Raw genomic sequence first — 144,179 nt, forward strand, 5'->3', positions numbered from 1 at the left:
ATTGAGCAAGAACTTTGTGGCTGAAAACGAAAACAAATTCTCTCACAGATTAAAAGATCGGCGGATTGATTGGCTATAAACTGTATGAGGATATGATGAATGTGGACAACATACTGAAAATTGAAATGTATGATAGTAGAAATATGAACAACAGACTGAAAATTAAAATGTATGATAGTAGAAATATGAACAACAGACTGAACATTAAAATGTATGATAGTAGAAATATGAACAACAGACTGAAAATTAAAATGTATGATAGTAGAAATATGAACAACAGACTGAACATTAAAATGTATGATAGTAGAAATATGAACAACAGACTGAAAATTAGAATGTATGATAGTAGAGATATGGACAACAGACTGAAAATTAAAATGTATGATAGTAGAAATATGAACAACAGACTGAAACTTAAAATGTATGATAGTAGAAATATGGACAACAAACTGAAACTTAAAATGTATGATAGTAGAAATATGTCCAACAGACCGAAATTTTAAACGTATGATAGAGAGCGTTCATGAGATGGGTAATTATAAGTAGGTAATTATACAGGCTTATCTTTTTTTTTTTTTTAGTAATATTTCCTAAGATTTTAACGACACACAAGCTTGGGTTGAATTACCATTTACATCGTTAGGACCCGTCCGTGAGGGGAAACTCTCACTGAAGCTGGTTTGGCCAACAGTTGGCAGTGTTTGGCGATGTTTGCACTTCGTTCTGATTGGTCGGTAAGCTCCAATTAGCAGGTTAATCACCCCCCGTAGCTCATTACACCAAGTAGACCCCACCCCACCCCACCCCGCCCCACCCCGCCCCACCCTACCCCACTCACCCTATGATATATATTGTGGCAAGTGGCCGAGGTGATTACACAGGGCGTTAATGATAGCAGTGCTATGAGGGGTCGCTCATGTCACGGTCATGAGGTGATGAGTGAGGAATATCGGGTGTGACGAGTATGAGGTGATGAGGGAATATCGGGAGTGACGAGTATGAGGTGATGAGTGAGGGAATATCGGGTGTGACGAGTATGAGGTGATGAGTGAGGGAATATCGGGTGTGACGAGTATGAGGTGATGAGTGAGGAATATCGGGTGTGATGAGTCTGGGATGAGTGTGAGGATGTGTTGGCTGCTTGGAAGAGTACTTTCATGAGGGTGGGGAGGGAGGGAAGGGGGGGGCCCACATCCGATTGCTATTGCTTTTTCATGTTCATGAGACTGTGGAGGGGAAGGAGGGAGGGAGGGGAGGAGGGGACCATCATGTGTGTGGTGGTTGACTGGTGCGTTTGGGGGGGCGAGGGGGGGAGGGGGGTCATGTTGGCATTCCCGCTGACCCTACGGGAGAATGAGGGAACGACCCTTTGGGTGTGATGGCCCCTGACGCCACCCCCTCCCCCCCCCCCCCCACATGGCCTTTGACCTGACCCATGTTAAGGGTCAGCTTGAAAGGCAGGGTAAAAGACTCTCTCTCTCTCTCTCTCTCTCTCTCTCTCTCTCTTCATACTATTCGCCATTTCCCGCGTTGGCGAGGTAGCGTTAAGAACAGAGGACTGAGCCTTTGAGGGAATATCCTCACTTAGCCTCCTTCTCTGTTCCTTTTCTTGGAAAATTAAAAACGAGGGGGGAGGATTTCCAGTATTAAGTCAGTATAAAGGCAGACAGTGTGAATTGTGTGCATGGGTATATATGTATATGTCTGTGTGTGTATATATATGTGTACATTGAGATGTATAGGTATGTATATTTGCGTGTCTGGACGTGTGTGTATATACATGTGTATGGGGGTGGGTTGGGCCATTTCTTTCGTCTGTTTCCTTGCGCTATCTCGCAAACGCGGGAGACAGCAACAAAGCAAAAAAAAAAAAAAAAAAAAAAAAAAAAATATATATATATATATATATATATATATATATATATATATATATATATATATATATATATATATATATATATATATATAAGTTTCTGAGGTATATGCAAATAATGTACCTATAATTCATTAGAATCACTTTTAACTGACAATAATTACGGGATAATTAATTACAAAGAAGTGACGATTAAGCCCACTATTACCATACCTTCTAAACGACCCCATTAGCGTCAGAGCTCGTTAACGGCACCAACAGGCCCATAATTGACGACAGGGTTATTAACATGGAAATTGAAAAAAACGCATTACTGCATTTTAAAGGCAATATATGTGGTGGTCACTGTTGGCTGGAGGTTTGCTGACTGGAAGGGGCAGGTGTGATGGTAAACACTGTGTGAAGGGGGAAGTGGTGATGGATGGGGGCAGGTTGTGTAAAGGGTGAGGTTGTGTATGGGGTGAGGTAGTGTATGGGGTGAGGTAGTATATGGGGTGAGGTTGTGTAAAGAGGGAGGTAGTGTATGGGGTGAGGTAGTATATGGGGTGAGGTTGTGTAAGGAGGGAGGTAGTGTATGGGGTGAGGTAGTATATGGGGCGAGGTAGTGTATGGGGTGAGGTTGTGTATGGGGTGAGGTTGTGTAAAGGGTGAGGTTGTGTAAAGAGGGAGGTAGTGTATGGGGTGAGGTAGTATATGGGGTGAGGTTGTGTAAGGAGGGAGGTAGAGTATGGGGTGAGGTAGTATATGGGGCGAGGTAGTGTATGGGGTGAGGTTGTGTAAGGGGTGAGGTTGTGTAAGATGGGAGGTAGTGTATGGGGTGGGGTTGTGTAAGGGGTGAGGTTGTGTATGGGGTGAGGTTGTGTATGGAGTGAAGTTGTGTAAAGGGGAAAGGTTGTGTGTGGGGTGAGGTTGAAGCTGCCTTTGGTGGTAGTAAGACAATGAGGGTAAGATCTCTCTCTCTCTCTCTCTCTCTCTCTCTCTCTCTCTCTCTCTCTCTCTCTCTCTCTCTCTCTCTCTCTCTCTTTCTATTTGTGTGTGTGTGTGTGTGTGTGTGTGTGTGTGTGTGTGTCAGCAAACCATATGTATTAGGATATGTAGAACTTCGACCCGACCACATGCCATATGATAATCACAATTCAAGTGTTTCGAACATTTGAATGTACATGGTTCATGGCCCTCACGGCACCTTGACATGTGCGGTGGTTCGAGCCCCCCCCCCCCCCCCCGAGCGGACAGAGGGTGGTGGGCGGCCCACCTGGTGGTGGCGTCCTCAGGTACTGGCCGATGGACGTGGCAACCTGACTCTTCCCCCTGGCGCTGCAGCAGTGGCGAGCCTGGAGCCATCCGACCCTTGAGCAGGTGTTGAGTTTGCCCCTTACGCTGGGTGAGGGGCATTTTGGGGATGGAGGGGGGAAAGGGAGAAGGAAGAGGAGGGAGGGGAGAGTTAAGGGGGTTAAAGGGGTGAAGGGGTGAGGGAGGGGAAGGAGACTACCCCTTCAGGCAACCGCCTTGAACCAGCCATAACCCAAGGGCCTGGCCGGGTCAGGTGATCACAGGAGCGTCATGAGGCTTGGCTGATGAGGCCGGGCTGACTTCGGCGGGGCTGTGGTTGGGGTGGGGATGAGGGGCGTTCCAGGGAGGGGGTAATACACCCCCTCGTGGGTGGGGTTATCTATAGACGGGTGGGGTAACAGCCCTCCCTCCTCCCCCTTTCTCCTCACCTGGGGGAATGACCGCAGCCTCGGAAGGGGGAGAAGGGAGTGTGAGCAGCAACATATTTTGACGCCATCGCATCGCTGACCACACTCCTTTGGTGCTCAGACGAGGCTAGGGCTGGGGCGCCCGCGCGCGTGATCACCATCCCGTTAACAAGTAACGAGAAGAGAGCGACCAGTCTTATTCGTCCTCAGTGTTTATCCCTCCACGGTAGAGGGTTGGTCTTGCCATTGACAGTGGCTGTTTGTGTTACCTCCTCCTCCTCCTCCTCCTCCTCCTCCTCCTCTTCTTCTTCCTCCCTTCTTGGTGGAGGTCATGCAGCGCCGGACAGGTCCACCTCCCACGCGAGGGAGGCAAGGTGAGGGGGGGCAGGATGACTGCGAGGTTGTAGTGGATGTTTCGTCCAGGTGGTTCTCGTGGGGGGATGTGCTGGGCTGGGAGGCTGGGTGGTGGTGGAGACACACTGGGTAGTACAAGGGGGATGGTACAGGGAGACGATACAGTGGGGGAAGGTACAGGAAGACTGTACAGAAGGAGGATACAAGGGGATGGTGCAGAGGGAGGGTACATGGAGGGGTGTAGACGGAGGGTACAGGGAGGGGTGTAGAGGGAGAGGGTGCAGGGGTAGGGAACAGGGAGATGATACACGAGAAAATACAGGGAGACGGTACAGATGGGAAGTTACAGGGAGACGGTATACAGAAAGAGTAAAGGGGGATGGTACAGGGAGAGGGTTACAGAGGGAGAGTACAGAATCAGGTTACAGAAGGAAGGCGTAGAGGAAGGATGCACAAACAGGTACAGAGAAAGGGTGGAGGTGTAACACACAGATGGTACAGAGGAAGGGTTACAGTAGAAGGGAGTAGAAAGGGAGCATTGACGGCCGGTACAAAAGTCAGGTACAGCACAAAGGTACAGGACTGTAATATAGAGTGTTACATGACCAATTTACTACCTGTCTTGATCAATGAATAATGGATAATTCGAACTGTATTCTACAAGGTACCTTGTGTATGACTGTATACCACAATGTATACATATATATACCCTGTTTGGCTATATACTACAAGGTATACATGTTTATACCCTGTATTCACATGTCTCCATACCTCTGGGACACTAGATGTATGTATATGAATATTCACACGCCTCTGTGTGTGTGTGTGTGTGTGTGTGTGTGTGTGTGTGTGTGTGTGTGTGGTTGACATCTTCCTCATGGCGGTGCATCATGGTGGCGGCTCTCCCCCCCTCTCCCCCCCTGGGTGCCCCCCCTACCCACTCAGGAAGGCCGCTCATCCATTTCAATTACTCTACAAAGCGATTTATTTCTCTTGTCAAACGCGTCTGGCCAAGTCTGGCGCCCCCTGTGTGTGTGTGTGTGTGTGTGTGTGTGTGTGTATTTCCCCTCCGCTCGCTTTTCGTTGGGGTGTGTGTCCCCCCCTTCGTGTATAGTTATATCTTAAGGGAAACTTAAGGAGGGTGGATGAATGAGTGTGGTGGTGGTAGGTGTGTGGGGGCCATGACGAGTGTGTATATATATATCGATAGATAGATAGATACGTAGATAGATAGATAGATTAATGAATGGCTTCATCGTCCGCCCCAGCCACCCACCCACCCACCCACCATCTCTCTCTCTCTCTCTCTCTCTCTCTCTCTCTCTCTCTCTCTCTCTCTCTCTCTCTCTCTCTCTCTCTCTCTCTCTCTCTCTCACAACTACCACCACCACCAACTACCACTATCTACCCCCCCCTCCCCCCTCCCAGGCTGTGGTGCCCGCTAAATGTTTACCAGTTAAGTTGGGGGCGCGGCACATCCTTCTATAAATCTGTGTGAGGGAGGGCGTGGGGCATCAGGCCGAGAGGGCGTGGGGGGGGGCAATCGGGTTGGTATGAAGGCCGGGAGGGCGTGGGGGCGTTAGGGTGGCATGCAGGCTAGGAAGGCGTGGGACAACAGGCAGGGAGTGCTTGGGACAGCAGGCAAGAAAGGGCGTGGGGCAGTAGGGTGGTAGGTCGGTAGGGCGGGAGCGGGACAGCAAGCTTTGAGGGCGTGGGACAGCAGGATGGTGATAGGGTGCGGGGCAGCAGCAGGGTGGTGGTAGGGCGCGGGGCAGCAGCAGGGTGGTGGTAGGGCGCGGGGCAGCAGCAGGAGGAGGAGGAGGAGGAGGCCGGGAGGGTGGCGGTGCTGGGAACCACCACACACCAGGATGTGGACCAATCCCCTCCATCACTATGTAACTCACACTACAGGGTGAGTGAGCAGGACGTGTCCACACTGCACACACACACACACACACACACCTACCTACCTACCTACCTACCTACCTCTCCTCCTCCTCCTCCTCCTCCTCCTCCTCCTCCTCCTGCCGCCGCTACTGCTACTGCTGCTGCTGGGGTTAGCAGAGGAGCACCGACTCCCCCCTCCTCCGCAGGAGCCCTTGGCTGGTGTGGATGATGAGGTTTTGTGGAGCGAGGAATGATAAGGGCAAGTTCGGTTGATGTATGTGGAGGTTGAGGTTGATATGGTGGTTGAATTTAGAGGGGTAGACAGGCAGGCTAGAGGTTGATGAGAAGGTTGGAGTGAGGTTAACGTGGTTGCTGAGAAGGAGGTTGGAGTGAGGTTAACGTATTTGATGAGAAGGTTGGAGTGAGGTTAACGTGTTAGCGAGATAAGACAAGTTAAGGGCAACACATAACTGTGATAAGAGAGAATAAAAGGCATTTAGGAATAAGGAATTTGGTCTGGTTCAAAGGACTGAGGCAGGTGAGCTTGTATGGGATGGATAGAGGATAGATAAACCTCGCACGTCTAGGATGGGGATCGAATGGAAAGAGGATCTCATGATGGCTAGGGATAGCCTCCGTCCGGACTCAAATGGTCATCAGGGTCTGCGAGTCCTCCTTCGCGAACTTGAGGTGAAGAATGTAGCGTGCGTGTCGGGCTGGTAACTCAGGCAGTTTCCTTTGCTCAAAGACCAGGCCATCCGTCATATAGCCAATGGTCGCACTGTCGTGATCAAGGGTCGCGCCGTCGTGCTCAAGGGTCGTACCTTCGTGCTCAATGGTCGTACCGTCGTGCTCAAGGGTCGTACCGTCGTGCTCGTAAGGTTGTACCGTCGTGCTCAGAAGGTCGTACCGTTGTGCTCAATGGTCGTACCGTCGTGCTCGAGAGGTCGTACCTTCGTGCTCGGAAGGTCGTACCGTCGTGCTCGTGAGGCCTGACAGCTTTATATAGTCCGTAAGACATCTCGGAGTTACGATCAAAATGGGAAAAAGTCTTCATGGAACAAGACTCTCTCTCTCTCTCTCTCTCTCTCTCTCTCTCTCTCTCTCTCTCTCTCTCTCTCTCTCTCTCTCTCTCTCTCCTCCTCCAAGATCGAGGGCAAGTAATGCCCTCACTTGTCTTATTCAGGTCCAACGAGGAACACCGCCCTTCAAGTGGGGGTCTAGATTTAAGTCAGAATACAGTCTGATTTACGGTAAACCATCCCCCATTTACGGTAAACCATCCCCCATTTACGGTAAACCATCCCACATTTACGATAAACCAACAGACGACTCGCTCTTGTGAGGTCATGACGACCCCCAGAAAGCGTGAAAAGAAGACCACGATGAGCAAACATGACCAGCTTGAGCATGATATAAAGGCTTGTGTGCATGATGCGAGGGCTTGTGTGCATGATGCGAGGGCTTGTGTGCATGATGCGAGGGCTTGTTTGCATGATGCGAGGGCTTGTGTGCATGATGCGAGGGCTTGTGTGCATGATGCGAGGGCTTGTTTGCATGATGCGATGGCTTGTGTGCATGATGCGAAGGCTTGTGTGCATGATGCGATGGCTTGTGTGCATGATGCGAGGGCTTGTGTGCATGATGCGATGGCTTGTGTGCATGATGCGAGGGCTTGTGTGCATGATGCGAGGGCTTGTGTGCATGATGCGAGGGCTTGTGTGCATGATGCGAAAGGCTTGTGTGCATGATGCGAAAGGCTTGTGTGCATGATACGAAGATTTGTGCATGACACAAACTTGTGCATGATACAAAAAAAAAAAAAGGTAAATTATGACTTGTTTTAACTTAGAAGAACTTAGCAATCTGCCAGAGAATATGAGTCATCTAAAACAGTGTGATCCTATCGACGTTCAAATCGAACAGAGACACAGAGAAACCTGGTCACGTCAATACAGAAGACAGGGTTTAGGGAGGAAATCTACAACCCGCAGGTGAGATTTAGGTAAGAAGGATACGTCCGTCCCCCCCTCAAAAAAAAAGAAAATTAAAAATGCAACAGAAAACGAGGTTGGCAGCCCGGAGGTGGCGGGTGGCGGCGGGCGGGGCAACAATCGCTGCGCCACCCTGTACGGCAACAGCGATGCGGGTACCCATGAAAGACGTTGACTACCCCGAGCGATTGCTGCTTTGATTCGCTCTATGACCCTGCGAAATGCACTTGTGTGGAATGTTGCGGCAGCTGAATGTGTTGGAGGTCCAATCAGTTACCAGACGCCCCTTGGGGAGGGAAGGGAAGTTTCCTCGGATTGAAACATTTGGTGGCGGCAGACCAGCTGGGCTAGCTGGCTGGCTGCCCCCTGTTTACGGGCGAGGCGCATCTGGGAATTCATTTGTTTGATGGAGGGTTTATATAGGAGGCTTCGAGTCTCCCTCTCTCTCTCTCCCTCCTTCCCTCCCTCCCTCTCCCTCGATCGTCGCGACAGCTACATTTGTGGTTTCCAGGGGATATATTTCGCATAGGCTTGGCCTATGTGTGTGTGTGTGTGTGTGTTGTGAGGAGCTTGGTAAATAAGACGGAATAAGCGAGGAGGTACGATAAGCTTAAGCGTCGCTTGGGTCATATTGATGACAGGGGAGGAGTAGTATGCCTGTGGGGGTCGGGGGGTTAACAATGTACTTCCTCTGCCTAACATCTATCATTTAAGGCGCGAAGGAATAAGTGTTTGGTCCATAAACTGTTAACAACATTGGTGGAGGATGTGTCATGGGCGAACACAGGATGAGAGAGAGAGAGAGAGAGAGAGAGAGAGAGAGAGAGAGAGAGAGAGAGAGAGAGAGAGGCTTTGTTTTGTACGTGAGTGCGTTCGTGTGTATGGCAGAAACATTTGTATAGATGTGATAACATTCACACTATATGTCAGGAAAAGCTGGGTTGAAGTCTAATATATATATATATATATATATATATATATATATATATATATATATATATATATATATATATATATATATATATATATATATACGATCCAATCATGCATGTGTCTCACGATTGCAAGCGTTTATGATGGTCTGATGTGAGTTTGTCTCACAAATGATCAATTTATAGAAGAAAAAAAATATGAGAAGAATCGTACGATAGTTTTGGCCAGCGTCTGTACACATCGCTGGCGCGTTACGTCCCGTTCTACAGAATGTACTTAATATATGTACATACCCCAACTACGACCGTGATGTACACTTGTACAAACTGGTGGACTGAACCTTCTACAGACGTGGACGGTTTGTGAACCCGGGGCTGCCAACAACTGATGTTATTAGGGTTTTTTTTTTTTTATATAATCCTGTCAATTAGGACGACCAAGTAGACTGATTTTGCATGGCGTGAATATCTATATATTATGGAGTTTACATGAGGAATTGCAATTTTAGATCATTCTATTCGGAAATGGTTTATCTAAACCATGTATGATTTAGGTTATTTCCGACCGTCAGTTATTTAGATTACACAGATAATGTCAATTTCCTGATGGCTTACAGTTTCCGTTTTTCGTTCACCGTTTTCTAACAGGAAGCTGATTCCATTTTCGCTGACCGTTTTCTGATGATTTACAGTTCCCGTTTTTTGCTTTCAGTGTCATGTGTGGCAATGAGAAGTGTGTGTTCGTAAGTGCGTTGCGTCTTGTATATGTGTTCGAAAGATTACATACGTATGTGTGTAAGACTTTATTTGTGTATATGTGATTACATATGCGTTTGAATATATGTGATTTGGTTTTGTGTTGAGAGTGTGTGTGTTGTGTTGCCCCGACCTTAAACCTGAGGTGTATATATGTGCCATGTTATTACTCTTCTGTGTGTGTGTGTGTGTGTGTGTGTGTGTGTGTGTGTGCACAATCCTAGTCAAAAACCAAATAAGTATTTACTGACATTCCTCAAGGGGAGGATGAACACCTGGGTTGGGTGTGGATCGACTGCCGCGCCCAGGATGCGATGACTCATGGTCAGTAACGCTAACCGCTACACCACAGAGGCCCGCGACTGTGTGTGTTACAATACAGGAGGGAAAATCCTTAAGCTCGTAGGACCTTACCTCATAGATTTCTCAACTGTACAACTATATATATATATATATATATATATATATATATATATATATATATATATATATATATATATATATGTATATATATATCACACTCGTCGTGGGTCCGACGGGCACACAGACCCGCACCAGCTACCCCTCCCATCCCTGCCCAGGGGCCAAGTGCATCAATCAACTGACCAGATGCATCAATTCCCACCTGCAGTTTGATCGCTCCCAGGGTCGACCCTCCGCCACACACACACACACACACACACACACACACACACACACACACACACAACACTTTTATTAATAAATGGATGATACAACCCCAGGACACCCCCCTTTCACAAAAAGGAGGGTGTCCTATGGGAATAACCCTAGGGTCCTTCATCCCATTCAGGGGTTCCTGTAGCTCCAAGGATGCTCTGCACTCAGTAGCAGGGTCAGGGCGTACTCTTTAGAAGAGAGAAGTCTGTAATCTCATCTGACAATGTTACAGCCTCGCTTAAACATGGCTCTTTACTCGAGGTGTAACCTATCGCAGGTCGAGCGCTTAGGTTTGAATCCTGGTTGCGGCAGTCGGTCCACAGTCAACCCAGCTGTTCATCCACCCCTAGTGGTTGGTCGATGAAATAGGTATCTGTCTCAGGCTAGGATATATATATATATATATATATATATATATATATATATATATATATATATATATATATATATATACTCATTTATTTATTGGAAAGGATCATGTTTCATTTTCCCAGTGGACTCATAGGAATTAATAGGTAAATAAATAAATAAATGAATATATATATATATATATATATATATATATATATATATATATATATATATATATATATATATATATATATATATAAGAAAGAAATCAACTTGCGGGTAAGATACAACACTGAACATCAAAATCGGAGTCACCCTAAAGAAAACGGCGATACTATCGACTCTCGAGAACAACAAGACGTCACCTCGCTACTTATAGCCAATGATAACAAAAGCACATCGATCGTGACCGGCCGGAACGCCTGTATCGGCCGGATCAGATCCTCCCGCCACCAGCATAATACATCAGGCGGCCGGAAGGTTGAATCCCACCTCCCTGACGTGGACAAGGGATTTCAGGTGAGCAATCGCACGGTGGTCCGTCCCAGCGTGTGTGTTGCCTGTCTCTCCCGCCCGGCAGTGGCCCTGTTATTTCGGTCTGATAAGCGTCGCGCTCCTGAGCACGGCGGCGCCGGCACGGACGCTTTGCGCACGGCGGTGACACGGACGGTTTGCGCACGGCGGTGACACGGACGGTTTGCGCACGGCGGTAACACGGACGGTTTGCGCACGGCGGTGACACGGACGCTTTGAGCACGGCGGTGACACGGACGGTTTGAGCACGGCGGTAACACGGACGCTTTGAGCACGGCGGTAACACGGACGCTTTGAGCACGGCAGTGACACGGACGCTTTGAGCACGGCGGTAACACGGACGCTTTGAGCACGGCGGTAACACGGACGGTTTGAGCACGGCGGTAACACGGACGGTTTGCGCACGGCGGCAACACGGACGGTTTGCGCACGGCGGCAGCACTGACGCTTTGCGCACGGTGGCACGGACGCCTTGAGCACGACTTTACGACCCTTTAGAAAAGACGGGACGACCCTTGAACACGAAGGTGGCGCCCCTTTGGTAGTATGGCCCTGTTCCTGATCAAGCCCTTAGGGACCTAGGACTGAGTCTGGGGTTGATGGTGATGACCAGTTGGTTACACTGAGTCTGGGGTTGATGATGATGACCAGTTGGTTACACTGAGTCTGGGGTTGATGATGATGACCAGTTGGTTACACTGAGTCTGGGGTTGATGATGATGACCAGTTGGTTACACTGAGTCTGGGGTTGATGATGATGACCAGTTGGTTACACTGAGTCTGGGGTTGATGATGATGACCAGTTGGTTACACTGAGTCTGGGGTTGATAATGATGACCAGTTGGTTACACTGAGTCTGGGGTTGATAAAGATGACCAGTTGGTTACACTGAGTCTGGGGTTGATAATGATGACCAGTTAGTAACACAGCTCTCTCTCTCTCTCTCTCTCTCTCTCTCTCTCTCTCTCTCTCTCTCTCTCTCTCTCTCTCTCTCTCTCTCTCTCTCTCCACACACACACACACACACACACACACACACACACGGCTGGGAGCATATCAATCATGCAGGCGTGAGGTATTGTCCAGACCCCAGCTGGTCAGACGTCATTTAAGACCCTAAAACTTTCATTTATACAGACAACAACTCTTTATGTAGGATTGGATCATATATATATATATATATATATATATATATATATATATATATATATATATATATATATATATATATGCAAAAACATCATTCCTTTACTTTTTTTTAAAATTATTCAATGTGTAAAATTGATACACTTACGAAATCTTTTATTAGTATTTTATATTTTAATAAATTGTTTATCTTGTATTTTTCTTTTTTTTTTTAAGAGAAAATATTTATTTGACATTTTAACAATAAGTCTTGGTGATCCAATGCGCTTGGCAGCGAGTACGATGACATCACGGGGTGTTTGTTATCTGATTGGTCGTTGGGTCGGTGACGTCAGGCAGCGGGGGGTCGGGACGGCCCCGGACAATGCATTAGGAGCAAACATTGGCTGGAAGTCGTGTTGGCTTACGTGTTTTGTGATAACCCCGTCCCATCCATCGTGGCTTCATGCTCCGGGCCTGGCTCTCGCACACACACACACACACACACACACACACGCACACACACACACACACATATGACTTTATTGGCCGTGAAACTGGACGGTACGATCAGTGAGCACCGCCGTACGATCTCTCGAGCGCGACTGTGCGACTGTATAACTGTATAATGGCATAACTGTATAACTGTACAACAGTATAACTGTATAAAGCTATGACTGGTAGACTGGCATAACTGTTTAAAGGTATGACTGTATAACTGTATGACTGTATAATGGTATAACTGTATAAAGGTATGACTATAACTGTATAAAGGTATGACTGTATAGTGGTATGACTGTATGACTGTATAACGGTATAACTGTACAACTGACATCCTCGTCTCGCTCTGTTATGTCTACCAAATGTTCATTGTATCGTCCACCTGACGAACTCGATGCACGATATTGTACTCCTTTTCGTCCACTGACGGTGACGCTCCACTCACGGCGTAACCACCTGCAGGTGGAGTCTGGTGACCACCTGCAGGTGGAGTCTGGTAACCACCTGCAGGTGGAGTCTGGTAACCACCTGCAGGTGGAGTCTGGTAACCACCTGCAGGCCTGGGTCTCTGACCAGACATATATTCTGTGGCCGAGACTCAGGCGCTAAAAAAAAAAAAGAAAACTCTTGAAACCTTCGTTAGGTTTAATATGGAAATCGTAGAGAACCTTTCCAGAAACTTCCGTCAGATTTGATATAGAAACCGAAGAGAAACCTCACTTGAAACCTCCGTCAGGTTTGATATACAAACCTAAGAGAAACCTCACTTGAAACTTACGTCAGGTTTGATATAGAAACCTAAGAGAAACATCACTTGAAACCTCCGTCAGATTTGATATAGAAACCGAAGAGAAACCTCACTTGAAACCTCCGTCAGACTTGATATAGAAACCGAAGAGAAACCTCACTTGAAACCTCCGTCAGGTTTGATATAGAAACCTAAGAGAAACCTCACTTGAAACCTCCTTCAGGTTTGATATAGAAACCGAGGAGAACTTTTCCAGAAACTGAAGAGAAACCTCACTTGAAATCTCCGTTAGGTTTAATGTAGAAACCGAAGAGAACCTGACGAGAAACCTTCATTAGATTTAATATAGAAACCGGAGAGAAACCTGACTAGAAACCTCTGTTCGTGATGATATAGAAACCAGAGAGAAACCTCACTCCCAACCCCAAGGATCGAGGTTGAAGACTGGCTCATGATAAAAGTGCTGACTGAGAACCCCACCTCACCCACCTCACCAGGACCAACCCAAACCCACCCTCTCTCCTTCCCTTGCTATCATCACATAGAAATACCATCTGGTTTATCATTATTGTGGTGTTTAAACCCTTCAAACCCCCGTGAGGTTTACAGAGGGCGGTAAGGAGGCGCGGGAGTCCCGTAAGGGGAGGTGTGGGGGTGGTGTGGGGTTTTCCCTCTTTACGAACCTCCGCCACCACCGTCTCAAAGGTTTATCAAATATTTATCCACTGTTATGGTGGGGCACATCGGGCATCACCCTGGGTTCTTCGCGAGCTGCCGAGGTGAGTGGGTGGGAGGGGCTTCTGTCATAGGAGGGCGCGGGGGAGGGAAGGTGTGTGTGTGTGTGTGTTTGTGTGTGTGTGTGTGTGTGTGTGTGTGTGAGTAACAGGAGACTTATGATTTAGTGCTTGTACTGTCGTCTGTCTTCAGTACTCGTGTATTCATCATACTCCATCCAGGACTGTACTGAGTGATCATACTCATCATACTCTGGTCCCAATTCCTCAATACTGGTACTCATCATAGTCGTATACTAGATTTACTCATCGCATCGAGTATATTGTAAGGGCTCGTACTCATCATACTCCACTCTATACTATCCTGAGTAACTGGTACTCATAATACTTGATTATACTCGTAATAACGCCCAAAGTCTCGTACTCGTACTCATGATATTTGATTATACTCGTAATAACGCCCAAAGTCTCGTACTCGTACTCATAATACTTGATTATACTCATAATAACGCCCAAAGTCTTCATCGTCATATTCCTATACTCAAGCGAACACAGTATATTCTCCTGTTCCCCTAGTTACTAAAGTACTCCTACTTTGCATATATGCTAAAGTTATAAGTATAATTAAGTGGAGATAATGCATTGATAACTCTCCACTCTCCGTGTGGCAACGGGGTACTTGCCAAATTAACTGCCGGGTCTCTCTGTGTGTGTGCGCGCGCGCCCGACTGCATGTATCATCAGTCAGACGCTAATACACACACACACACACACACTCACACACACGGTCAAATGACCTTAAATACTTCTCCTATACACACCTCTGGGACCATGAATACTCACAGATTACTCACCTGAAGAGAGAAATAAAAGATAGCTCAAGAATTTAACCCCAAAAGGATAATGGGTACAGTTATGAGCCAAAACAAAGAAAAACCTGTTGTTCAACTTTTAAGGTAGTATTTTACAATTTGAGAAATGGGAGCGATGGCTGTGAATAAGATCAGGCACGCGTGAGTTCATCTTAAGAGTCAAATATATCTTGGGAGTTTTTAGTGTTTTCTTTCACCGCAACTTAAATGTGAGGCAGGCGGACGTCTTAAGTAAGTAAGCTGGGGCAAGTAAGTAAGTGTGTGTGTGTTGTGTTTGACCGTCTGGTCTCCAGCGAACGTGTTGGGTCGTGAGATGAAGCCATCTTGGTAGTATTGTCCACACGGGACGAAGAGATTAACACAATAAATGATATATATATATATATATATATATATATATATATATATATATATATATATATCTTTATTTCTTTCAAACTTTTCGCCATTTCCCTAATTAGCAAGGTAGCGTTAAGAACAGAGGACTGGGCCTTTGAGGGAATATCCTCACCTGGCCCCCTTCTCTGTTCCTTCTTTTGGAAAATTAAAAAAAATAACGAGAGGGGAGGATTTCCAGCCCCCCGCTCCCTCCCCTTTTAGTCGCCTTCTACGACACGCAAGGAATACGTGGGAAGTATTCTTTCTCCCCTATCCCCAAGGATATATATATATATATATATATATATATATATATATATATATATATATATATATATATATATATATGTATAAGCAATATGTACTTCATATTTACTTACCTCTTAACAGCGATCGTGTAAGAAAGACCTGAGAAGATAGAGAGTTCCAAACCTTAGACGTGTAAGGGAAGAAGCAGGTATCAAAACGGCCCACCCTTAAGCTGCTGATGACCACACAGTGATCATGTGACGGAGCAGCTTGTCGAGTATTGCGTGGTCTAGCTAGTGGTGGAGGCAACAGAAGCACCTAGCACCCAGGAGCAAAAACCAAAGTAATACCTGTAGAAGAGGGAAAATGAACCAATATGGCGACATTGGGCAAGAGGGTGAAATCTGGAAGTTAGCCTGGAATAGCTTATAAGTCGCACCGCTTGATGGTCCAGTTCTAACCTCATGAGCGCGATGGTACAACCTCCTTACCCCACAGGCCTTAATATCAAACCTCAAAAAGTCGTACCGCCGTACTCAAATGGGTGTAAGTACGGTGAGGCTTGACAAAAAAAACTTCTACTCGAAAACCTCTAGCAACTCTTCAACTGCATAAGTGTGGACATTAAAAAAATCTCCACTTCCAGAAAAAATAAATGGCACAGCAAGGCGTATTTATTCCATAAAAACCTCGACCACATCTTTTCAAACCGCAGCGTGGCTGGTGTGTGTGGCGGGCACCAGAGGGCCGGGTAATTAGGGCAACACAGCTGGCGCGGGGTAAACATTGCTGACCGCCGCCCAAAACAACAACTCTGCCTGTGTATACAAACTGTGGGCCCGACCCTGGCCAGATGGTGGCGTGGCTCTGTCACGAGGTTCATTACCGCCTCAAGCAGACGCGCACGGCCGCCACAACACCCGCGGGGTTGTTGAGCCACCGTGAGATGAAATATTAAGTGCTTGTGGATGCATCGGTGCTGGGCGAGTGGATATATTAGCTGGCGGTGTAAAATGTGCGAAGGAAAACCGTCTTCTCGCCTGGCAAGAGTTTACAGAAGTCGGTAGGTGTTTTGCCAAGATGTTTTCTCCACTTATGATAAAGGGTGTCGTATCCCATGTTGGGGGCTAGTACATTAGATGGCCGTAAATGTCTTGTGGCGCTTTACATGTGCATTAACGGTCTCTCTGTGAGTACGTTCTGAGATTCAGGGGGTCGAGGGAATATATTTTGTTCGCTCCTAATTATCTTCTGATATTTAATTGTCACGTGATGATAAACATAGATGAATTATAAGGATTCAGAGCTGAATAAATGCTACATTTTTTTGTTAAAAACGAACGTACCCTTATATCACTTGAAATCGCTAGTTTGGAAACGTTTCATGGATTATCACGAATACCAGCGAATATCTTTTGACTTTCTTATAGACTGGAATAGAGCAAATGATCAAGACAAAACATTGAAGTCTTTATTTTATGGTTATTTGCATATTAAAGTATTGAAACGTATTCCCATGGCGTCTGCAAGCTGTTGTTTGTTTATGTTGCGATGCTCATTTGTTTCATTCTCTGGGGATTTATAGGCCTCGACGTCAGGCGATTACGTCATTTCCCCGTCAGCTCTGGACGAGTGAGCGTATGTTGTGACTGCAAGGTGATCTTCTACGACTTGATGAAAACATATTCGTGTTGTACAACAGTTTTGTGGCTCATGACGTGTACCACATTGCGTAAGACTATGTGTTGTGGCATTTGAGAAAGTGGCGTCGTTAGATGGATCTTACCAGAAGAAAGTAAAGAGATTAATTTTCAGTTCGCTGCCGTGAGTTAGGTTAGGTTAATATTATTGGGTTCCTGTGTGGTATCACACCACTGGGGGAGTTAATGTCCTTGAATCAGCACTTTGAAATAAACGTAGCCAAGGGACGCTTAGATTGTAGCCTAGCATGCACAAGCATATCCACAACCCACGCACAGGCATTTTTTTTTTCCACCCTCTTACCTAACTCTTCCTTCGTCAGGTTATAGATTAAATCTGTGGTTTATTCATTTTTAAGTGTGGGTGATTCACCATGTTTTATATTTCATTCATGCTGTACCTTCAAACCTTACCAAATATTATTATTTATTTTTCCGAATTTGTAATTAATGATCCCTTACACCTTAGAATTCATTTTGGGTATAAAATTTTACGTTTTGTTGGATATTGTCTCCTAGGTCGACTTATTTAAGAATACGCTGTTCACTCAATGAGGTTTTCGGTGAAGGATAGTACGTAAAGTCCCGGCTGACCGTGTGTACAGTGGGGTCTAACCTAGATAGCGTGTGGAGGGAATACGCACGTACAGCCCCTCGAGGTAGTGAGGTTCGTCAGGCCAATTTTAAGTGTTGAATGAGGCTTTTCGAAGGGTGATGGAAGCGCGGGCAGGCCAGGGGGGTGATGGAAGGGTGGGCAGACCAGGGTGATAAGAGGGGGGAGAGAGCTAGCCGGGGTGGTAAGGGAGCAAACGCCGCGAACTTACCTCAGTTGCGTTCATGCGTCCGTCCATTGCCTGGACCAAAGGGAGTGACGCTTGGCAGCCACAGAAGTGCTAGCTCGTTGCGCAGCCGTCAGAGAGAGAGAGAGAGAGAGAGAGAGAGAGAGAGAGAGAGAGAGATTAATCCCGGATATATCTAAAGTACTTCCTTCATAGTTTATTTTGACTGAATTTTTTTTTTTATCCTAACACTTCCAGGGTACATCTTATATATGGTCGTGTGTGTGTGTGTGTGTGTGTCTGTGTATGTGTGTGTGTGTTCTTGGCTCGTCAGCTGCTCTGGTGCACGACGGTACGACCCTTAAGCACGACGGTGCGACCCTTGACCACGACGGTAGTACGACGTCATACATATTTATTTATTTTTTTACACAGAACGTTAGTTTTCGCTTTTGTAAATATATTTATTGTGATTTGTGATAGAGTCACGTATTTGGTTTAGGCATCTCACATATGATGTAACATATCATTGGTCAGGGTAACATACGTGTATGGCTGGAACATCTGGTCTGGAAATACAATTCATACAGTTGGGCGAACTTTCCCCATTCCGATTATTGTATTTCTTTTTTTTTCATTGTATTCGCCATTTCCCGCGTTAGCGAGGTAGCGTTAAGAATAAAGGACCGAGCCTGAGAGGGAATATCCTCACTTGGGCCCCCTTCTCTGTTCCTTCTTTTGGAAAATTAAAAACGAAAGCGGAGGATTTCCATCATATATATATATATATATATATATATATATATATATATATATATATATATATATATATATATATATATATATACTCACTGGTATGTCTCCTCTCTCTCTCTCTCTCTCTCTCTCTCTCTCTCTCTCTCTCTCTCTCTCTCTCTCTCTCTCTCTCATGCGCCAACCCCTCGGCTTTCCACCCCTCCCCCCCTACTTCCCCTCCTCCCCTCCCCCTCCGAGCTGATCCATTGGCGACAGTTTAGATGGAAAATTGTCGCCCTATTATTGTAAATTGGCGGAGGCATTTATTCACTCCTGGAGAGGGATTTGAGAGGGCGGGGGCCAGGCTGCGGCCAAGGGCCCTTAGGGTGTTTGGTTGGCTGGCCCGGGAGGTGTGTAGGGTGGGAGAGTAACACCGACGCGCTCGAGAAATTAAATACCAGAGTTTTCCTTTTTTGTGTGTGTGTTTTGTTTTTGTTTTTTTTGTTCTTTGCCTCAGAAATCATCTCGGTACTTGGAGGGAGAGGGTGGGAGGAAGTTGGGGAGGGAGGAGTTTCTTCTCCGAAGTCTTCACGTCTTTCATGGGGAAGATAACGTGAGGTATGGGCTAGCTCATAGAGGTGGCGCAGACAGGGGTTCCTCCTCCTGCTGGTGGTGGTTGTGGTTGTGTAGTGGTGGACGGAGTGGTGTTTGGTAGTTGTGTGGAGGACGGAGTGGTGTTTGGTGGTTGTGTGGTGGTGGACGGAGTGGTGTTTGGTAGTTGTGTGGAGGACGGAGTGGTGTTTGGTGGTTGTGTGGTGGACGGAGTGGTGTTTGGTAGTTGTGTGGAGGACGGAGTGGTGTTTGGTGGTTGTGTGGAGGACGGAGTGGTGTTTGGTGGTTGTGTGGTGGACGGAGTGGTGTTTGGTAGTTGTGTGGAGGACGGAGTGGTGTTTGGTGGTTGTGTGGAGGACGGAGTGGTGTTTGGTGGTTGTGTGGTGGACGGAGTGGTGTTTGGTAGTTGGGCCACCACAACCACTGTGCCTCTCTGGTGGTCCCTGTTTGGATAAGTTGTTTTCGCTGGGGATCAGTCTCGAAAGAGATGCCTTTTGTGGCTCGTGTGAACCACATCCGAGACGAGAGTGTTGCTTCGTCCCCCGCCACAATGAATCTGTTTTATGTCAACAAGAGACTGTTTTTGTTAGGTCTTGCCTGGGGTGGGGGAGGGAAGGGAGGGGTTTAGGTAGGTAAGTAGGGAGGGATGGAGGATCTGGTATAGCTGTATTATTTTGAGGGGTGGTATGCCAAGGGGTCGGGACTATGTCGTACAACTTTGGGGACAGTTGATCCCGCCGGGTGTGAGAGCTGGAGAATATATATATATATATATATATATATATATATATATATATATATATATATATATATATATATATATTGGAAAGGATTACAATTTTGCGCATGATCAAGATATTCCTATGAGTCCACTGGGAAAATGAAACACGATAAGTTCCCAAGTGCACTTTCGTGTAATAATCACATCATCAGGGGAGACACAAGAGAGAAATATTTTTCTCTTGTGTCTCCCCTGATGATGTGATTATTACACGAAAGTGCACTTGGGAACTTATCGTGTTTCATTTTCCCAGTGGACTCTTAGGTATATACATATATATATATATATATATATATATATATATATATATATATATATATATATATATATATATGTGTGTGTGTGTGTGTGTGTGTGTGTGTGTGTGTGTGTGTGTGTCTCAGGCGCCACTGCGGGTGACATTAACCGGGGCAGCCATTGTGATGTGGGTAATCTCCTGTCGCTGTTTCTGCCCGAGAGAGAGAGAGAGAGAGAGAGAGAGAGAGAGAGAGAGAGAGAGAGAGAGAGAGAGAGAGAGAGAGTACCTCACTGCAGTGGTGTGAGTGCTTGCTTGCTGGCTAGCTGGCTGTCTGGTTGGTTGGGCGGGGGAAGTGTGTGGTGGCTTCCATCTGTGTTGCTCGGCTTGTGTGTTGCTTACTCCCTGTTGTGGGCAGGGGATGGTGTTCCATCTGTGTTGCTTGCTGGTCTGGTGTGTTTCGACTCGAACTCATTTGTCCTCATGTGAAGCCTGGATTCATCAACGCGACTCATTGTTCCCGTATGAAGCCTGATTCATGGACTTGACTCATTGTAAGCTTTACCGTTGACTGTAAGCTTTACCCGTTGACTGTAAGCTTTACCCGTTGACTGTAAGCTTTACCCGTTGACTGTAAGCTTTACCCGTCGCTTGTTACTTTCATTCCTGGACTATAAGCTTTACCCCGTCAGCTTTAAGCCGTACCAGCTGTTCGTGGTGATCTGAGCGAGGAGAAACCGCCCCCCCCCAAACAAACAGCTTGACACACACACACACACACACACACACACCCGGGAAAGGCGCTAAGGCCTGTGGGAGACTTCAACGCACCCAGGTCCTCGCCACGGACGCACGGACACCGACGCACGGACACCACCCAGTCGTGATGGCGTACGTCGGATGGACAGAGGAATGAATGAGACGGTACAGACTTCGGCCGTCGATCTGTCTCATGGTCGTAGATTTTTAGCGTGAAGACATAGACGTCAACTCTCTCTCTCTCTCTCTCTCTCTCTCTCTCTCTCTCTCTCTCTCTCTCTCTCTCTCTCTCTCTCTCTGTGGTCACCAGATCAAAGGGCGTAGCGCAGTAGGAGAGACAGGATTTACCACATGGAAAGCTTAAAGACAGATACTCAGCTAACCCTGACGCCGCACAGAAAACGAGCGGGAGCGACTCCAAGATTGCCAAATAACGTCGTAAAGAAAACGAGACTCATAGACAAACCGTTTTTTATTGTAAAATATTTTAAATACACACAAGCCAGCCTCGTGTGGTTTGTCATTATAAAGAAAAATAACGACTAAAATATATATATATATTTTTTTTTTTTTTTTAATTTTCCAAAAGGAGGAACAGGGGGGGCCAAGTGAGGATATCCCACAAAGGCCCAGACCTCTGTTCTTAACGCTACCTCGCTAACGCGGGAAATGGCGAATAGTTTAAAAGAAAAGAAAAAAAAAAAATATATATATATATATATATATATATATATATATATATATATATATATATATATATATATATTGACAAGATAAAGAATAATTAACCTGTTACCAAGAGTATGAATAGAAAACGTATATACCTATACTTAGAAATGTAAACAAATTTCCTGTTAAGAAGATAGATAGGAGTATTAGATTAAGATAGAGATTATAAGCTTAAATATTAAGAAAATGAATTGAGAACATGAACACATTATTACTCAAATTGTTAGATGATAGAACACGGTGTTAGTGAAAAGAGAAAATGTGATGTGTGAGGGATGATAATTTTTTGACTTTGTGTGCAACTCCTCTTTTCAATCACCAGGAGCTGGGTCAGTTGCCCTCCTTGTTCTCGTACAAGGCATAAGGTCGAGCAGACCATTAATAGACTCTGCCACAGTAAATATGGGTTCTAATGGTAATGAACCATTTTTCAGTCAAATTTTTTCCCTGCCATTTTCAATTCGATTTTTCCATGAAAATCCTGTAGAAGTCAAGGACCTTAGTATTTTAAGTTTTCCCTGAAGTCTTGTTAGAGTTAAGGGCCCTAATATTAACTTTTTCCTGAAATCCTTTAAAAGTTACGGACCTAGTATTAAGTCTTCCCAAAAATCCTTTAAAAGTTAGGGGCCTAGTATCAAGTTTCCCCTAAAATCTTGTAAAACTTTAGGGCCCTGTTACTCAGTTTCCCTAAAATCCTGAAAAATTTAAAGGCCCTAGTATTGAAGTTTCCCTAAAATCCTGTAAAAGTTTAAGGGCCTAGGTGTTTACCACCGTGACGTGGGGGATGTAGACCTACATCATTGTCATTCGAGAGACCCCTAACTCAAAACCGTTGACACAGCACACTTGGGTTTGGACGCCCGCCCGCCCGCCCGCCCCGAACGCCCTTGCAAGTCTGTGTATCGCTCCGCACACGAAGTCGTCCTCCCTCCAAAGGCCTCTGTGGACGTCTTAAGGGTCGAACTTCGCGCATTTGGTCTTGTTGCATTGACGAGTTCCATTTTGGGGTCATGACTAGTAGACAGATCGAGGTTTATGTATTTATAAATCCATTTTTTTGTTTTCTTTTTTCATTTCCCGTTCGTTCCAAGAAATTTGGGTTGATAATGAAAGTTGTGGCATCTGGAAGTGTTATGTTAAGTGGTCTGTATATATATATATGATAGATTTTGACCACTTAATATTAGCTTTATTCACAAATAAATCATTAGTGATTTTTTTTTCTCTTTTTTGTAATTTGAGAAAAAAGCCTAAGACATAAGATGGTGAAACGGAAGGTTAATTGATCGTGAAGTTGCTAGTCTGTAGTTAGATGATATACGCCAAGTATTATAAGAAGTGTCAGGCTGCTAGTTTCTAGGTAGAGGATATACGCCAAGTATTATAAGAAGTGTCAGGCTGCTAGTTTCTAGGTAGAGGATATACGCCAAGTATTATCAGAAGTGTCAGGCTGCTAGTTTCTAGGTAGAGGATATACGCCAGGTATTATCAGAAGTGTTGAGACAGCAGGACTTTCAGAGCTGTTTAACTTGCGACATGTAACGTAATCTGTATATATATATATATATATATATATATATATATATATATATATATATATATATATATATATATAAATTGCTACAGCTGAACGGAGCGTCGTCCTCAACCCAGCTTTCTTTAAACATGAGAAATGATAATAATAATAATAATAATAATAATAATAATAATATTAATAATAATAATAATAATGATGATGGTAATGATAATAATGATAATGATAATAATATCGAAAATGATGATATTAATGATAATTATAATAGTGATATTAGGAATAGCGATAACGATAATAATTATAATGATAATGGTATTAATAATGATAATAATGATAATTATAATAATGATAATAATAATAATTATGATAATAATAATGATAATAATAATAATGATAATAATAATAATGATAATAATAATAATAATAATAATGATAATAATAATAATAATAATAATAATAATAATAATAATAATAATAATATTTGTATATTTTTCGCCATATTTCTTCACCGTTAGCGAGGTAGCGTCAAGAACAGACGGAGAAATGGCCTCCTCCGCCCCGCTCACATCCATACCCTCGCTGTCATGTGTAATGCACCCATGCCAGAGCTCCGCCCCAAGATGCTTCTCAAGTTATACAAAAAAAAAATTTGCTTAAGAAAGAAATGGAAAGAACTGATGGCTATGATCAGGACGCCCAGATAATATTATCGACCGAGTTCCTCTTGGAATATAAGTTTGAAAAACGCTAGGGGGGCGTGGTAATTAATGAGATTCTCTTACCTGCCTCCATTTATATATATATATATATATATATATATATATATATATATATATATATATATATATATATTTTCAAGACTATTCGCCATTTCCCGCATCAGCAAGGTAGCGTTAAGAACAGAGGACTGGGCCTTTTTTGGAATATCCTCACCTGGCCCCCACTCTGTTCCTTCTTTTGGAAAATTAAAAAAAAAAAAAAACGAGAGGGGAGGATTTCCAGCCCCCCGCTCCCTCCCCTTTTAGTCGCCTTCTACGACACGCAGGGAATACGTGGGAAGTATTCTTAATCCCCTATCCCCAGGGATAATATATATATATATATATATATATATATATATATGTATATATATATATATATATATATATATATATATATATATATATATATATATAAATATTCTTTTTTTATGATCTTAGAAGCATTCACTTTATGCTGACGGCTGTGTATTATACAGCATTCCTCACGTGATGCACAGCCTACGACGACCAGCTGGCCGGACAGACAGACAGACAACCAGCCAGCTGCCCAGACAGACAGACAATAGACAGACAGATTCAGGGGTTGTCTTTGAGCCCGTCTATCTTTGTTGACACTCCACTAGGGGAGTTGTGGTTTCCTCGGCTGAATTTTTTTATTTTTTCTTTTGAGTCGCACAAATAAAATATGATTCACAGCATTGTTGACCAATCCGAGTCCTTCATAAATCTACGATAGATAGTCTGATTTACAACATGATTGACCAATCCGAGTCCTTCATGAATCTACGATAGATAATCTGATTTACAATATGATTGACCAATCCGAGACCTTCATCAATCTACGATAGATAGTCTATTTTTCATTGTGATTCGGGGTTGAAGGAAAAAAAAAACCTCCACATTGATGATTCAGTCAATATTTCTGACGTGAAAACTGAATAGATTTGATTTTCTTTATGGAAACGGAACTTGGACGTCTACAGGAGGAACTCTTGAGTTCTCTCACGGATACGAAACTGGGGAACCGGCAGCAGCAGATCTTGAGTAGTTCTTACGGGAACGGAACTCGGGATCCGGCAGGAGGCGATCTTGAGTGCTGATCGACACGAAGTCATTCACGAAGTGGAACGTACGACTGCGGATGACAGGCGCAGCAGACACCGTCTTACGACGGACGGACGGACGGACTGACGCAAGTCTGGCGGGGTAAGACAGGTGGGACAGAAGGGAACTGTCTGCGCGCCTGTCTCGAGGGGGGGGGGGGGGGCTTGTGGTGTTGGCTATCATATAGCGTACGAACATCCCCGGATGTGGTCTGCGCGCACGCGCGTTCCGATGAATGTTCGTTAACGTATTGATGATCTTGTGTTCTACTCACCTCCTCTTCCTCCCGCGTTCAACTCTCCTCCTCTTCCTCCCGCGTTCAACTCTCACTATGATGTGCTAAACGGAGCAGAATAGGATGTATATGATGTGCTAAACGGAGCAGAATAGGATGTATATGATGTGCTAAACGGAGCAGAATAGGATGTATATGATGTGCTAAACGAAGCAGAATAGGATGTATATGATGTGCTAAACGGAGCAGAATAGGATGTATATGATGTGCTAAACGAAACAATTGAATTTATATGATGTGCTGATCGAAGCAGAAACGTACATCACGTCAAACGAGGAGGAATCGTATGTCCGTCATGTGGTGAACGAGGCAATCGTGTTAAGCGCCGTTAAACGAGGAAGAATCCTATGTAAATGGTGCGCGCTAAACGAGACAGAATTGTAATATACAGCGCGTTAAACGAGGAATAGCCATATGTACATGACACGCTAAACGAGACAGAATCGTAATATACAGCGCGTTAAACGAGGACTAGTCTTATGTACATGACGCGCTAAACGAGACAGAATCGTAATATACGGCGCGTTAAACGAGGAATAACCTTATGTACATGATGCGCTAAACGAGACAGAATCGCAACATACAGCGCGTTAAACGAGAAATAACCTTATGTACATGACGCGCTAAACAAGACAGAATCGCAATATACAGCGCGTTAAACGAGAAATAACCTTATGTACATGACGCGCTAAACGAGACAGAATCGCAATATACAGCGCGTTAAACGAGAAATAACCTTATGTTCATGATGCGCTAAACGAGACAGAATCACATAGATTTCATAGGCTAAACGAATCAGAACCTCACGTATCTACGTTGGTTCAAACGAGGCGGATCCTTAATGTAAAATCATACGCTTAACGAGGCGGAGGCGTACCCAGATCTCGTTTTCCTTGTGATGACCAAATTATCGAGAATAAGATTGAAAGAATAATGATAAATGATGACCCGCAGATTAAACAGATAACTGGATTATTCGTGATCACAAACTTTGGCGGAATTAGAAGAACTAATTAGATTCGTGTGGTCATATATAGCGACCCAACCTCCTCCATGTGTCGTGAGAAAGGTCCTGTGTATATATATATATATATATATATATATATATATATATATATATATTATTATTATTTTACTTTGTCGCTCTCTCCCGCGTTAGCGAGGTAGCGCAAGGAAGCAGACGAAAGAATGGCACAAACCCACACCCACATGCACATGTATATACATACACGTCCACGCACGCAAATATACATATATATATATATATATATATATATATATATATATATATATATATATATATATATATATATATATATGTATATATACACACAGACATATACATATATATACACATGTACATAATTCATAGTCTGCCTTTGTTCATTCCCATATATATATATATATATATATATATATATATATATATATATATATATATATATATATATATATATATATATATATGTTATAAAGCCATAGGGTCTGATATACTCTGGGGTATAGCGTGACCCCAGTATAAGGGGGGGAAACAAGGGTACAAAGTGTATTCAATCGTGGCTTACGAATACTATTGACAATTTCTGCTTGTGTTTACAAGTACGATTTCGTATCCATGGGTCTACCCCCTTCCCCCTCCCCCCCCTCCCCCTCCCCTCTATCACCCCCCCCCCCTCATCCCCCCCACCAAGTTCCATAACCCTTTTTTTTCATTTTTTTTTGACCCGGTGATTTGCGCCTCGGCAAACAGTTCTGATTTATGTCATGCTAATTACTGTAATTATGGTGATTACAGCTGTAGTTTGTTATGTCATTAGTCTCAAAAAGGGGGATTACCATACTGTGTTAATTACCATGTTGTCTGTCAGCTGAGTGAAAGCGCCATGTTTGGAATGGGTGTTTGTGTTTGCATGTTTTGATATTCTGTTTTGTGTGTGTGTGTGTGTGTTTTTGTGTGTGTGTGTGTGTGTTTTTGTTGATGAGTTATTTAACAAAGGATCTATTTATTGGTCCTGTTGGTCTGTGTTGTTGTGCGGGTTAATCGTGTCTGTTGTTTGGTTGTTAATGAATGTTCAATTGTTCCCCTTTGTCGATATTGATGACTGTTGAATTGGACCTGTTGTATGGTGTTGATGTGTGTTAAAATTTCTCCCTGTTGGTCGATGTTAAATTGTTACCATTAGTGTTACTCCATGTTAAATTGTGCCTGTTGGTGATGCTGTGTGTTAGATTTTTCCAGTTGGTCGATGTTAAATTGTTACCATTAGTGTTACTCTATGTTAAATTGTGCCTGTTGGTGATACTATGTTAAATATTCCCTATTGGTCGATGTAATTTAAACTATTTCTGTTATGTGCCTAAGTCTTCTTGTTGGTGTTGCTGTGATGTTAAATGATTTAGTTATAACGAAACAAAACTCCCGGATGAGACGTTAATAAGTGACACACATAACCTATGATTATTCATAATGTGTAAATCGAAAGAAGAAAAAATGAATTGAAAGCTTTTCTTTCCGTCATCTTATACTTCACAACTTGGTCCAATGTCTCTTGTATCAGGACCCAGGTCGTCCGTCCCTCGCTCGCTCGCCGCCCCGTTTTTAACCTACAGAAATATGATGATTTTTCCGTCCATACGTGAAGGAATGAAGTTTTCACAATGTTTAGCGAAGTCTTTCATCTCACGTTGCTCCTCCCTGCCCCAGGAAGGATGGGCCTACCACTGGTGAAACAACAAAAAGTTCCCTTCGATCAGGACTTGGCAGACCACTGGTGAAACAGAGTCCACACTTCTCTTCCACTGGTGTGAAAGGGTTGATCCTGGCCACTGGAGTGCCTCCCCACCCACACACCCTCCGCCTTGTCATCCAAGCCAGTGATTCACAGGTCTTATCAGCTTATCAGCAGTGCCTGATATCAATCCCGAGCTTGGAGCCAAGCCAGCGGCAGTGACCAGTGATACGGCAGTGCCGCATGACCCCCTGAAAATAGCAACATCACCAGTGCTGTGTGATCCCTGCAGTGAAACACGAACCAGTGACGGCAGTGCCAAAGGACTCGAGCAAGTGATACTTGAAACCCCCAACAGTGACATGTGAGGCGACTACAGGCAGTGCCAACTAACCTCAAACATGAGTGCATGGCCATGGCCCCTGCAGTGTAGCACTGCATGTGGAGTCATGCGAGCCTTCAAGGGGGAGTGGCGTATATCAAAGAATATTGCCAAAGGGTTGTGACGCCCTACCTCCCCACAGTCTAGCTCATCACCACTGTATATCGGTAAGCGTTGACCAGGCCCCTTGGGTGCAGAGGTGGTGTCATGATTTTCTGTTCATTCATGGTCGTAACTCGTAGATCATCACTGTGCTGGGAAGGCCTTGGCGTCAGGGGCGCTTGCCGCAGACAGACGTGCGCAGGAGAGGGGTCGTGGTATGTATGAGACGTGATGGACCAGCAGCCACCTCACAGTGGCTTTGTGATGAGGTCGCTTGTGTTCGTCTTGCTTTGAGTTTTGTGGAATTGATGAAAGAAAAAGATTTTGTAGGGATTTATTTATTTGAGTATTTTATTATTTTTTTTTATTAGTGTATTTAGGGATTTTTTGCTAATTTAGATATTTCATTATTTTTTTTGTGTGTGAGGAGGGGGTGGGGGGTCGCAGTGAGTGAGGGGGGGGAGGGGGAGAACATGGAGGTCAGCTCCTCCTCCAACCCCCCCCCACACCCCCAAAAAGGGGGTAAGGGGGGGAGGGGGGTGACGAAGGCGTTCGGTAACATTGTCTCGTCTCGTCTGCTCGGCCTTTGCCGCGACTCGTTGTGCTTCGAAATCCCAAGTCGAACATTCGATTACGAACCGCGGGTCGTTCTCGAGTCTCAGTATCTCATTCGAAGCTTGAGGGGGGGCACCGGATACACACACACACACACACACAAGGCCTGTGTGATTGCCTCGTCCTCGCTGTTATAGCCACAGAGACAAACCAAAGGCGTTCGATAGACGAGTCGGATCATAATGGCAAGGATGGGCTCCACCCCGAGGTGATGTAGTCGGTGACAAACCTTGTTGACCATGTCTCGTCTCTCTTAAACATGTGTGGTATCTCTGTCCCATGTATTGTTGCTGCTGCTGTGCAAAAACTAGATCAACACACTACACAGACAGACTCACAGTCTTGTGGTTGGGTACGACCTTAATCATATTACTAATGGTTGGGTTGTTCAATCGATGTACCTGGCCTGTATAAGGTCTGTTAATGATCGTCGTACAATTAGACTTGGTCCAACTGAATGATCATGGTATGAGCAGACTTTATTAAATGGAAGATACAGAGTCCTCACAGTTGTACGTTGCTGCCTCGCGATCGCTATGATTCCCATGCAACTTCGAGGGGAAAATAAAAACAAGGAGGTCGCAGAATGATCCATCTCCGAGTGGCCTGTCTCCACACAGAAGCTATGGGAAGCAGCAGGCAGACGCGCGCGCGCGCGTGTGTGTGCCTCGGATCCAGGCCTTGGAGAGTGGGGGGGAAGGGGGAGGGGTGTTGTGTGTGTGTTATGTGCACACAACTCATGAGAGAAAAGAGTGACTTTAAGATGAAACGTGTAAAGCAGAGAGAGAGAGAGAGAGAGAGAGAGAGAGAGAGAGAGAGAGAGAGAGAGAGAGAGATGGGGGAAACGCTACCCCAAATGTGTGAGAAGTATTCTATACCAGGGGAGATGAATCCTCTGTAGTTGCATAGTTGCACGAAGGGAAGAATTGTGGTTCCTATACAGCATCATCAGCTTTTGGGAAGGAGACTCTCTTATGTTGGGTTTCCCAGGATCATATTGGACATGATCATTCCCCAGGACATTTCTTGGTAGAGTGGGAGTTGGATTGTGGCATTTTGAAACAGAACAGATGGAAAACCAATGACTCCTACATAATGACGTAGAGGGATGATACACTTAGTGTTGTTCAGTTCAAGTAAAGTACTGCTTCCCCATTCCGACAATGCTGTGTCGGTCCATGGGTGAACAGCAGTTCTGTTCAAGAAAAAGTACCTCGCCTCATTGGAAGGTAATTGGTTTACCTCACGAGTTAGTAGTAGCATTCATTACGAGTCGCTACTTAGTTCAAGACTTTGGGTCGTTCTAAGTTTATGTGAGTGACTCTCCACATCTCTAGCCCACAATCCCCTTGAGGTCATCAGAATGTATCATGGTCGTCTGGAGAGATACAGATGTGCCAACCCTACTGGTAAAGGGATTCAAGTGGAAGTATTGTGGTATTCCTCTTGTCACGCTCGTCTTCGGGAGATTTTGGATCCGATGTTTTGGCCAGTCTGGCACTGGAAATGTGGATGTTGATCGCATTATTGGGTTGTGAGTCAAAAAAATGATTATAATCATGAAAGATCCAGTTGTATCTGACACAAGTAGGCACATTGAAATTGGCATTACTGAACCCATTTTCCATCAAGTCAAACATGTAAGGATGATCAATGGACTTCAAGGATGTGGTCACTTAGCGTTTGAGGTTAGGATGTGGTAGATGATATTGGCACTTTAGTCTGTCTGGAGATGGTAATCATGTGAATTGTAAAGTTTGTGGCCAGATATATAGTATGGACACACAACGACACGTTGCCTTAGATTGTGCAAAGAATGTAACCTTTTCAGCCAAGGTCTGAACAGACCCTTTTATAAATAGCCCAACAACACGTTCTTCTTGATAACAAGATACTCTAAGAGTCTAAAATTGTGTCCAGATAATTTTTTTGCATCTAGTGGATAAATTTATCGTATAGAAAGACTGATTTTGTTAAAGGAATCAAATTTATGACAACTGACGATTAAAAACTCAACTCAGGTCTGTCAAAGATCCTTTTGTGTGTGTATGACCTCCTCTATAAATTCTTTGGTTCTGTCGCTCGCAGGTTGAATATGAGGGATGTGTGCCCAGTAGACTACAGTCTCTGACAGCGGGCAAAAGAATTAGAATATTAATGGCAGATTCAACCATTAATGTGTGATGAGGAGGGGATTACAGGATAGACGAATCGTTACATTGACCATATGTATTATTCCGAGTGGTCGAATTACACAGTCAGTAAAAGACTATGAACAAAAAGAAGTTCGTGAGGCGTTGAAAATATATATATATATATATATATATATATATATATATATATATATATATATATATATATATATAAAGAAAAAACGGGAGAGTGAGCGAGTGTGTGTGTCTGTGTGGGGTGGTGGTAGGAGATTGAGGTAAGTTTTACAGGCATTGAGGTTAACTGGAGCGCGTCTCCACCGCGGGCAAATCCTGTCCAAATCTGAGTTTATTGAGGCACTTGTGACGAGACGAGACACAAATCGAGCACATTTGAAAGAAGTGGTGGAGTGCAGCAGCAGCAGCGGCGGTGGTGGCGGCAGCAGCAGAGGTGGTGGGTGGTGGCGGTGGCCAGTGGACACACAGCGTTGGAGTACAGTTTTGGTTATTTGCTGAGGAACACAAGACCGCTGATGAGGAGGAGGCCACCAGAATGTAGTTTGAGGAGGAGGCCAGAATGTAGTTTGAGGAGGAGGCCAGAATGTAGTTTGAGGAGGAGGCCACCAGAATGTAGTTTGAGGAGGAGGCCAGAATGTAGTTTGAGGAGGAGGTGGCCAGAATGTAGTTTGAGGAGGAGGCCAGAATGTAGTCTGAGGAGGAGACCAGAAGGTAGTTCAAAAGACCATAGGAATGTTTACCCTATCTTACCCAATCTCCACACCTTGAAGTGGATCAGGGAATATGCCATCCGAGAAGTGGATTTGAGAGGGACAGGTTCGTTACTTCGTCTGATGTGTCTGGAAATATATATATAGACCCGGGTGTGAGAGAGTGAGGGGTGGTGTTAGGGATAGCCAGAAGAGAACAGAAGGTTGACGATTCAAACCCCAGCGACATACCTTGTGAGAGAACGTTCTTGGTGGATATTGATTAAGGCTTCCTCAGAGATATGTCTCAAGAGGAATCAGTACCAGATATCAGTAAACAGACAAACACAGTCTTTAGAAGTGGGTCTCAAGATCCCTGTTTGACAGCCGAACTGGAGAGAGAGAGAGAGAGACAGAGAGAGGAAACTGTGTGTGTGTGTGTGTGTGTGTGTGTGTGTGTGTGTGTGTGTGTGTGTGTGTGTGTATCTGAGGTGCGTCACGTCATGGGAGTATAATGAAAGATTAACAAACGAACTAAAATAGAAAAGGAAAAAGATCACAAGAAGAAGTGAGTTGGTAGAGTTAGAAACGGTCGCCCCTTTCACCGAGATAGGCTGTGTACCCGTGCACGCACGTCTACCCGTGCACGCACGTTTGCCCGTGCACGCACCTCTACCCGTGCACGCGCGTTTGCCCGTGCACGCACCTCTACCCCTGCACGCACGTCTACCCGAGCACGCACGTCTACCCGTGCACGCATGTCTGCCCATGCACGCACGTCTACCCGTGCACGTACGTCTACCCGTGCACGCACGTCTACCCGTACACGCACGTCTGCCTATGCACGCACGTCTACCCGTGCACGCACGTCTACCCGTGCACGCACGTCTGCAAGAGGAAATGTGAAAGAAAAAAAAAAGTTTTGAGTGTTATACAGAAGCCAGCACGCAGATTAGCGGCAAAGTGTAAAGTGTATAGAGAGAAAAGAGCTTTTAGAACAGTACGAAATAATAATGATAATTATAATGATAATTATGATAATAATCATAATAATGATTATAATAATGATAATATTGATTATAATTATAATAATAATAACATCGTTATTGTATTAATGATGAAAATAGTAGTAATTATTATCTTCACTGTTTGCATTATTATTGTTATTATTATTATTATTATTATTATTATTATTCTTATTATTATTCATTATTATTACTATTATTATTATTATTATCATTATTATTATTAATATTATTAATATTATCATTATTATTATTATTGGAATAAATATTTAATGATACTGATTTTGCTTGATGATATTATCATCATTGGTTTTCCATTTGTGGCATTTTCATAATTTTGTATATTCATTACGTCAATATTGAGCTGTAAAGTGTTGACTTGGTTATAGATCCATATCTTATATAATATTTTCAAGTGCATAATGTATTAATATAGTCTCATTAATTACTGTTTCTCCGTTCCTATGTATATATATATATATATATATATATATATATATATATATATATATATATATATATATGTATATATATATATATATATATATATATATATATATATATATATATATATATATATATATCAAAGATTCTGAATTTTCGTAATGATTATTTCTGTTCTTAAAACTTCTTTCTGTTGCTTCAGTTTTCAATCTGCCGCTTATATCATTTATACAGATTGTATTTGTGTGTGTGTGTGTGTGTGTGTGTGTGTGTGTGTGTGTATGTGTGTGTGTGTGTGTGTGTGTGTGTGTGTGTGTGTGTGTGTGTGTCTGTTACTGGATTATCATTCCAGTAATTCATTGTTCCTGCGCCAGTGAGGCAGAATAAGGACTGAAAGGGAGGTGAAGAGAGACTTGTGGCAAAGTGGTACAGACGGTGCGCACTGTGGTACAGAGGCACGCACTTTGGTACGGACGGTACGCACGATGGTACGGACGGTACGCACTGTAGTACGGACGGTACGCACTGTGGTACTGACGGTACGCACTGTAGTACGGACGGTACGCACTGTAGTACGTACGTTACGCACAGTGATACGGACGGTGTGCACTGTGGTACGGACGGTACGCAGTGGTACGGACGGTGCTGTGGTACGCAGTGTCCTGGGTTTAGTTAAAGCTGCGCAGTATGTGATGTGTTGGCAAGGTGGTGGTGTATGTGCGCTTATGTTGGGTGGCGGGGAAGGGTGCGGTGGTCAGTGGTGGTGGTGTGGTGTTGGCAGGGCTGGGTTTAGTGGTAGTGGCACCAGGTGTAGTGTGGGCAGGGCTGGGTTAATGATGTTGGCAGCAGGTGTGGTGTGGGAAGGGTTAATGATGTTGGCAGCAGGTGTGGTGTGGGCAGGGTTAATGATGTTGGCAGCAGGTGTGGTGTGGGCAGGGTTAATGATGTTGGCAGCAGGTGTGGTGTGGGCAGGGTTGGGTGGCAGCAGGTGTAGTGTGGGTAGGTCTGGGCTAGTGATGGTAGCAGCATGTAGAGCGGTATGGGTAGGGCTGGGTTAGTGATGGTGGCAGGAGTGTAGGCAGGGCTGGGTTAGTGATGGTGGCAGCAAGTGTGGGCAGGGCTAGGTTAGTGATGGTGGCAGGAGTGTGGGCAGGGCTGTAAGAAAACACTCTCTGAACTTGTTCATTATTATTGACGGTATATAATTTATATAACCTTTATACACACAGCTGTACAACTTTGGTCACAGACACGGACTGTACACAGCAGACCAGACATACATACAGTATATACAGGACGGCCACCCACTGTGGGCGGCACTAGCTGGGTCGCGCCACCACCGTCACGGGCTTGAAGACGGGTGGGCGGCCTGGGGGCGTGTCACTGGTGCTGGTGCTGGTGGTGACGACGGGGGCCAGGCTGGTGCCGGGGCTGCCAGGGGCGCCGCCCCCCAGCCCCGGCACATTGATGCCGGCGGGGGCGGCCAGGGCGGGGCTGAGGGTGGCACCGACGCCGCCCAGAGCGGGACCCAGGCCAGCCTGGGAGAGCAGGGAAGTGCGGTACACGTCGTAAGGCGAGACGGAGGGCGCGCCGCCCAGGCCCCCCAGGAGGAGGGGCGAGGGGCCAGCCAGAGAGGACGATGGGGGCGGCGCGCTGACCGGCGTGTCAGACAAGAGCCGGTCTACGCTGAAGGAGGTGGTGGGCGGGTGGGAGGCCCCGGGCGTGAGGGCCGTCGGCTTGGGCAGGCCTGAGGGCGGCGCTGGGCCCGTCAGCGGCGCCGGGCCTGCGGGCAGGGGGCTGGAGTAGTAAGAGGGGGAGTAGCCTCGGTAGAGTGCGGCTGCGGCAGCAGCGGCGGCAGTAGCCTGCTGGTAGAGGGGCGCCGAAGCCAGGGCTCCGGGCAGCGCTCCCGGCAGGGACACAGGGAGGGAGCCCGGCGCCAGCGCTCCGCCTAGCCCTGCTGCAGCGGCGGCCGCCGCGTAAGGCGCCAGGCCGAAGGGCGGATAGCAACCAAACCGGCCGAGGAGCGACTGCTTGAAGGCGGCGAGACGGTTCCTGGAGGCGGTGGTGGAGCGGCGGCGGAGCTTGCCCGTGGTGCCGCCGATGAAGACGTCGTCGGCGGAGGGGTCGAGCATCCAGTAGTTGCCCTTGCCGGGGTCGTCGTAGTGGCGGGGCACCTTGACGAAGCACTTGTTCAGGCTCAGGTTGTGGCGGATGGAGTTCTGCCAGCCCTGCTTGTTCTCCCGGTAGTAGGGGAAGTTCTTCATGATGAACTCGTAGATGCCGTTCAGCGTCAGCCGCTTCTCCGGCGAGGACCTGATGGCCATCATGATCAGGGCGTTGTAGCTGAAGGAGGGCTTCTCGTGCTTCTTCTTCTCCTCCCCGTCCTTCTTCTCGCTCCCTTCCTCCTTCTTATCCTCTTTGTCGTCTTTGTCGTTCTGGTCCTCGGCCTCGGAGTCCGACATGGCCCCGGGGCTGACGGCGCCCGTCACGTCGATGTCCACCTCCTCTTCCTCGTCCTCCTCGGCCGTCGTCATCTCCACGTCGTCCATGAGGAGCTCGTCCTTGGGCGTGGGCGCGTCCCTGGGCAGAGTGGTGGGGTTGTCCAGGGCCGTCTCCGGCAGGATGGAGTTGATGGAGAAGGAGTGTTTGAGCGGAGTGCGGGCCATGGCTGAGCGGGCGTCCCACACGGCCACACTTAACATCGTCACCCCAGCAGTGCGCTGGTCCAGGGAGGGGCGGGCCGCGGCAGCCGCCTTCAGGCCATCACACACGGGAGGTATGATAAAAGCGATCAGAAACAATAGTCCATACTCAAGGGCTGGGGGCGTGTGTGTGTGTGCGTGTGTCACTGGGGCCGCACGGCGTTACTCCGTCCCTCACGGTTTAGCTGTAACTGTCGGCTGGTAATGCCGGTGAGGTCTTCATGCACCGCTCACCCTGTTTATCTTGGTTGGCTCCGCCCCCAAGGCCACCGGCCAGCCACCCTGCCAGCCGGCCGGGCCATCGGCCCCTCCCATTTCCGCCGGCGGGCCCTGAGTGGCCGCTCCTTATCTGTGGGCGGAGTTGGTGCTGACGCACCCTCCATATTGAGTTGTGAATGTGACCTGATCTCAATAAAGAAAATGTGCTATCTTTATGACGTTGTTGCATTCCAAACAACTCAACACTCGAGAGGGAAGGCCATTGTAGGGGGAGCTGGGGGGGAAGGGAAGGGGTGGGGGAGGCCCTCTGGCCCTTGCGTCATGCCTGCCGGGGGCCCCGCTGCTCGAGGGGAGGCATAACGCAGGCGGCGCTGACGCCGAGGACGGATATTTGTGCAGCGGGGCTGTGCGTGGAGGACAAATATTATGAATCTTTGGGTAACACGTGTTTCTCCTCCTCCTCCTCCTCCACTCTTGCCGGCTCAGTGGGTCTTACATTTCACCCCCGTAACTCATCGCCGCTAACCCACGTAGAGTGGAATGATGTATATATATTTATTCAGTCTTACAGCGAAGGTTCGCGGTACACGGCTCTTAAGATTACATGGAAACCCATATTGACGGTTACCCGCGTCTCATTTCCAGTCGATGCCTCACGCCTGTAAGTATAAGTAACTTTATAAAGTATTCTTCCGTGTGGCGTAGTTCGCAGCTAAAGGGGTGGGCATGTGGGCTGGTGGCGAGATAAGAAGGCATTAAACTTGGTACACGATGTGGCGCGAAGATGAATCTCTCCATCAGCAGGGAGCCTATTGTGGCATTATATTCTATTATCATAATTACGAGTCGTATGTTAATAGATTTGTCATATCAGATAACATACCGGGATGAGAGATACAGAAACTGGGTATGGCTGGAGGGAATGGGTGTTCCATAGACGATATTTAGCGATGGTATTTGTCCTATCCTGTGTGTCCAGTGTCTTCTCCCCACTGCGTGTCCGGTGTCTTCTCCCCACTGCCTGTCCGGTGTCTTCTCCCCATTACGTGTCCGGTGTCTTCTCCCCACTGCCTGTCTAGTGTCTTCTCCCCACTGCGTGTCCGGTGTCTCCTCCCCACTGCGTGCCTGGTGTCTTCTCCCCATTACGTGTTCTGTGATTTCTCCCCACTGCGTGTCCGGTGTCTTCTCCCCACTACGTGTCGGGTGTCTTCTCCCCACTACGTGTCCCGTGTCCTCCCCACTACGTGTCCCGTGTCTTCTCCCCACGGGACGCACCACACCATCCTCACCCCAGAACACTTCTTACGCATTTCTCCTCTTAATTGAACCCCTAAGCACGACGGTACGACACCTGAGCACCACTGTAAGACACTTGAGCGCACAACGGTACGACACTTGAGCTCGACGGTACGACACTTGAGCTCGACGGTACGATACTTGAGCACGACGGTACGACACTTGGGCACGACGGTACGACATTTGAACTCGACGGTACGACACTTGAGCTCGACGGTACGACACTTGACCGCACGACGGTACGACACTTGAGCACGACGGTACGACACTTGGGCACGACGGTACGACATTTGAACTCGACGGTACGACACTTGGGCACGACGCGACGATTCTTTGTTAAGGATGATGGCTTAGCCTTTTTACTGGACCCTTTAAGGGTCAGGTTAAAGACCAAGCCATTGTACCCAAGGGTACGTTCAAAGTGATAAGTCTTCCCCAGGCCCTCCACTCTCTCTCTCTCTCTCTCTCTCTCTCTCTCTCTCTCTCTCTCTCTCTCTCTCTCTCTCTCTCTCTCTCTCTCTCTCTCTCATTGGCACCCACAGCGCTTCCCTCCACTCTGAAGTAACTCCCTCCCTCCACGATTAGCCCCACCCTTGTGGTTCCCCCTCCACACTCAGTAACTCTTCTCTTCCTTTAGCCACTCACACACACACCTTTCTGTAGTTCCTTCCACACACAATGTAACTCCTCTGGCCACTCTCACACACCTTCCTGTAGTTCCCTCCACACACTGTAACTCTTCTGGCCACTCACACACACCTTCCCGTAGTTTTCTCCACAGACTGTTACTCCCCTGGCCACTCACACACACCTTCCTGTAGTTTTTCCACACTGTAACTCCCCTGGCCACTCACACACACCTTCCCGTAGTTTTCTCCACACACTGTAACTCTCCAGGCCACACACACACACACACACACACACACACACACACACACACACACACACACACACACACACACACACACACACTTTACTTCCCCCCAACCACTTACACACTGTAACTCCCTTGTTCACTCACACACACACACACCCTGTAGCTCCCCCCAGACTGTAACCCAACTGCCTGTATCTTAGGCTGTACCTCTTGTTGTGTTGCCCAGTACTCCACACGCCTTGTACCTCGCTGACCTATACTCTTCCCCTCGCTCCCCCTACACTCACCCAGCTCCTCCCCTCGTTCCCTTATACTCACCCAGCTCCTCCCCTCGCTCCCCTACACTCACCCAGCTCCTCCCCTCGTTCCCTTATACTCACCCAGGTCCTCCCCTCACTCCCCTATACTCACCTAGCTCCTCCCCTCACTCCCCGATACTTACACATTCTCTCCTCCCCACTCTTACACTGGGCCGCTCCAGTGTGTGTGTGTGCTGGAAGTATGGGTGTGTTGGACGTGCGAGTGTGTGTTGGGGGTTTGCTGCTGGATGCGTAGGAGTGTGTTGAGTTTGTCACGTGCATAGAGTCTGTCATCGCGTGCAAGACACATTATAGAACCCCCACCCTCCCACTGACTGCCCTCCCCAGGCTAAACCATCATCCCTCCCCTCAACCTGTATATTCACTTACCGTCTTGCTTCTGAGGCCCCATTTGGAACCCACCCATCTAAAGCTCCAGTGAAACCCACCCATCTAAGGATCTATTGAAACCCACCCATCTAAGGCTTCGTTGAAACCCACCCATCTAAGGTTCCGTTGAAACTCACCCATCTAAGGCTTCGTTGAAACTCACCCATCTAAGGCTTCGTTGAAACTCACCCATCTAAGGCTCCGTTGAAACCCTCCCATCTAAGGCTCCATTGAAACTCAGCCATCTAAGGCTTCGTTGAAACCCACCCATCTAAGGTTCCGTTGAAACTCACCCATCTAAGGCTTCGTTGAAACTCACCCATCTAAGGCTTCGTTGAAACTCACCCATCTAAGGCTCTATTGAAACCCACCCATCCAAGGCCCCATTGAAACCTACCTATCTAAGGCCCCATTGAAACAAGACCCAGAGATGCCTATGAATCGGGACTGGAGCCCTCAACAGGGGGCCAACAGGGCGCTGTCCACGCAACAGGAGCCCGCTACAACGGTAACGGAAGCTGGACTTCCCCAACAGATAGGCATATAGAACCCCCTAAACACGACTGTACGACCCCTGAGCACAACTGTACGACCCTTTGAGCACAAATGTACGACCCTTGAGCACAACAGTACGACCTTTGAGCACAATTGTACGACCCTTGAGCACGGCGGTACGACCCTTGAGCACTAATGTACGACCCCTGAGCAAAATTGTACGACCCTTGAGCACAATTGTACGACCCTTGAGCACAACTGTACGACCCCTGAGCACAACTTTACGACCCTTGAGCACGGCAGTACGACATAATCTGACGGACGGATACATAATCTGACGGACGTATACATAATCTGACAGACGGATACATAATCTGACAGACGGATACATAATCTGACAGACGGATACATAATCTGACGGACGGATACATAATCTGACAGACGGATACATAAGCTGACAGACGGATACATAATCTGAGAGACGGATACATGATCTGACAGGTCGCGGATGCGACAGGACGCCCAATCGACAGAATACATAGTCACTGACCCTATGGTACAGTCCGCATCATGCCTGGCCAGTAAGTAGACCCACTCCAGACGTACATCCCAAGCTGTTACTCATGCATCTTTCGGCCGTAAGAACACACACACACACACACACACACACACACACACACACACACACACACACACACAATCTCCAGCACTGACCGGTACGGATCGCTGAGTAAACTGACGAGCGATGAGAACCCCGTCCGGACTCGCCCAGCCACAGGGCGTCGTGCTATATAAGCGGGTGGGTAAAAGCGCCTTCCGTGTCAGGTCCCCCCGCGTATCAAAATGGACGATCGAGCCTCGGGTTTCACACCGTCCCCTCAGAAGCCTTTAGAGACGCGCATGTTTATCAGATGAGACGCCCGACCGACCTCCTCGGCACGAGATGCTGCGACAGCTTTCGACGCCGGACGGCACGACTCTTTCGTTCAGAGCGCGACGGTAGGGCCGTTTGAGCGCGGCGGTAGGGCCGTTTGAGCGCGGCAGTACGGCCCTTGAGCACGGTGGTACGGCCCTAGAGCACGACGATGGGGGCTCGAGAACGACGGGGCGACCCTTGAATACGACGGGACTTAAGCGCAACGGTACGACCCTTGAGCGCGACACACTACGCCTTGGAGCACGTCGCTCACAGCTCTTCGGTGTGTCGGTGCGACCACAGACGTGATGACGTGGCCTCTGACCTTACATTCTTTTAAGGGTCAGGTCAGAGACTAGATCAGTCTACCCATGAGTCTTACTGTCGTGGTCAAGGGCTGTTATTGGACCGTCGTCCTCAAGGCTCAGTTTTTGGACCGTCGTGCTCAAGGGGTCGTACCGTCGTGCTCCAGGGGTCGTATCGTCGTGCTCAAGGGGTCGTACCGTCGTGCCCAAGGGTCGTACTGTCATGCCGAAGGGTCGTCCATATTAGCGTGTGGGTTGTTTAAAGCTCACTAGGTTTAAGCCCTGGAGGTCAGGGAATGTTGTGTGTTCATCACTGATTGGTGTAGGATTGGTCGTGGAGTCGCTGATGCAGCGAACACAACAGGCTGTAAGCGCCCGTTTCTTCTGCCATTTGAAAAGTGCCAGGTTATAGGAAAGACATGAGAGGGTAGAGAGTTCCAAAGCCTTGAGTTATATATAGGAAAGGAAACAGTTATCAAAACGGCCCACCCTTGACTTGCCAACACGGTAATCATGTGACGCAGCAGCTTGCGGAGCACTGCTTGGTCTAGCTAGTGGTAGGGGGTACACAAGCAGCCAGTTCTCGGGAGCTAAAAATAAAGCCATACCTATATAAGAGTGTTACGCTCATGTCACTTGTGCTGTTGTTACGCTCGTGTCACCTGTGTTCGGTGTTATACGCATAGCTCTTCCCTCCCCAGTCCCTGGTATACTCTCGCACCTATCCTTAACTAACATCTTCATTCCTCCCACACACGCCTCCCCAGCCACCCCACAGGTCTAGGGAGACAAGTGGAGGCGATCCAGTTTTTTGCCTACGCCTGGCTCAGGTATCCACGATATGCATTTGTCTCGATAAAGCTCCTCTTCAGCGGCGTCTTCAGGTCTTCACATTAGCCTGTTGTTTTCACCTCGCCTGGTGGTGCTGGAGGGGAGGGCCTCCCCCGTCATGTGGAGGAGGCGTGTTGGTGGGGCGCATCGCCGCAGGTGGACAGCTCTGGCGGTGAGGGTTCGGAGACGAAGTGTTTATTGTGCACGTAATGATGTTATTAGTAGTAATGACGATAAAGATAATAATATAATAATAGTTTATTGTTATTATTTATATCATAATCATTAGTAGTAGTAGTATGATTATCATTATCTCCGACGTGTCATAGAATCGAATAATTAGGGTCGGGGCTGAAGGTACTCCCCTCCTCCCCTCCTTTACGATCACTTCTTTTAAAAGCAGGAACAAAGCAACCAAGCATAGATTTTTCCTGTGCAGGTTCCTTTTTTCCTCCCCTGTTCCCGGCGCTACCTCGATAAGGAGAGAAAGTCGAACGGGTATGAAGACACGGGTATGAGAAGGGAGGGGACACTCGTTACTGATTGGGTTAGTCAGGGTATTCGACTCGTGTAGGGCGGAGGGCGAGATGTCTTGAGGGCTGGCAGAATGCACGTACAGTAACGCCCTTATGTACAGGCAAAGTGGAGGATAAATTTGAATGCTCGGATGACGAGGGGACAAGTGTGGAGAGCTTACCTGGTGAGTGATGTGAGGAGGAGGAGGAGGGACGTTGATGGTGAGGATGGTAGCAAGGCACAGGACACCTGCTGGGGAGGAGCAGTGTGGCTCTAGGGAGTGGTAGAGGATCGGTAGGTCGGGGGCTATGAGGAATTTGGGTGAGAAATGCATGGAGAGAGTAGATTGCTTGTGGTCTTCGTGGATCTGGAGAAAGCGTATGATACCATGGGTGAAGTGTACATGGTTAGTGGGTGGGTGCAGTGCGTGGGCATAGGTGGGTGATAGGTGGGCACAGAGGGGGGGGGCTCCCTTTTCCGTTATGAGTGCGAGAAATTACCTTAATGGCACTGATGTAATACAAGGTAAAGGTAACGTAAGACTATACGTATACAGACTATCAGGGATCATGTAGGTAAAAGATATGGTCGTGTCGAACTTGGGACTTAAGGACGTATGGTGGAGTCGACCATGGGAGCCACCGATGTATGGTAGAGTCGACCATGGGTTCCACCGACGTATGGTGAAGTCGACCATAGGTCCCACCTATGTATTATAAAGTCAACCATTGGAGCCACCGACGTATGGTAGAGTCGACCATGGGTTCCACCGACGTATGGTGAAGTCGACCATGGGTCCCACCTATGTATTGTAAAGTCAACCATTGGAGCCACCGACGTATGGTAGAGTCGACCATGGGTTCCACCGACGTATGGTAGAGTCGACCATGGGAGCCACCGACGTATGGTAGAGTCAACCATTGGAGCCACCGACGTATGGTAGAGTCGACCATGGGAGCCACCGACGTATGGTAGAGTCAACCATTGGAGCCACCGACGTATGGTGGAGTCGACCATGGGAGCCACCGACGTATGGTGGAGTCGACCATGGGACCCACCGACATCTGGGTTTTACTACATCATCGGCTACTTCATGTAGTGTCGTAACTCTGTGAGCAGAGGTGTGCTACAGTCTCGTCCCATCACGACTTTACGTAGATGGTAGAACCGTGTGTACGACCCCAGAGCGCGACGATACGACCTTGAGGCACGACGGTACGACCCCTCGGCTCTGATGGCCTTGGCCAGGACATTGTACTCTGGAGCTGTACCGTCGTCCTCAAAGATCGTACCGTCGTGTTCAAGGGGTCCCTCACCACCGTACTTAAAGATCGTACCGTTGTACCTTAGGGTGTTCCCATGGACCGTACCGTCGTACCGTCTTGCTCCAGGAATAAAAAAAAGCTCCATTTCCAGGTCAAGATCATAGACCCGAGGTCAAAAAGTATATTGAGAGAGAGAGTAACGATAGTTCACAACTCAGTACATCGCGATGTATAAAGTGTTGGTTTAGGGGCGTCCCGGCCTCCACCACACCTGTCGCATGGTGAGGTTGTAAGGCAATTAAGTAGTGGGCAGCTCCCTCCACACCCCCCCCCCCCCCCCACCACCACCTACAGCCCTTTATGCTGAGGGACTGTTGTAGTGGGAGGGAAGGGAGAGGTGGGAGGAGGTATAGGTCTGTCTTTACCTGTCATCCCCGCCACACCCTCCTCCCGCCTATATAGAGTCGTGATGGAGATGGTAGTGTCAGGGTGTGGGGTGGGTGGCAGGGACTAGGGGGAGGAGGAGGAGGACGACGAGGAGGAGGGGAGGGAGAGGTGTCGGTAATGAAGGCAGCAGCAGCAGCAGTCGGTGTGGTTGGACAGGGTGAGAGAGAGAGAGAGAGAGAGAGAGAGAGAGAGAGAGAGAGAGAGAGAGAGAGAGAGAGAGAGAGAGAGCACCATAAGGTTAGCCCAGCCCCAGGCGCCTGCTGGCTAGCTGGCCGGCCAGCCAACCAACCTGACCACTGCATCAGACGTACATGTGTGTATTATCATCGGTCTTGCTTGTTTGTGGGCGAGCGCTGGCTCCCGCCGCACACCCAGACCTTCGCTCATAAAGCGCCGTTCACTCCATTATTGTTTTACGGTGTTTGGTTGGTGAATTGTCCGCTGATTAGTGACACGGCGGCGCGTGATATGTTCCCGCGCACCGGCTCCGCCCGGCCCCCGCGCGCTCTCCGAACCTGACCAAAGTCACCCAGCTTCTCCACATATCTCTGCCGTCGGCACCTAACGAAACACGGGTGTTATATCAACCCGTCCATGTTAAGGAGATAGAGAATTACTCAAATATAAGCTTTATTTTCGTGTGGTATCTGTGGAGGGTGGAGAGCGAGGCGAGCAAGATTGAGGAGGGTGGTGGGGAAAATGTGTGAATGCGCGGGTGGTGTACGGCGCGGCGGGTCAGGCAGCGTCTGGTAACATCACACGAGTGAGTGCACAGCGACGGGCACACGTCGCTAGCGCCAGACACCCGCCCTCCTCCTTCGCCGCCCCTCTCCCGGCCCTCACACCCGTCCTGTCCGCCCTCAGGTCGCCCTGCCGGCCCTTATGCCCATCCTCGTCACCCCTTAACCGACTCTTGTCCACCTCTGGGAACACCTACGACCCTTTACCATCCGACAGCCAACAAATAATCATCGTTAACTCGGGTTATATTCTTACCCATCCCAGGGCATCATGGATTCCTTTGATGCTCTCACACCTGACCTTACTCCCCCAGCTAGGAGCCCCCAAACGGACCTAGCAGCCCTTATGTACATAGCAGCCCGTAACCGTGCCTAGCAGCTCTTATTGTACGTGCATAGCAGACCTTAAATCGTAACATTCAGCCCATCTGTACCTAGTAACTGTACCTTACAGCCCCTAATCGTACGTAGCAGCCTTCCTTAACCGTTCTCAACAGCCCTCATTTGTACCTAGCAGTGTGATTAGTAGCCCTCACTTATAGCCAGCAGATCCCTTTTTTACCCAGCAGCCCTTAACTGTACTTAGCCCTCACCTGTACCCTGCAGTTCTTAACTGTATGTTAATCTGGTAACGGTTTTAAGCAACCCTCGCTTGTACGAGGACACTAACAAGCAGCCCTAACTTGTACTCAGCATTAACAGACAGCCCTCACTTGTACTCAGCATTAACAAGCAGCCCTCACTTGTACTCAGCATTAACAAGCAGCCCTCACTTGTACTCAGCATTAACAAGCAGCCCTCACTGTACTCAGCATTAACAAGCAGCCCTCACTTGTACTCAGCATTAACAAGCAGCCCTCACTTGTACTCATCATTAACAAGCAGCCCTCACTTGTACTCAGCATCAACAAGCAGCCCTCACGTGTACTCAGCATTAACAAGCAGCCCTCACTTGTACTCAGCATTAACAAGCAGCCCTCACTTGTACTCAAGCACTATCAAGCAGCCTCTCACCTGAATCCAACAGGTCTCAACCATTTCCAAACAGCCCTCACTGTGCCAAACAACCCTTATCTTTGCCTAACAGCCCTCACTGTACCAGACAACCCTTATCTCTGCCTAACAGCCCTTACTTACTCAGTCGTGATCACCGGTATCCAGTAACCCCCACCTCACCCCCCCCTCATCAAATCCTCAACAGCAGCCCTCACCTGCAACAAATAGCCCTCTGTCATCCACCCACTGGCAGCCCTCACCTCGAAGCCGCTCCATCACTACCTCAAAGGTAAGGGGCCGCCCCCCTCCCTCCCACTCCTCCTCATACACCCGCGCTACACCCGGACAACACACATACACACACGCGCCACCAGCCTCCCTCCCACACACACACCCCACCTACACAGGCCCTACCTACACCCAGCAGGGGACCAGAGTCATGGCCGGCAGCAGTAATCACCGTGGGTCGCGCTATCTCTTATCTGTCCGTCTCCGTGGTCGCGGACGATAAGGACAGGTCCCTCGGCTCCCTCGCCTTATCCGTCAACAAGCTACCCACTTGACAGCTTTCTGCTCACCTGACATTCTTGACAGCCACGAATCACGCCTCTTTATTTTGCCAGCTTCGGGGAGAGGGGGGAGGAGGTCTCTCTCTCTCTCTCTCTCTCTCTCTCTCTCTCTCTCTCTCTCTCTCTCTCTCTCTCTCTCTCTCTCTCTCTCTCTCTCAATTATTCTTTGCAGAGCAGTAAGTGTGTTTTGTGTTATCATTTCCACTTCCTTTTGATCACATTAGTGAAATATAATGTGCAGATTATTATTATTATTATTATTATTATTATTATTATTATTATTATTATTATTATTAATAGATATTATTATTATCATCATTAGTGCTATACAGAGAATAGTTTAACTGAAGGAGATTATAAATTCGCATTGGTATGTTGTGAACACTATATATATATATATATATATATATATATATATATATATATATATATATATATATATATATATATATATATATGTATATATATATATGTATATATATATTTCGAAAATGTGTATAGTACTGTATAGCAGTGTTGTGGTATAGCTCTGTATAGCAGTGTTGTGGTGTAGCACTGTATAGCAGTGTTGTGGTGTAGCACTGTATAGCAGTGTTGTGGTGTAGCACTGTATAGCAGTGTTGTGGTATAGCACTGTATAGCAGTGTTGTGGTGTAGCACTGTATAGCAGTGTTGTGGTATAGCACTGTATAGCAGTGTTTTGGTATAGTACTGTATAGCAGTGTTGTGGTGTAGCACTGTATAGCAGTGTTGTGGTATAGCACTGTATAGCAGTGTTGTGGTGTAGCACTGTATAGCAGTGTTGTGGTATAGCACTGTATAGCAGTGTTGTGGTATAGCACTGTATAGCAGTGTTGTGGTATAGCACTGTATAGCAGTGTTGTGGTATAGCACTGTATAGCAGTGTTGTGGTATAGCACTGTATAGCAGTGTTGTGGTATAGCACTGTATAGCAGTGTTGTGGTATAGCACTGTATAGCAGTGTTGTGGTATAGCACTGTATAGCAGTGTTGTGGTATAGCACTGTATAGCAGTATAGTGGTATATAGTTATTTCCCAGGATTGTTGTTCTATACTTGGCGGATGAAGGGGTTGGGCTGCCGAGCAGATGGGGGCGTGGCTAGCTACCGGGCAGAGAGGCGTGGCCAGCTACCGTGCAGAGGGAGTGAGGATAGCTACTGTGCAGAGGGGCGTGGCTAGCTACCGGGCAGAGGGGCGTGGCTAGCTACCGGGCAGAGGGGCGTGGCTAGCTACCGGGCTGAGGGGCGTGGTTAACTACTGGGCAAAGGAGTTTGGTTAGCCACTGGTCAGATGGGCGGGTCAAGCTACTGTGCGGAGGGCCGGATTTAGGTACCGGTCAGAAGGGGCGGGTCTAGCTACCGGGTAGAGGGGCGTGGCTAGCTACCGGGTAGAGGGACGGGGCTAGCTACCGGAAAGAGGGGCGTGGCTAGCAACCGGCTATATATATATATATATATATATATATATATATATATATATATATATATATATATATATATATATATCATCTCATTTATCTCATTTATTTTTATTTGGCGAGAGGAAGTAATAAATGCATCGCTGGGATATAAACCCGCTGCTCTGGGGCACCGGGGTTGCGTGAGGTCATACCGAGGGAGGGATGGAGAGGAGGTGGGCGTGGTCAGGATTCATCACGGGGGCGGAGCCTGGGCCATTAAGCCGGGCGGTGATTGGACGAGGGTGGGTCAGGAAGCAATTAGTGCCGCCGCTGAAATATGGTTGGGTGGGTAGGGGATCGGGGTGTGGGTTGGGGTGGGTTGGGTTTTCCCACAGGTGGGCAGGGAGGAGGAGGGGGCGCGGCTGGCTGCTGGCCTGGCCCTTACCATAAGCTCCTGTGGTCGGTGGCGACGGTGTGGCTTTCCTGGCTCTCTCTCTCTCTCTCTCTCTCTCTCTCTCTCTCTCTCTCTCTCTCTCTCTCTCTCTCTCTCACAGATATTCCCACCACCTGGGATAAAAAAAAAAAAAAGAATATGAATAGAGACGACAATGCGCAAAGTCCCTTCTCGTATCCCATCACAATACACCCTAGAAAAAAAAGACGGGAAGGGGGATATATATATATATATATATATATATATATATATATATATATATATATATATATATATATAGATAGATAGATAGATAGATAGATAGATAGGTATGTTTATACCACACAAAAACGTAGATGTGAGCGTCTCAACACGCATGCGTGTGAACACAGCTGACACACCATGACAGGTTTTCGTTCGCGTGTGTGTGTATGTGTGTATGTGTATGTGCGTATATGTGTGTGTGTGTGTGTATGTGTATATGTGTGTGTGTGTGTGTGTGTGTGTGTGAAGGCTGGGTGTTGTGATCAGTCACGGCGGAGATGTACGAGGCAAGAGAGAGGGGGTGTGTGTGGGGGAGGGTCTTTTCTTCCTCCCCGGGCCTAGTCTGGGGAGGATATTTACGGCCCCCGGGGGTGAAAGTATGGCATTATATTATACCCGGATGAAAAAAAGAAAACGGGACGTGAAAAGAAGAAAGAAAATGGGACGTGAGTCGTTGTTAAATGCTTCGCTACGGCTGAAGGGTAATTGGGATATGTCTTTCCCCGCCTATTGAAATGGATTTAATAGTTTTTGATGGAAGCGTCTCAGGCTAACGATTAAAGGGGGGGGGGTTGTTATTGTTGTTGTTATTGTTGTTAGAAAGCTATAGCGTGTTTGTTAGGTTTTTAAGATGGCCCACGGGTGTGTGTGTGTGTGTGTGTGTGTGTGTGTGTGTGTCTAGCTCGACCACTGGTGGCCAAAGGGCCATTCGCTACACACACACACAACCCCCCCACACACAATGGGTGGGGTGGGGGGGAAAATGGGGGAGGGGAGAGGAGGAGTCGTTTTTGGCCCTCCCAGGTGGCGAAAATGACCTCTCCCTCCCCCCACACACACAAGGCCCCATTCCATCCATTCCCCCCCACTCCATCATTTCCCCCCCCTCCCCCTCCCCCTCTGTGTCTACCTCCACACACACACACACACACACACACACACACACACACACACACACACTTGTGGCAAGGCTAAGGAGAGAGAGAGAGAGAGAGAGAGAGAGAGAGAGAGAGAGAGAGAGAGAGAGAGAGAGAGAGAGAGAGCCAGGTCCGTAGCGAACGTAATGTGGGCATAAAATTACTTGCCCCTGGCCGGCTCTCGGGGCCTGGGCCGGCCTGGGCCAGAGGCTGGGCCCGCTTTGGCTTGGCTTGGCGCGCGCGCGCGCGGGGGGAGGCCCGTCAGCCCGCCTCCCGGAGACTCACAGACTCACACCTTCCCTCAAAATGGTTTTACATTTTCTAAAGTCAGATGTGTGGGATCAGGTGTATGTAAAATCTGTAAGGATTAAAATGGAACAATTGCATTATAGCCATTGTGTTACGTTACCTTGGTTAGGTTAGGCTTCGCTAGGTAATGTTTGGATAGGCTTGGTTAGGCTAGGTTAGGTTAGGTTAGGTTAGGTTAGGATAAGTAATGTTAGGATAGGCTTAGTTAGGCTAGGTTAAATAATGTTAGGATAGGCTTGGTTATGTTAGGTTAGGTTAGGCTAGGCTAAGTAATGTTAGCATAGGCTTGGTTAGGTTAGGCTAGGCTAAGTAATGCTAGGATAGGCTTAGTTAGGCTAGGTTATATAATGTTAGGATAGGCTTGGTTAGGTTAGGTTTGGCTAGGCTAAGTAATGTTAGGATAGGCTTGGTTAGGTTAGGTTACGCCAAGTAATGTTAGGATAGGCTTAGTTAAGCTAGGCTTGGCTAGGTTAGGTTACGCTAAGGAACGTTAGGATAGACTTTGTTAGGTTTGGCTAGGTTAGGCTAAACTAAGAGTTTTACATAAGCTCAGCCTAGGGTAGGCTACGTTTGACTAGGTTAAGCGAAGCTAAGGGAGCTATCAACACACACACACACACACACACACACACACACACACACACACACACACACACACGCACACACACACACACATGCAGGACGAACGACATACAAGAATATTTCCATGAAAGACGCTCAAGAACAGAAATTATCTGATATTTAAGAAAAAAAAGAGAAGAATATCTGTTCTCTGAGAGAGATGTAATCCAAATCTAATCTAGAAGGAAAACCAAATAGCATATCCTCCTGCGTCGTATCGGAGCGCGCGCGCACACACACACACACACACACACACACACAGGTTGTTACGATGGTTTATGTATTTTGCTAAGAAGATTGCATCGAAAATGGGTCGTTCGGTTTCATAAGAAAATGGGGGGGGGGGGGGGAACTTAGAAAATGGGTTGTTCTGTTTCATAGGAAAATGAGGGGACAACTTAGAAAATGGGTTGTTTGGTTTCATAGGAAAATGATTATAACTTAGAAAATGGGTTGTTCGGTTTCATTGGAAAAGTATTACAACTTAGAAAATGGGTTATTTGGTTTCATAGGAAAATGAGGGGAGAACTTAGAAAATGGGTCGTTCAGTTTCATACGAAAATGAAGGGGGCAACCTAGAAAATGGGTTGTTCGGTTCGCTCTAAGAGAGAATTGGTGCAGCGTAGAAAATGGGTTGTTCGGTTCGCTGTTAAGTGGTAAAAGCCTAGAAAATAGGTCGCTGGGTTTGTTCAACGAGTTTATGCAATCAAGATAGAAAACGACACCAATGGTGAGTGAGAGAGAGAGAGAGAGAGAGAGAGAGAGAGAGAGAGAGAGAGAGAGAGAGAGAGAGAGAGAGAGAGAGCATCGGTCTCGCTTTGATGTCAGAGAAATCGGGAAATATTATATATATATATATATATATATATATATATATATATATATATATATATATATATATATATATATATTTTTCCTCGTGTATTATCTGCCCCAACTGCACCTCCCCCTATCCCCTTCCCTCCCCCTCCTCCCCCTATCCCCCCTCCTCCCCCTTCCCCCCCCCTCTCTGCACCAAGCTAGTGGCACATAAGGGCCATATTCGCCCGTGCCCCCCTGGAGGTCATGGTGGTCCGCCAGCATCAAACCTGGAGAGCCTCCCCCCCCCCCCCCACACACACACAAACACAAATGGCCATGAAGCAATTTTGGGAGGGATTTTCTGGTCGGCTGAATTATTCATTATGATGGGCGGTGTGTGTGTGAGAGAGAGAGAGAGAGAGAGAGAGAGAGAGAGAGAGAGAGAGAGAGAGAGAGAGAGAGAGAGAGGCATGACGGTGGGGGGGTAGGTGGGGGATATGTGTGTGTGTGTGTGTGTGTGTGTGTGTGTGTGTGTGTGTGTGTTGGCTGAAGATACATGTTGGAGACTGTCAATATGTATGTGTGTGTGTGTGTGTGTGAGTCTCCGCGATTGTTGTGTATGTAGTGACCATTTGTGTGTTACGGGGATATATATATATATATATATATATATATATATATATATATATATATATATATATATATATATATATATATATACACCATTCCCAGAGATGGGTATCCATTTTAATTGTAGATGAACAGCTGGGTTGACTGTGGACCGAGTGCCACATCCAGGATTCGAACCTACGGATCGCCAACAGGTGTTGATTGAAATCCTCCTCATGAACCTTAACTCCAGATCGATAATATAAAATAATAGAATGGAAGATGGGTTCAGAACTGACCCATGCATCACCCCGCTGGCCACGGGTGACCACTCGTTTTCTGTATGCCTTTAACTAGTCTGTAATGTACGTGTGTGTATATTCCATGTTGTCTGTTGTGTGTGTATTTGCTTTCCTGTGTTCTGCGGAGTTAATTGGCGTTCGTAGGTTGTTGAAATGTTGACTGATGGTGTGTGTGTGTGTGTCTTACATTTTCCTCCGTGCTGTTGGGATGGGTAAACATTCTCTGCGCTTCCCGTTTTCGTTACCTTTGCTGGTTATATCCTAGAGGCGCCCTTCCATTTAACCACTTTTGAGAGGGGGGGGGGGAATGTTATAGCCTTCCCTCCCTAGGGGTGTATGTGGCGTGACCTTTGACCTCCCGGGGTCACGACATCTTAGCTGAGGTCCGAAACCTGTCGTTGCTCAAGGGTCGTAGCGTCGCTCGTAAGACCTACCTTGTGTGTGTGTGTGTGTGTGTGTGTGTGTGTCGTATGGTAAAAGATTTACATGTCGTATGTTAAACGATTTACAGTCTCATAATTCTGAGGCTCATCACTCAAAAAAAAGACTCATACCTCACAGGTGGCCACAGATGGCGCGGCTCCTTATGGCGTGTTTATATGAGTCGACTCACACAACACTCGCGTGGGATGTAAAACTAGACTGACACCCCTCTCTCATTTACAGAGGCCAGTGGGTTTTTACAAGTTGATTTACACTCGTAAGTGATTATCTTTCCTTCCCCTCACCGTGTACGATATCTGAGATAAAACAGTATCTGCTGTAGATTAAATCGGGTTTACCTCATTCCCAGGTAACCATATACCCCCCCCCCATACCTCCCCCCCCCCCCCCCTATTCTCCTTCATTAACCTCTCCTTCCACTTGGCTGGTTGGCTGCCCCGCCCCGCCCCGCCCCGTGACAGGCGGCCCCACACGGGCGGGGCGACACCTAGGGTCAGTGTCATTAACTTCTGTCACCTCGAAGCCCACCGTCCCCGGTCATGCCCGGACCCCATGACAGTGCTGGGGAGCAGAGGGCTCCAGTGCCGGTCCTCCTACAGGAGTGCTTGAAGAGAATGGGCCATAAGGGCACGCGGCGTTTATGCCACGGGTTCCTCCCCAGTGGAGGGAGCAGGTGTTCACCCAGTGTGGGGAGTGTTTTGGACACCTGTGCCCAGGTGTCAACACCTGCTCATGTCACTGGGGTCTGGGCTGGGGTGCTCAACCTTACCATAGAACCAAATTGTTAGTGTTATCGTATAAGATTTTTTGGGAGGTCTAAAATGGTTAGTTTTATCTTATATATATATATATATATATATATATATATATATATATATATATATAGAGAGAGAGAGAGAGAGAGAGAGAGAGAGAGAGAGAAGAGAGAGAGAGAGAGAGAGAGAGAGAGAGAGAGAGAGAGAGCCAAGGATCCTGCCATATTGTTCAAGGGTCGTATGTATTTATATATTTCTCTTCTATATTGTCGCCAAGTCGATGATGAAATCTAAGATCGGTTAAGTAATGTTGCTGTTCTCTCTCACGACTGAAGAAAGTTGTGATAAAAACCGAAGAAAGAAGTTAAGATATTTATACAGTATTTTTCATTTTTGCTTTATATACAACTTGCTTAATGTATTATTTTTTCAAGCGTAATACACCATTGTACAGATACGTGTTGCAGTCATGTTAGTTAGGATTTATGTAGTCTGTCTTTGAAAAGAAGTAAATCTATATAATAGGGTTATAGATCAGTCATCCTCAATTTCGCGCCAAAATCTAGAGTTGGCGCGGTATTTATTTTTCAGATCGTGTTTTCCCCAAACTCTTTAGGGGTCTCGATTTTATAGCTATTTGAGTTTTATATGAACTATTTTGTTTGTTTAAGGATTGTGTAGCTTTATATAACTTGTTTTTACCTTTAATGTAAAGCTTGATGTTGTATTCCACCGTTAATGATAACGTAAAGACTAGAATATTGGTGGTAGTAAATACGAATTTGAAAATAACGTTGGAAAATATCTCCCCCCCTTTCGCGCCACTACCGCCAGATTCCTCCTGCCCACTCGGCGATTGACCTGTCAATTTGTTCTTCCGCTTAACCTTTGCTCACCTCTATTATCCTTCTTAGCATCCTTTATCCCCGCCGTTATTCGTCTTCCTAACCCCCTTTATCCTCTTTACCATGGGTGTGGGAGGGTCGTGTGTGAGGTGGGACGCGCCAGATTAGGACGGACCAGCCGCCGCGCTCTCGATGCAGTTGCCAGGGGTCGCTACCGCTACCAATATTCTTTATATCTGAATCATTTTCTTTTTCCCGTAAATCTATTTCTTTTATTCTGCAACAAGTTCACACAGCAGCGTATTTTTTTTTTATGATTTGAAGATGTACAAACCTCACTGATTTTCTTAGTCAAGTTAGTTTAACCCGATTTGTATCAAGGTAGTTGCTGTTACTTGGATATATATATATATATATATATATATATATATATATATATATATATATATATATATATATGGGTCCCGTCTTTTAGTTGACATAAACACAGCAGAGGTTGGGTCAACGCCATTTAAGTGGACAGTACTGTAATACGTAAGCAACATGGATGTTATGAAAATTACGACGACCCATGAGTTCGATTGTACGACCCTGAAGCACGACGGTTACGATCCTTGATCGCGATGGGTCACGACCCTTGAGCACGACAGTTACGACCCTTGATCACGACTGTTACGACCCTTGATCAGCGATTGGTTACGACCCTTGAGTACGACTGTTACGACCTCTTGAGCACGAAGGTCATGACCCTTTCTCTCTGGTCTGCCTGTCTTCTGCTTCCGCGGACGTCCTTGCCGATGCTACACTCTCCCAGCTCCTTCCCGTAGTGCCCTCCCTTTCCCTCGTATTGTGAGAGGGGCGAATGACAACATGGGAGCACACGGGTAACTACATGTATGGAACGCGATTACAACCCGAGCCTCGGATGACCCCGGTGGGTTGTAGGACGGGTGGGTTATGGGAGGGCAAGTGGGTGGTGGTGGGTGGGTGGGTGGGATGAACAAGTTGGTGGTGGTGGGTTTGGTGGGTTTTCAGGACGGGTGGGTGGACAAGGGCAGGTGGGTGATGGTGGCGGTGGTTAGGTGGATGGTCAGAGTAGGTGGGTTGGGTGGGTGGTGGTGGTGGATTGTCAGGACAGATGGGTGGGCTGGACCATGGGTGGGCCGGTGTATGGTCCCTGATGGCGCCCTCATCTATGGTTTGTGTTACCAATGACATCGATAATTGTGATGCCTCGTCTGGCGCCGCGCTCCCGCCGGTCCACCGGTCCACACCGCGCCCTCACCGGTCCACGCCGCACCCCTCACCGGTCCAACCGGTCCAGGCGACGATCTCACCGGTCCAGCGGTCCACGCAACGCCCTCACCGGTCCACTGATCCAGGCGACGTTCTAACAGGTCCAGGGGGTTCACACCACGCCCTAACCGGTCCACCGGTCCACACCGCACCCTCACTGGTCCACCGGGGCACGCCGCACCCTCACCGGTCCAGCGGTCCAGGCGGCGATATCATGTCGGTCCACACGACCTTCCTCTCTGTTCTGTACTGAAGCCGAAATCTGTCCAGTAATTAATGTCATTAATTGCTAAATTAATGTCTGGTTATGGTCATTAAAACTTGATTGATAAGCCTCACTGGATAGAGTTATAACAATGCCCCAATACACAATTCAACAGTCGTACCCCAACCCATACCACACACACCCACCTCCTCCTCACCTCCTCACCCCGCCCGCGTCGTCACGTGACGACACACCACCGTGGTACCGTAACACCACCACCGTCACCACCCCCCAACCCTCACTCACACGTGGCACCACAGCCACAGAATGTTGGGGGACAAGCACTCGCCGGAGGAGCGCGCCCTCCCTCCTCTCCCACTCGGGTTACGAGATGGACGTCGGAATTAAAGACTTTGAGGAGGGGGGCGATGAGGGGGGGAGGCACGGGCACACGCACGGACCACACTAGCAGATAGGGGTCGCCCCCTCCCTCCCTCCCTCTCCTCACTCCTCACTCCTCCTCCTCCTCACTCCGACACCCAATACGGGACCCCGCGACATGAACGCCTTTTTAATTAGATTTGAATGAGAGGCACCACGTGTTGTGGGTGGGAGGAGTGGGGGTACTCCTCCTGTCCGGCCGGCATGTGGGTGCTCTGTCGCAGAAAACGGAACGCGGTCGGGTTACACATTAAATAAAAAAAAAAAAAAGAGATAAAATAAAAAGATTATAATTTGTCATTGATGATTAGCTAGCTGCCACGATGGCATTACTCTTTTATTGTGGTTTTGATGACCACAATGACTGAAATTACGTCACCGGGGTGTTTATAAGACGGGGATGTGTTTCGATGGTTTGGACATTTTGGACGGAAACAAAGGGTAATTGTTATTAACTTGGCCTGTCCTCAGAATGGAGGGACGTGACATGTGGCGTGCCACAGGGATCAATCTTTGGACCCATAGGCTCCATCTTCTACAAGTCCCGCCAACGTATCACACATTGGTTACGGTAATGTATAACCTTTCTTACGGTCTTATTATTACATTTACATAAGAATTGTCGTATTATCACATTTACATAAAAGAGTCTTATTATCACATTTACATAAAAAGTCTTAATATTACATTGACATAAAAAGAGCTTTCTTGATTATCACATTTACATAAAAAAGTTTTAATATTTACATAAAGAGTCTTAATATCACATTTACATAAAAAAGAGCCTTCTTGGTTATCACATTTACATAAAAAAAGTCTTAATATCACATTTACATGAAAAAGTCTTAATATCACATTTACATAAAAAAGTCTTAATATCACATTTACATAAAAAAGTTGATATCACATTTACATAAAAAAGTCTTAATATCACATTTACATAAAAAAGTCTTAATATCACATTTACATAAAGAGTCTTAATATCACATTTACATAAAAAATAGCCTTCTTGGTTATCACATTTACATAAAAAAGAAGAGATCTGTGCTTTACTATTTACATCAGGTGCTTTACTTTATCTTTCCTGAGAACCAAGTAGATCTACTACGATCTATTGGGATGGTAAGGCTGACACTGACCCAATGTCTATCAGGCAATCGGGATTGTGACGATGCTCAGAGAGGCCTTCCTCAAAGTCTTATGAGGTTCAAGTGGATCATCCAGACACACATACGTGTGTTCTCCCCCAGTTAAGGGTGGTTGGGGTACTTAACGGGTCAGGTTCAAAGGCCAGGCCTTCATTATTCCTAAGGGTTGTTATACTGTGGTGCCCAAGGGTCGTTATGCTATCGTGCTCAAGGGTTGTTGTGCTATCGTGTTCAAGGGTCGTTATACTGTCGTGCTCAAGGGTCGTCACACTATCGTGCTGACGTGATCATCATACCGACGTGGTTAAGGGTCGTACGTCACCTACACCACCCTTCCTCCCTCCCTCCCTCCCCTCCCTCCCTCCCTCCCTCCTCCTCCCCCACCTCAGCCCATTCCTTCTCCATCCACCCATCCTCCCTCCCTCCCTCCCTCCCTCTTCCTCCCTCCCCCCCACTCAACAACGGGTCAGCCATGGTGCCCAGCGACAAAGCACACCGCCCCTCATTAGCATGCAGATTTCAAGATTTATATCGTCGTAATGACTCTAATAATGACATCACTTGGGCAGAACGGGAGGGGTGGATGGTAGGGGGGATGAGGGAGGAAGAAGAAATGGGGTGGGGGAGAAGGGAGGGGAGCCATCGTGGTGGTGGGGGGTTGAGTAGGGGGAGGTTGGGGGAAGAGGTCGTTGTCGTCATCGTCGTCGTCGTGGGTTGGGGAGGGGGAGGGAGGGTAGGGTCGTCGTCGCGGGTTGGGAAGGGGAAGGGAGAGTTGGGGTCGTCGTGGTGGCGAGTCGGTGATGGGTGGTGTGTGGGGAGTGGTCGTCGTGGTGGCGAGTCGGTGATGGGTGGTGGGTGAGGAGCGGTGTTCGGCAGGCCATCGGTGGCGATAGAGGGCGTTAGCAGATGTCCCCGTCCCTCTCCTCCTCGCGCGCCGTGTCGACTGGGTCGCCTCCCGGTGCCCAGGAGAGAGAGAGAGAGAGAGAGAGAGAGAGAGAGAGAGAGAGAGAGAGAGAGAGAGAGAGTATATGTACCGGGGGTTGAGGGTGGGGTGGTGAAGGCAGGAGGCGCTGTCACTTCCCAGCTTCGTGTGTTCCTTTGGCGACGGCCGAGAGTGACAGCTGCTGCACTGGACATGAACGAGGGCCCAGAGGTTGGTTTTCCCCTTCTTGCTCAGTCGCCTCCTATGGAAAGGCCAAGGGCTGGAACGCCTCTCCAGTCTCCCCCGTCGGTAGCTCCAGTCACGGACGGGAGTCCACATCGAGACCTCACTGAGTCTTGATGGAAATACGAAAAAGAGGTTAAAGAAAAAGGAGAGAAATAAAAGAAGAGGGGAAGATTTTTTTTCCAAAGGGCTTGGGGGAGGTGAGGAAAAAATATGTATATATATGCCTTTTGAAAAGTGGGTCAGGTCAGTAGTTGTTAGGAACGACACGATTGGAGAGAGAGAGAGAGAGAGAGAGAGAGAGAGAGAGAGAGAGAGAGAGAGAGAGAGAGAGAGAGAGAGAGTTCCAAAGCTTAGCAGGCAGAGAGAGACAGTAGCAGGCAGAGAGACAGTAGCAGGCGGAGAGAGAGACTGTAGCAGGCAGAGAGAGACAGTATCAGGCAGAGAGAGAGACAGTAGCAGGCACAGAGAGACAGTATCAGGCAGAGAGAGAGAGACAGTAGCAGGCAGAGAGAGAGACAGTAGCAGGCACAGAGAGACAGTATCAGGCACAGAGAGAGAGACAGTAGCAGGCACAGAGAGAGAGACAGAGAGACAGACATCACAGCTTCCCACGCCTGTGTTCCTAGCCATCACCAGGTCATCCCTCGTCAGTAGGCGGAGGTCGGCGGGGAGGATATGGATGTAAGAGTGGGACGTGACGTGCCGTGGAGGTCTCCTGCTGGAGGAGATGCACCACGAAGCCAACCAACCAACCAACCCCTTCCGCCGCCCCTTCACCTCTTCCTCCTCCTCCTCTCCTTCCCCACCACGACCAGTAGCCAGCACAGTCGCCACCATCACAACCCGCTTCACGAAAGGTGACACCATTTTGTTCTCCCAATACTAACTCCCCCTTCCCCAATAGCACACCCCCCCACCCACCCACCCACCCCCCTTCCATCATTCCCCCTGGTGGTCGTAGGTCGGGGGGGAGAAGGGAAACATTGCGTCAACAATGCCGGCGATTGACTCAATACGTTGACGACCCTGTCAATCGAGGGGCGGCCCCCCTATAAAAAAAAAAAAAGACAGACTCTTCGCCTTTGTTTCCCTGTTTGGTGTTCAGGCATAGCTCCAGTGTAAACAATATCCGAAGCTCTTCCCTCCCTCTCTCTCCCCACCCTGTATTGGTTGACCTGTGCCCCAGTTATATAGGCAGAGGAATTTCCTATATATATATATATATATATATATATATATATATTAGTTGTTGCTCGTGTCATAGATATTCCAAAGGAGTGGGTGAGGCGCAATCCCTGTAGACTGGGCAGGTGTGTTAGTGTGTATGTGTGTGTGTGTGTGTGTGTGTGTGTGTGTGTGTGAGGCAGGAACAGGAGTGTGAATGCAGCTGACAAGATCGTCAGGGGCGGCTGTTGAAAATGCCCAGCAAGAATGTCGCCTCCCTGGCCCCCCGCGCACACACACACACACACACATACATACAAACATCTGCAAATCGTGGGAGTCTTTGGGTATCGCTTACAATAATTTAATCAGCTCGACATTGTCGCCAGCAGGGGTCACAATGGACCGCCCCCCCTCCCGCCTCTCCTCTCTCTCTCCTCTTCTTCCTCCTCCTCCTCCTGCCCGTCGTACCTGACGCAGAGCTATGGTGGTATCGTATCATTTTCGCCTGGAGCCACCCAGCCACCACGCTCCCCCACACTGCCATGGATCCTGACCCCTCATTCTCTCCGACAAGTTCTCTGTATTTCCCTGTTTAGATTCCTTCTCCGTGACCCTTTCAGCACCAATAAAAGTGGGAGGTGAAAGTTGAGACGTGGCTCATTGTCGATACTCATGCGGAGGGTCGAAAGGGGGGAGGGGAGGTACCTAACTTCCGGCGTGTTTGGTGCGAAGTGATGAAAAGTTTCGCGATGGTTGTCGGGGACGGAGGACGCGCCACCACGCCCGCCCGCCCCTGCAGCCCTTGCCTGGCCGGGTGGGCCGGGTGAACCCGATGGTTATTCAGCTCCTGCAGCGGAGGCATGTGAACGACACCGTGATGTTTGGTTGAAAAGGTCGGTGACAACCTCCTCTGTACAGCTGATGGCAAACGCGGCGACCCCTCCTCCTTACAGCTTTGGTGTCCCTCTCCTCTGGTGGCCAGCGTGTCTAAGTCCCTCTCAGCCGATGTCCATCGTGGCCCTCGTAGCCTATGACCAGTCGTGTGCCACTCAGTTGATGGCCAACCTACTGCCTCTCTCATCCCACACCTACCCTTCTCCACCTTCTCAACATATGGCCAACCTGTCCCTCTTGAGATGATGGCCAAGTCGCCCCTCTCAGGTGACGTCCAGCCTGCCTCCCCCCCTTCAGCTGATGGGCCAACCCGCCCCTCTCAGGTGATGGACAAGGCGCCCCTGTCAACCGGGTCTGGCCGTTGAAAGGCCAGAGCTTGTCTTGTTTGTTTGTGGAAGGTGTTAGAGGAGTGGATTGTGCTCGTCGGAACCCCTTTTGGTCCCGGGAGACGGGCGGACAGGGCAGCCCCCGTGTTATTTACTCGTAAGAAAGATTTTCAACGTCGTTCCAGCGTTACAACCAGTCAGGCAGGAAGGAGTCTTAGGTCATATTTAGACTCGCACACGAGTGAGGATCGCAGGTGTGTTACCGGACTCCGCCTGCTTTGTGGTTACACCGCGAGTGAAAAGTCGCCTCTGGGCGAGGCTGTGACGTCGAGAGAACAATATTGTCGGAGAATCTCTCACTCCAGAGGAGTCCATCCCTGTCTCCTGACGAAGGGGTCCTGAGCACAACCATCGAGCTGCAGGAGCCTCCTGACGAAGGGGTCCTGAGCACAGCCATCGAGCTGCAGGAGCCTCCTGAAGAAGGGGTCCTGAGCACAACCATCGAGCTGCAGGAGCCTCCTGACGAAGGGGTCCTGAGCACAGCCATCGAGCTGCAGGAGCCTCCTGACGAAGGGGTCCTGAGCACAACCATCGAGCTGCAGGAGCCTCCTGACGAAGGGGTCCTGAGCACAGCCATCGAAGTGCAGGAGCCTCCTGACGAAGGGGTCCTGAGCACAACCATCGAGCTGCAGGAACCTCCTGAAGAAGGGGTCCCGAGGCTTATGATAAGATTATAAAGACAAAAAGAATCAGAAAATCGAATCCTATTTCGTGCGACAGGGAGGCAAGAGTCTTACCGATTGTTGACGGCAGCTTGGAAGGTCGTCCTGGTGTCTCCAGAGTTGTGTTAATTGAGGCGAGAGTTAATACCAGCTTCCCCCCCACCTCACGTGCAGGTGGGTCGTGTTGGAGCTAAGTCAGCCTCGCCAGATTGACTTCTGGAGGAGCGCTACTGCTACACGACCCTTGCAAGGCAGGACGGTTACGACCCCCTGGGCACTACGATGGTACCCTTGGGTACATGATGGCCCTGACACCTTGGTACTCAAGCATGATATTGAAGACATGGATGCATCGAATACAGATGATTCATTTTAGTATTTCTGAGGGACTTTTTTTCCATCATGTATGGGGACTGGAGAGTTTCGGAGGAGAGAGCTTTATAAATGGCTGATAGATATTTAGTTTTACTTAGCCATCCCTTCCCACAGTGAGCCCTTGGACGTGTGTGTGTGTGTGTGTGTGTGTGTGTGTGTGTGTGTGTGTGTGTGTGTGTGTGTGGAGGGATGGGGGACGCCAGCTGGGTTCAGGAATTCCCAGTGTCAAGACCACGGAACACTGGAAGCCCATAGATGCCATTGTCATACCTGTGACGTCGTGTTATTACACCTTGGGCATAACCATGAGACGGACGGGGCGATCGGTGCGAGCCAGCCAGCCAGCCAGCGAGAGAGAGAGAGAGAGAGAGAGAGAGAGAGAGAGAGAGAGAGAGAGGAGGCGCGGGAGGGAGGATGCAAAAAACAAAAAAGCGACATTTAACATCTGTCTCTTGTTCTGTAGATGGCTGGAACAATGTGGCGGAATGCTCCAACACCCATCACAGGGAGAGAGAGAGAGAGGAGGGAGGAGCGGGCGGGGAGCAGCGCCTCACCAACATCCCCTTTCCCCCCAGAGACCCTCTGTCACCTGATACAACAAGTACCGAACTAACTCCATTGGTCTTCAAGCATGTCATACACCTGGTGGTGGGTGACAATACCCTTTTCATTCACTGTAGCCTCTCTCTCTCTCTCTCTCTCTCTCTCTCTCTCTCTCTCTCTCTCTCTCTCTCTCTCTCTCTCTCTCTCTCTCAGGCTGATTGATGTCATGTGAAATACTAACGGTTCTGGAGTGGTGTTTCTTTTCTTCTTTTCTTTTCTTTTTTTTTTTCTCTTCATTATTATTCCTTTGGGAGGAAGGGAGGATGAACGTTGAAACGTTAGGAGGAGGAGGAAGGTGACGTGAACGTTGAAATGTTTGGAGGAAGAGAAGGAGGAAGGGAGGATGAATGTTAAGATGGAAGAGGAAGAGGAGGAAGGGAGGATGAACGTTGAAATGTTAGGAGGAGGAGGAGGAGGAGGAACGGGACGTGAACGTTGAAACGTTGCTTGCTTCGCTTTGTTGTTGGAGTGTAAAACGTTTTTCTCGATCGATATGTTGTCACTAGGTTGCAACGTTGTTGTCACTAGGTTGTGACGTTGTTGTCACTAGGTTGTAACGTTGTTGTCACTAGGTTGTAACAGGTTGTAACGTTGTTGTCACGAGGTTGTAACAGGTTGTAACGTCGTTGTGCCAAGTTGTAACGTTTGATACCAGTTTTATTTCTTTCTTTTGCATCGAAACGTTGTCCCTTCCTCACTCTTCTCATTACCAGGCGCATAGGCATGAACAGGAGCCCACTTCTGCCCCTCCACTTTACCCACATCTCTGGAGCTCACTTCATCACACTTTCCCACACGTTTCCACGAGTCGGCAGAAGTGCTACGCCTCTCCTTAGCTCCTGCACTCACACAAAACCCCCCTGACTTTACCCACAAGACATACCCAAACCAGTTTTCACCCCCATTCCTAAGAGCATTGTTTCACTCAAAGAGTCAGAATATCCAGGTTGATATTTTCAAACATTCAACTTACTACTTCTCGGTTACGTTCACGCCCTCTGTGGGTCAAGAACCGGCGGTTGTCTAGATTGTAGACGGCAAAACTGTAACTCGCATGTGTCTGGAGAGTGTAGTTTCATTTATGTGTGATACAAGTAGGAACTAGAATGTAGACGGCAAAATTGTAACTCACATGTGTCTGGAGAGTGTAGTTTCATATGTGTGTATGATACTGGTAGAAAGAATGGAGTTTTAAGACTGGACTGGAAGGGCGGGTGGTTCATGACTGTTGGGTCTTTACAACGTGGACTTCTTACTTTTCATATTGTATTTGGTGGGGGAATGGGGAAGGGGATCTTTGAGTATAGCTTGTTGAACTTAAAAAGTAAAAGGGTTGGTTTTGAATTTCTTTTGTCGTGTTGTTTGCTTATAAAGCGGTTTGAGTGGGGTAGTTCTAGTGCTATGTATGTATGTATGTATGTGTGTGTGTGTGTGTGTGTGTGGTCCCGGGTAGTGTGTGCAACGCGCCACCAGGAATTTCACTTCTTGTATTGGTCAATGTTAATCTCCCACTCCACCCCACACCCTCTCCGCCACAAAGGCCACCCCCAATACAGTTGTTCCCTCCCTCCCTCCCCACCACATCAACTTCTCTGGCAATCCCGCCAATCATTTCCGCGGGCTGGGGGAGGGAGGGTTATTGGAGGGGGAGGGAGGGGGAGGGAGGGAGGGGGAGAGGTTCCCGACGGGCCCGCCTCCAGCCTCCCGCAGCGCCTCCGCCAGGCTGGGCCGCTGCTTAACAATGATCCTCATCGTTCAATAAGTGATTTGATTGTTTCCTAAGCCCGGCTTGTTGTGTGAGGCCCGGTGCTGGTGGTGGTGTGATGGAGTGGTGTGGTGTGATGTAGTGGTGTGGTATGGTGGTCTAGTGTAGTGTGGTGTGTGATGACGGTGGTGGTGTTGTGGGTTGTGTGGTGGCGTTGTGAGATGTGGTATGATGGTGGTGGTGTGGTGTGGTGTGGTATGATAATGGCGTTGTGTAATGTGGTGTGGTGTGGTATGATGATGGTGTGGTGTGATGTGGTGTAGTGTGGTATGATGATGATGTGTGGTGTGGTATGATGATGGTGTGGTGTGATGTGGTGTGGTATGATGATGGTGTGGTGTGATGTGGTGTGGAATGATGATGATGTGTGGTTTGGTATGATGATGGTGTGGTGGCGTGGCGTGATGTTATATGATGATGGTGTGGTGTGGTGTGGTGTGGTATGGTTTGGTATGGGTGTGTTCTACCGATGATGATTTATTTTGTAGGTTATGGGACAGCCCGGTGACAAAACACGATCGTCTCTGACGTAGTTATCTCTAGCAAGACAGGGAAAAAAAAGGACCTGGTATTCTTAATCTTGATTTAGAGAGATAAGATCGTAAAGCATATGGCTCCTCCTCCACCTAACCACGACCAGTAGTACACATAATCTCGGAAACCTGTGCATTTTAAGAAAACCGACTTCCAGATACCCAAAGTCTTTCTCCGTAAGATTTATGTCTGAAGGACGGAATTACTTTTGTTGCACTTCTCTGTATTTGTTTTAGTTTCCTTCTTTAGTCGCTTGACGGAGTGTGCTGACCAGACCTGAGGAGCGTATTTCCACGTGTGGCCTAGCTAGGACGTCGCCAAGGGTAAACTACCGTGTCTTCTGGTGGATTAGTTTACATTCCTGTGGTGGTGTGTGGTGTCGGTGGTGTGGTAGTATGTGGTGTCGGTGGTGTGTGGTAGTGTGTGGTGTCGGTGGTGTGTAGTAATGTGTGATGTCGGTGGTATGTGGTAGTGTGTGGTGTCGGTGGTGTGTGGTGTCGGTGGTGTGTGGTGTTAGTCGTGTCGGGGGTGTGTGGTAGTATGTGGTGTCGGAGGTGTGGTATGGTGTCAGTGGCGGGGTGGCGTTGCGTCAGCACAGACGAGGCGCTGGCCTGGGTTACGTCAGGAGGGTCACTGGGAGGACCCAGGTGGTGTGTGTGTGTGTGTGTGTGTATGTGTGTGTGGGTGTGTGTGTGTGTGTGTGGGTCAGTGTTTCCGGTAGCGGTAAGTAGGTTGTCCTCCACCGATGCCATCCTTCTGCACCCAACCCAAGACACACACACCCACACACACACACAGCATCAGGAGCACGGGGGAGCTTAGCGGTGTGATAGATTCATCCCGGGACATGCCACGTAGCTAGTCACCTACTTACGTACGTTCCCAGGGGATGGAGGAGGAGGAGGTATTCTCTCTCTCTCTCTCTCTCTCTCTCTCTCTCTCTCTCTCTCTCTCTCTCTCTCTCTCTCTCTCTCGGTCTCTCATGCGGGGTGGGCCCGATCCTCACACTTGCCGATCGGCTCCCAGCACCCCGCGGGCGTCTCAGGATTTCCTAAAGGAACCCCGAAGACTTAGGAGCACTCCTGCTGGGGGAGTTGCTGTGAGGTGGTTAGCCAGGAGGAAGGGGAAATCAGGTGTTCCTAACAGGTTCTTTGGATACCTGCTGCTGCCACTGCCCCAGGTTGGTGGGGGTGGTGGGGGAGAAGGCCTGTGGTGGGCGTGGGTGGTGGGGGAGGTCTGTGATGGGCGTGGGTGGTGGTGGGAAAGGCCTGCACTAGGGATGACGTGTGTGTGTGTGTGTGTGTGTGTGTGTGTGTGTCTGTCTGTCTGTGTATGGGTGTGTGTGTGTGTGTGTGTGTGTGTGTGTGTGTGTGTGTGTGTATGTGTGTGTGTGTGTAATCTGGTCTGTTTTTGTCTGTAGAATTTGTGTGTTCGTATCTCTGTATTCTGATGTGTGTGTGTGTGTGTGTGTGTGTGTGTGTGTGTGTGTGTGTGTGTGTGCGTGTGTGTGTGTGTGTGTGTGTGTGTGTGTGTGTGTAATCTGGCCTCTTTGTGTCTGCAGAGGTTTAGGATAATCACACACACACGCACACACACACACACACACACACACACACACACACACACACACACACACACACACACACACACACACACACCCTCCCCCCAACTCTCCCTTTCCCCCCGGCCTCTGACCACAGAAGCTGGCCAAGCCTCCCACAGCTCGCCCCAGGTGTTCGGCCGGACGCTCTATGCCACAAAAGGAACTTTTGCATAAGACTTGAATTATAATCAACACAAAAACACCACAGTGCAGGCCATACATATTGGCTCCGGGGGGTGAGGGTGAGGGGGTGGATGGGGTAGGGTAGGGTAAGTAACCCCCTTCACCTCCACCCCCCACACACACTCCCTTCCGCCCCTCTCCTCTCAAACACAAGGAAAGGGTTAAACACCAATTGGTTTACTCTTCAAAAGCTTCATTGAGCCGGGGAGAAACAACACGACCGTCAGCTTTGGGTGGTGTTTAGCGGTAAGTGCTGCATGAATGGTGGGCCGGGCCCCCTCCCCCTCCCCCCTCCCCCCTCCCCCGTGTGTACGTGTGTGATATTAATGTTTGTGTTGTGCTGCGCCAGGTACTCCCCCTCCCCTCCCCCTCCCCTCCCCCTCCCCCCTTTTTGATCGATCATTTCCTCCAAAACGGTGAGATGAACAGCTGGCCTGACTGTGAGCCACCTGCCCTCTCTGGGATTGGAACACCGCCCTGTGAGATTCGTGGGTCGCAACGCTAACCACACAACACTAGAGTATAATATTAATAATAGTAATAATGATGATGATCATCATCATGATAATGATGATAATAATAATAATCATAATAATGATAATAATAATGATAATAATAATAATAATAGTAATAATGATAATGATAATGAGTATGATAATAGTAATAATGATTATAATATCGATGATGATAATAATTGATTGACTGAAACCCTGAAACCTGTACGAGCTGGGGTAATCTCCATGCTGTTTGCTGCGGTGCCCAACTGCAACTATGGTACGAAGGATCTCTTGTGACAGGAGATGACGGTGGCGGGGATGATGCGGTGTTCTATCTAAAACTCTTGGATGATGCCACCAGTCCAGTTGATGGTTGGAGAGAGTCGGGAGGACCAGTGTGGTGCAAAAGGGACCGAGGATGATCTAGCGTGCCCCTTCCTTGCATCTGTTCCAGTAGCCCTTCCCTGCATCTGTTCCAGTAGCCCTTCCCTGCATCTGTTCCACTAGCCCTTCCCTGCATCTGTTCCAGTAGCCCTTCCCCTGCATCTGTTCCAGAAGCCCTTCCCTGCATCTGTTCCACTAGCCCTTCCCTGCATCTGTTCCAGCAGCCCTTCCCTGCATCTGTTCCAGTAGCCCTTCCCTGCATCTGTTCCAGTAGCCCTTCCTTGCATCTGTTCCAGTAGCCCTTCCCTGCATCTGTTCCAGTAGCCCTTCCCTGCATCTGTTCCAGTAGCCCTTCCCTGCATCTGTTCCAGTAGCCCTTCCTTGCATCTGTTCCAGTAGCCCCTCCCTGCATCTGTTCCAGTAGCCCTTCCCTACATCTGTTCCAGCAGCCCTTCCCGACATCTGTTCCAGTAGCCCTTCCCTGCATCTGTTCCAGCAGCCCTTCCCTACATCTGTTCCAGTAGCCCTTCCCTACATCTGTTCCAGCAGCCCTTCCCTACATCTGTTCCAGTAGCCCTTCCCCTGCATCTGTTCCAGTAGCCCTTCCCCTGCATCTGTTCCAGTAGCTCTTCCCCTGCATCTGTTCCAGTAGCCCTTCCCCTGCATCTGTTCCAGTAGCCCGTGTTGTGTTGTGGTAAGGGAAGATGAGCCAGCCAACCAGCCAGTAGGCAGGCAGGCCGGCCGGGGAGGCACACGTGTGTCTGTGCAGGAAGAGTATAAGTCGTGCAAATGGCCGTGGGTCAGCACAGGTGTGTGTGTACGGGGAGGGATTCTTATGTCTCGAGGCGACGAAGAATGTGAGGAGGTGACGCTCGGAGGTGACACGGAGACGCGTCGGTGGGACCGGACGACCTGGAGAGGGCTGGGGACTTGTGAGATAGTCGAGGTTCTGGGACAGGGTCGGAAGCAAAAGGAGGTCGTTAAAGGCGTCCTGTAGTGCGGTGTATTTAGGAAGAACGGTCATCAGTGCCCTCACGATAGCACGGACTTCCATCCAGCGGGTGCCTTCGTCAGGGCGTCAGTTATAAGACGGAGGAAGGAACGAGGGTTGTGTGTCCTGTGGGAGGGAGGCCTCGGGTGAGGGAGTAGGAGTGGCTGGAGATGGTTCCTTCGGGTGCGCACAGCCTGACGCCTGACGTCGCTCATTTTAGAAGACTGTAAACCATGAGACTTCTTACCTCAGGGTCGATGGCTTCGTTGAGTGTGTGTGTGTGTGTGTGTGTGTGTGTGTGTGTGGACCTCCGTGGTGTAGCGGTCACGCATTCACGGGCCGTCTGGGATCGAACCTACGTCGGTTGGATACCTGGTCGTGGTAGTCGGTCCACAGTCCGCCCAGCTGTTCATCCTACCCGAGGGGCTAGGTGTGTGTGTGTGTGTGTGTGTGTGTGTGTGTGTGTGGTGTGTATACATACATAGTAGAGTATATATATATATATATATATATATATATATATATATATATATATATATATATATATATATATATATATATATATATATATATATATATATTTTTTTTTTTTTTTTTTTTTTTTTTCAAACTATTCGCCATTTCCCGCATTAGCGAGGTAGCGTTAAGAACAGAGGACTGGGCCTTTTTCGGAATATCCTCACCTGGCCCCCTCTGTTCCTTCTTTTGGAAAATTAAAAAAAAAAAACGAGAGGGGAGGATTTCCAGCCCCCCGCTCCCTCCCCTTTTAGTCGCCTTCTACGACACGCAGGGAATACGTGGGAAGTATTCTTAATCCCCTATCCCCAGGGATAATATATATATATATATATATATATATATATATATATATATATATATATATATATATATATATATGCACTGAGTTAAGAAACGTGGAAACACGGGTGTAAAACTCTCTTCCTGTAACACACAAATTAAGTAACCACACACACTCACACACACACACACATACACACACACACACACACACACACACACACACACACACACACACACACACCTGCGATTCGGGCGAACAATCACGAACATTAAGATCATTTAACGCTAAACGCTGGCCAAAGTCTGGTGGTCTCCCTCCTCTCCCTGCTATTTAGTTCAGATGACAATGGCTGGGACGATTGCTATGAAGCTATTGTCCCAGCCAGTGTGTTGTGGGCACCCCCATCCCGCCAACTTAATATTCCCCCACCCCCTCCTCCCTCCCGCCCTCTTCCTCTCCTTTCTCTCCCTCCAAACCCACCCACCAACCCTCCTTCCTCTCCCCTTCCCTGAAGTGCTTGTTTGACAAACGTTGGCAAACGTTTCTGCAGCGGGAGGGTTAGAGAAGGCGGAGGGACGTTTGCTTGGCTGGAGAGTTAGAGAACGCTGGCAAACGTTTCCACAGCGGGAGAGTTAGAGAACGCTGACAAACGCCACAGCGGGAGAGTTAGAGAACGCTGGCAAACGTTTCCACAGCGGGAGAGTTAAAGAACGTTGGCAAACGTTTCCAGAGCGGGAAAGTTAGAGAACGCTGGCAAACGTTTCCACAACGGGAGAGTTAGAGAACGCTGGCAAACGTTTCACCACAGCGGGAGAGTTAGAGAACCTTGGGTGACGCCGCAACCAGATACCGTCAGTAAATAAGACACTCTCTGTACACATCCATCATGGGTTCAGCCAGTACGTGGATGATAGACACTAATGGTATCCAAGTCTTTATGTTTTTTTAATGTGAGGATTAGATGCCAAGATACTGATACTCTCTAGAGTATTTAGGAGATGAAGTTAGCTATGAGTGTCCAAAGTCATACTTTCCTATGGAATTTCTTTGTCGGTATACGTTTTGTTATTTGGTGTTCCTTCATAGATATATATTTTCCTGCCGAGTGATGTGCAGGAGGGAGTAGTGATGGGTGGGGAGGAGCCTTCTGCCTTACTGTCCTGTCTCCATCTATAGTGGTAGGTGGGGAGGAGCCTTCTGCTTTACTGTCCTGTCTCCATCTATAGTGGTGGGTGGGAAGGAGCCTCCTGCTTTACTATCCTTCTCTCCATCTATAGTGGTAGGTGGGGAGGAGCCTTCTGCCTTACTGTCCTGTCTCCATCTATAGTGGTGGGTGGGAAGGAGCCTCCTGCTTTACTATCCTTCTCTCCATCTATAGTGGTAGGTGGGGAGGAGCCTTCTGCTTTACTGTCCTGTCTCCATCTATAGTGATGGGTGGGAAGGAGCCTCCTGCTTTACCATCCTGTCTCCATCTATAGTGGTAGGTGGGGAGGAGCCTTCTGCTTTACTATCCTTCTCTCCATCTATAGTGGTAGGTGGGGGAAGAACCTCCTGCTTTACTATCCTATCTACGTCTATCATAGTGAGGGTTTAGGACACATTGCTTCACCAGCAGCAGCACTTGACCTCGTCACGGACCACAAGGTCTTCTGTCACCTGGCATCGTCATGTACCCAGCCGGGCGGAGGAACCAGAGGCATCAGCAGCTCAAGAGTGTGTGTGTGTCGACTCAGCCTCGTTTCCCAGAAGGCTGTACAAGGATACCGCCGCCCTCCCGCGCCGCGCCCCCCTCACCCTCACACCGTGGAAGAATGGCGTGTTGTGTCACGGGTGTGGGTGAGGGCATGAGGTGATAGTCTGGTGATAATATTTGGGTCTCTCTCCACCCTGTACCCTCTCGTGTTGTGGTGCCGGCCGCCAGGGACAGAGTGCATGGCGACAGACAACGCCTCCGCCTGCGGGCGGGAGACTTTGAGCATGACAGAAACACCGACATCCTCCCCCATTGTGTCATTAGACTCACCTTATCTCTATATATAATCCCCCATTTGGCGTCTCTGTTCGACAATGAACGTGACGAGAGATTGTTTCTCCCCATATTTTTTTCCCTCCCATTATATAAACACTATACACTTCATCCCTGAACTAACATGATCACTTTAGGCCGTACACACATACCCTCTTCTCTGTCCAAGAAATGATATACGGGGGGCGACTTATTGGCCCTAGAATGGATAGCATATCTTCAGCCACTGCCTCCCCCTGAACTGTCTCCGTGGACCCCAGCCGCTTAGGTCTGGACACGCGTGTGTGGCTGCTGCTTCCTATAGTTTATGTGTGGAGACTATTTATACGCAGCTTGACCGTTTTGATTTCTCCTTCTTCCCTCAAATAGAGCCAAGCTGTGGAACTCTTTTCTTTGTTTTTCATGACTTATGAACTCTTTATAAGTAAGGTATACCAACACCTGAGGATCTCTAACCAATATCCTGTACGTTCTTGTTCTATTTATTTGTTCCTGTCAACCGAGTTGGGTACGAGCGGAAATGTTTTTGATCTTGTACAGTTGGTTCCCATTAATGTATATACATATATATATATATATATATATATATATATATATATATATATATATATATATATATATATATGTGTGTGTGTGTGTGTGTGTGTGTGTGTGTGTGTGTGTGTGTATACTAAGATATGGATCACATGGGAAATCATTTACTTTATAGTAACCGACTGAAATCATTAAACGCCATAGTGGAATAACTCAAGTATCTCTTGTGTCGTGAAGGGTAACCAATATACATTTTATATCTGTCTTACCCACGCCTTCTGGCGAACATATTTGTACCTCAAAATTCTGTCCGTGTGACGCTTGCAAAACTGCTCAAGGTATTTAGTGGACTGTAAATTCCTTCAGATCAACGATTCACTTTGAACTTCATAGGTTTAAGGAATATGGCGATAGACTCTTAACTTATGCATCACTAGGCATAGATAGGGTTGTGCTAGGGGTGCATAGGGGGGGTGGGAAGGCATTACAGAAGGTGGAGTGAGGCATGTACGAAGGGAGGGAGGTGGGGGTGGTGTGTGTGTAGCGAGGCATAGAGAGAGGGAGCGCCGATGGAGTGTGGTGCGGGCGAGGGTATAAGTGTGTGTGTGTGTGTGTGTGTGGAACGCCGTCATAAGTGTGGTATGGGGAAGATGGTTTAGTGGGGGATCAAACGTGTGGTGTGGGAGGGAGTGTGTTGTATGGATATGGGGGAATGGAGGTGTGGGTGGGTGGGGGACCAACACTCCCAGGGAGGAACCTCCAATAAATAAACAATATTTAGGTAAACAAGACATGGTTAGCCCGCACACCTTCCACCAATCCACACCCATCCACCCACCCCCACCATGTGGATGTACGGGAGGGTATCCCCCCACCGGTGGGACATACATACACTCAGACGTACATACACATATATATCTATGTATATGTACATTGATGCATATAAAGATATACTCAGATACAATGCGTGGTTCATGTTACCCATACCTAAGGGTCGTGATGGCTTACTTAAGGGTCGTGCAGCTGTAAAGGTCGTATTGGCGTGCCCAAGGGTCGTACCGTATTGATCCTAAGCGTCTGTTAGAGGTGATGTGACACCAAGGGCGTGGATGCGAGGGACGACCCGTCACGGAAGTATGATTTGGGTTTTATAGGGACTTTTACGACTTGATACCACCTTCATTGCTGATGTATATGGTACGACCTGTCGTAAGATACTCCAGTTCGACATGACACCAGAGCGTAATGAAACATACGACCCATGATTAAGATACGACCTTAACGAATCGTGATAAGGTACGACCCACCACCGCATCTCACCGAGACGCGACCTGGCTGAACACCGCACGACCTTTTACGATCACCCTCACACACACGACCTGCCCAAAGCACCACCGTCCGACCCCCCCCCCCCCCATGGCAGTGTACCGCGGCACATGTACCGCAACGCTACAATGTACGACCACGTCTGATGCAAGGAGCGACCTTCCACAACACTGAAGTACGACTTTCCAATTGCGAAAGGAGAGTAAGACTTGATATTTAGGAAATCCAGAGCTATAACACCAAGATGACGACCTCCCAAAACACCACGACCACACAACACAAGAAAGGTACGACCTGTCCACCACACGACATGAGGCACGACCCACTCAGCACACGACATAAGGTACGACCTGTCCACCACGCGACGACATCCTTGATAACAATGTGCCCATATATGTGTGGGCGCGACACACACACACACACACACACACACACACACACACACACAACATCTTGCCTCTGGCAACATGATACAGATTCAAAAAAAAAAAATAATGCATAAACATTTCTCAATACCCTTCCGTATCACACTTGATCATTTCATTTATAAATCTCTAGAATATATATTTTTGAGAGGATAATCTTCGCCGTGAAATATACCAGGTAAAGGAAATTAATTTTAAACTTATTTTGAATCGCGGTGAAAAATTAGGAGCCTGGCATATGGCAATGCGCGCGCCACCCTGGCTTGCCCCGGGGCCACAGCGCATTATCGATTAATCGCCATTGAAAAAAATTGAGTCTTGAATGCTTGTCCAGGAGGTGTTTAGCGGCGAGCAGGAGGAAGTCAACGTTCCCTGCCCATCGCCCGAAGCAGCTCTCCCGGACACACGCCCTCCTCCGGGCGATATGTTATTATGCGGTGGTATTCAAAACGGTGAACGGACGCCCCCAGACAACGTGCCTCGATTTGATTTTCATTTTTAGTCGCGATTTTCTTTTTTTTTTATATATATATATCTGTTTATTGAGCGTGTATAAATGAAGAGATAGATAAACGGCGTCCTAGCTACGCCTCTTCGTTGTATATCAACTGAATTGTTATATTTCTTTCTTGTGTCTCCCCTGATGATGTGATTATTACACGAAAGTGCACTTGGGAACTTATTGTATTTCATTTCGCTTTGGACTCATGGGAATATATATATATATATATATATATATATATATATATATATATATATATATAGAGAGAGAGAGAGAGAGAGAGAGAGAGAGAGAGAGAGAGAGAGAGAGAGAGAGAGAGAGAAGCAAGGATAGTGTACAAATAGAGGGGAGAGAACAGGCCATGAGGGGAAGGTGTGGTGAAGACTGGACGTCGTCAACCATTCTTTCCCCTCCCTCCCCTCTCTCTCCCACACACCCCTCCCCCTCCCTCACCGGACGTGTTTACTAAACTTCATCTTAATATTTTTAACAGTCTATCAGCACTGGTGTCTGCCACCTCCTCACCCCTACCACCACCACACCGGTGCCACAGTGGGGGACAGAAGGGATTGGGGAGGGTTGGGGGGTGAGAGTGAGGCTTAGGGTTGACTGGAGAGCAGGGATTAGGGATGGAATGGCAGGGAGGAGGTGTGTCAAGGGTGATGGCTACTACGCTGGAAGGATTGACTGACTCACATGGGGCGGAGGGGGTCGAGACCTGTACGGTACATCATACCCTTCGTACCTCTCCTCCTGTAGGTGGGTGGATAGTGTCGGATCCCCGGCACGACGCGTGCCTCCACAAATAATACCCTCCACCCTTCGTCAGTGTCATACCCCTGGGTCACAGGAGGATCGCCCCACACGTTATAAACCCTCAAATTCGTGTTCGAATTCGTGCTCCTGAGGTGGTCTTTCCCAATGGCGGACGTCACCGTGCGAGCTGCGTACAGGCACAAGTTACTGGTGTAAACACACGGGCTCAGGACCACTCCTTGTGCTTCATGAGGAATGAAAATGAAAAGGGTTTGCTATATACAGTCGCGGACAAAAGTTTGGGGGACATGTATGAATCCCGCGAGGCGCCGGTTCGAAGCTGTTTCGATTCGGATGTCTTCGCCTTCCGAGGACGAAGACCAGGGTTCTGCATAGCCATTTAACCAGACACGTCCTCAAGCGAGAGTTTGTTCATCATTGTACTGTCGTTTGACATCTGCCTGTTCCCCGTTTTCTTAACTGGGTTAGTGAAAGAAGTCGAATAACATTTGACGTGAACCTATCTTCCTGATCCATTCGGGCATGGTGTTAGGCCTGGTGGTCGTGTAGCTCAACTACTGAGTAAACACAGTGATACAGTAAAACAATACCTGATTCAGGAGACTGTTTGTAGATGCATGGAGAGGTTCGATACACGGGGCTCGGTCTAAGAAGTTTATAAACAACGTGTATGTGGGACATGCTAAAGAAAACACCAACCACTTCAAGTCTTAATGATAGCATTACATTTATTAAGTCATCCTGTCTCAGTGTTAAGCTACGTACACGAACACAGACAACACCACACCTGATGACCTGTGGTGGTGGTGGTGGACGAGGACGACCTCCTGACCCTGCAGGAGCCCCTTGTAGAAAAAAGGGGGGACTCCTTCGGTACGTCAGTACTCACGACGCTCCACCTGTACTAAGTCTCCACCAAGGGCACGACTGATTAAAATCCCCAGGGGGGGAAAATTAACGACCATTGAATGCTGCTCCGTCAGCGCCTGTGGGAGGTCAAAGCAACCATGCAACGCGCTCACTGGCGCTGACCCACGACCCTTAAATCACCAGAACAAGAGCCGCTCAACGCTCGACCTCTCTAAACACCTTGCATGGAAAACATAAACAAACACAAAGCAAACTCCCATGTAGTTTCTCACTAGAGTATCAATTCCCGACTCTGTGGTTCATTAAGTGCCTCGAGTCGTGGCTCAGTGATTCAGTACGTGTTTTGAATGCTGACTTTGTGGTTCATTTAGTGCCTCGAGTCGTGGCTCAGTGGTTCTGTACGTGTTTTGAATGCTGATTCTGTGGTTCATTAAGTGCCTCGAGTCGTGGCTCAGTGGTTCTGTGCATGTTTTGATTACTGACTCTGTGGTTCATTAAGTGCCTCGAGTCGTGGCTCAGTGGTTCTGCACGTGTTTTGAATGCTGACTCTGAGGTTCATTAAGTGCTTCGAATGATACCTTAGTGATTTATTAAGTGTTTCGAATCCTGGCTCAGTGATTCCTTATGTGCTTCGAATTCCGTTTCAGTAGTCCATTAAGTGCATTGAACCTAATTGCACTTACAGCCTTTCAGTTATACAGCAGGATTAGATAACTGATAATCTGTGATTTCTCATCCCAAAGCTTATCCTAGAAATGAACATGATCACTCCAGCATGTTTGAGAACAAGGTTTAGTCACTTATACACAAGATTTATGAACCTCTTTACAACGGGATATGAATCTCTTTGGAACGGGATATGAACCTCTTTAGAACGGGAGTCGAGAGGTGAAGGAGGTGAGCAAGGCCGTGGCCCGGATCCTTTGCTATCCAAACTTGGCGTCAAAAACAATAAACTCCATGAGAGGCGCCGGTTCTCCCCCTGTATCCATGTACCGAATACATATGGGGGCCTTCAGAGCCTCCTCTGTAACCTCCCTCGTATATTACAGATCAAACATGGGTACAGCCCCATCTTGCATCATGATCACATCATTTTACAGAATACATTAGGCCCTTCAGGGCCTGCTTCTGTAACTCGTATATTACAGCCCACATTATATGGGTACAGCCCCATCATGTACCGTGCTCGTATCTATGCACAGAATACAGTGGACCCCTCAGCCCCACCTCTGTAACGTGCCTTATATCGAACTGTATCTGTACAACTCTGTACACTCAAGGTTGTCGAGTGCCTGTAATATATGTACACAGTTAACCCCTCCCTTGCCCTAGCTGAACACAGTGGTCTTGATACCACTATCCAGTACACCCTAAGCTACTGGATCTCTTACGTACGACTACATGCCCCTGGGTCGTTACCTGTAACACATGCTGGTGAGTGGGATTCCACTATGGCTACTGAGTGTGTATTTGTTCTTGTGGAGTGTGTGTATATGCACTTGAGACCTGCCTGTGGCCTCATAAAGTGAATCGTCTATGTGGACGTCTTTGCTGTGTGTTTCTTCGGTACTCGAGTCTCTCTATATACATTCTCTCTGCTGATGTTTCTGTCGTGTATTAATTAATTTTTTTTCTCTCTTCTTTTTTCTTCTTCTTCACCTGATTTATTGCTGTGTGTGTGTTGTTATTGGGTTCACCTTTACTCGTTTCTGTCCTGTAATCACTCTATGGTTTGAGTTATTACTTGATCACTCTATGGCTTGAGTTATTACTTAATCCTGTTTTACTATATTTTATTTACAATCAGTTCATATGTTTCGTATTTTGTGTAGCATTTACTATTTAGCAGGGGGAGCTGAACGTATAGGGGTGAGTGTCTGGGGGAAGTTGAACGTACAGGGATATGGGTGGCTGGGGGAGTAGAGCATGCAGGGGTGTGGGTGGCTGGGGGAGTAGAGCATTCAGGGATGTGGGTGTCTAGGGGAGCAGAACATACAGGGGTGTTGGTGGCTGGGGGAGAGCAGAACATACAGGGGTGTGGGTGTCTGGGGGAGAGCAGAACATACAGGGGTGTGGGTGTCTGGGGGAGAGCAGAACATACAGGAGTGTTGGTGGCTGGGGGAGAGCAGAACATACAGGGGTGTGGGTGTCTGGGGGAGAGCAGAACATACAGGGGTGTGGGTGGCTGGGGGAGAGCAGAACATACAGGGGTGTGGGTGTCTGGGGGAGAGCAGAACATACAGGGGTGTGGGTGGCTGGGGGAGAGCAGAACATACAGGGGTGTGGGTGGCTGGGGGAGCGTCAGGGGCCTACCTCCTCCCCAGCTGAGACCATCCAGAGCCTTGCTCAGTGTAAACAAACACGTCGGCAGCGCCTCACACCTCGGTAAAACAATGAATACTTAACACTGTACGGCGGTGGCTGTGGTCTGTACGGCGGTGGGTATGGCCTTTACGGCGGTGGGTATGGCCTGTACGGCGGTGGGTATGGCCTGTACGGCGGTGGGTATGGCCTGTGCCGCGGTGGATGTGGCCTGTACGGCGGTGGGTATGGTCTGTACGGCGGTGGATGTGGCCTGTACGGCGGTGGGTATGGTCTGTACGGCGGTGGGTATGATGGCCTGTACGGCGGTAGGCGTGGTCTGACGTTCTGTGCGGGCGTGTGTACGAAGGTAATTGGTCATTCTCCTGTCGTTACGTAGTTCGTCATCATCCGTGCAGGTTCCACTCCCTCCCTCACACTCCGTCCCTCACCACACACCTCACTTGTGAGGAGTGTGGGAAGCGTTCCCTCAGCCACACACCTCATTGTTTCAAACACGTTCTCATTTTGAATTACGAGAGATTAATATCGACAGATTACTCGTAAACTCATTAATCTTGATTACAACAGATTAATATCGACAAATTACTCTTAAACTCATTACTCATTATGATTACAGTAGACTGATATATCGGATTTATATAGAAAAGTTACTCGTACATTCGATATTGATTATGATCACAATGGATTAATATCAAATGATTACTCGTAAAGTCATTGTTTATGAAGACAGTGATAGATTCATGCCTTGAGATTACTCATAAACTCATGATTTATCAGTGAACTTTGACCTCATGAGGTCGACCCATCGTTCTTAAGGGTCGAACAAGCGACATTAAGGGTCAAACCATGGACATTAAGGGGCGAAAAGCATTGTCCTTAAGGGACGAAACATCGCCCTTAAAGAGCGAACCCATCGATGTACCATAAAAGGGGTGTCGAACCATCGTCTTTAAAGGAGTGGTGGTGACCCATCGTCCTCCTCAAGGGGTGGATCATCGTCCACACCAAAGATATAAACACCCACACACTTACACACCTGCTGTGGCCATATAGAGACTGGAGGAGGTGAGGTGAGGTGAGGTATTTGGTGCGTCTCTGGAACTCCCCATTTGTTTATAAGTTCCGGGATCCTCTTCCCCCTTTCCATGAAGAGATCAGAAACCTCCCCTTGGGACGACCCGTGCCATAAAAACGGGCCAACGGGCAGACTGTAGCCACTGTACCAGTTGCTTTCGCTTGGTACCTATTGGAGGAGAGGTGTGGACGGAGCGGGTGTGTGTGATGGGTTATGTATCCGAGGTGTACGATTGGTGAGGGGCCCCGGGCGCTGCGCTACATTAGAATACGTGGCGGTGTTTACACGGCGTGTAGCGTGTTATGATACCCTGAGCGACGGGGTCGTACACACCCAAGTGCCTCCATCACCCACACGTAGAAAGAAAATACACAACACACACTGCGCCCTCCTCCTCCTCCTCCACCTCTCGTTCCTCTCTCTCTCCCCTCTGGCCCTCCAGCAGCATCCCTCCTCCTCCTCCTGCTGCTCCTGCTGGAGGAAGAGGCAGGGATCAGGGGTCGGATGGTTGAGAGGGGAGAGGAGCGACCAACAATCGGGTGATGACGGATGGAGAACACATGGGAAGGTCGCATAACCAGGGACCCCGATGGTCTACGACCAGGTTAGCTGTTGCAAGTACCTTGTATATGTTTGTAATCTATATGGATGGAGACAAGGATGGTGAAGCACATGGCTCCTCCCCACCTACCACCATAGATGAAGACAGGACAGTAAAGGAGAGGGCTCCTCCCCATCCACCACAATAGATGGAGACAGGACAGTAAAGCAGAAGGCTCCTCCCAACCCACTACTATAGATGGAGACAGGACAGTAAAGCAGAAGGCTCCTCCCCCACCCACCACTATAGATGGAGACAGGACAGTAAAGCAGAAGGCTCCTCCCCACCCACCACTATAGATGGAGACAGGACAGTAAAGCAGAAGGCTCCTCCCAACCCACCACTATAGATGGAGACAGGACAGTAAAGCAGAAGGCTCCTCCCCATCCACCACTATAGATGGAGACAGGACAGTAAAGCAGAAGGCTCCTCCCCACCCACCACTATAGATGGAGACAGGACAGTAAAGCAGAAGGCTCCTCCCAACCCACCACTATAGATGGAGACAGGACAGTAAAGCAGAAGGCTCCTCCCCATCCACCACTATAGATGGAGACAGGACAGTAAAGCAGAAGGCTCCTCCCAACCCACCAGTCCCTCCGGCTCATCATTCGGCACAAGAATACCTATGAAAGGATTCTCATTTTTTATGCTAGGGCTGAGCCCTGTGGCACCCCACTTGCCACGCAGAGCCGATCGGATCATGGAGGGGGGAAAGCCTAGGTACGGTCAGAGTTGGAGGAGGAGGAGTGAGGAAGGAAGAAATATATACACATACTCTACTTTTAAGTGTAGGGGATGGGATGGCGGGGCATGACTGATACCTTGCATTAGGCCGGTATGGGAAAGGAGGGGGCCAGGTGTGTCCGCGGAATAGGAGAGAGAGAGAGAGAGAGAGAGAGAGAGAGAGAGAGAGAGAGAGAGAGAGAGAGAGAGAGAGAGAGGGGCAGGTCCAAGGACAGGGAGGGGAAGTTCAGGGCCAAGGACAAAGAAAGGGGAAAAAATAAAGGGACAGATGAAGGACCGAAGTCACTAAGATGATATAGAACGTAGCGACAAGGTCGGTGACGGAAAAGGGAGAGAGCGTAGTGATGACCTCTGAGGAAGGTCAACAAGGTCGGTGACAGTGATGACCTCTGAGGAAGGTCGACAAGGTCGGTGACAGTGATGACCTCTGAGGAAGGTCAACAAGGTCGGTGACAGTGATGACCTCTGAGGAAGGCTGACATGGTTGGTACGTGTTGGCTGGACGTCCACCTCGGGTAGGGTAGAGCCAGGCTTGTGGATGGAAGTCTTCAAAAGTACACTACTGGTTGAGGAAAAGATTCTGATCCACACGATGAATATTCAGATTCAGAACCCTTGAATCTATTGAGTTTAATGTATTCATTGTCTCAGTTGTGTATAGACGCAAAGGGATCTGAGTGATGATATTGATAGAGGAGTACATACATGGCTAGTGGGTAGGGTTACATGCCTCCACCTACATACATGGCTAGTGGGTAGGGTTACATGCCTCCACCTACATACATGGCTAGTGGGTAGGGTCACATGCCTCCACCTACATACATGGCTAGTGGGTAGGGTTACATGCCTCCACCTACATACATGGCTAGTGGGTAGGCGGAGGCTGGATCGTTCAGTGGGTGGGTAGCTACATCACATCCACGTGAGTCTACGATACATCTACTTTACCTATAAAGTAACTTGTGATGTATAGACACTTGAGGCCCATAGAGAGGTGCTGCCAGAGGTGAGGGGAGAAGAAGAAGGAGGAGGAGGAGCTGCTGCTTCTGCTGCTGTTGCGACCATCAACATATGAGGTGGCGGAGGGAGGGAGGGAGTATGGGGGGAAAAAAGGAGGGGAAATGTATATTTTGCTGGACAAGTACACTTGCTGGAGGTGGTGACGTCATTAAGGGGAGGTTGGGTGATGATGGCGGATGTGTCATGTGTACGGGGGTGGAGGAGGAGGCGTCCGTCCCTCCGGCATCTTGAGACCCGTCCCGACTCTCTTGTGCGCCGCGCCAAACACACTCGAGATGCTTGGGACACACGATCCTCGGTTTTCAAAACACACACACAGCCATCAGTCACACAGGCACGCTGCCTGCCTGCTTGCCTGCTTCATGTTGAATCTCGTTCCTTCAGATGCACGACTGTGGCTCAACAGAGGGATTAGGGAGTACAATGGGACGGGCGGGTGACAGGAGAACTCATGGCCCATAACAAGGATATCTTGAAAAAAAAGGATGATAATGTGGTAGAAACAGGATGGGAAAAGTGAAGGCACTTCCCCACCCACCTCTCCCTCCGGCTCAATATGGGTAAGGGAAGATGAGACTATGATACAAAGAGGCACAGGAGCAAGTAGGTTACTGCCTTGGGAATTCTATTAGAGGGAAGTGGTTCTGTAGTGAGTTGGGCACCTGTGAGGAAGAGTGTCCGTGGATAGAGACGCCTCCTGCAGGAGGTGTGGTGGGGATGGTGAGGAGAGGGACGCGTGGCTCTTGCTGGGGCACTGTGCCGCCTGCCTGTGAGGATGGGAGGAGGAGGGCGGTAGGGTAGTCTTTCTTTCATGAGGCACGTCCCATGATGGGGAGTTCCTCATGAGGACGGAGTTCGTCTGTGTTTTCATGAGGCTGGTGCCTCAGTGGGGGAGAGTGGTGGTCCCTTTCTCCGTGGGAACCCCCCAGGTCCTTCCTGCTGGGGGACCACGAGCTCGGGGGATCCAGTGACGGACAGATAGGCTAGGTAGGGTTCCGGGTGTCAAGGATTACCTACTAATTATCCCTATGGTTGGCTAGTGATGGGTTGAAGGGGGGAGGATGGTTAAGGGTGGTGGGTCAGTGTTGGGGGAGAGGTTTGGTTGCTGATGGGAAGGGGGGAGGAAGAGGGTTAGCTGGTGATGGGAAGGGGGGCTCGGAGGGTTGACTGGTGATGGGCAGGGGGAGAGGGTTAGTTGGTGGACGTAGGGGTGGGGAAAGGGTTAGATGTGGAACTGGGGTTGGTTATAGTTCCCCGTCATTGCTGTGGCAGGGTAACGGGAGAGCCAGGTCAAGCCCAGGTGGCGGGTCCTGGGGAGACATAGAGGCACCAGGTCAAGCCCAGGTGGCGGGTCCTGGGGACACGTAGAGGCACCAGGTCAAGCCCAGGTGGCGGGTCCTGGGGAGACACAGAGGCACCAGGTCATGCCCAGATGGTGGGTCCTGGGGAGACGTAGAGGCACCAGGTCAAGCCCAGGTGGCGGGTCCTGGGGAGACACAGAGGCACCAGGTCATGCCTGGTGATGGAGGGAGGTGGAGGGAGAGTGTGAGAGCGAGACATGTGGTCAGTCTCGGTTTTATCACATAACACTTCCTCCCTCCCTTCTCCCCACACACACTCTTTACTTCTCCCCACACACTCTCTTCTTCTCCCTAAACACATTCTCTTCTCCCCACACACACTTTATACTTCTCTCCACACACTCTCTTCTCCCCACACACTCTCTACTTCACCCCACACACTCTCTACTTCTCCCCTCAGACTCCCTCTTCTTCCCACACGCTCTCATCTCCCCACACTCTCCCTCCCTCCGTACACACTGTGCATCCTCCTCCTTCCCCCCACACACTGACGTCTCCACCAACCCTTAACTACAGGAGACCTAACCATTTACATCCCCCACAAGGTCACGTATTACTCTACATTGACCTCACCCCATCTGACGAGAGAGAGAGAGGTGGCCAGTGTGGGCCGCCCGCCAGAGTGGCCAGGTGGTGGGTGGGCCACTGACGCGCCAATGTATAGTAGCAGTAAGTTGTCGCCAGACCCATCCCAGGCCCGCGCGCTCCCAATCCCCCAGCACATCCCACAGATCCCAGCTAAGCCACCGCTGATCATCCCATTAGCCCCTGTGTATATACTGTGTTCGGCGTTAAGCTCCCCCACCCACGCGAAAAGCGTCAATAAAAGCTTAAGCAGTATCTTTATTAGCCGTGTTTAGCTGGGGAGCTGGAGGAGGCTACCCGGACGGGAAACTGTGCGTGTCGGGGAGTCGAGTGTGATGCCAGCCAGTGTGGCAGCTGCTGAGGGAGAGGGGGTGACATCTGGCGGTTGTGATCCTCAACTGCGCTCACGTGACCCGGTTCACAACGTCCCCATAGCTGTAAGTCCGGGTGTTGCTGTTGCTGGTTTAGAGGTGCGCTCTGAATCCTTTAGACACGACGGTACGACGTTTCATCACGACGGTACGACGCTTAATCACGACGTTACGACGCTCAGAGTACGACAGTACGACCCTTGAAGAACAAAGGTATGAGTGTGCGACGGTACGACCCTTATGCACGACAGTACGACCTTACGACCCTTAAGCACGACAGTACGATCCGTGAGCACGACCCGACGACCCTTAAGCACGGCGATACGACCTTTAGGTACGCTGGCTTGGTCCTTCAGGGCTCTGGTCATAGGCCAAGCCGTCATGCCCAAGGGTCGTACCTTCGTCCCCAATGGGTCGTACCTTCGTCATCAAGGGTCGTTCCTTCGTCCCCAAGGGTCGTACCTTCGTCCCTAAGAATCGTACTTTCGTCCCCAAGGGTCGTACCTTCGTCCCTAAGAGTCGTACCTTCGTCCCCAAGGGTCGTACCTTCGTCCCTAAGAGTCGTTCCTTCGTCCCCAAGGGGTCGTACCGCTACGTGTCAGGTCGGCAGGTCGTACGTCATGTAAGATGTCTGACCTTACCACAGTGATCAGGTGGCCTCCCCGTCTCTCGCACAGACACAACCTCGCCACGAACCACTCGTCTGGTGCTGTTTAAAACACCACGTTACTTTTAATAATAATAATAATAATAATAATAATAATAATAATAATAATTATAATGATGATAATAATGGTAATAATAATAAAAATAATAATAATAATAATAATAATTATTATAATAATAATAATAATAATAATGATAATAATAATGATAATAATAGTGATAATGATAATAATAATAATAATAATAATAATAATGATTATTATCATTATTATTATTATTATCATCATTATTATCATTATTATTATTATTATTATTATTATGATAATAATAATAATAACTGCTCCGTACATCCATGATTTTTTATGTATGTAATCATTTGAAAAAAGAATTATATTTCATTGATTTTTTTTTATGAAAATTACATTAATATTTCGTGAAAAGAAAACTATGATTCCACATATCACATTCCAGGCCGGGTCAGGGAGGGGCCCCCGACGGCCGGGTCAAGGGTCATTTGCCGGGTCAAATGGGTTAATGGCCAGTTTACAAGGGCCCAGGGAATGGTGGCGGTCGAGCGGTGGAAATTGATGATTTCTGTTTAATAACGTGCTAATCCCAGCTAGTTAGGGGGGTAAGGGGGGGGTGTGTAGGGGGGGGAGGTAGTTAGGGGGTAAAGGGGTGTGTGTGGGGGGGGGACAGGTAGTTAAGGGGTAGGGGGTGTTAGGAGGGGCAGGCAGGTGGGGGGGAAGGTAATTTTTTTTTTTACAATATTTTTTTTTCCTTTTCTCATTTGAATATTATCTTGACACCCTTTAGAACGACGGAACGACCCTTGAGCACGACGGTACGACCCTTGAACATGATAGTATTACCATGAGCACGACAGAACGACCCCACTGAGCATAAGCGAAGGTCCGAGCTAGGGTTGTGTGATGGTACCGGTACACACACACACACACACACACACACACACACACGCATGTGAACATTTAACATACACATACACACGCATATGCACTTTTAACATACATACATACAGAAATATACGCACACACAGTATCTCATACATAAATTGTTCATCACACACACACACACACACACACACACACACACACACACACACACACACATATGCCCTCAGAATATCTATGCAAATTAGTCACATACGCGAGATAACGACGTGTTTATGCAAATGAGATTCACGCATTCACTGGCTGAGGTTGGGTTTATTCATTTGTGAATTAATTTTTTCCTAAAATACAATATGTAGAAATAATCTTAATTTGGGGGGGGGGGGTCCGTCGCATGTGACATATGGTCAGAAATCCTGGCCGTACCTGCGAATGAATGACCTCTACGGTCTGTTGTTATTGGCCATGATTTTTTTTAAAAGACTCCCTGAGGGGCAATTCAGTGTTGCACGTTCTTTTGTTGTGGGTAAAGTGAGTTTTACGGGGGGTAGAGGGGGAGGGGGGGAGTGTGGGGTGAGGGGGTGGGAGTGAGGGTGGGGGGTTGATGACAGGGTGTAGGTGGGGGGAAGGGTGTAGGTTGAGGGGGTGGGACTGCGGGTGGGGCGGGTTGATGACAGGGTGTAGGTGGGGGGTTGAGGGGGTGGAAGTGAGGGTGGGAGTGAGGGTGGGGGGTTGATGACAGGGTGTAGGTGGGGGAGTGTAGGTTGAGGGGGTGGGAGTGATGGTGGGGGGTTGATGACAGGGTGTAGGTGGGGGGTGTAGGTTGAAGGGGTGGGAGTGAGGGTGGGAGGTTGATGACAGGGTGTAGGTGGGGGGAAGGGTGTAGGTTGAGGGGGTGGGAGTGAGGGTGGGAGGTTGATGACAGGGTGTAGGTGGGGGGGTTGAGGGGGAACCGGTGAGGTTCAATTTTAATTTCTAATGGGTTGAACTGAACCATTTGTGGCCCAAGAGTTTTAAAATGATTGATCTCAAATTGAATTTTTCCTATTGTTTAAAAACACTAAAAAAAAAAGATGTTTTTAATATAAGCTCAGTTGTCAAGTGATGTTTCAAAAGAGCACTGTATGGTGTATATGTAGACATTTCCCCGAGAATATATATATATATATATATATATATATATATATATATATATATATATGACATATATAATTTTGTCTGTCACGAGTATTAAAATGAACTGTATAAGTTCCATGTAAATACAAGCAGTTGCCAGCTTCATAGACGAAACTGAGGAGGTTTAAAACGTACAGAAACAAATAATATAATTATTCATATGAATGCATTAAACGACAGACCCTCCATAGCTACCACAATCATGGTAGAAAAAAAAAATTAAAACAGTCGAGGGAGGGGAGGGTGTTGAGGGAGTCAACAGTGGCCTCTGGTGGTGGGGAATCTAACTATCAGGTACACGTCAGGAAAACATGACAATAACATTCGTTATTCAAACATATATTGATAATAATATTACCAGGAAACCAGAAATTCTTTCTTGCTTAGAACTGAATGGAATTATATATATATAGGAGTTCATAAGAACACGTTTTAGTATATAAATATAGGCTTTCGAACCATCATGTGTTGCCGAGGTAGTCGATTCCTTTGTTCGATATTATTTTAATAGGTAATGTTGGAAATTAATGGATTTTCCCTTTTTTCTTTTTTTTTTAGGTCATTCATGGTGCTTGGCCCCAAGCAGTGTTGCCAAGCCACACGTCGTCACACGGTGTTGCCAGAGTCTCCGTGAGTACTGACTGCTTTTTCTTTGAATTTCTTGGGCGTCGGGTGGGTGTGTCGCTCACTGGTCCACGACAGCTATAGGTAGATGGATGGTAGTTTGACAAGGGTTGTTGACGACCTGGTTTTGTCCCGTATTTAAGGCGCTGATGGTATACGGTCTGGGAGACATGGGATGATGCAAGAGTTTGAAAGCAATACAAAAATTTTTGTCTCTTTTCTTTTTATGCCTTATATGAGCGTCATCCGTTTGATAAGTCGTTGAGCACGACGACACGGCCCTTGAGCACGACGACACGGCCCTTGAGCACGACGGCACGGCCCTTGAGCACGACGACACGGCCCTTGAGCACGACGGCACGGCCCTTGAGCACGACGACACGGCCCTTGAGCACGACGGCACGGCCCTTGAGCACGACAACACGGCCTTTGAACACGACGACACGGCCCATAAGCACGACAACACGGCCCTTGAGCACGACCACACGGCCCTTGAGCACGACCACACGGCCCTTGAGCACGACCACACGGCCCTTGAGTATGATGCTGTCGCCGGTAATTGACTAACCCTTTCAAGGTCAGGCCCAAAACGCCGCGCCACCGCACCGTCGTAAAGTCGGGCTGTCGTGCTCACGGGTCGTGAATTTGTGCTCGAGGATCGTGCCGTCGTGCTCTAGGGTCGTACCGTCAAGCCTAAGCGACGCAACGTCGTGCTCAAGGGTCGTCTCGTCCAAGGTAAACACACACACACACACACACACACACACACACACACACACACACATCACCACCATCCGGGCCTGATCGTCCCTTCCCTTTGGGCGTCCCGCATGGCGGTCGGTCCGCCCACCGCGGCCGCCCGTAGCCCCTCCGTCATTCAGTGGAGGAGGTTCTCAGAGGCCACGGCCGCCCGCCGCTCACTACGCCCATCCGTCTCCTGCAGTGATCGCTGGTGCTGTGGTCCGCGCAGCCCTTGCAAGTATGCCTCATCAAACCTCAATATTGATAAGTCCGCACCATTGATCCCCCCTCCACCCACCACACCCCACCACAACAACCCACCCACCACCCACCCCCTCCAAAGGCTAAACATCATCGTCCAAAGACAAAAGAAAGGCTGTTGATCCGTTTTCTATTGGCCCCTGGGCCGAGAGAGGAGGGGGGGTGGCTCCTTTTTTTCAAAAGCTTCACACTCGTCTGGGTTTGAATGGTAATGCAAAACATTTATTCGGTAATAGCCCACCCGCATGTCCCGGCATCTAAAGTGGCAGCCGGGATGAATGTTGGCACGACGGGAGAGTTGTTCACGGCGTTTTATTTTCTGGTGTTTTCCCTGACCCGCCGCCCCCATTGTCTACGTTGCTGTACGGGGTAGGGGGTGTGTGTCCTTGTGTGCGTGTGTGTGTGTGTGGGTTTCGGTCTGTCTGTCTGTCTGTCACTCCGTTTATCTCTTGTCTTTCTGTTTATCCATATATTTTGTGTGTGTGTGTGTGTGGTTCGGTCTGTCTGTCTGTCACTCCGTTTATCTCTTGTCTTTCTGTTTATTCATCTGTTTTGTGTGTGTGTGTGTGTGTGTGTGTAAGAGTGACTGTTCTTGATTAATTAAATCCATGTGTACTGGGCGGGGAGGGAGTTCTACACTCGTGGGGTCCTATCTCTTGAACTCTTTCTCTGCCATCGGACGACAATTTGAACTTTCATATGTTGTCAGACTTCGTAGTTTCCTCACTCAGTGTATTCCATTCACCCACATCTCTGGTCTTTCGCACCTTTTCTACCGTGTTTCTTGCTTGATTACTTGTTTTGGTCTCTGGTTCTTGCTTGATTGCTTGCTATGGTCTCTGGTTCTTGCTTGATTACTTGCTATGGTCTCTGGTTCTTGCTTGATTCCTTGTTATGGTCTCTGGCTCTTGCTTGATTACTTGTTATGGTCTCTGGTTCTTGCTTGATTCCTTGTTATGGTGTCTGGTTCTTGCTTGATTACTTGTTATGGTCTCTGGTTCTTGCTTGATTCCTTGTTATGGTCTCTGGTTCTTGCTTGATTCCTTGTTATGGTCTCTGGTTCTTGCTTGATTACTTGTTATGGTCTCTGGTTCTTGCTTGATTCCTTGTTATGGTCTCTGGTTCTTGCTTGATTCCTTGTTATGGTCTCTGGTTCTTGCTTGATTACTTGTTATGGTCTCTGGTTCTTGCGTGATTACTTGCTTTGGTTTCTGGTTCTTGCTTGATTCCTTGTTATGGTCTCTGGTTCTTGCGTGATTACTTGTTATGGTCTCTGGTTCTTGCTTGATTCCTTGTTATGGTCTCTGGTTCTTGCTTGATTCCTTGTTATGGTCTCTGGTTCTTGCTTGATTCCTTGTTATGGTCTCTGGTTCTTGCTTGATTCCTTGTTATGGTCTCTGGTTCTTGCTTGATTCCTTGTTATGGTCTCTGGTTCTTGCTTGATTACTTGTTATGGTCTCTGGTTCTTGCGTGATTACTTGCTTTGGTTTCTGGTTCTTGCTTGATTCCTTGTTATGGCCTCTGGTTTTTGCTTGATTACTTGTTATGGTCTCTGGCTCTTGCTTGATTATTTGTTATGGTCTCTAGTTCCTCTTTCCCACTGCATCTTCCGAAGGACTGTTTCCCCTGATCATAATTTTCAGTTTGCTTTAGGGAACTTACAGGTTGTAGTGAGATCTAACCCTCCTTACTCCTCTTTCTTCTAATGTGGGCAAGTTTGGTGGGTTCTAATCTCTTTTTGTAACTCCGTTCTCTTACTGAAGATACTATGTTCACGTTTCTTTAAGCCTGATCACCGAACTTGAGGTGCATAATCTAATTTGGGTCTACTCTGTGATGTGAATTGTTTATTGAACTTCTCCTTTACCCTCTCGTCTGTAAATGCAGCTTTGATATTAACCAGTGTACAGTTTGACTCCTCGACAGTTCTAATGTGGTGTTTCAAATGGTAGACTGGAGGGATGTAGATTCCACATGTAGATATATGTAACTTGTGTCCTGTAAGTTATAGTCATATAGAGCCCCCACTTCCCTGTGTCCCATCTTCATTGCATTGCATTTAAGTTGAAATTAACCATCCACGTATCAGACTCTCTCCTGGGCTGTGATAATCCTTCAAGTTGAAATCGTGGTCATTATTTCTCTCGTGCAGAGAGAGAGAGAGAGAGAGAGAGAGAGAGAGAGAGAGAGAGAGAGAGAGAGAGAGAGGGAGAGGAACGGCGGTGAGAGTATGTGGGAAGTTGAGGGAGAGGATGTGGGAGGAGGAGGGAGGGGAGGGAGAGTGTGTAAGAGGCAGTGTGAGAGGGACAAGCCGGACGCGGCACTATCTCGTGTATCGAGACAATAGCCTCATTGATAATCGATTATTGTGAAGATTCTCCACCAGATAAGGTGGCAAACATGCCCCCCTGCTGATACAACAAAACACTTGGCTCGGGTGGAGGAGTGGGCCGTGGGCCTGGCGGCGGAGTGGGCCATGGGCTGCAAAACTCGGGCGCAAGAGTGGGCGGTTGGGGTTGGAAGATGAGACAGTGCTTGAGGAGGTGGAGGAGGAGCGGACATTTAAGGCCGAAGGTGAAGGTGCAATAGTGAGAGGTGGGTTAGAAGGTAGGAAGGTGGTGCAGGAGGAAGAACAGTGGGGCGTTTGCGGCTTAAGGAGGAAGGGGAAGGTGCGATTCCAGATGGGGCGGTCTCGTGGGGCGGAAGGTGGAGATGCAGGGAGAGAGGGTGGAGGAGGAGGGACAGATGAGGGTTGATAAGAACGCCTCGATAAACTCTGTTACTCAGCAACCGACAGGCTGTGTGTGCGTGAGGAGGAGGAGGAGGAGAGGGCACTTGTGGCCCCGGGATGCGACAGGAACCAAAGGACTCTGGATTTGTTTGAGTTTCCCCTTCGACGGGTATATATATTTTTTTTTTTCCCACTTGAAGTCGATGTTTATATCAATATCAGATTTTTAGAGCTAGATCGTTGGATTGAAACCTTTTCGGTGGCAGAGCGGGTTAAAGGGAGGGTGGTATACCTCCCTGGGGGTGTAAGGGGGTTGTCCGTGTCGTCGCCGCCAGTGTCCGCGGTCGTCAGCGTCCGCGGTCGCCAGTGTCCGCGGTCGCTAGCGCCAGGGGGGCGCAGGGAGAGGCAGGTCGGGAGGCGAGTGATCGATGCCGACGCGTGAAAATATCCAAAAGATTTGATGAATTGCATAAGATAAGATGTTCGTAGATGCGGGAGAGTGGCCGGGCTGTGTTACTGGGGGGGTGTTGACGTGTGGGTTTTGTAGTTACCAGTGGGAAGGTCTTGTACTTACCAGTGGGTAGGTGTGTTGTGTTGAATGGCTGGGGTGAGGCATGTCCGTGGCTGTTGCAGTTACAAGTGTTTGTTCTGAGCGTTCAGCATGTATTGGTGTGGTGAACTGTGTGTTGCAGTTACAAATCTAAAGTGTTGTTGTGTTGAGCAGGAGGGCAAGGTTGGAGAGTGAGGTATCCTTTTACCCACAGATCCCGTCCGCTCGCCACTGATTTAGAAATTCATCCTCAGTGATTAATACATCTATAACTCCTCGTATAGTTGTTAATGGGTCATGATGGATGCCAGGATGGATGATCGAGAGGGTGAGTTGAGAAATGGGGTTCGTCTGTTATGTCGACGAGCGGTGTGTGCCTCGCCATGTGCTCTTGCCTTCAGGGATATTCAGAGACAGTTATATGCTCAGTCTCAACTTATGAGCGCCTTTTTTTAAACTTGCAGGGTCCATCATCGCCTCTCTCATACGAACACGACTGGTCGAGTCCAAAGCTGCACTTTACTGGTCTCTGTTTGTAGAGTTTTTCCAGATTTATGATTGTTGCTGAGAAATATGGAAGCCTTATATCATCGTATGTTTGAACGGTCTTCACTCGGTATGAATTGTTAACTGGAAACACTTCAGTCCACGAGGCAACACACACACTGGGAACTGGCGAAGTGTTGCATGTTGGCCGGTCAGGGGAAGTGACACTGAGTGAGGAATGTTCTCTCGATCACCTGGACTCTTCATGATGTTTACTCCACAATGTAAACACTGGTGGTGAGTGCTGTAGGCGTTCTCCTCCCTCCCTCCCTCACCATACACCGGTGGTGAGTGCTGTGGGCTTCCTCCTCCCTCCCTCTCTCCCTCACCATACACCGGTGGTGAGTGCTGTGGGCGTCCTCCTCCCACTCACCCCCTCGCCATACAGTGGTACTAAGGCCGTACCTACTAAGGTGATCTCGGGATCTCTCACTCAGTCGTGGTGGTAGGAGCTGTAGCCAGAGTGGCATCAGTAAGGGTGGGGGGAATGGTGAGTGTGTCGGGCCTGTTGTTATCTGGTCCAGCAGGAGCAGCACCCGGGGACAGATGACATCGCGGACACTCCCTCCCTCCCGTGCCTGCTGCTGGCCCAGCGCTGCCCTCAGCCTCTCACCGTATCGGAGATCCGCCCGGATTGAGACGCCTGACCCCAACCATACCGTGGGGGGCCCCCTCCCTAATTTCACTGCACCCATTCCTGGATTTTGTCTTGTTTTATGACGAGGATTTTATTTTTGTATAGATAGATAGATAGATAGATAGATAGATGCTAGATGGATAGATAGATATTTTTCCAGAGCTTATGTGTTCCTCCAGATGAGGAAGCCCCCGGCTGTACCCTCCTCATCATGAGTACCGTGAGGAAGCTTCGTGAGGTGTGCGCCCCTCCTCATCCGTAGTAGTCAGTCAGTCAGTCACACGCTCCTGCTCACCTCATGTTTATGAGGCGGTGTGTGTGTGTGTGTGTGTGTGTGTGTGTGTGTGTGTGTGTGTGTGAGGGGGAGGAGGAGGAGAAGCCTTTAGGGTGACGGGCTGCAGTCGCTGCTGCTGTCTCAGCTGACATGTGTCAGTCGGGGATGCATTTGCTGGCGGGCTGACGTGTGTGTGAGTGTGTGGGGCAGTGAGGGAGGGAGGGAGTGAGGGAGAGGAAGGCACCCCATCTGTCTTGTGTCAGCTGATGGGAGTGGCGGCCCAGCTGACGTCTTCCTCGCCACCTCCTTGACCACACCGCTGACGCTGGGACCAGTTTGCTGACATTTCGTCACTAGTAAAACCCTACCCGAAGTAAAAGATAAAAAAAAATAAAGACATTTTACTCTGTTTGTCCTTTAGTTTCAGTAATCATCTTAGTTTAGGAGTTCGAACGTGTAGGAAAGTGTTCGTCGTATTCAAAGACAGTGACTCATTCCATTGACCTTGTGAGTCGAAGTTCACACAGGCACACACACACACACACACACACACACACACACACACACACACACACACACACACACAAAATAATAAAATGGACGACGACAGGTTTGGGTTCAAGATTCAGAGGGAGAGAGAGAGAGAGAGAGAGAGAGAGAGAGAGAGAGAGAGAGAGAGAGAGAGAGAGAGAGAGAGAAGGACCTCGGACATTGATTGGTTCGTGTGCTCTAAAAGTTATTCCTTGTGGTTACGAACGGTATGTCAAGTTCGTTGCCATTGGTGCGTTTTACGTAAGATTTAAGGGAGGGGGGAGGGGAGGGGAGGGGGGTTTGATACATGCCAACGTTGGTAGAGGGGGGAGGGAGGGAGGGGGGGTGGCAAGTATAGCCAGCCAGTTCAGCAGGTAGGAGGGACCTGGCAGGAAAGAGGAGGGAGAGGGAAGGAGGGAGGAGATCGGACAGGAGGAGCAAGCAGGGAGAGAGAGAGAGAGAGAGAGAGAGAGAGAGAGAGAGAGAGAGAGAGAGAGAGAGAGAGAGAGAGATCAGTGTTGCCATGAGACATGTTGGAGGACCTTTGAAGGGGAAGTTGGTAGGGGTGCAGCTGAAAGAGACCCAAAATACAAGTTTGAAGTTATAACACACTTTCTCGTGTCTCATAGATCTTCGCTACTGTCGTACGTGTGTGTGTGTGTGTGTGTGTGTGTGTGTGTGTGTGTGTGTGTGTGTGTGTGGAGTCCTTAGCACCTACAGCGGGACCCATCTCTACCTCAGAGGAGCCCCTCAGCACTTCCTACATGACCTAGCCTTACACCATGAGCCCTGAACACCTCCTACAGGATACACACCTCCTACAGGAGCCCTCAGAATCTCCTGCAGGACCCTCCCAGCCCTCTCTTAGGAACCCTCAGCATCTCCTACAAGTCCCAGCTCTCTCTCTCTCTCTCTCTCTCTCTCTCTCTCTCTCTCTCTCTCTCTCTCTCTCTCTCTCTCTCTCTCTCAGGAGCCCTCCAACCCCGCCCTTGGTATAAACAATAGGAGCCGCGGGGGGATGTCGGGGTGGGGGTGACGGGGTCAGGAGAGCGCCCCTCCTACGACTTCCATACACGACTGGTATCGGAAATCGGTGTGGCGGCCGACCAGGTTATCTGACGTGGGTGGTGGACATGATGATCCCCGGGGCACCGTGGGCGCTCGACGCACACCTCTCTCTCTCTCTCTCTCTCTCTCTCTCTCTCTCTCTCTCTCTCTCTCTCTCTCTCTCTCTCTTAGTATCGTCTCGAGGAGGATGTGTGACCGTTCTGAACCCTCTCCAACTATCGTCCTGTCACTTTGACTTCCTACTGTCTCCAGTGTCTTTTGACTTCTACTGCCATCCCAGGTCTTTGAATCCCACGTCGTCATCTTGTGTTTAATACATCACCTTGAATCCCCCAATCTTCTCCCTAATCACCAGGATGTGATTGGTGATTGGCTATCTTCGCCTCGAGATTGAGGAGCATCTCCTGTTGTAGTAATTAATATGTAGCACTGGGGTCTGATCCTCAAACTTCCATCACTCGACTTCCCTCCTTCACTCCGTTTTCTCTCTCACACACTTAGCTTTCTCTCTGAGATCGTTCCTTTTGTTTATGAACTGACGTTGTGGTCCTTCCCCTGTCGACATGGTCTTCCTCAAGATGCTGTCCTGTCTCCTACGCTCTTCTCTTTCTGCCAAAAGACCATCTTTCCTCGTAGAGATAACACCCCCAGCTTATACACAGATGATTCGACATCTTTCCGCAGTCAAACCTCTTCCTAGTTTTATTTGATTTGAGTCCTCTCGCACAACCACTTTCGCACCCTCATAACAGGTAGCGTTATCCTGTGTACTGCTGGCCAGGGGTAAGAACCTAGTTGAAGTTAACGTCTCTCTCTATCTCTCAGCTTTCCTTTCTCCTTCCCTCGTTTGGTGTCTCAGTTCTTCCACCACCCAACACAATGAGCACATACGTGGTATCGCCGTTACGTCTTATCTGTCTTGGGAGCTCCCCACATAACAGAGATAGCTATGTCTCCCCTTTAAGAACATGGGGGGAGTCTTAGCGAGATGCCATGGATTCCTTGTGTCGATGCGGTTGCTCTGATTATACAAAGGGATTGAGTCGTCTTGGTGTTGGAGTACTGCCCTCCTAAAAGTGGGGGGCGGATCGAACTCTCTATATTCACTGGATAGAGTACTGTTTTGAGGTCTCTCACTCTCGACATCAAAACTTGACCCCATTGTCTATACGCCGTGTGTCCTCGCCATGAGCTATGCCAAGAAAGATTCGGGGGATCGTAACTGCATCACATGGTTACTGAGTGTACTGATGGCAACTCGAGGATGAGCCTTTGTGATGTGTTTCTTTCCCTACACTGCCAGAACTTGGGACTTTTTTTTACATTATCACGTCTTCTGTTTTAAGAACTACAACCTGTCTCCGTTTAAAAGGCAAGTGTTCCCACTTCCTTAGAATTTCCTGGATTATCATTTTACATATTTTTCCTTTTAGATTTCAAAGCTTGGCGCTACTGAGAATGGCTGGGCTACCCTGCAGCTTTTGACTCAGATAAAGCTCGAACAACACTTAATCGTTCCATTCTTTTGAGTTATAGATGTAATGAGAATGAAGTGTTGTGGATGTCTGTGCCCCTTATAGCAGAGACCATCCATCATTTTAGCATCAGCAGCAGCAGCGGGTCAGGATAAGACTGTGTGCACAGCAGCCAGTCTGAGGGAGGCCTAGCACACAAGCAGGGAGGAAATTGGTCAACGCTGAGCCGGTAATGAACTAGTGGCTCCATGCTGAGCAGTTTCCAAACCACTGTATGTAAACCTGGTGGGCGGCGTCGGAGGAGGGGAGGCGACGGGTGAGTGAGGAGGAGGAGGAGGAGGAGAGAGAGGGAGAGAGAGAGAGAAGGAGACAGGGGATGTGGGGCTCTTGAAGACCACCTTCTAATGGGGGAAAGAGGACGAAAGTTCAGGGCTGCCAGACATTAAGCACTTCCTGAAGACCCTTGCTGGAGTAGGCCAGGGCAGGACCCACCGCTGCCTGATGTGAGACAGGTGAGAAAGGAGGATTCCCGAAGGAGGCCTCCGTCAGTAGCAGAGGCATATTATCAAATGTGTCAGCCGAACACAGCGACGTTGTTCACTTAGTGTGTTCATAACTCGAGTGTATTGGTTAGCTGTCCGATGAGATCTATAGGAGGCGCGTGGTAAGGTCACATGACCCAGGTGGCCCCGGATCGACCCAATTCAGCACCCGGACTCATCTCAGACGACCCCCTCAGTCCTTGGCTCTGGACTCCTACCGTGATGTACAGTTGTGGGCAAAAGTAAACTGTCATACGTGCGCGCATTCAGGGCTGTAACAAGGTGCTCTCTCTCTCTCTCTCTCTCTCTCTCTCTCTCTCTCTCTCTCTCTCTCTCTCTCTCTCTCTCTCTCTCTCTCTCTCTCTCTCTCTCTCTCTCTCGTCAAGCTGCGACGGAGGATTCGATACAGTTTCGCCCAGGGCGAGTACCAAGACCTGTGTGTGTACCGGAGGACTTACAGTCCCACGAGTGTTCACAGTCACTCAGGATTTACCGTGATGTGGGATGGACCAGACCTCGCCGCGCGTCGCAAAACGAAATCTGGAAATCATCTCCGGAGGGAATCCCAAGGTTAGGTGTCATGGTGTACTCCCTCCCTTCCCTCTCCCTCCCTCCTCCCTCCCTCCCTCCCTCCCTCCCTCCTTCCCTTCCCATCCCTTCTCTCCCTTGGTGACTCTTAGACTGCTGCACCAGTATTACCATCACAAAGCCTTGAGGAATCCCCTCCCCCGCAGAGTTGGTACACATACTGACGGGGCTTTTGGTGGGTTCTGTGGCGTCGTCGCCAGGTCCCACTTACCGTATTATCGTGGGGCGTGACCCATGGTGCCCCCGCTAGACAAGCTGGGGTACTCTCGTGTTCGCGCTCAACCCCTCCCCGCCCGCCCTCCCTCGATCTCCCAGGTCCTGGATGGGGACGTTTTCTGAAGGTGTTTTCCCGTGAAGGTTTTGTGTTTCCCAGTATACGGGATTCTATGGTTCTCTTATTATTTTTTTTCCCCAAACGGAACGAGGCTTTTCTTCGACTTTGGTTCAGTGATCGACCATCGTGTTGTGGGTGCGCCAGGAACCCAGGGACAACGACGGGGTAAACGGGACACACATCCCGAGGGTCCCAAGGCCCCTCGACGGCGTGGCAGTATACAGGTCGCGGATCCCATAGGTCGCGGATCCCACAGGGTCGCGGATCCCACAAGTCGCGGATTCCACAAGTCGCGGATCCCACAAGTCGCGGATCCCACAAGTCGCGGATCCCACAAGTCGCGGATCCCACAAGTCGCGGATCCCACAAGTCGCGGATCCCACAGGTCGCGGATCCCATAGGTCGCGGATCCCATAGGTCGCGGATCCCACAAATCTCGGGTCGTTAGATTGTGTTTGGTGTTGTTGGTGTGACGTCCCGCTGCTCCCGTCACTCACCCCGTCACAGGGCGTCATTTTGTGACGTCCCCTCACACCCTGTCACACGGTGTTACGGTCCGGGTTCTCCTTACCTGGACGTGTTCCTTTGGGGGGATTAGGATTCCTGCGCCGTAGGAAGGACCTCTCAGACTTGGGGGGGAAAGACATCCCATGGAGTCGGGTGCTGGCGAGCCTTGGGATTGGCAAGTCCCTATTTAGATTGGCTTCACGAGGGTGGAGGATGCTGTCATGCGCTGCTGAAGGAGAGACCCTGTTATGTGTGTGTAGGATGCCCTCATACTCTGCTGAAGGAGCCCCCATGTGTGTGTGTGTGTGTGTGTGTGTGTGTGTGTGTGTGTGTGTAGGATTCTACCATATGCTGCTGAGGGGGGCCTTATAATGTGCGCGCGTGTGTGTGTGTGTGTGTGTGTGTGTGTGTGTGTGTGTGTGTGTGTGTGTAGGATCCTATCATCCACTGGCGACGGAAGCCTTGTGTGTGGGTAGGCCGTAACGAGTGGTAGATGTGTGTCACATCATGGCTTGTGTACGTGTTATCCAGGTGTGTATAGCCCATACCCCGCGTGTGTGTGTGTGGTACCAGGTGCACCTCTCCCTGGATGTGTAAAGAAGAGATGGACGTCTTGTGGCCACGGATTGTCGATCCCTGATGACGCTGTGCTGTCATGTTTGGGCTGTGTCATCATGTTCCCGGCTGTGTCATCATGTTCTTGGCTGTGTCATCATGTTCTAGATTGTGTTATCATGTTCTGGGATTTGTTATCACGTTCAATACAGCTATGTTGGTGTACAGTCTATGGGAAGTGAGTACAGCGACGAGGGCAGCTAACTCCGGAGAGCCATCTGCCCCAGGGTTGCGAGAGGACATAGGGGGCCAGTTCCCTCAGGGCGGGTGAGGGAGGGAGAGAGGGAGGCAAACAGACAGCACAGACTTACTCGCTCCTCAAGTGATGTGTGATCGTTCAAGCTCGTCTTCAGCCAAAGTTGGTTGGCTTCCACATGATGTGTTTCCGTCAGTCTTGCCACAGCAGCTGCCCACACACACACACACACACACACACACACACACACACACACACACACTCCTCTCTTGTGTTCTCCTTCCCCCGGCGTGTGGCCGCGGTCCGCGTCCGTGACCGGCAGTACAAGGGCGGCCGCAAGTGTGTACTGGGCCGTGGCGGCCACAGCTGACCCACAACACCTGCGACACAGGCTGCTGCTGCTGCTGCTGTGTCCAGCTGCCCCCGTTGACCCAGGGTCTCCCGCTGGGTCAAACACGGCCTCTCCTCTGTCTCGCTCCGGCCGACTGTTGGCTCTGCCGAGGTCACACAATGGCCTAACAACCCCGAACGAGGTGATAATTGGGTCGGCTTAGCGCTAATGATCCTCTCAGCGACGGGTTAGGTCAGCCGTGGGTCAAGCAGGTGAGGGCGGGGGTCAGACGGGGTCAAGCGGAAAAATAGGAGGTGAGTCAGTCGGCTCGGGTGGTTGAGCGGTCGGTAGTTAAGTGAAGGGTAGTTGTTCGGGTAGTTGGGTCAGACTGTTACAGCGCGTGACTGACGCATGCCAAGCCCCTCACAGCTCAAGACAACAGAGGAACCAAAGAATCGCCCTGCAGGAGACCTGACGTAGGCCATATCCGACGTAGCAATGTATGTTTTACAAACCCTCCAAAACTTAAGGACAGGATGTGTATACATATGTACCTGCAACATTTGTAACATGGCTAAAATGTGTACATGTAATATGCCTCCATTCGCCTTTTTTTTATGTATTACAAACGCGATAATATGTTCAGTTGGTCAGGTCGAGTGTTGAATGCCTCTCTCTCTCTCTCTCTCTCTCTCTCTCTCTCTCTCTCTCTCTCTCTCTCTCTCTCTCTCTCTCTCTCTCTCTCTCTCCCTGGTCGTCCTGGCCAGCAGCAGCAGGGTTGGTTGGTGTCCAGTTACCACCTTATTAGCGTCACCGTAGGGGTCGTGACGACTCCCCTCTCCCCTTCCCCCCCAGGTAAGGCACCTACCCTTCCGTCCCCTCCCCCTTCTTCACCTACCGTCCTGGGAAGGGGAAGACGAGACACCGGCTCTTCCCTTCCCACCTTTTCTAGGAAAGGGAAGGAAACATTGGGATGGAAACTTGTGGAAACACGAATGAAGAATTCCCCGACATGAAAGCACCATCGTGAGAGAAGGGTTCCTTCATCCCCACCTCTGGTTTCATTCCTTAGGCCAGATTTCAATCGACAGTTTAGTTTTAGTGTCCAAACATTTATGGTATAGATATATAGAGAGAGACATAGTGTTTCAGAGATAGTGTGGGTGATGAGCGACTTTCGTAGTAGGTAGATGGAGGCTGATATAGCCCACACAGTGGGTACAATACATCGACATACGACAATCAATCCTCACTTTCCTCGTATTCATTCTCATGGCTCAGAAGAGACCACACCACCTCCTCCTCCCCTTCTCCATGGTCACCATACCAGAAAGCACTCGCGTCATGGCACTAGCGTAACCAAAGTTCGTCCCACCAAGCACCTGCGATCCAGAAGGACCCAGAATACATCTGTCGAGACGAATGATCCTGCAGAAGGTGGGATTTTCACAGGGCCAGCCTTCTGCAGGGCCTGCACAGGGCTAAGGGCATCCCAGGCAGGTCCTTAGGGCGAGACGCGTTCCCGTGAAGCCTCTTGCTTTACTGTTCTGTCTCCATCTGAAGAGATTGAGGATTTAGGATGCTATCACTGTCCTCCAGCAGATAACTTAGTTATAGATCACTAGGTCTTCTGTCATCTGGCTTTCTTATGTACTGTCCTCCATTAGATAACCTCGCCATAGACCACCAGGTCCTCTGTCATCTGGCTTTCTTACGTACTGTCTACCAGCAGATAGCCTCGCCATAGACCACCTGGTCCTCTGTCATCTGGCTTTCTTACGTACTGTCCCCCAGCAGATAGCCTCGTCATAGACCACCTGGTCCTCTGTCACCTGGCTTTTTCATGTGCTATCCTCTAGCAGATAACCTCTTCATAGACCACCAGGTCCTCTGTTATCTTGCTTTCTCATGTACTGTCTCCCAGCAGATACCTCGCCATAGACCATCAGGTCTTCTGTCACCTGACTTTCTCATGTACTGTCCCCCAGCAGATACCTCGCCATAGACCATCAGGTCTTCTGTCACCTGGCTTCCCAGAGGAGCAGTCTGCGAGCCTGCCCAGGTAACAGAGGGGTAAACAGGTATACCAGAGTGTGTAGCAACATGTGCAGGAGCTGTGGCTGGCCGCGCGCACGCCCGCCCGCGCCCTCACAGTGTTTACCCCTACCAGGGTAGGGTAAGGGGGGTGGTGATCGTCCGCGTCTGTCAGGTTTTTTAAAACAACCGTAAGTGTTCGTATAAACCACCGCCGACGTCGGCAAACAAATCTGAATGAAAACAGGCGGGGTGGACGGTCACCCCGAGGCAGGAGACGCCGTGTTTGTTTAGCTGTGGCGCGGCCGTGGTCGTCAACACCCGCGTAATGACCTTCTGTTTCCTGCCAAGGGGAGGGGAAGGAGCCGCCATCTTGGTGACGTCACGGCGCCCTCGGTAGCCGCCCCCCCTCTTGTTTATACATCACTCACGTGACCGCCACGGTGATAGATTCTCGTATCCAAACATTCTCCTGCTCCTCCTTGTCCAAGATCGTATCTCGCTTTTCCTGAGAGACTCAAGTTCAAGCAAGTATGGACGCTGAGAAAGCCGATAGAACAGTGTTTTAACGCGTCCCCGTGAATGCCCAATTACCGAGTGAAATTAAGCTGTATCACTGGACGAATGTAAGGGAGATCAGACACCCGGATTTTTGTATCGAAGCTTGTCAGTGTCTGCTCGGACGTGACAGCGTCTTCTGGCTCGTCACCAAAAAGGGAGGGGGAACTTTGAGCACAGGGAGAATATTCTCCCGGGACGTGGGACAACCCTCTCATGGGATTGGACAATACCCATGACCCGGGTGTAAGAATAGAAATATTATTATCCACATTTCCTAAACGGGTAGAGACGTACCCTGACCCCAGCGGGCTCCCGTCAGAACCCGCCACCGCACGCAGACCCACTCCAACCCTCACCTCCTCGGAGTAGCAAGTTCCAGCCAATTTAAGCCCCGGTACCCCGCTGCTTCGCCAACAGTCTGCGCACCTTGAGTCCTCAGATGTAGCCGGGCTGGGGGCCGCTGGGCCAGACGTCTGGGCTCCCCCAGCCCGCCCCAGCAGGAGTCGCGGGTCAGCTTGTCACTCTGGACGGTGGCCGGGGCGTCGAGTTTCCCAGATAAACAGATTTATAATTGAGTGTGTGAGAGGCGGGGAGTGTGCGGAGGAGGCGTGCGTTGGCGGGCAGGTGGCCAAGCGTTAGCTGCTGGGGCTCCCGTAAAGGCAAAAGACACAGCCTCGCCCTGGCCACACCATGGGCCACGCTGGCCACACTGTAGGCCATACTGGCCACACTACGGGCCTCACGCTGGCCGCACTGTGGGTCATACTGGCCACACTACAGGCCACGCTTGCCACACTGTGGGCCATACGGGCCATGCTGGCCGCACTGTGGGCCATACTGGCCACACTACGGGCCACGCTGGCCACACCGTGGGCAACGTCGAAGGCAACATTGGCCAGAGGTAAATCACAGCTACGTTGGTAATGTTTACTATCACCATTTTCTATTAAGTTGATGTTTTCTGTTGGTTAACACTTCATAAATAAGCTTTTGATTCAAGACATAAATGACATGTTTATGGAAAAGAGAAGAGAGTTCTGCTGACGTGCTTAGAGCGTTAGTAGATGTCGATAGATAACCATGAGACGGTTAAGGAGATGTCCAAATTATTTTTATGCATCCGGCTCGCTCAAAGATGGCGAGCAACAGAAATCGGAATATCAAACCGCGAATTTCCTGGGGGAGTGAGCAAGGCACCCGAAGCTAAGCGTCCATAGGGGAATTATGCTAAATATTCCATGATGGTTAATACATAAGTATACGAATACCTGTATGACATAGGTTTTTATTTATTCATTAATTCTTTATAAAGATTTGAGTGCAGTTCGAAATTCTGACTCGGAATTTTTTAAATTATTGGGTAATACGGTGGAGGTTCAGCATTCATTACGAAGGAGTTTGCGAATCCGTTGAAATGACGTAGAAAAAAATAAGTGTTTTCCATCATCTGATCGAAAATTAAAAGGAAACACAGACCACTGCAGTAGAGCTGATAATCAGATGTAGTTTGATGTCAAAAACAAACATTTTGAATTGATTATGTTTCCGTTGTGTGGCTTCCCACTTTCTTGTCCTTCATATTCCCCCTACCCCTTCAGACCAAGTCTCCTCTCTTTCTCCTTCCCATTTAACCTTCAGCATCCCTCTTCATCACCACCTCCTCTCCCCCCCTTATCCCTTCCCCCCATTCCATCACTACCCCATGATCCCCGGGGGGGTCATGGGGTCGTGTTACGGGGGCGGGGGGAGTGTGTGTGTGGGGGGCGACGCTCCTCCTGCCCCATAACCCTTCCTCCCTCCCTCTCTCTCTCCCGGTCCTCCACCCCATCATGGCCCAGAGCGCCTCTCCTGCAACGCTGACAAACACGACGCGTTTGTTAGACCTCTTCGGGCGTGGGAGGGAGGGCGGGGCATGGCAGGTGAGGGAGGGCTGGTGATGCCACGCCACACCACAGAAGAGAAGGCAAGTGATACACATGATTGTCACCCTCAAATGTTCAAATGGAAAATGTGTGGGTATGTATGTATATATATATATATATATATATATATATATATATATATATATATATATATATATATATATATATGAACATAGTGCATTGAAACGCGCACCTTCATAGAACATACAAACCTCCAACAGCCAGGATCGAACCCGGGACCTCTGTGCAAGAGGCGGGAATGTAACCGCTAGGCTATGGGCCTGGCTAATAGGAAATAACTATTCGAATACTAATTACTATGTTCTATGTTCTATGAAAGTGCGCGTTTCTATGCACTATGTTCGTATTCATATACCTCCGCGTTGTACAGTTAGGTTCGGTGAAATGCTATCTGCTGGCTGTGTGCGCCTGTTGGGAAATGACCGGTGTAGACCCCGTTGCTCACCAACGTGAGACGAAGGTATTCGAGTACTCCGTATTTAGATAGTTATATCCTATTAGCCAGGCTCATAGACTAGCGGTTAGCATTCCCGCCTCTTGCACAGGGGTCCCGGGTTCGATCCTGGCTGTTGGAGGTTTGTATGTGGTATGTATATATACATATATGCCAATATCTTTTTTTACTCTTAGATTATCTGTATCATTCTCATTCATATACGAATTATTATTTTTTCATTAAATCCCCAACTCTCTCTCTCTCTCTCTCTCTCTCTCTCTCTCTCTCTCTCTCTCTCTCTCTCTCTCTCTCTCTCGTCTCAGCAGCAGGTTGTTTCTCCCCCACTCCCCCCCCCCCCCTCTTCTCACCCTGTCCCCCCCCTTTCCCGTCTGGTCCGGCCTCATCCAATCAGCGAGCCTCCCATGACAATTTGTGGTGGGTGTCGCGTGTAGGGATCTTGTTAGTCCAACTGAGGAGGGTTGTGTAGGGGGACAGGAGGGGAGGGAGGGGGAAGGACGGGGTTGAGGAGGGGGGAGGAGGTGGATGGGGAGGGGAGAGGAGAGGAGGAGGCTGGTAATGACCATTGGTCAACCCTCGTTCACCCGACCCCTCCTCACACCCGTCGCTCTCTCTCTCTCTCTCTCTCTCTCTCTCTCTCTCTCTCTCTCTCTCTCTCTCTCTCTCTCTCTCTCTCTCTCTCTCTCTGTGCTCCTCTTTGCCACCTCGCTAACCCGCTCGCACCGCCCGCTTTCCACCCACCCAGCCACTGCCACCCACTGCCACCCAGAGTGCTGGTGGTCACAAGGCGCTCTCAGTGCCGACCTTGTCTCGTCCGCGCCCTTGCTCGGGGTTCGATGCTTGTGTCATGGTTATGTATGCGCGGGTGTGGTTGTGGGCGTGGACGTCGGTGTAGGGATGGATGTGGGTGTGGAAGTGGGCGTAGGCGTAGGCGTAGGTGTAGACGTGAATGTAGTTGTTGGCGTAGACGTGGGTATTGGCGTTGGTGTAGGTGTAGGTGTGGACATGGATGTAGGCGTGGACGTGGGCGTGGGCCAGGGCCTTAGTGTAATAGACGACTAAGAACGCGATATTTATAGGGCATGATCAGGGCGGTACGACCCCTGGGCATGATGGCGTGACCCTTGACCTACCCTGAAGGGTCAGGTGAAGAGGTCACAACCACCCACCGTAAAGGAGTGACCCCATATACACCTGACCTCTCATTCTAAAGTATGACCTCTTATCACATGAAAGTGACCTTTTATCGCTATCTTATGACCTCTTGTCTTTAACACATGATATCCTATCTCTAACACATGGCCACCTGTCTCTAACACATGGCCACTTGTGTAACACATGGCCACTTGTCTAACACATGGCCACTTATCTCTAACACATGGCCACTTGTCTCTAACACATGACCCCTTATCTCTAACACATGGCCACTTATCTCTAACACAAGACCTCTTATGGCCTCTCGCGCGCGCCGTGTGTGTGTGTGTGTGTGTGTGTGTGTGTGTATGTGTGTGTGTGTGTGTGTGTGTCACCTGCCGCGAAAATATATTTTGGACGCGAGGAAGAAAATGTTGAAGTGCGGGCGGGCGAGGCGAGCGACCCAGGCAGCGCCGGGGGAGCGATATTTCAGCGCCATCGCTGAATATTTGGCTTCACGGTGTCCGGTGGCCTGGGGGTAACAAGCTGTCTTCCGGTCTGATGATCCATTTTCTCTCTCTCTCTCTCTCTCTCTCTCTCTCTCTCTCTCTCTCTCTCTCTCTCTCTCTCTCTCTCTCTCTCTCTCTCTCTCCGTTCTTTCGCCCTCCTATTTCTCCTCCTCCTCCTTCTCCGCCTCCGCCTCCGCCTCCGCCTCCTCCGCCTCCTCCTCCTTCTCCGCCTCCGCCCTCCTCCTCCTTCTCCGCCTCCTGCACCGTCGGCATCACCCGAGTGCCGGAGCTGTGGTGGTGTCTTGTGGTGACTTGATTAGCCGTAAAGCCATGACTCCTCCTCTCCTGCCGGGGGGGCGGCGGGCTACGCCGCTGCGCAGGGCAACGGTGACCTGCGCGGCGGAGTCGCTTGCCGGAGTGACGGGGGAAGTGTTGTGAGGAACCAGGCCCCCGCCCCTGGTCCCTGACTGAACCTCCAGAACCAGGCCCCCCTGAACCTCCAGAACCAGGCCCGCCCCTGGTCCCTGACTGAACCTCCAGAACCAAATTTCCCTGACTGAACCTCCAGAACTAGGCCCCCCTGAACCTCCAGAACCAAATTTCCCTGACTGAACCTCCAGAACCTAATTTCCCTGACTGAACCTCCAGAACTAATTTTCCCTGACTGAACCTCCAGAACCAGACCCACCCACCCCCTGGACCCCGACTGAACCTCCTGAATCAGGCCCCTTGAACCTCGACTGAACCTCCAGAACCAGCCCCCCCCCCTCGCTCCTCCCGCTAAACCTTGACTGAACCCTTGAGAATCCAGCTACTGAAACTCTGGTTCTGAACCTTCAGAACCCGACCAACGGTCCTTGACTGAACCTCCACACTGAACCTGAATCGCGTTTCACCACCTACCTCTCCTCTCCCACCTACAGTCAGTGGGTTCAAGCGATGCACGACTGTCTTGGTCCTCACCTATCGCCGGGGGGGGGCGGCGTGACCCCCAGAATCTAGGGGGAGGGGGGAGAGGGGAGAGGGGGAGATCTTTGGCACCGGATTTGACACACGTCTCGGGGGAGAGGGGAGGGGAGAGGTAGGTGGGGGAGGGGGTGAGGAGGGAGGGGGAGTGGGGGTGAGGAGGGAGGGAGAGGGAGGGGAATCGTCTCCTTCCATTGTCGTCCGCCATCTTGGATCGCCACACCAAAGGCGTTACCTGAAGAAATAGGGCCGTAAAGTTGTATGAGGGGGAAGGAAGGGGGAAATTACCCCCCTCTCTCACACGGGAGGGGAAGGAGGGGGGGAGAATTGTGTGTGGAGGGGGGGGGTTTAGCCAGACGTAACGCGGACCAGAACAGTCGACTGGCTCATAAATCACGTGACCTCTCTGCCCTCCCTGAGTGGTCCGCTGAGCGATGAGCCGTGACCAATCACGGGCCATTTTTCTCGTGACGTCACGGGATGAAGATGTCACGTGCCCCACATTTGAAACCTGCCGTCCATCCATCTTCTTCGGTGCAAAGTGGATGTAAAGTGGAGGAGAAAAAAAAAGAGTTATATTGTTCGTTTTGAGAGATGGATGTGAGTGAGGAGCCCCAGCCAACCAGTCTTGCCCGCCCGAGCAGGCCACACGGAGGAGGAGGAGGAGGAACTTGCGGTGGTGGCGGGCGTACGACGACGCCCTCTCCTCTGACGCACGCCCGGCAGTACACATCTGAACCCTTCCTCGACGTTTGCCTTGCGAGTGTATAGATTCCCAGTACTTCCTCGACGCCCGCCAGGCAGTACTCTTTACCCTCAACTCTCGTAACGTACAAATAAGTTACTCAAAATATGCCTTTTGAGTACTCTAATGGCATTTGACATTTTCCCATAAAAGTCGATGTACAAAATGGATTATCCAGAAGACGTAAGATAGAAAAAGAAAAAAAACGCCTCTAATATCCTGGAAAAAATGTTATGCTCAGTTGCAAAAGACCTACATGCCATTAGGTGCTATAGCTGGGGCGACGTAAGTGTGAATTTAGGGTCCACGTTATTCTTGAAATCATGTCGACAACATGTCGAGAGAGAGAGAGGGGGGGGTGGGTTGAGTCATGGCAGCTTGTGTGTGTGTGTGTGTGTGTGTTTGCAGATGATGCCGTAGTCCTGAGAGAATATAACAACTCCAATGGATTTCGATGAAGCGAAGCTATTAAACTCAGGCCAGACTCCATCTTTGGCTGGCCAGGTACATGGTCGCTGGCGTTCAACCCGGCTGACGACTACGATGATGTGGCACACTTGAGGCTTGACGTGCTAACTACCTAACTACCGGAACACCTCTGTAAAACTGTCCAGGAAACGCCCGTCTGTCTGTTGGTGATGAGGAAGATTATGATACTGAAGTTCTCGGACGAAGAAAACATCCAGAAAAATGAGTTGTCAGCGTATTATCAAGACTCCATATGGTGTGGACATTGCTGACTTTGAGATAAACAGATCTGCTGGAGAAAATGCAGAGGAGAACATGATGAATGGCACGTGAGATGAAGGAGTTGATGATGAGGAGCGAGACGGAAGATGGTGGTAGACATACTTGCAACCTGACATATTTCAAAAGACAAGGTTTTTCACATCGTTCAATGGTGGATACTTTCCTTTATCTTTTCTTTCTTTTCCGCTTCTCTGTGTATTTCAGTTAAGGTCCAGACTTGATGTGGGTGGACTTTCGCCCGTGACTGGAGCAGTCAACATAAAAAAAAAGAAATCCATGATCCTAACTCGACCTGACAGAGGTCTGTGATGTGGAAATACGTACACGGAGCTGTGAGAGGACGTACAGAGGAGTCAAGCAGGAAAATGAACAGTTTGGAAAGATATATTATTTTTCATATTATACTTGATCGCCGTTTCCCGCGTCAGCGAGTTAGCGCCAGGAAACAGACGAAGAATGGCCCATTCACACACACACACACACACACACACACACACACACATATATATATATATATATATATATATATATATATATATATATATATATATATATATATATATATATATATATATATATATTCATAAACGCCCATGCACGCACATATACATACATATACATAAGCATAGATAGACATATACATATATACACAAGTACATATTCATACTTGATTGCCTTCATCCATTCTCGGCGCTACCCCGCCCCACAAGATAGATGTGAAGATATTGTGTCGTCCAGCAAGAGAATGCGAGTGGATACGAACGCTTGGCGTAAGAAGAGGGAATGTCACAAGTGTTGATAGGTGCTCAGAGATTTATATAAGAGGGAGGGAGGGAGGGATTACAGAGATAATGTCCCTCCTCCCTATCTCATTGTATGTATATGGGTGATTACACTCTGACTCACCACACAGACTGATACGTGCTGATCTAAAACCAGTGGTGGTCGGTCAGGGTGACACACACACACACACACACACACACACACACACACACACACACACACACACACACACACATGTTGACGTACACAGAGGGAGTAGTAGCGTCGAGGGATGTGAGTGGAGGTGGGTGGGTGAGTGTCGGGTCTGGTGGTCGAGCTGGTATGGGGGCATCAGTTCCATGAGTCTGATGACCACAGTCACCAACAAAGGTCCAATTACCAGCCCGCATACTACCCTCCCTCCAACCCCTCCCTCATTCCCTCCCTCCCTCCCTCCCTCATCACTCCCTTCTTTCCGATCATAAGCTCTTTTTCCCCCCTCTCTCACTCCCTCCTTTCCTCCCTTCCTCCCTCCCTCTTTCCCTCTGGACGCCTGGTTCCCTCCCACCTCCTACCACCTCTTTCTCCATCCTTCCCTCCATTCTTCCCTCCACTGACCCTCCAGCAAGAAAATGAGTCTTTCTCAAGGAAAGACAGCAAGAAAATGAATCTTTCTCATTGTAAAAACCTCAAAAAAATTAATCTTTCTCAAGGAAAACCCGCAGAAATGAATCTTTCTCAAGGAAAAACATCAAGAAAATTAATCTTTCTCAAGGAAAACCCGCAGAAATTAATCTTTCTCAAGGAATAACCGCAAAAATCTTACTAGGGCACCTCACAGACGTGTCCAGAATACCACACAGTCTTCGACAACATGCGAGAACCAATCCCACGCCTTGTGATAGACAGCAAGTGATGATAGATAACGTGTGTGATGATTATCAAAGGTAATAGATATACTGATATTGCAGATGTAGTTCAACTGTGAAGTTGGCGAACACTGGAATGGACTATTCTTATCTGTAGTGAATGTAGTGATAGGTGATGTGAGTTATCATCTAACACTCCAACTTCAGTGCAAATGGTTTGTCTAACTTATCCTTCTTTTGGCCTCCAGCCATAGCGAGGCTGTGTGTGTGTGTGTGTGTGTGTGTGTGTGTGTATGTTTTGGAGGTGGTAACTTCTTCCCCCGTTTTCTCTTTCCTGTAGAACGTCCATGGCAGTATACTTTCTCTGCAGTGTATGTTGTTACTTGGGTCATATTTTCTTTTTCCCCTGCCGGGGGGTTGAGCCGGAGGGAGAGGTGGTTGAGTGGGTTGGGAGGTGCCTTCTGCTTTGACAGCAGATGACCTGGTCATGGACTGTCAGGTCTCCTATATCCTGGCCTTCCCTTGTACTCTCTTTCGTGTCTCCTCTCCCATATCCTTCCCTCCTATATCCTCCCTTCCCATATCCTCCCCTTTTGTATCCTCCCCTTCTATATCCTCCCCTCCCATGTCCTCCCCTCCCATATCATCCCCTCCCATGTCCTCCCTTTCCTTGTCCTCCCCTTCCTTATTCTGCCCTCTCATACTCTCCCCTTCTCCCCTTCCATTTCTTCTCCCTCTTATGCCCATCCCTCCTGTGACCTACCCCCACCCCTCCCATACCCTCCTCCCTTCACATGTTTCCAACCCCCCCATCCCTTCCATGCCCTCTCCTTCCTTCCCATGTCCTGGCCTCCTCCTACCCCTCCCATGTCCTGGCCTGACCCCGACCCCACTCCCCTGCCTGCACCACAGGACAAGCAACAATCAGATTACATTATTTCCTTTGGTTGATAATTGCCGACCAGCCAGATACTCTCCCCCTCACCCCTCCCAAGCCCTCTCTCACCCCTCCTAAGCCCTCTCACCTACCCCCCTCCCTCCGAAGCCCTCTCTCACCCCTCCTAAGCCCTCTCACCTACCCCCCTCCCTCCGAAGCCCTCTCTCACCCCTATGCCCTCTCTCTTTCGTCGTCCTCGTTCCTCACCCCACCCAAACACCCACCTCCCTCCTCCCTCAACCCCTCACCCCTTTCACTCCCTCACCCTTTCGCCCTCATCCCGTCCACCATCACCACTCCACATCCACCCTCCCTGTCTCCCTCACTCCCTCCCTCACCCCTCACACACACACACACACACACTCATGGGTCAGACATTATTGTGAGTGACCTACTTACTCCCCTCGGCTGTGACTGGGTCGCCACTACCCACCACTACCTACCGCACCGCCACTACCCACCACTGCCCACCGCCACTACCATCACATGGGATATGGGTGGGTGGGTCTGCCTATGTACCATTTCCCCTTCTGTGTCTCCTGTTCAACCACACACACACACACACACACACACACACTGCTACTCTACACCCATTTCTCCCGTAGACCCAGAATGCCAACCTAACCCAATCCAACCCAATCTAATCTAACCTAACCTAACCTAACCTAATCTAGCTCTTTTTGCCTTTCCGATTTAAACTCACATCATCAAGTTTCTAATCTCTCCCACCATCACAAGACGTCCAGCCTGGAAAAGACACTAATATTCGTGTGTGTCTGTTCGTAACACTGATGCCAGACACGCCATACATATCCCCTTCTCCCACTGTACGATTCGTCTAACTCCACTGACTGACTGCCCACCCCGCTCCCTCCCTCATTGGACAAACTCCACTTCGCTTGGTGTAAGAGACAACATGATCTATGTTAAAGTTAGACAGTTCTAACTTGAAAGATTTCCTAACTTCGCCTAGCTTATCCTAACGTAATATAACCCCTAGTTTAGCTAGGCTAGCTAGCATGGCGTAACCTAACTTAGCCATGCGTAAACATAGCATTGCACTGCATGGTGGTGTACCTAGGTAAGCATAGCCTAGTGAAACTTAGGAAGGCTAGGTATAAACTAGCCAATCAAGAGTTAGTTTAGCCTAGCATAGTTTTTTTTTTTTATCCAACCCTAGCTCAACGCAGTAGTATAACCTAGTAACGTCGCATAACCTAGCTAACGTAGTATAACCTAGCTTAGGAGCATAACCGAGCCTAATTAAGCTGACGTGGCGTAACGTAGGTTTCACCTAGCCTAGTTGCCTAGCCTAGCATAACCTAGCCTAGCCTAGCCTAGCCTAGCATAACCTAGCTTAGCCTAGCCTAGCATAACCTAGCCTAACCTAGCGTAGCCTAGCCTATCCCAGCCGCTTAGAAGCATAACCGAGCTTAATTAAGCTGACGGGGCATAACGTAGGTTTCAACTAGCCTAGCTTAGCCTAGCCTAACCTAGCCTAGCCTAGCCTAGCATAACCTAGCTTAGCCTAGCCTATCCCAGCCGCTTAGAAGCATAACCGAGCTTAATTAAGCTGACGTGGCATAACGTAGGTTTCAACTAGCCTAGCTTAGCCTAGCCTAGCCTAGCCTAGCCTAGCATAACCTAGCTTAGCCTAGCCTATCCCAGCCGCTTAGAAGCATAACCGAGCTTAATTAAGCTGACGTGGCGTAACGTAGGTTTCACCTAGCCTAGCATAGCATAACCTAGCCTAGCCTAGCCTATCCTAGCCGGGCCCCAAGCAGACGGTCATGATCAGTGTTACGAAACCTGTCTGGCTGCTTTAACGTCAGCGGGGCAGCTCAATTGTCCCATTGTCCCACGTCCTGGGTCTAGTTCCCACGCTTCCCCTACCCCCCCTACCCAACCCCCACCCCCCCACATCCCCTCCTCACCACCACCACCCCTCACCCCCTCTCCCCTTACCACCAGCCTCCCCTCGTCTCCCCTCTCCCACAGGCAGGGCCCAGATTGAGTGCCATCGCTGTAATGGTCGGGCTGTGATATTGATGTAGTGCCAGTCTTAGTCAGGCCCTCTTGTGTGTGTGTGTGTGTGTGTGTGTGTGTGTGTGTGTGTGTGTGTGTGTTGTGTGTGTGTGTTTGTGTGATTGCTATTTGTGTGTTATGGAGAGAGAGTTTTACACTTGTTTGGCCCCGTTTCTTGACCTTGTGTGCATATATATATATGCATATATATATATATATATATATATATATATATATATATATATATATATATATATATATATATATATATATATATATATGTGTGTGTGTGTCTGTGTGTGTGTGTCTGTGTTAGTACGTATGTATGTTGTGTTCTCTGTGTGTTCTTTCCTCTTTATTTCACTTCACCTTCTCTGTCTTCCCATCCATCCTCTCTCCTCTCCCAATCATACCCTCCCCATCCACCCTCCCCATCACCAGACACACACACCCCATCCCCCCATCACCAGACACACACACACACACCCCATCCCATGATAAACACAAGGGTAACACAAACTCTCTCGTGGTTCCCCGAAGAACACACACACACACAAAAAAAAAAGAACACTAGAGATGTTTCGGGAATCACCAGAAAAAAATATATATTTATTATATCAGTTGCCGTCCTCAGCGAGGAGTGTCGGAGGGAAGAGAGTGACCAGGTTCTAATGGGTGGAATGGTGTTGGCTGGAGCCGGGTGGAGTGGAGCGGAGGTGTAATGGGTTTATCGCGCAATTGTAGTCGACGTCGTATGACTGCAGGTAATGGGACGATACATGATGGTAAAGACTCTTAGAATATTTAACTATTGATAATGGGTCTGTAACTCAATGGTCAGGAGGTTGTGTAGCTGTAGACAATGGGTCTGTAACTCAGTGGTCAGGAGGTTATGTAGCTGTAGACAATGGGTCTGTAACTCAGTGGTCAGGAGGTTATGTAGCTGTAGACAATGGGTTTGTAACTCAATGGTCAGGAGGTTATGTAGCTGTAGACAATGGGTCTGTAACTCAGTGGTCAGGAGGTTATGTAGCTGTAGACAATGGGTCTGTAACTCAATGGTCAGGAGGTTATGTAGCTGTAGACAATGGGTCTGTAACTCAGTGGTCAGGAGGTTATGTAGCTGTAGACAATGGGTTTGTAACTCAATGGTCAGGAGGTTATGTAGCTGTAGAAAATGGGTCTGTAACTCAATGGTAACGAGGCCATGTGATGTAGGTAATGGGTTTAACGCACTTGTTTAACCCCATATGCGCGACGGTACGACCCTTGAACGTGACGGGACGACCCTTGAACACAGCGGGACGACCCTTGAGCACGACGGGACGACCCTTGAGCACGACGGTACTACCCTTAATCACGACGGGACGACCCTTGAGCACGACAGAACGACCCTTAATCACGACGGGACGACCCTTGAGCACGACGGTACGACCCTTGAGCACAACGGGACGACCCTTGAACACGACGGTACGACCTTTGGTTATGATGGCGTGACCTTGGACTCACCCTCCCCCTCATCACCCATTAGTGCCTTGCTCTCCCCCTCACCACTCATTCGCCTCATCACCCATTAATGAACCCTTACCTTCGACCCCCTTCATTAATCACGCCTCCACATGTTACCCCATCACCCCATCAGTGCTCCGTCTTACATGCCCTCTCTCCATTACTACCCCTTCACCCATGACGCTCCATCACTTATTTAAACGCCAACCCATTGTCTTTCTCACTTATTGCCCACTACTTACTCCTCGCTCCCACCTATTACCCACTACTTACATTTCCCTCCCACCTACTGAACACTGTACCTACCTCCTACCCACTCGACTTACTTGATGTGTGTGTGTGTGTGTGTGTGTGTGTGTGTGTGTGTGTGTGTGTGTGTGTGTGTGTGTGTGTGGGCTCGGAGTGCCATCTCTGGCACAGGTCGGTCCATAGGGATGATCGCACAGGTCTGAATCCCCGTTGATGTAGTCGGTCCACAGTCAACCCTGCTGTTCATCTTAGCCCCCCCCCCCCTCTTAGAGGTTGGTCGATAGATTGGGTACCTGGCTTAGATTAGGGCCTATATGTTTTGGACAATCACATGTTTACCAAATGGCGTCCTAGCTTCGTCTCTTCGATGTATATCAACTGACTGTTATATTTCTCTCTTGTGTCTCCCCTGATGATGTGATTATTACACGAAAGTGCACTTGGGAACTTATCGTGTTTCATTTTCCCCGTGGACTCATAGGAATAAAAAACGACTTTCATGAGTAGTTTCATTAAAAACGACTTTCATGAGTAGTTATTTTACATTATAAAACTAACTCTCAAAATCTTGCCTGGTGGCCCAAAACATCAGGCCGAGCAGACGAGACCATTACCACGTTACAGCCTCCGTCAGGACACCCACACCACCTTCCCACCCTCCTCCTTCAGTCGTCCGACCAATTCCTCCTCCTCCTCCTCCTCCTCCTCCTCCCCACACTCCCTCCATCCCTCGACCCTCTCCTCCCCTGCTCCAGGCCCTCCCACACGACCATCCTGGGCTCTCTATTTTCCGACAGTCTCTCCAAATTCGGATGATTCATTTTGTTTTTCGTCATTATTGCTGTCGAGTTCCAACAGAATGTGCCAAGTTGGACAGCTGACATTGTTGAGTCTGGGGCGTGCCGACGCGCCCGAGCGATCGCTTCTGCACCCCCATCGCTCACCCACCGCACCACCACTACTGCTGCTGCTCCTCCTCCACCTCACCTCCTGCTGGTGGTGGCGGCAGCGGGCGGAGCGCCGCGACCCCGGGGTCCGGCCGTTAACGCTCCAGCGGACGACCTCAGAAGAGAGGACGAACGATTGCCTTCTTACATCTTACTAATCTATCCCTAACTACCGTTAAGTCATATCTAATTACCATAGACGAACTTATGACCGTAGAGGATATTAATATATATTTGGAGGGTTATTTTTACTATTTGTTTCTCAGAGTACGTAACCTCTTGTTCAAGGCTGTACGACCCTGTGGAGCGCGACGGTTCGACCTTTTGAGTATGATGGTCTATAAGCCTTTGACCTGACCCTCTGAGGGGTCAGGTGAACAATTTAGCCAAGCCACCACACTCAAAGGGCCGTGTACGGTATCCGTCCAGCCAGAGAGAGAGAGAGAGAGAGGGAGGGAGGGAGGGATGGAGAGCATGTGATCCAGCTGCTGTAGGTGGCGCGATCGGTCAGTTAGCCGCTTGCCTCCCTCCGTCCGGCTGGGGATCGGTGCTTCCCTCCTCCTCCTCCACCCACTGACGGGTCCGGAGGGCGAAGCGGAGTCGAAGTGTCCCATGGGCAGCGGGAAAGGTGGTGGTGGTGGGGAGAGGGCAGGAGGGAGTGTGTCGGCGGTGGCGAACGTGCCGGATCCCTGGTAGCGGCGGTGGGCGCCGATAAAGAAAACGCCGACCCCCTCCCGCGTAATTGCTTCAATCAGGCGGAAACACGGCCCCCGCGTCAGGGTATCTGCAACACTGCCGCCGCTCTGTTGTACTGTTCACAGGCACACCAACTGCTATATTTTCACTAACCCGGACACCCTCACCTCACCCCCACCTCACCCTCACCCTTACCCACCCACCCGCTGCTCCTCCCGACACAGTATATATATATATATATATATATATATATATATATATATATATATATATATATATATATATATATATATATATATCGAACACTTTACAACACCCCATTTTCATTCTTTTGAAATTAATGATGACATAGCGTCATGAAGATTGTGGTGTTGGCCTCAGTTTGTTTTGCTGGTATATTAGGATGATGAGGTGTGTTTGTGTCTACACTCTGCAGGCCGTTTTCTGTAAATCCTTCGAGAAATTGGGGAAAAGTGACGCTCATGTTATTGTCAACCCAAACATGGAAGTGTGTGTTATTTTATCATTATTTGATCCGTCTTGGATATATATATATATATATATATATATATATATATATATATATATATATGTTATACTTTTGTATTTATTTATTATACTTTTCGCTGTCTCCCGCGTTAGCGAGGTAGCGCAAGGAAACAGACGAAAGAATGACCCAACCCACCCACATACACATGTATATACATACACGTGTATATATATATATATATATATATATATATATATATATATATATATATATATATATATATATTGCAATAGGTCACATGGTGCGCATGATCTTGTATGTGTTGATCAGCACGAGGAGAATCAAACATTGTAAGTTCCCAAGTGCACTTTCATGTAATGATCACATCGTCAAGGGGATGGGGAGAGATACAAGAATGAGTTAGAAGACTTAGAATAGTCAATTGATATATTATTCTAAATCTCCTGTGTCATTGTTGCATCTCCCCTTTGACGATGTGAGTGATCATTACACGAAAGTGCACTTGGGAACTTAGCGAGTTAACCGGACACATCTCCTATTAGTCGTTACACGGCGAGCGAGAAGTCACTATGGACGCAACGGAGTACAGATGATACAAGACATGTTTCCATTCCCAGTACGATGTATTGGGCTTCCTTTCCAAAAGCTATTTACATCGGTTTCCCCCTAACCCTCCTGATTCTCTTTGGTCTGTATGTCCGATGCTCCGTAACTGTGATCCTCTCTCGCCGTATCTGTGATGGCTGCAGCCTGAGAAAGAGAGAATCGGAAGCGGTCTGAGTTCAGAAAGAGAGTTGAGATGGTACGGGCGTCTTAAAAGATCAAATCCCATGTTTGGGTCAGGCCCGACGAACATTGGCAACAACGGGAGGAGGAAGGGAGGAATGTAGACCATTTTCTATAGACCATTTTCTATTTCCGTTTATCTAAATAAATGGGCGCTAATCAGTGGTGGTGTGTGGATAAAAGAAAAATGTGTGTCGGAGTTCTGCCTTATATTCTAAGTCAAAGGTCTTATGGTAAAAAAAAAAAAAAAAAAGAAAATTGTTCGAAAATATTGAAACGCTGAGATATATGCTTATATTGTTTTTGGATCTTTTGATGTTTAATTGACAAGGGAGGCGTTAGGTAAAGAGAAAACGGGAATACTAAAAATACTTATATTCTTACACTTACATAGCTGGGTTACCCCATATAAGAAAGTGAAGCTAAAAGCTAATCAATTCAGGTTAGTTAGGGCGGCATTTCGTTGTCTCCTTCCTACGTTAAGTTAGAAGGAGCGAAAGTACAGTGTATCCTGCTTACGTTAAGTTAGGAGCGAACGTACAGTGTGTCCTGGTTACGTCAAGTTAGAAGGAGCGGACGTACAGTGTGTCTTGGTTACGTTAAGTTAGAAGGAACGGACGTAAAGTGTGTCCTGCTTACGTTAGGTTAGAAGGAACGTACGTACAGTGTGTCTTTGGTTACGTCAAGTTAGAAGGAGCGAACGTACAGTGTGTCCTGCTTACAATAAGTTAGAAGGAGCAAACGTACAGTGTATCCTGCTTACATTAAGTTAGAAGGAGCAAACGTACAGTGTGTCCTGCTTACATTAAGTTAGAAGGAGCGGACGTACAGTGTGTCCTGCTTACATTAAGTTAGAAGGAGCGGACGTACAGTGTGTCATGGTTACGTTAAGTGAGAAGGAGCGAACTTGCAGTGTGTCCTAGTTACGTTAGGTCAGGACGTTTGGCTGACCACATCTGGCCTACGGGTCGTAGTAACAAGAATATCCCAATTACCCACAAAAAGCAGCTTGGTCTTAAGAAAAACAAAGTGCACATTTGACCATTTTACTATAATCACACTATTATGCGAGTGGGAATTAATTTGGGGTTAAAACCAGTGATATCAGGGTTTCGTTGATGAGTCTGTAAGTCACGACAATTTTTGGTGGACCATCATTTTTGCAACTCTTGATTTACATAGTGTTTCTTCTTTCATTATATTTTAGATTTACTGAGTGTTTCTTCATTTTATCTTAGATTTACTGAGTGTTTCTTCATTTTATTTTAGATTTACTGGGTGTTTCTTCGTTTTATCTTAGATTTACTGAGTGTTTCTTCATTTTATTTTAGATTTACTGAGTGTTTCTTCCTTCGTTTTAGATTTACTGAGTGTTTCTTCATTTTATTTTAGATTTACTGAGTGTTTCTTCATTTTATTTTAGATTTACTGAGTGTTTCTTCATTTTATTTTAGATTTACTGAGTGTTTCTTGCTTCATTTTAGATTTAAAGAGTTTCTTCCTTTATTGTATTTTAGATTTACTGAGTGTTTCTTCCTTCATTATGTTTTAGACACACAGTATTTCTTCTTTACATTTTAGATTTACAGTGTTTCTTCCTTCATTATATTTTAGATTTATATAGTGTTTCTTCCTTCATTTTGGATTTATTGAGTGTTTCTTCGTTATCTTTTAGATTTACATAGTCTTTCTTCCTTTATTTTGGATTTATTGAGTGTTTCTTCATTATTTTTTAGATTACATAGTGTTTCTTCACTTTGAATTTATTGAATATTTCTTCATTCCATTTCACCTAGATACACTCATTCTTTCTCCCTGTTCATTATGATTCATTCAGTGTTTCTTCATTATGCTTTATTCAGGTTTACTCGGTGTTTCTTTCTTCGATATTCATACTCAGGTTTTTGAAATCAGCTCTGACGTATTCTTCTAAATTTCATCTAAAGTTCAAGAGAGGATATAGATACCCGAAGACCGTAATATATGTGTCTTTTCATGAAAAATGTTATTTTTTGATATATATATATATATATATATATATATATATATATATATATATATATATATATATATATATATATATATATAGTTCACGAAGTGAAATGATACACAGGTGGGTGCTGGTCCTCTACCACTTTAACTTATAACAAGATAATGTGTTTTCTGTGGTTACTTTTAGTAAGAATATTTAACATTATATACTTTAGCAAAATGCAAATTTCAGTGATTAGGAAAAAGAATACGAAACAATTTTCATTATTCCTCAAGTGATAATACAATACTTCAATATCCCTTTAGAAATACTGTCTTATGTGTGATTTCTTTTACTAAATTCTTTTAAACATTTGGTATAAATATTGAAGTAAAAAATTACATACATATATTTTCTGGGACTGTGTTCATCACATTTGAACACGGCAGCCGCTTACAGTGAATGGTGGCCGTGATAAACACCTCCTGTGTTGGACGTCCAGCGAAAGACGCTGTGTTAGGTCAGACAGGAGGAGAGGGAGCGCACCGTCTGGTTGACCACTTCAAAATAGTTTAAAATGACCATCTGCAATTGATGCAGTTTACCATATCGATTAGAAAACGAAGAATATATATATATATATATATATATATATATATATATATATATATATATATATATATATATATATATAGTATTGTGTCAAAAATATTTGTTTCTGTTAAGTATAAGTTGGCGTTATATTTCTGATGTATAAAATTGTGATTTGCTTATTTTTTGGGCCACTTTATAAAAAGTAGGAATTCTTCGTAGTGAAAAAATATTGATTACTTAAAGATGAGCGCTATCATTTAAGTATATCTCACCGATATAAGAAACACACGTCACTTCATTTAATAATGTTTTCTTCCACTTAAGTATAAGTGTTTCCCCTTAAATAAAAACCACTTGCCGCTATATCATTTCTATATATTTTCTTAATCATAGATTAGCATTTCCTGTGGATGCATTTCTCGCATGAGTAATATCGTTTTAGCTTCCTCGTAATTAATCACCAAGCCACCTCATTATGAGCCGTAAGAAGCGATATTGCTCTTGGCATAGAACGTTGGGCTAAAACCGTTGCATACGCTTAGTTTCGGCCCTACATCTCCCCACGTTTCCTTTCAAAGTAGCGTAAAATAATGCGTATCATAAAGTATGTGTCATATTCCCACGTAATCAAAGATATTGAAAGATTCGTATACTTACCTAGGCTCAAATAAACCCATAAAAAGTATATTGATAGTATTCCAAAAAGGTCTTCAAACAGCTAGTCATTTTTATGGAGTGTATATATGTAAAATCTATTTATCTAGAAAGGGAATCACTTATTAGACTAATTTAATTAAATAATTTTCTAATTATGGAATTTTTGGTGTAGGCCAAAAAACATCCAGACGTGGACTTACTCACTCTACCAACCCATAACATACTTTAACATTGGCGAAGATGAGGTGAAACCCTTCCTTCTTACCTCATAAACTTACGGACATGGGTAGGAAATTTCTTGTCCATAAGTCATCCATTTCCGGAGTAGAGAAGAGAGTGAGCGAGCACGTAGTCATGTTAGAACGTCCTAGGAATTCTCAGTTGCTCGACAGATATAGCAGCAGAACCCCAGCCCCACATTACTGCAGGTAATATATATATATATATATATATATATATATATATATATATATATATATTTTTTTTTTTTTTTTTTTTTTCTTTTTTTTTTTTTTTCTTTCATACTTTTCGCCATCTCCCGCGTTAGCGAGGTAGCGTTAAGAACAGAGGACTGAGTCTTTGAGGGAAATCCTCACTTACCCCCTTCTCTGCTCCTTCTTTTGGAAAATTAAAAAAGGAGAGGGGAGGATTTCCAGCCCCCCGCTCCCTCCCCTTTTAGTCGCCTTCTACAACACGCAGGGAATACGTGGGAAGTATTCTTTCTCCCCTATCCCCAGGGATATATATATATATATATATATATATATATATATATATATATATATATATATATATATATATATATATAGAATGCAACTTGCTTATTGTACGGGAAATATTCAAACAAGCACAAACAATTAGTACAATAATTTTCGTATATAATGTTTTTGACAATCCAGATTCTTGGCAGATTGACACTTACATACAATCCAGCCAGCATACATACATACATACATACATACATACATACATACATACATACATACATACATACATACATACATACATACATACATACATACATACATACATACATACATACATACATACATACATACATACATACATACATACATACATACATACATACATACATACATACATACATACATACATACATACATACATACATACATACATACATACATACATACATACATACATACATACATACATACATACATACATACATACATACATACATACATACATACATACATACATACATACATACATACATACATACATACATACATACATACATACATACATACATACATACATACATACATACATACATACATACATACATACATACATACATACATACATACATACATACATACATACATACATACATACATACATACATACATACATACATACATACATACATACATACATACATACATACATACATACATACATACATACATACATACATACATACATACATACATACATACATACATACATACATACATACATACATAAACGTACTGAAACTTCACAAAATATAGCACTTCAACTGAACTTTATTTATTTTTCCTTTTATTTATTGAACTTTTTTCTTGATCACACACCACACACACACACACACAACACACACACACACACACAAGGACCCACCACCTCCCCTTCCAAGACGACACCACTTCTGCGGAATCCCTCACCTCCCACACAACGCGTCCCTCCAATCATCGATCATGGAATATATATATATATTATATATATATATATAATATATATATATATATATAATATATATATATATAATATATATATATATAATATATATATATATTTTTTTTTTTTTTTCTTTTTTTTTAACAGAATTAATTTTAGAGTTTGTAAAAATGTCCTGTTCTTCAATCCACTGTATGAATATGTTTTCGCATTGCTTATAATTTACGATTTTGGCCAAATTCGTAAGGTTTGCGCAGCTTAGCATTGCATAGCATTTAGCATAGCATTTAGCATAGCCCTCCTTGCTCGAGTACCGCTAGTGGTGGCCGCACTGGCGCTAACATACGCTGAGCTAGGTTGAAAATAGAGGGTATTAGGCTGGCACAACCTTGGTTACGTTAATAACAAAGCTCATATGTGATATATGTGTGTGCTATGTTAATATAATGATGGTTAGGCTAATATCTGCAAGGCTTGGTTAAATGACAGTGGATGTTAGGTTGAATGACGTAGACTAGGCTGGGTTAATAGCAGTTAGTGTTAGGGTAAGATTATTTAAGGCTAAGTTAATAATTGTGGTTCTAAGCTAACATAACTTAGGATTACTTGATAATAGTAGGTGTTATTCTAAGAGTACTTACTTGGTGCCCAGTTAATAGTAGTGAATGTTAAGGTTAATAAGCTAGGTTTGATAACAGTGGGTTGATGATAGGTGTGAAGATAACATAGCTAGGCTAGATTAATTCTAAACAGTGGTAGTGGGTGTGAAGATAACATAGCTAGGCTAGATTGATTCTAAACAGTGGTAGTGGGTGTGAAGATAACATATCTAGGCTAGATTAATTCTAAACAGTGGTAGTGGGTGTGAAGATAACATAGCTAGGCTAGATTAATATTAAACAGTGGTAGTGGGTGTGGCAAGATAACATAGCTAGGCTAGATTAAACAGTGGTAGTGGGTATGAAGATCACATAGCTAGGTTAGATTAATTCTAAACAGTGGTAGTGGGTGTAGAGATAACATAGCTAGGCTAGATTAATTCTAAACAGTGGTAATGGGTGTGAAGATCACATAGCTAGGCTAGATTAATTCTAAACAGTGGTAGTGGGTGTGAAGATCACATAGCTAGGCTAGATTAATTCTAAACAGTGGTAGTGGGTGTGAAGATCACATAGCTAGGCTAGATTGATATTAAACAGTGGTTGTAATGCTGACATAAACTAGTATAGATTGATACCAGTGACTGTTACGCGAACATGAAGTAGGTTAGGTTAATACCAGTGAGGTATAAGTGTTAGGTTAACAAATTAAGCCAGCTTAGTGTAACATTGACATAAGCTTGCCATGCTTACCCCCAGTGGATCTCAGGCAAATATAGGAACAGGATTAAACCAGTGGAGGATAGACTAACATACATTATGTCAGGCTAGTACCAGTGAGTGCAAGGGTAACTTGGGTTAATACCAGTGAGTGCTAGGGTAACGGTTAATACCAGTGAGTGTTAGGGTAACCAGTGAGTGCTAGGATAACTTTGGTTGATACCAGTGAGTGCTAGGGTAACTTGGGTTAATACCAGTGAGTGCTAGGGTAACCAGTGAGTGCTAGGATAACTTGGGTTAATACCAGTGAATGCTAGGATAACCTGGGTTAATACCAGTGAGTGCTAGGGTAACCAGTGAGTACTAGTGTAACCAGTGACTATTTGGCAAACTTGTAAGTTAGACTAACTCAGTTACAGTGGATGTTATACTGACATATACGAGGGTAGGTTAGGTTAGGTTAACTTAAGTTAGCAGTGGATGTTAAGCTACAAAAGCTAGATTCTAGGCTAACTTAGCGAGGTTTTAGTAATATCAGTGGTTGTTAGACTAACGGAGCTAGGTTGGTTAATACCAGTGATTATTAGGCATACATTTAAGCTAAACGAGGCTATTAATAGTGGTTTGGCTAGCATAAAACCAGTGGGTGTTAGTGGTCACATTAAGTTAGGTAAGCTGGACCAGGTTAATAACAGTGGGTATCGCGCTAACATAGCTATGCTAGGTTAATAAAAGTGGATGTTAGGGTAACTTACGTTATTCCAGGACATTGTATAGACACATGATTTTTATTTAACACATACTTTGCAACAGTATGAAATTACGTATTATGAAATAAGCCTCAAACCCTGTTGTACTTACACAAACTGAACGATTTGTAAGTCACAGACTTATTAACACCAGCTGGACGACTTAGGTGATCAGTGTGCCTCCAGACCTGTGTCATACTTACACCAGCTGGACGGGTTAGGCGGTCAGTGTGCCTCCAGACCTGTGTCATACACCAGCTGGACGAGTTAGGTGGTCAGTGTGCCTCCAGACCTGTGTCATACACCAGCTGGACGAGTTAGGTGGTCAGTGTCTCCAGACCTGTGTCATACACCAGCTGGACGGGTTAGGTGGTCAGTGAGTCTCCAGACCTGTGTCATACACCAGCTGGACGAGTTAGGTGGTCAGTGTGTCTCCAGACCTGTGTCATACACCAGCTGGACGAGTTACGTGGTCAGTGAGTCTCCAGAGGAGGAGTGATAATGTTGTTCGCTGAGGTTGTTTGGTTTGTGGATTCAACAGCGGCCGTGTGCGCCAGGAAGACCCGATGTACTCACTCTTTTCAACAGGAAATTATTGAAACATATGCACACAGACCGACTACCTCACACACACACACACACACACACACACACACGTTTGTTTTATGAACCAAGAGATATTTCAGTCCTTGAGAGTCATATTAAAATATTATATCTCTTAAATAAGTGAAATTAACTGTTGCACACACACACACACACACACACACACACACACACACACACACACACACGTTTGTTTTATGAACCAAGAGATATTTCAGTCCTTGAGAGTCATATTAAAATATTATATCTCTTAAATAAGTGAAATTAACTGTTGCACACACACACACACACACACACACACACACACACACACACACACACACACACACATATATATATATACATATATATATATATATATATATATATATATATATATATATATATATATATATATATATATATATATATAAAAAAAAAAAAAAATTTCTTTTTCGTGCGCCACCAATTTTGGTCGCCCCAAATGTGAGTGACGTCGCCACGTAGGAACAGCACAACGGCGCCCTCAGCTGATCATCTGTTTTGTGTGTCGTTGGTCAACAAGCTACTCCCATCATCTGGTCTGTTTCCCCCGGCCATTGAGGATCTTCTCTTCCCGTAAGAGCATAAAATCCCCACAATAGCGCTAAGGGGGGTGGGGTGAGAGAGAGAGAGAGAGAGAGAGAGAGAGAGAGAGAGAGAGGCTGGTGGGAGGGGGTGTGTGTGAAGGAAGGCAGGCAGGTGCTCTATCATGGGCTGGCTTGACGGCTCGTGGGGGCGACAAATGGCTCTCTGATGACGCTACGAAGCCCGCGACCTGTGAGCCAATCCACGGCCATTGTCGGCAGCGGCTCAGCTTTGTGTGGAGGCGCGAGGCGGGGCAGCCTATGAAATTACCGCGCACTTTCTTGTCCGGACGCGGCGTCCCCCCACCCCCACGCAAGATGGAGTAGCCGAGAATATTTTACCCGTGACACTGCCGGCTTCAAAGAATGTTTCTCTCTTCCTCTCCAAGTCAAGAACTACATCCATAACACAAGCCTTGTCCTTCGCGTCCGTTAAAAGGCTTTAAATCAGCTCTCGAAAAAAAAATGGAAACCGGAACGGGTTAAGTCATGGACGCCCGCACGCCCGCGCGGCGCGCCCCCCCTTAGAAAAATCAACGGGTAACCTACCTCTCTCCCTGAGAAGGAACAAGTGAAGGGAGGAACAAAGAGGGAGGCTCTCTCTCTCTCTCTCTCTCTCTCTCTCTCTCTCTCTCTCTCTCTCTCTCTCTCTCTCTCTCTCTCTCTCTCTCTCTCGCAGCCCCCCTCCCGTGACCTATGAATTATTCAACGCGCCTTTGATTTGTATGGTATCATCGACTGGAATTTCGTAACCTGAATATCTTTCGATTGTGGCCATTCAGCTCCTAAGCCGGGGCGTGGGTGTCGCTATTTATGGGCGTGTGAATTAGCGGGCCCTTATGTTGTCACAGGACGGAGGAGAATATATTAGGCTCGTCCTGAAGATCCAGAAAAATTATTATTGATCATTAGATGGTTTTGTGCGGCGGAATTGTCGAGGGAATTATGGCCAACAACTTGATCAAGTGTCGACCGAGGGAGGTTGGGTAAAGCACTGTGTAAACAGGTGGCGCCGGAGTGATGTGCAACTTGCTCGCCGACTGCACCGTATGACAACTGCCCCGCACTCATATACGATGTCGTGCTTTCTGCCAGCCGTACGAATAATGATGCGAAAATACCATTTATAAATTGCTTTGATCATGGCGACTGATAGGAGTAATTAGAGATACGTTTCCTTAGAATTCTAGCTAGGAATGATATGAGAAGTGAAGGAAAATACTAATTTGATGGTGACTAATGGAAAACATTAAGCGCGGGAACAACTAACACATCACAGTGTTATGAAATCATGCACTGATATATATATATATATATATATATATATATATATATATATATATATATATATATATATATATATATATATATATACCCTCTGTGACATAAATACAATGCAGGAACTCACTTGACAAAACAACACAATATTGAAAATAAACTTGAAATTAACTTATACAAGACATACCCCAGAAAGAAAAATAAATTGTCAATAGAATATTGATCCTTCCCAGATTTATTCTTTCGATCCAAACAGATGATAAAGAGCAACAGCTTGTTTGGTGATTACGAGTTGACGTGTAAGCCTATTCATATCAGCAACAGTAGTTAGAATTTTAAGATGTCTCTCATGCGAAGGTCAAGGGTCATATACGCAGGGAGAGTGTTTGTGGTTAGGATTGAATTAATTTGGAATAAATGTATTTTTATTTTTATGTTTCTTTGACGTGTTTATAACTTGTTGACGGCCACAACGACCCTGGTAATGAATAGGCTTCATCCCCCCCCCCCCCCAACTAGCGAGGTTATGGGAGAATATTGGTGAAATTCTGGCTAGTTGGTAAGGAAGACTTGGTCATTACATTGGTCATTATAAAGATCCATAGATGATCGAATCATACAGTCTGTCATCCGGTTACAACCACGCATTTGAAGCCAGTCAGTTACAGTCATAATATAAAGACAGTTATTCATATATATATATATATATATATATATATATATATATATATATATATATATATATATATATATATATGAAGCCAGTTAGTTTATCCTAAATATATGAAGCCAATCATATAGTCATATATATATATATATATATATATATATATATATATATATATATATATATATATATATATATATATATATATTCATAACCAGTGTCTGCTTTGCTGCTTCCCGTAGTTTCAGTGTGGAGACCAGGTACACGAGGATTGACCGTTGGAATATATTCTGTTCTCATATAGTGAAGCCATGGAGTTCTGTCCCTCTTTCTGTAATGTTTCCATATATATATATATATATATATATATATATATATATATATATATATATATATTTTTATATACTATTCGCCATTTCCCGCGATAGCGAGGTAGCGTTAAGAACAGAGGACTGGGCCTTTGAGGGACTACCCTCACCTGGCCCAATTCTCTGTTCCTTCTTTTGGAAAATTAAAAAAAAAAAAAAAAACGAGAGGGGAGGATTTCCAGCCCCCCGCTCCCTCCCCTTTTAGTCGCCTTCTACGACACGCAGGGAATACGTGGGAAGTATTCTTGCTCCCCTATCCCCATATATATATATATATATATATATATATATATATATATATATATATATATATATATAAACTCGTCTTCTGTCAGCTGACGTCATCAGCCTGGTGACCATCTTCACCAATGAAGTTATGTTGTTTGGTGACCTTTAACTCCTTAAGCAGGATGGTACGACCCCTTGACCACCTACTTGAGGGGTCGTTCTTAAATGGTCGTTCTCATGGTATATTACCCTCGCTTACACACCTTTCGCACACTTGTTTACCATTCGCACACTCGCTTAAACAACTTCTATACATACATTTGCTCAAATGACTCTTACGCACTTGCTCGCGCAGCCCCTCCAAATAACCAAACCCAGGTACACTTATCCCAAATATTCCAGTCTACAAAGAGTCAACCATTTCCTCTTCAAAATACCTGCCGATCATTGTCAGTGGTGACGTGAGACATGACGTGTCCTCCCCCACCGGCCCAGTGTTAATGGACTCGTCCGACTTGACAGCTGTTCCGCGCCCGCCCGCCCGCCGGCGGCGGGAGAATCAGGTCTCTGTTACGTCACAATGGCGCGGACTTATTCACCAGTGGCCGATGAATACTGGCAGTAACTTCTCGTATAAATGTAGAGCGGTAGTTAGGACGGGAGGAGGGTGATGTTTACAGGTCGAAAGGTCGGTGGGAACGAAGGCACAACGCGTCCGAAGTTCGACTACCATGAATACAGGCTTCGGTGAAGGGTTTCGGACGCGGACTGACGTTCATTGTTGAACAAATATGAATTAAAACCTAAAACCTGATTTTTATTCATATTTTTTGGTCCTATTTATGATCTTATCAGGGGAATAATTGTTTACCATTCCATCACGAGTGAGTTAGAAGAATTGCATAGAAGATACAGCAAGTAAATTGAATTTCAGAAATTATTTACAAGGACGATAATAAATCTAATGTAAATTATGTAATAAAGAATTTTTGAAATATTCTAATAATCATCGTATAACCTAGTTACTTCAACTATGTTTATACAGTTAATAAACGCTGTCGCCTCGTTAGTTAATTAGTGTTAAGGTAAATTAGGTGTGTTTTTTACGGTGTTGACGATGCGACTTGGGTAGTGGGAGACAAGAGACCCACTCAAGTGACAGTGGGGCCATGCACCGATTGGCCATGGCCCGCAGGACTTCCTCAGTGGGCGTCTTAGGCATCTGACAGGACCATGTCCAGCCAGCCTTCCAGTCCCTCGCCTATAGCCTCCCACAGGACACACAGAGATGAAACCCGTTGTATAAATGAACGTTCTTGTAGAAGTATATACGTAAACGACTCGGTCATTTGTGCGTTAACAATGACACCGCCAGGTCTCTTCTCCCCCCCCCCCCCCGATACACCAACGCCGCTGAAACCCCCTTAACTACCGCCAACCACGTCGTCGTCAAACCCTTAACTACCGCCAACCACTTCATCGTCAATTTTTCTTGGACCACCTTCATCATGGGTCGTGTGTGCATAAACACTTAGGTATATCTTGTGTCTCGAAGCTGAATATTTCCATTTAGACATTTCTAGAGCAGATTTGAGTGATATTATCATTATTATATAATCTCTAGATGTGTTCCCTTATATATATATATATATATATATATATATATATATATATATATATATATATATATATAAGCATGGTACTTATTTTCTGTCCGCACTCATACATAATTATACTATGAATGTCTTTCATTACTGACACATACAGTTAATGAGTGGTCATTATTTTTTTTTTCCAGCTAGATTACCTTTTCCTGTGTTAACCTCAATCTGTGCTCGTCCAAATTGGGTACCCGTTATCTCACTGCTAGGCGAAGTGGGTGTGTGTGTGTGTGTGACATACACACGGTAAATATTTCCCTGTGTAGCGATCAAGGCGCGCCTACTCAGAGTGGATATTCTTGTCCAGTACCGAACGTGTGTGTGTGTGTGTGTGTGTGTGTGTGTGTGTGTGTGTGTGTCGCGAGAGCAAGGAACCCTGTCACATTTACCATCCTCACACACAACCTTGCTCGAACCATCCGTAAACTTTACAACACTCAAGTCTCCAATGGTGTCATTCCCTCTACCTCTGTCTAACAACGAGTGTGTATAAATATATATTTTTGTTTCCCCTACCTAGACCCAAACACGTCTACTGTCTATTTTCCCCCTGAATACTTCTCGCGCTTGATAAGCGCATGTATCTATGTATACGTAAAGCCTATGCATATGTATCGTACGTATGTATTGGTATGAGAGTGAGATGGGGAGTGAGGAGTGGTATACAACCCAGTAGGGAGGGAGGGAGGTAGGTAAGTCCTTCTCCTTACCTCTATGGCCACCTATGGATGCCTCTGATGGGCAAATCGAGTGAAGTCACTTTATTATGGATGTCTTCCTCACTCCCTCACTCCCTGTGGGGGAGAGGAGGAGGAGGAGGAGGAGGAGGAGGGAATCAGTGAGGTAGGGGGAGGAGGAGTCGGAGGAGGAGGAGGGAATCAGTGAGGTAAGGGGAGGAGGAGGCGACTCGAGTGAAGTGACTTTATTATGGATGTCTTCCTCACTCCCTCACTCCCTGTTGGGGAGAGGAGGAGTAGGAGGAGGAGGAGGTGGGAATCAGTGAGGTAAGGGGAGGAGGAGGCGGAGGAGGCGACTCGAGTGAAGTGACTTTATTATGGATGTCTTCCTCACTCCCTCACTCCCTGTAGGGGAGAGGAGGAGTAGGAGGAGGAGGAGGGAATCAGTGAGGTAGGGGCAGGAGGAGGCGACTCTTCCCCTCCATCTACCCTTGTTATTGGACACATTCCTAGCCCGGCCCAGCGGTGTCCATTTCACCTGCGAAGCGTCCCGTGTGTCCGGCTGGCTGCACACTGCCCACGACACCGATGCGTCGCCATTGTCTTCTTCATGTAGTGGCAGTCTTGTTTTTACTGACCTCCTCCCTCCCTCCCTCCTCCTCCTCCTCCTCTCCTCTCCCTCCCCCTTTATCGCCGGCCTCATCTCCGTTGTCGGTGGGGGAGAAGGAGGGGTGTGTGGTGGTGGTGGTGGGGGATGGGGAGACCTGGCTCGTCCCGTCTTCTCGTTAGCGGATTACCTTGCTTGACCAAACAAATCCTAATTACTGGTTAATCCGGGGCCCAAGGAGTGAGTGAGTGTGTGTGGGGGGCGCCCCGCTCCGCCCCGCCCCGCCCCGCCCCGCTGGCAGGTCGTCTGATTCCCCTATCTCTCCTGAGGTGATGAACTAAGGTAGTTATGTGGGGAGAGGAATCGTTAGTAAGGTCCTTCAGGGATTCGTGTACCTCACAGACTCGTCATTATCACTGAAGTGTAACTCTTAAGTGTGTAAGTAGGTTTGTGTAGTCGAACGTAGAGGGAATAGATTGGCTAAGGTGACGGTGAATGTAATATAGGTCCAGTGTGTGTGTGTGTGTGGTAAGGTGAGGCGCTGGCGAATGATTTGCAAATGATGAGATCAAAGTTCATCATCTGCATACTGCAGCTGCTTAGAATCCAACCCCCATATCGCATGCAATAGACAGGGCTAGGGAGAGAGGGGTTCGAAACCCATCATCATCACCACCCCCTGCCTTTCCGACAGTGTCCCCCTAAGAACGCCAGAAACATTTTTACCTTACTTCCATAACACTTTCTTCCTACCCCACACCCACCCAAAAGAAATACTCATCATCTACGTTGTTTTTCGACGGTTTGAGCCGGGAGGATAATCCTTGGGCGCCCGGCGGGAGTGCCCTCAGCCTCCGCCCATTATAATCCGTAAGAGTCAAGTGTGGCAGCAGCAGCAGCAGCAGTAGTAGCAGCTCGTACGCCCCTTCCTCTCCTCCTCCTCCTCCTCCACCACCAGATCTCACCATCTCCGAGAACTGACAGGTCTGTTGTTTGGTCGGTGTGTGTGTGTGTGTGTGTGTGTGTGTGTGTGTGTGTGTGTGTGTGTGTGTGTGTGTGTGTGTGTGTGTGTGTGTGTGTGTGTGTGTGCCCATTGTACATTCTGCGGGTATATCTCGCGTCGCCATTGCCGAGTGATGGGTTCCTTTTATCATATTTTATCTGTGGTGTTATACAGTAAGAGTGTCTACAGCTGTATCGGGGGGATACAGTATGTGACGTGCGGTGGTGGGAGAAACAAGTATGTGACGTGTGGTGCTGGAGGCTACAGTATGTGACGTGTATGTGGAGGAGGATACAGTATGTGACGTGTATGTGGAGGAGGATACAGCATGTGACGTGTGGGGGTGGAGGATACAGTATGTGACGTGTATGTGGAGTAGGATACAGTATGTGACGTGTATGTGGAGGATACAGTATGTGACGTGTACGTGGAGAAGGTTACAATATGTAACGTGTGGGGGTGGAGGATACAGTATGTGACGTGTGGTGGAGGATACAGTATGTGACGTGTATGTGGAGGAGGTTACAGTGTGTGACGTGTATGTGGAGGAGGATACAGTATGTGACGTGTATGTGGAGGAGGATACAGTATGTGACGTGTATGTGGAGTGGATCTCTGGGTGGTGTGGAGGACGACCCTCACCTGTCGTCGTCGTCGCCTTGACGTACGACTCTCGGTCGTCTTCCCCCTCCCTCCCTCCCTCCTCCTACCCCTCCACGACCCACGCAGCACGACAGGAACCCCCACGTAGAACCCCGCAACCCCCGTAGAAACCCCGCAACCCCCGTAGAAACCACTTCCCTGTGGTGGCCACCACGATCTCCCGGGGGGTCTGTATCTTGCCACGACAATTGACGGAGACATTGATGTGTTCAGATCGATCCACCCCCCTCCTCCTTAACCCCCCCCCCCCCACGTCAACACGACTCCACGACCTTGAGGTGTGGTGGGCATGACCTTTTGACCTGAGATTTGAAGGTGGGGTTAGGCGAAAGGTGACGCCCTTCGCATCCCAGGGTCGTGCTCAAGGGACGTACCATCGTGCTCAAGGGGTCGTGGTGCCTTGCTGAAGGGACACACACACACACACACACACACACACACACACACACACACACACACACACACATTCGTACGTTTCGGCTGAAATGAGGCTGAATCCATCGTCTGAAGCGGTTCGATAGACCTGAAGCAGTGAACCAGCGCTCGAGGACTGTACGTGCCACTTGGTTCGATACACCTGAAGCAGTGAACCAGAGCTCGAGGACTGTACGTGCCACTTGGTTCGATACACCTGAAGCAGTGAACCAGCGCTCGAGGACTGTACGTGCCACTTGGTTCGACACACCTGAAGCAGTGAACCAGCGCTCGAGGACTGTACGTGCCACTTGGTTCGATACACCTGAAGCAGTGAACCAATGTTCGAGGAATGTACGTGCAACGTCTAGAGAGAGACACCAGTACGTCACAGACTGTTTACACAAGTTCTGTTGTTACGTTCTCGAACGAACGTCCTCGAAGATCAGACGTCGAATAAGGAGTTGTTGTCCGCTCTGGGAACACGTTCTTGCAAAGAGACAAGATGGGGGAAAATATTCAGCGCACATCATCAGCCGGTCTTATAGAAATTGGTTTTGTCGAACAAGGCGATGACGAATAGGTTCGGGCGAGGGGTTTCCGCGTGTGGTCGACGAGGCTTCGAAAAAGCACGGCTTGACGCGGGATCCGAAGCAGATATGGGCTTCGCGTGTGGTCATCGAGGCTTCGAAAAAGCACGGCTTGACACGGGATCCGAAGCAGATATTCCTGACGGACACAGGAGGGAGGGGCGACGGAGACGTCTGCAGGCAGAGAGAGAGAGAGAGAGAGAGAGAGAGAGGTTCAGTGCGTTCGAATCCTCCTCATACTACAACTCCCTCTACCTCCTCCCCCATCCACACACACACACACACACACACACACACATGTACTCCAGGCATCGCTCGCCTCCGCCATATTTGATCTGATGAGATGATGGTTTATATAAATGTATATCTTACTCCGCCGCCCGTCAGCCAGGAGGAGTCTGCCGGCGCGGTGTCATTAATTATGCAGGGGGAGGTGCTGGCCGCTTCTTGCGGTTCGCCCCCGCTGACCGTCCTTGTCAGGTTTGATTCCGCGTCTCCCGCCGGAGGAAGAGAGAGAGAGAGAGAGAGAGAGAGAGAGAGAGAGAGAGAGAGAGAGAGAGAGAGAGAGAGAGAGACGTGTGAGCGTCATTTGACGCAGTGAGAGATCGTAGGAGAGGTTCATCAGATAGCCAGAGAGAGAGAGAGAGAGAGAGAGAGAGAGAGAGAGAGAGAGAGAGAGACTCTTGCCCATCCTGAATCTCTCTCTCTCTCTTTATGATCTCCCCCTCCTCCTCCCCCTCCCCCGCCGGCCGACGTCACTCACAAGGAGCTACATCAACACCGGGTGCCTTCGGGGGTGGGGGGAAGCCAGGGGAACTGAAGAAGACTTGGTGGTTTATGACGAGGTTACGAGGTTATCTCACGGAGGACAATACACGAGAAGGTGAGATAAACAGAAGTCTTCGTTGCCTATCATCGACTCCATATTATCCTCTCGTTTCTATGGAAGGCCAGTATTGTCGCATTTCTTCAGGCATATAGCGGTACGAGGTGGGTACAACGGTACAACCCCTGTAGGTACAACGGTGCAACCCCTGTGGGTACGACGGTGCAACCCCTGTGGGTACGACGGTCCAACCCTGTGGTTACGGTACGGGCCTGCGGTACAATGGCGTGGCCTTTTGACCCGAGCCCTGTGTATAAGGTCAACAAGTGTATACCATCGTTGCCAAAAAGAGGATCAAATTCAGAGACGATTATTAATTCTATTTATTACGGTTTAATCGGGATTCCAATTCCACGCGACGGTTCTCTGTTGTCTGTCCTGTTTATGGCAAGTGGATTGGCTTAAAAGAGACGTGCAATGTATTTGGGATAACCATAGTGCTACCTCCGCCCGTCGTAACACACCAACATCATTCCCAACCCAATCAGAGTGTTATCAGTGACCTAAATACTGTGCTGCTTCCAGCACCAGTACCTTAGGCACTGTGCCACTTCTGGCACCAGTCCCTTGGACACTTCGCCACTTCCGGCACCAGTACCGTAGACCCAGTACCACTAGCCTGGCCACCACCCACTGACAGTACGCAGTCCCTAACCCACAGTCATGTGGGTCAGGAAAACAGAGTCAAGGCTAAAGCATATTATCGTGCAACTCAACTACATATTATATGTAATATGATATGTAGTTGAGTTGCACGATATCGTGCAACTCAACTACATATCACGCTGGTTATCATAAATCATTTGATGTGATTTTTATTATAACTCATATATTTGTTCTTTACACACACTATGAAGGTGCGCGTTCCTGTGCACTTTATTCGTATATATATATATATATATATATATATATATATATATATATATATATATATATATATATATATATATATTCGCACCATAGTTGTTAAATGGGGTCCGTGTCGATCGGATATGGCGCGAACCCTAAATAGGAAGACCATTAACAGATTTTGTAAGTCGGTCGCTGATAAACAACACGGAGTTAGCTCTCTGGATGTTGCTAATTAGGCGGATCCAGTAAGGAAAAAAAAAAAAAAAAGACATGGCTGGGAGTTGGTTAGCTGAGTGGGTTGTCAGTCAGTTCGGGGGGGGGGGGATGAGGATCGGTAGGTGTCTTTGGGGGTTGGTGGAGGGTAAGAGGAAAGTAAAAGATTACGAATTCTCGAGTGATTTATTTATTTATGCAGGTTATGAAATAGAGAATTTTTTTTTTCTTCTCACCCTCTTATTATTATTATTATTATCCTCTTTCAATGACACGAGGAAACGGATTACAGAAGCTGAATGCATTCCAGACATGTACACACTATTGTCCCACCTTGGTGGAGTTCCTCGCAAATATACTCCTAGCTACATGCTTTACCAGCTGGGCAATGTTTATACCTCTGCATTTTAATGGTGATGCCATCAGCAGTAATAAGACAATTTGGAAATAAAGATATAGACACTACATCATTTTATATATATATATATATATTTCTGTACCTGCATATTTCTCTTCTTTTTCTAAATAGATTTGTTTGCTTACATTCGATTGCATAAACCTTATATTTTAATATAATCATTTTACAAATGCATTATTCTTTTTGCCTCGCCTCCGTGCGATAAAATGCAGCTTCATTAGCATCAAGAACTCTCAGTAATCCCAAACACTGACGCAGACCCAAAAGAAAAAGATATAATAAATAAATAGACTCTAGTACACAAGCCGGTGTTAGCAGGAGCGTGGTGGCGCTGGCCAGGTCGCGTTTTGGAGATGTTTATCGGTGCGTCTTCACACGTGAGTGGTTATGCGAGGTGGCAGGTCCACGGGGCCCAGCCCTCCGCTGTTATGATAGACCGCCAAGGTATGTACGTCTTCCCTCTCTCTCTCTTTGCTAGGTTTATAAAGGTGTTTAGGAGAGATACTGCTGTGAATTTCGAGTGGTAAGTCACCTGTCGTGTGCGTAGCTTAACTTAGGCTTGTGTTGTTGACGTGAGGAGGGTTAATGCTTTCCATGTTTCCATCTGTGGCTGCTGCTGCTGCTGCTGCTCCCACAGTCTGGGTGTTTGTAGTCTTGACAGTTAGGCTTACTGTGATATCTGTGGTATGGAAACACCGTTGTGGAGTTTGAGGATCTACCGGGAATTCGAAGCATTCGTCCGTGGATTTATGTTTTTAAGCGAAGTAGTTTTTCGTTCGTAGAGATTAGATACTTTTTTTTTTTTATCCCACATTGGACATTAACGTGCAACTGATTGATTCCTCTTATTCATCAGTGTTTAGTTTCTCTGTCCTCGATACCCGCCAGAAATTATATTTATAGTTAATGTTATAGTTAATGTATACTTGACTTTGGTTTTTATAACTTAGGAAAACACAACCTTCTGACCTAAGTGAGGTCGGAATAGTGAACTGTATAAACCTCATCCTAGAAAAGGATTAGGTATTGTGTTTCTTATTTTTCATAGGATCATTGTTAGTGTTGAGGTGTCACGGCTAGGATACCATTCCATAAACGCGTCATAGAAAAGGATTAGGTATTGTGTTTCTTCTTTCTCATAGGATCAATGTTAGTGTAAAGGTGTCACGGCTAGGATACCATTCCATAAACGCGTCCTAGAAAAGGATTAGGCATTGTGTTTCTTATTTTTCATAGGATCATTGTTAGTGTAGAGGTGCTCACGGCTAGGATACCATTCCAGAAACGAGACCTCTTCAGTGCGTACAGTAAATGCTAGTGAGTTATTGCCAGGAGACGTTTCGAATCGTTCCGTGAAAGAGATGGGTGCACAGTACGAATGATTATATTAAGTATTAACCCATTTAAAAGTATCGCTTTTGATGTTATAATGATTGTGATGAGGTTAAAAGTTAGGCACGATTTTGAGTACAGACATAAATAACTACTTAGGCTTCCTCTCTCTCCTTCCCCAGCTTACTCGGCTCCCCCAGCTTGCTCTGCTCCCCAGCTTACACTGATCCCCCTGCTTACTCTGCTTCCCCAGCTTGCTCTGCTCCCCCAGCTTGCTCTGCTCTCCAGCTTACACTGATCCCCCAGCTTACTCTGCTCCCCCAGCTTGCTCTGCTCCCCCAGCTTACACTATTCCCCCAGCTTACTCTGCTCCCCCAGCTTGCTCTACTCCGCCTTATTTTTAATTGGGTGGTTCGGAGTGGGACAAAAGGAAGGTGGTGGGACAGGCCATGGAAGGTCCAGGTGAGAAATAGATGACATTTACAGAGTGTACAGGTGTATTTATGGTGCAGGCTTCGCTGAGATGTGCGAGTAGTCTACTGGATACGTGCTTCTGGTTCCTTATTAGTATACTCCCGGTATACTGTGTGTGTGTGTGTGTGTGTGTGCTTTGTTGCTTGTTGGTTTAGGAAGAAATTGAGTAAAGGTGAGTCTTGTTCGTTGTGTTTATCGATGGATGGCTGGTGCCTCTCTCTCTCTCTCTCTCTCTCTCTCTCTCTCTCTCTCTCTCTCTCTCTCTCTCTCTCTCTGTCTCTCTCTCTCTCTCTCTCTCTCTCTCTCTCTCTCTCTCTCTCAGTGCTTTGAGGCTGCGTGGGAACCGTGTGGAGGTCCCACGTCCTATACAGCTTTGAGGGTTTTCGGTGTCGCTGGTGTGTGTGTGTGTGTGTGTGTGTGCGTGTTTCCGTCCGTCCTTCGTCGTGTGGTTCCTGCAAGACTTTCCCTGGAATCGTCTGGTGTTGCCTCCACTGCTCCTATCCCTCTCTACCCCCGCTATGTCGTGTGTCCTTCCCCGGCGTGGCCCGTGGCACCTACTGCAGCCTTCCTCATTCCCTCTCCCCAGCCTGGCCCGTGGTTGTGGCAGTGTTTCCCATGATCCCCTTCAGGCCCCCACCACCGGGCCACCAGGAGGAGCGGCTCCGTACGCCGCCCCGCGGGGCGGACCGGAGCCGCTCTGCGGGGCGCTATACAAATTGGACGTCGGCGGGGCCTGCGCCATCCCCCGAGCCCTTCTATCATATAACAACATTATTTTTTCCGCTGGAGATTTTAATTGGGAGGAGGCGGGAGGAGGAGGCTGCTGCTGCTGCGTGGGAGACAAGCCACGGGCCTCTCCACGGACAGACGTGAGGAGGACTGGGACGGACAGACGGATGTAGACGGTAGACAGGCGAAGGGTCTCCCCGTCACCCATTTGTTCCTGTCTTGCCGTCACCACCCGACCGTCGCACGTCCACCTGTGACCACCCACCCCTCGTCAGCCGCCCGTTACCACCCATCCGTCACCCGTTATCCGTCACCACCCATCTGTCACCCGTCACCAAGCACCCGTCGCCATCCAAAGGATTACGGCGCATTAGGTGGACGGGGGAACATGGCGGTGGGAAATTTGCGCAGATTTCATGGTATTAGTCGGACGTGGGTCCTGTGGCTGTGGGTAATTGATATTGGCATTACGGCCTTGTTTATTGTGGGGAAGGGGGGGGGGGGGGCGGAGAGGGCGCGGCAGGGAGGGAGGGAGGCAGGGGGTCCCGTATAAGTGTGGGGGTAGGGGTGGAGGATACAATGTTTTTCTCACGTGAAATTTTAGTTTTCCTAATTATTTTTTTTTTTTGTAACCATAAGGATGACCATAAAACTAAATGTTTCACACACACACACACACACACACACACACACACACACACACACACACACACACACACACACATATATATATATATATATATATATATATATATATATATATATATATATATATATATATATATATATATATATATATATGACGTAAATGAGATGGTATCAACCAGGGTACCAAGTTATACCCCTGCAGCTTCAGTGAGTGCAGGGCGCTTCTGGAAAAGGTTTTTGATGTCTTCAGTATGGAAGTTACGTCTTGTGATGTCGAGATGAGTGATGTTCAGATCATAGACAAGAAGGTGTAACTGGTACATTCCTGGGGAACGGAGTTTCTGAGGGTTATATATGTCTAGAAGGGGTGATGTTTAAGACTGGGTTTGGAGGACGGCTAATCAGTGCTATACGGGTCATTCCGCTGTGTATATGCCTTGTCACTGTTGGGGGAGGGGGATGTTTGAGTACAAGATTGTTGAAGTGTGAGGCAGAGGTAACTTTATGCTTGGGGTTCGTTCATCCGTTAGTTAGTGTGTGGTTTACGGCAGAAGTGAGTGCCCGATATACTGAGGTGGGGCAGTGTTGGTGGGGTCGCTGTGTAGGTGTTGAGTGCTTGTGGTGATGGTGGTGAGGCGGCGGCAGCCTGTGATTATTCTGCGTGCTCTGTATTCGGCCGGCGCGTTCACTTTGGATTTGTTTGCTTCTAATGGTGTGTGTGTGTGTCGAGCCAGGCAGGTAGGTAGAGAGAGAGAGAGAGAGAGAGAGAGAGAGAGAGAGAGAGAGAGAGAGAGAGAGAGAGAGACCTGAGCACATCCCGACGAAGACCCCTTGCTGCCACGTCTCTCTCCTCACCTCACCTCGCCTCGCCTCACCTCGCCTCTCCTATCCTCTTGCCCTTCGCAGGTGAGGCCCAGGACTGCACAGAGGAGCCAACCCTCCACAGTAGCGCCACGCACCTACCCGAGCCTCCGCTCCTCCTGCTCATCTCCCAGCCAACCCATTCATTACACTCCCCAGTCTTCTCTTGACCCCCGCACACACACACACACACACACACACACACACACACACACACACACGTCATTATCATGATGAACACCTCTCCCCCCCCACCCCTACTCCCTGTTCCCCTTCCTCCCCTCACCTCCCCTCACCTCCCCCCTCTCCCCCCGGATATCCAACTAAGATTTAACTTAATCACGAGCAGATTACTTCCCCCTCCCTCTCTCCCCTCCTCCCTCCCCCCCCCCCCCCTCCCCTCCCTCCCCGCGACTCGTTAAATCACGTTTTGTCGTTGAGAGTGAATGATATCTCTCCCCCACCCATCCCCCCATCCCCCCCGGGCACCGTACACCGCTCGCCTTCCCTCACCCCTCCTCTTCCCTCCCTCCCCTCCCTCCCTCCCTCCCTCCTGCCATCACCGCCCCCCCCTCCCCCAAGTCAACCCCAGGGAACCCCCATCGGACGCGTGACCTTCTAGACCCGAGGTTTTCCTCCCCCTGGGTTAACGTCAGTTCATACACCTCGGCCTCTGGCGTAAGGCTCGTGCCCTTGTGGAACTACTCCTGACGGTGGTGGGGAGGGAGAGGATGGGATGTATGTGTGAGGACATAGTGTCGTAATCTGTCGATCATATATTCTCTCACGGGTCGTGAAGGTAGGGAGAGAGAGAGAGAGAGAGAGAGAGAGAGAGAGAGAGAGAGAGAGAGAGAGAGAGTTGGAGGGTGTACGACAAGGCCCTTGGGGTTGTTAGTGGCTTAGAGAGAGAGAGAGAGAGAGAGAGAGAGAGAGAGAGAGAGAGAGAGAGAGAGAGAGAGAGAGAGAGAGGTTGGTTTTTGGGGGGAATGGAGAGGGACAGAGTAATACACGAGGGGGGGATGTCTAATGAAGACTTTTGCCTCTCTCTCTCTCTCTCTCTCTCTCTCTCTCTCTCTCTCTCTCTCTTCTCTCTCTCTCTCTCTCGATCGCCCAGGGAGGTTGAGGAGGGGGGGATCAGCGAGACTTGTTAATGGGGGGCAGCGTGTGGCCGTCATACATCGCAGGAGGGAGGGAGGGAGACAGAAGCAGCAGAATGGACATAAAACCTTAATTTCTTCCGTGGTGTCATTTGCATAGCTATCAGCCACTGGGACATGTAGTGCACGACAGGTGAGCTGATGGTTTGGGGGGGGCGCGCTGGGCTGGGCTGGGCTGGGCCCCCCCTCTCCTCGCCTCGGCTCGCTCTCGGGACTTAATAAACTCCTTGACGACGACCACGCCGCTCCTCACGACGACCCCTCGCACACGACTGCGCAGCGCAACGACCCCTGAGCGCGCGCAGTGTTCCGAGCTTTAAGGAAAGGGACGCGAGCCTTGGGTACGTCTGTACGACCCACGCTCTTGAGTGCTGTGGCCTGGCCTTTGTCCATCACGCTCAAGGGTTCGTGCCATCGTGATCAAGGGTCATACCGTCGTGCTCAAGGGTGGTACCGCCGTGCTCAAGGATCGTGCCGTCGTCATCAAGGGTCGTACCGTCGTGATCAAGGGTCGTACCGTCGTGATCAAGGGTCGTACCATCGTGTTCAAGGGTCGCACCGTCGTGCTCAAGGGCCGTAACGTCGTGCTCAAGGATCGCACAGTCGTGCTCAAGGATCGTACCATCGTGTTCAAGGGTCGTACCATCGTGCTCAAAGATCGTACCATCGTGTTCAAGGGTCGTACCATCGTGCTCAAAGATCGTACCATCGTGTTCAAGGGTCGTACCATCGTGCTCAAGGGTTGTACCATCGTGCTCAACTATCGTACCGTCGTTCTCAAGGGTCGTACCATCGTGCTCAACGATGGTACCGTCGCGCTCAATTCGTAAAGTTGAACACCATCACTCGGCCACCACTATGCACACGATCACCCAACCAGCCAGCCAGCCAACAACCCATTTGTCAACCAACTTGTTCTCCTCCACTTTACTCCAGCAGGTCGACACCCCTCAACCCCCCCCCCCCTTCCTTCCCCACCAAGTGGCATCACAATCGACACTCAGTCGACCCCACAATCGACACTCAGTCGACCCCACAGGCAGACCCAGCTAAGTACAGAGTATACCCTGAGGTTATAATATCGGAAAGTACACATATTTTTCTGCATAATGGTTTGACCCGATGGCGTTCACGGGCGCTGGTTTGGTGTGGCCCTTTAAGGGAAGGGGGAGGTGGGGGGAGAGGAGGACGGGGGGGAGGGTTGGTGAATTCGATCGGAACTATCGTGACGAGGTTGTTTGGGTCGCTAATGAGTGAATTGTAGCTGACACAGATACCCAGGGAGTGGGAGGTGGGGATTACGTAGGGTAGTGGGGGAGAATAGATTTTCTCTCTGGCTTTGGCCTTGTTTCATATAGTTTAGACACACGCAGCGACGCAGGGGGAGGATTTATGACTCGAACCTTTTACTTTCCATCAAGTTAATTCATCTCTCGACGTGTATCTCTAAGTATATCGCCATCAGGTCCTCGAAGGATGGTCTACGCCAAAGGGCGTGTGGGACTTCGAGGTGAGTCTTGGGGACGCAGTTCGTCCAGCCAGTCAGGTGTTGGTCAAGGCAGGAGGGAGTGAGTGAGGGTGAGGGTGAGGGAGATAAGCCATGTTATTGTGTGCTGGTGGACTTGTGTCGCTGTTGACACGAGAATCATTTTAAATAAGACATTAACACAACGTGGTGGTGATGATGTGTCCCGGGCCACGCGCCCTCCTGCTGTCCCGGGATGGGGATCCCGGACACTCCCATCATCCCAGGCTGGGCCATGCACTCTACCGGCCCTCTCGAACTGGGCCACATACTCTCCTACTATCCCAGGTTGGGCCACACGTCCCGGGTTGGGGCCCCGGGCACTCGTATTATCCCAGACTGGGCCATGCGCTCTCTCACCATCCTAAGCTGGGCCATGCGTTCTCTCATCATCCTAAGCTTGGCCACAAAAAGCTCTCTCTTACCATCTTAAGCTGGGCCGTTCGCTCTCTCATCATCCTAAGCTGGGCCACAAGCGCTCCCTCACCATCCTAAGCTGGGCCATGCGCCCTTCTACCCATCCTGTACTATGGCCGACCTGTGCCTCAAGGACCCTTTTCTTATCCTGCTATGGCACGTTTAATGCACATTAAGAAATGTATATAGATGTGGATTAACGGTACAGGACTGAAAGCGGTTCCGTGTTTACTTTTAATACACCAGACAAATTATTTTGTACAGAAAACGGGAGTGTTACAGTAGATTCTCAAATCTCATTGGCAGTCGTATGTATTCTGTAGCGCCCTTGGCTGTATCCGCTCTGTAGCGCCCTTGGCTGTATCCGCTCTGTAGCGCCTTTCCGCTGTACCCACTCGTGTACTTCTGCCGATCTATGTAATCCTAGAATATGTATAAAAAAAGAGACACATTCAAACGGCGTGGATTAACGGCCGTTAATACAGTGTGTGCGTTACGTGTCACGTGACGAGGGTGGGCGGGTGGCGAAGGCTCTCCAGTTGCTATTGTTCCCCTG

The 144,179-nt window shown here is 48.0% G+C and overlaps 1 protein-coding gene across 1 annotated transcript; it reads right to left on the reverse strand.

Annotated features, from left to right (window-relative positions):
* Positions 1–35,017: 35,017 nt before the first annotated feature.
* On the reverse strand, positions 35,018–36,749 carry LOC139764436 (uncharacterized). Its single transcript, XM_071690988.1, has one exon. The coding sequence runs from the start codon at positions 36,544–36,546 to the stop codon at positions 35,164–35,166; it is 1,383 nt and encodes a 460-aa protein (XP_071547089.1). The 5' UTR covers positions 36,547–36,749; the 3' UTR covers positions 35,018–35,163.
* Between the last annotated feature and the right edge of the window lie 107,430 nt (positions 36,750–144,179).

This window comes from Panulirus ornatus, chromosome 50, assembly GCF_036320965.1.
Source record: "Panulirus ornatus isolate Po-2019 chromosome 50, ASM3632096v1, whole genome shotgun sequence".
Classification (NCBI taxonomy): domain Eukaryota; kingdom Metazoa; phylum Arthropoda; class Malacostraca; order Decapoda; family Palinuridae; genus Panulirus; species Panulirus ornatus.

Excerpts from the sequence above, each read along its gene's own strand:
- LOC139764436 (XM_071690988.1), bottom strand. The coding sequence starts at position 36,546 with ATGTTAAGTGTGGCCGTGTGGGACGCCCGCTCAGCCATGGCCCGCACT.